Raw genomic sequence first — 144179 nt, forward strand, 5'->3', positions numbered from 1 at the left:
CCAATCCTTTTATTATTATGATATTTATTTTAATATTTTTATTATTATCATTATTAGTTTCTTCCTTTCTGTTCTATTAAACTGTTCTTTTCTCAACCCATGAGTTTTACTTTTTTTTCCCCCCATTCTCTCCCCCATCCCGATGGGTGGGGGGGGTGAGTGAGCATCTGCGTGGTGCTTAGTTGCTGGCTGGGGTTAAAGCACGACAAATAACAATAACATTCTGCAGCTGAAGCAAACGTTAAGTATTGTGCAAAAGTGTTCATCAGAGGATTTAACTTAATTTTTTTTAATTGTAGGGAAAATGTTACTTGTAAAAACACTTGCCACACGATGGCAGCATAATCCAACGAGACAAAAGTTTTGGCTGTCACTATTGGGAAACTTTTTGCATTTTTTAGGAGCCTGATTGTTAAGAGAGCCACAGTACATCTAAAAATGAAGCGTTGGCAGTATCTGAATAGCTCTTTTGTAGTGTGGAGGCTAAGTGGTACAGTGGGTTAGTACTGTAGTCTTTTTCTTCTGGAGACTCAGCCCTACATCCTGGTTTAGCCTGTAAATGAAAGCAAGTTGGGTGGTCTCATCCCAGTCCCCATTTGTGCATATCACAAAACCACCAGGAAATTTGGCATGGCCATGAGTTTCTGCCTGGGAGAGGAGCAGGATTCGAATAGGAGGGAAACTGCAGGTCATGAACAAGGTGAATCAGCACATCTGTGAAGGAAGATTTGTGTAGCACCTGCTCAGACCAAATGACAGTCGCCATCTGTCATCAGTATTAATTTTATTCTGAATATATTTGCACTGTAGTTTATTCCCTGTGCATGAAATCCAAGTCAGATCTTTATTTTATCCTTCTCCCTATTGCTATTCATAGTTTTGCCAGTGAAAGGGGCCAGCAAGCACCACAGGATTTGGCCTGTTTTTATGTACAATTATGATGAACAAATTCATTTAAGTTTTGTTTTGAAGTGAAGGTAATATAAATTCTCAAATGCACCTCAAGTATCTAGAGCACAGGAGATAACAATACAAAGGTCCTATGCACTAGGGGCAAATCCTCAGGGTTTGGATGGTACACTAGACATGATCCAGGTATGTGCGTCATTTTCATTGTACACTCTCCACAATCTTGATTTCTCTGGAAACAACCCTGGTGCTAAGGCAACGCTATTGTCCCCATTTTACTGATGGGGAAACAAAACACAGAAAGGCGGAGAGTCTTGTCTAGGTTTATGAAGGAGACCAAGGGTACTACTGAGACCTGAATCTGGGTTTATGAAGACTTGCTGCAGTGGAGTTCTTGGAGGACAAACTGTAAAAATGAAGGTTAGAGCAGAGACAGGAAGTGGGATTGATGGAGGGAGGAATATGGTACTGCAGAAAATGGGAATCTGGTTGAGTCACTGAAAAAAAAAAATTATGCAGGAAATGAACACAAGATTAGGAGCAAGAGTAATAATAATATTGGAAAAATATCAAGAAAGAGTTGGTTTTTATAATTTTAAGGAGTTTTAAAAAACTATTAAAAAGCCAATGGTACAATGAAGAAAAAATCTGAGCAATCAGGAAAAGCAGAAAAATGTGCAATGTCTAGAGAAAGGAAGTTGTAAAGAGCAAAGAAAAAGTGTTCGTATAAAAATATATTGCTGAAAAATGAAGTTTTGAAGCAAGTACTTGTGAAGCCATGCCAACTTCTGTAAATACAATTGGCTTTAAAGTGAGGAGATATTATAGAAAAGTTGAAATATTTCATTTTGACATTTTCCTAGCAAAATGGTTCAATATTTTATTTCAGAGTTACAGTTCATTTTACAGCTGAGTTTGTTTTAATTTAAAATAGAGTAAAAGCGATCCAGAAATGAGATAGGATGTTTCAAGAAGTGGAGAACAAAACATTTCATTATACCTGAAAGAAAGACACTGTTCTTTTTTTTTAAGCAATAAAAAAAATGTTTCATGATGCCTTGGAAGAATTATTCTCACCAGTTTTTCAGTTATCTCACTGAAGTGAAAAATCAATTATTTGTGCAGCCCTAGTTGTGCAATGAGGCATGCTGAAGAAAAACTTTGGTTAGAGATGCAAGTGCTCTTGTACTAAAATTTTGGAATTTTAGATACCTCTGGGTATCTTAGAGACATCTAAGGAACCAGGTGGGGGAAAGGAAAGGGTTTACCATGCAGGATTATATAATCTGATTATAGTTCTTTGTTATCAGAAGGAATCTTGCTGCCTCACTGATTTTGCAAGTCTGGGTTTTCAGGTTGGCATGGAACTGGAGAAGTCTTTCTCCATCTCCCTCTTTATTACTGCATACTTCCAGTTGTGGCAGTACACCCCCACCCCACCCCCCGAACAGGAAACAAAACTTCTAAAGGCAGGGAGGAGAGGAAAAAAACCCCAAACCCTACAAACCCTAGAGGCCACAGGTTGAAATTTGAACTGACCAGTCGAGATGCGCCAGGTACACTGAAGTGACCTTTTGGCCAATAGGGATTAAATGACCACAGATCAAATTCAACAAGGGTATAAACGGGGTCCCGCTGGAGGACATGTTGGAATCAGTCCTCCTCGGAGCAGCGGGTCTGCAGTCAGGGACTCCCCCTTGGGACGGGGCACTGCCCGAGGTAACGCCTCGATGTAGAGAGCCCTCAGCTTTTAGGTGAGTGATATGCGCATTTTGAGTCATCATTTTTAAATCTCAAGGATTCTTAAGTTGGCTGTGTAGTACTAATTCCCCTTACATCATTGAGCCTGTTGTTTATAAATGTTACCAGAGTTCTAACTAACTTTTTACTGAAGAATAAATCTGAGCTTTAACACCTGTTGGATTTGATTGTGCGTGCCTATAACACCAGTGTAAGCTGACCTCTTAAAAAGATGACACAAATCCAGACAGGGAGTGATCTATCGGTTCATCTCAGTTTTTTTATTCTGTTCTGGGAAATAGTTGATCACACTAAAAGCAAGCTGATCACACACTGCTGATCACAATTAGCACAGTTGATCACACTAGAAGCAAGATATACTCTTCTGTACCATTTCCATTGTAACTTTATTAAACCAAGCACTTGTTACAGTGTCAGTTGAAAAAAAAATGCCCTAAATTTCTCATCAGTTGTGCCTGCACTGGAACACAAATGTCACTTGTGCAAATCCAGTCCTTCAGAAAGGAAGACAGAAGTACTTTCCTGTGCCAGTTGTTGATTTTCCACATGCATGATCACTTTGCTTTATACTGGCCACACACTGTTACAGAGACATAAATTCTTGCCTAAGAATGGCGTGGCTGTTTTGTACCCCAACTTCCAAATGAAAACACTGCTGAAAAATTATGGAATACCAAAGATCTTTATTCTGCATGGGGGCACAGAAGAGTGAGTGAGGCCACTGTGCTAGTAATACCTCCAAGTAATACGCTAACTCTCTTTAGCTCTTCCCATCATGATAGTAATTCTAGAAATACAAAGATTGAGTGAATGAATGAGTAGATAACAAAACAAAAAAAAAAAAAGGAAAAGTATGCTTATGAGCTTCATAACACCATGTCTTCTCTGAAATTAAAAAAATAATAATAATATGGTTGAACATATATATTGTTTTCACTCAAAATACCACAGACAAATTAATAGAAGTCATTGTCCAGTGGTTTGTTGGTGTATGTTCAGGAAGGCAGGACTTCTCCCTGCTGCCTCCATCTGCTCCAACTGTCCTGGTTTCAGCTGGGATAGAGTTAATTGTCTTCCTAGTAGCTGGTATAGTGCTATGGTTTCGAGCTAGGTATGAGAAGAATGTTGGTAACACTGATGTTTTCAGTTGTTGCTAAGTAATGTTTAGACTAAAGTCAAGGATTTTTCAGCTTCTCATGTCCAGCCAGCAAAAAGGCTGGATGGGCACAAGAAGTTGGGAGGGGACACAGCCAGGGCAGCTGACTCCAACTGGCCAAAGGGGTATTCCATACCATGTCATGTCATGTCTAGTATATAAACTGGGGGGAGTGGGGGGATCGCTGCTCAGGGACTAACTGGGCATCAGTTGGCAGGTAGTGAGCAATTGCAGCGTGCATCATTTGTATATTCCAATCCTTTTATTATTACTGTTGTCATTTTATTAGTTATCATTATCATTATTAGTTTCTTCTTTTCTGTTCTATTAAACCATTCTTATCTCAACCCACGAGTTTTTCTTCTTTTCCCAATTTTGTCCCCCATCCCACTGGGTGAGGGGGGAAGTGAGTGAGTGGCTGCATGGTGCTTAGTTGATGGCTGGGGTTAAACCACAACACCAACCAACACAGCTTTCCAGATGCAATTCAGCTCGTGTCTTTCTTTTATACCTTCCCAGTACTTCTGAGAAGACATTCATTTCCACTAGATGATAACTCTGCTAGCTGAAGTTGTTGCCAAATGAACCCTGACGCCATCACAGACCACTTATGTGAGAAAAACAGTGGATTGTCTAGGATGACTGTAATGTTGCAACATTGTAATACCCTAGTCAATGGATGTATTTTGCTTCCCATGGCACAATGACCTTTTTGAGTTTTGGACCATCTAATTACACATCCATAATGAACTGGCAGCTTTGTAGTATCTGAATCAATGAAAATATAAATGCTTATTTTTAAAATATTTTGCTGATATCAATATGAATTTATATACTTGAATTTGAATCAGCTTAAGTTAGAATAATGTTGGTTCTTTTAATTTTTAATTGTACTCCCTCCCACTTCCTTGCTTCTTTTGTCAGTTTCACTTATTTATTTATTTTTGATCATGAAACTGTAAGCAGGTATTTGAAGTGAGGAAGCCCTGATATATCAAAGCCCTGCTGTATAAAATGGTCTGGAATTTCTGAAATCCCATATTATGAGTTTGTTTGCTCTGAGTTTGTGTGAAGCTTCTGTTACAGAGCCTTTGAAAGAAATCCTAAATGACAGAAAAGCAGTAATGTAAAACTATTTTTATTGAAAATACATCTACAAAGTAATGTTTCTCAATCCACTCTGGGTGCATACCAATGCAAAACCAATGAGGCATGGGGAAGGGAATCTTTCTATAATACCTAATTTCCATAAGAAACAAAGTTAGTATAAAAAAAGATCACATTCTTTGTGACGCAATTCATTTTTCTCAGCTGATGTCATAGAAAGACAGCCATTTACATTGTCTTTGCAATGTATTTCCAAACAAAGTCTTAACAAAAATTAAATTGTTATACCATAAATTCTACTGTTAACATTTATACACACATTTTGAATATAGCATCTATATAAAAATATCTCTAATTATGTATCAGAAAATATCTGTCTGTATCCTAGATTTGCATTCTGTTATCAAAAAAACCCCACCCCATACTTCTTTTCTTTCAGTCAGAGATTCATTTAGAGCTTTGTAGGTTTGACTGCTCAATACTCTGTATTAAATCCTGCTCACTTAATTCACTGGAGATTTCCTGCTCATGTTTTCTGGGTTACTCAACTGGAGAAGACAGGCAGGAGTTTTCAGTCCTGAATAAAACAGTCTTGTCTCATTGCTCTAAACATGGGAAAAGGTTTGCCTTCAACCAGCATGCTGACATTTTCACTACAGTTACTTGTACACCATATTTATGTTCTTTTAGTGACAAGAGCAACATATTGAATATTTTTTTGAGTGGCAACTGGGACATTGCAAGGGAATCCTTAATTTCTATCAGAATTCTTTGGTGGGGGGAGGGAGAATGAAGAGAACTGAACATTTAAATAAAAAAGATCACTCAACACTATTGTGCCTTTGATTAATATTACTTCATTCCCTCAACTGTAACTGCATTATAAATCTTTCCAGTTTAACCTCTATAATAACACAAGGCAAAAAGGAAATAATACATAATGTATATTTCTAAAAAATGGCTTCATCAGGGAATAACGTTGAAATGAACAAAAAAAGCTATAGGATTACAAGTGCATTATCTCCCCCTTTTCAGTCTTTCCTTATCTATTCCCTGAAAGAAACCTACAATATTGTGCTTTAAAATCCTTTCTAATTAAAATTTCAACATTTATTATAGTATTTACTATTTCACAATTTATATATTTTTCCTAGTAAAAATTAAAAATGCACCCATTAGTTTTACTTTCTAAAGGGCTCTTTTTTTCTTTTTGAGATGCTGCTGATAAACACACAAGGATTTTGAAATTTCATATTGAGATAGGGAACCTTCTTCTCCAGATGGAAAAATGTAAATCCAGGTAATAGCTTTATAATTTATCAGTGGAATGGCCAAGCATTTGGGAGGTTTCCAATCAGAAAACCTCCTGTTGGTCTCAGGGATTCAGATTTAGAATCCAGTCCCTTTAGGTTCTGAGCATCTGGCACTGCCTTCTATTCTTATTATTGCTTATTAAGTAGATAATTAGTGTACCTAGAGTATGCTATCTTTTTTTTCAGAGACATGAAGACACATTTTCTGTTCCAGAGTCAATACAGCCTAGGGCCTTGCTCCTACAAAACACACTTAGATTGTTCAACTAGGTTGTGATGTTGAAATTAAGGGGACAAATACAGAGTGGAGGTACATATATACATATGTAAATATCTTTAAGTCAGTGGGAACTGACTAGGCTGTTTTTGACAAGATCAGCTGAGGCTAATGCAAAAAACTATGTCCAGATAAAATCACTTTCTCAGAAATATTTCAACTCAGCTGATAAAACTGCTCATTGGGGGTATGTTTTTCTTTACTTATATATCTTGTCCTGTTTTATCCTTTCAATTAATGTCCTTCTTTTTATTGTCCTGCTAGTATTTAAACAAGGATATAACGCTAGAGAAAAAAAACATCAGATAAAAAGCAAAAACCCAGTTAATTTACTTAGCTGGTTGCAGTTATCAAGTTAGAAGTATTGATTGTGTGTTTTTAGATGTTAGGAATTTTGCAACAGGTTATCTGTTTTTACTTTCCAGTTCATAAAAAAAAAAAAAAGAAAGAAAGAAAGAAAAAGAATAAGATCACATTTACAGGACTGAGTAGCATATACACTGATTTTACTTTTTTAAAATTTAATTAACAATCTCTCTTTACTTATCCTCAGTTAGTACATGTCTAGCAGGACCAGTGTTGTTGCCTGTTAATTTTTTTTTTAAATGGGAAGCCAACATAAACCTTGATCACTGCTAATTTGGAATATATTTTCATTAATTCTTTCAGTGCTAGCATAAAGGGAGAAAACAAGGAATAAGTGAACTTGGTGAATTCAAGATATAAATGGTTGGAAAAAGCATGTGTTTTCCACACTTGTAGTGTTGGACTCATGTCTTCTTTACCCTACATCTTGGTTTCACTAGCTAATGGTTTCTCAGTCTCATTTTCTTGTGAGATCAGTTGGTATGGTTTCTTCATTTCATTCTCCTCTATCACAGAATTACCCATCTCAGCATCCCTGTTCTTCAGCTCGTGCCGTGATAAATGTTCAACAATTCCTGCTCCGATGGAGTCTCCCAAGACATTGGTAGTGGTACGGAGACGATCCCTAAGAAGAAATAGTTAGTTAGCCTTGACTTGATCGCTTGTTCAGGGAAGCACGCAGACTAGCTGTTAAAATGGCCTTTAAATAGCTACTAGATGATTCAGCAGTTTTATGTATATTCATTTATCTGAACTGTTAATGCCATGATTCCTTCTACAGAAATTAACAAATATACTAGGATTTGGAGCTACAAAACGTGTTAATACTCTTGGCAGCTTCACAGCAAGAAACAGCTGTGTGATGATGATGAACGACAAAGGGAGCATACGGCAGATGCTTCTCAGAGGCATTTCTATACTCTGGTCATTTGGGTTTATATCCTCTCAACACGTAAGCCAATAAGAATCTACCTTGTTAGGGTCATTTCCCTCCTGACCCTAAACTATGGTCAGTAATTTAGGGTGGAATTTTGCTAAAATGATTCAAAGTAAACTACAACAATTCAGCCATCTTAGAGGGCTCTGCCCAGAAGATGTAAGAGGCAGCTTGATGAGGACTGACTGGCACTGTTATTCGATAAGCGTCCACCTACATAAGGTTATGGGCATGTGGTTAGAAAATCATAAAACCATAGAATCATACAATGGTTTGGGTTGGAAGGGACCTTTAAAGGTCATCTAGTCCAACCCCCCTGCAATGAGCAGGGACATCTTCAACTAGATCAGGTTGCTCAGAGCCCCATCCAACCTGACTTTGAATGTTTCCAGGGATGGGGCATCTACAACCTCTCTGGGCAATCTGTTCCAATAATCATTTGAAGACATCATGTTCTGATAATGACATGGGTAACTTCTTGCAGGGATCACTTGAGAAGCCTCTGGAAACTATAACTAATAGGGGTTAGACAAAATAGAGGTTGGAGGAAACCTTCCTTTGATTTAGTTCCTGGACCTAAGGGATTTCCCCATATACCTACAGGTGTCAGTTAGTCTTTTACAGACAGAGGAATGGAAAAACTGAAGGGCAATACATTGTGGTGGCTGGATGAGAGAGTTACATAACTGTTTTTCAATTCTGTGTCCATGGAGTAAACATATGAACCTTTCCTGGATTAGATAGTCAGCAGGGCTGTAATGAACTGGGTTGGGTCTGAACCAGCTCTGAGCCTGATTGATGGAAAGGTTTTCATTGACAGCTTACGAAAAATAGAAGACTAAAGCAATTCTTTGCTGATAGAATTACACTGTGTCTGAAAGTTTTCTTAGTATCCTAAGGATCCAGGTTTCTAAGTAACCCTTTTGCATGCAAGAGGAACCATCATTAAGTAACACCCTTCACTGTCTGCTCTAAGAAAATACATTAATTGCATGAAATTGTGATTATTTTTAACACTTCTTTCCTACTGCCTTGCACAGCAAAAGTACACCACTGATCACAGTATTGCCAAAATGTCCCTGGCTATTGCATTTCTAAATATGGTCTAAGCCCTTAGTGACTCCATAAAAATACTTACAAGAACCAGTCCACTGCAATGATAAGAGTGATATCATCTGTAGGCAAACCTACTGATGTAAGCACAATGACCATGGTGACCAGTCCAGCTTGAGGAATCCCTGCAGCCCCAATACTGGCAGCTGTAGCTGTGATGCTGTGCAAAGAGATGGCAAGAGCAATTAACTGACTTCCATAATAAACTCTCCTTATTATCTGGCAAACATTAAAAACAGATATGAAGCAAGAAAGCATTTGCTCAGTAGTAAAGAAAAAGATAAGCCCAGTCCCTAATCTGAACGCTACACAGCTGCAGGGGAGTGTGGATCTTAATCCAAAATGTTTACACTAAACCTTTATCCAGAACCCTGGAAACATGATTTTGTTAGACATTAAATCCCTTACTAGATGCTAAGGGCCAGACAAAAACATTATAGCTACATGCCCCCACCCATTGAACAAACTCACTCCACAAGCTAAAACATGTTAAAAGAAAATCTGAGGAGGTAATTTTGTCCTGGCAGATCTAATGCAAGAACTTTTATTCTCTGTCCATCTCACTATAACTTCATGTTAGGTGAAGTATCTGTCCTCCAGCAGTTGGCATTCAGCCATCAGAAAACAGAAAGCTGCCAGAATCCCTGAATCATACAGTCTAGTAACTTGATAGAAATATGCTTGTTCACACCTAGTTTAGGAAGAATTTGTTTTGTCAGGTGATTTGGCAGGGAGAAGCTCTAGTACTAATGAATGTGGAACTATTGCCTTGGAGTGTGAAGACAGAGTTTTGCCTTCTGTTGATGAATATTGAATTAAGCTGGGTTTTTTTATGGAGAGAAGCACTTCTGCTTGAAAATCTTCTACATTCCCAGTTCACCATATCTGAACTTTCAGTGTTTCTGAGTGATAAAATACCTGTCTCTCTGTCCTACAGTGTCCCCCTCTCCCCTTGCTGACATTTCTTTCTTCTGCACATGTACCCATCACCCTTTTCTCTTAAACTGTTTGAGTAACATAAATTAATGCAGATCAGTTATCATCTAGTCGTACTTAGTGGGTTGTTTGCTGTTCTATTTCAAACATGAAGGCTTGTGTGCTTGAGAACACACCCATCTTCTCTACCTCTATCAGCTGATGTAATAAAAGGTATTACTGCTCCTTACACAGCTTGCTCTACTTGTATCCTGAGACCATCATGACTAGGAAAACATTACCTCTCCTAGCATTAGCACTGTACCATTCCACTGTGATGCTCTTATGCTACTGCTTTGTACGTGCATTAGAAACTATCTGGTACTGATTGCAAGGCTACAGCTCCCAAAAGCTGCATGAGTTCTTAAGAAATAAAATTTAAAAGTTATTAAAAACTGTTCTTGTTGACTCTACTAAGTCCAGTGATAGGTGTATCATGCTACAGTTTTTTAAAGGTTTACCTAATGGAGAATATCTGCTGGGGGGCCTCTTCTGTGCAGAAGATGTAAATCATTATAGTTATTCAGCTACTGTAGCAGTTCTCATTTTTAGCTCTAGATGCTTTTATTTAATCCCACATATAACGGCAAGAAGGAGTCATCACAAAGGTGCTTTTATTAGATGTAGTAATGGCTTCTGTACCTGATTGTGATAATCTGTCCAAAGTTCAGATCAAAGTTGTTAACCTGTGCAATGAAAATTGCAGCCAAAGCCTCGTATAAAGCAGTTCCATCCATATTAATTGTAGCACCAACTGGGAGTACAAATCTCGTAACTCGTTTGTCCACTCCATTTATTTCTTCTAGACACTTAAATGTAACAGGTAGTGTTGCAGAACTGAAACAAAAAGAAAGAAGGTAATACATGATATAAATTCTACAAAGAGGGAATGAAAAGATTGTCATGCTTTGTGATGACAAGATAGATTGTTCTAATTGTCTTATTTTTTATGTGATCTACCAGAATATTTTTAAAAAAAATGCCAATGCTGGATTTAAACACTTCTAATGATGGTGGTTCTCCTGATGCTCTTGGAAGGTTTTTCCAATGGTTAATTACTGTCACTCTCTATGTAGTCCCTAGTCTGAATGTGTCTAATTTCAGTATTTTGTCACCAGATTTTGTTATACTTTAGCATGCTAGGCAGAAGAATCTATTTAAAAATTACCACTTACTGTTTTGGATGTCATTGAGTTATGATTGAATCACCCCTAGGCATTGTTTTCCTGAATTTATACACATTGAGCTATTCAACCCTTCAGTAAACAGCATGTTTTCTCATCTTTATTGGCTGGCTCCCCTGAAAAGGGCATTCTGATGGACCATTACATTATTTTACCACTTGTGGCTTAACCCCAGTAGGCAGCTAAGCAGCACACAGCCACTGCCTTCCCCCCACCCCCCACCCCCCGAGTTTATTTTTTCTTAAACTATGTTGACTGGCTTTAGTTATATTATCTTCCTTTTAAAATCATTATTAATCAAATTCCCTTTTAGGCATTCCACAAATTTTCAAGGATTGACATTAAAATGTCAAATGTGAAATTAGTAATCATCCCTCTACCCATTAATATACTGGCATAATTTTTTAAAGTCCTAAAGAGCTTTTTCAGTGATACAAAACTTAATCAGATTCTACATTAATGGTCCCAATATTGTCTCATCCAGATCTTCAGAATAATCCCAAACACCAGGGTCTTGAATTTAGTTATATGGAATGGCTGACTGAAAACATCTGTCTTTAGGAGATGCTTTTAAAATCTATTAAAATGGAAGGTGTTTTATGAAAGGTCATATGGTGTAGAAATATATATTTCCTTATGTCCTGGTTTCAGCTGGGATAGAGTTAATTGTCTTCCTAGTAGCTGGTATAGTGCTATGTTTTTGAGCTAGGTATGAGAAGAATGTTGATAACACTGATGTTTTCAGTTGTTGCTAAGTAATGTTTAGTCTAAAGTCAAGGATTTTTCAGCTTCTCATGCCCAGCCAGCAAGAAGGCTGGAGGGGCACAAGAAGTTGAGAGGGGACACAGCCAGGGCAGCTGACTCCAACTGGCCAAAGGGGTATTCCATACCATGTCATGTCATGTCTAGTATATAAACTGGGGGGAGTGGGGGGATCGCTGCTCAGGGACTAACGGGCATCAGTCGGCGGGTAGTGAGCAATTGCAGTGTGCATCATTTGTATATTCCAATCCTTTTATTATTACTGTTGTCATTTTATTAGTGTTATCATTATCATTATTAGTTTCTTCTTTTCTATTCTATTAAACCATTCTTATCTCAACCCACGAGTTTTACTTCTTTTCCCAATTTTCTCCCCAATCCCACTGTGGGGGGGGGAGTGAGTGAGCGGCTGCGTGGTGCTTAGTTGCTGGCTGGAGTTAAACCAATGACAGCTTACAATAATGTTTCTTTTCATCACAGATGCAAAGAGGTTTTTTATTCATATGAAATCCCTATGATTTCATCAACAAAGAGCAAAAATGGCATTTGTATTGCTTTTCTGATATCCATCATTGTCTATCAGGATTTTGAGCACAGAATGTCACTTGCCAAGAAGGGCTCTCAAGCTCTCTCAGAATCCCCTCTGAACCTTCCTGTTTGCTGCTCCATTTTGCCATGCAAAAATGTAAAACTTCCCTTGCCAGCAGCATCCTTTATCAGCAAGCCATTACAAACTACTTACAATTCTCAAACACCAAGGCTAATCAAAGTCACAAGGGTTCCAGACATAGTCTGCATCACCAAACAGACCTATTTCATCTCTGTTTAAGGGTTCTCATAGAAAATAGACTTCAAATTAATATAATGATAATACTCATCTCTGTCGGAGAGCAGTGGAACTGAAATAAAGTGCCCAAGTGAATATTTGAATACGGAGTTAACCAATTACATTAGGCAAAGTTGTTTCTCAAACCAATAATATTATAAAAACAATATGGCCTTAAAATATTGTATTATACCTGGAAGATGTTCCCAAAGCTGTGACTAATGCCTGGATTAGGCCTCCAATAAATACCCAAGGATTCTTATGAGTGATCAGGAAGTAGAGAAGAGGTAGGACAATGACAGCATGAATTAGCAAACCGATGATAACTGTTACAGTATACATGGCAAGCTGACCACCGATCACACCCGTATCTTCCATCTCAACAATTTTTCCAGCAATTAAGAAGAGGATTCCAAGTGGTGCATACCTGCAAATAAGAAATCAAATTAGTATTGCACTGAACAAAGTAGAAATCCACTCCCCCATCCATACCTTTTGTGTTTATATGCATGCATGAATGTAGGATTTTGCTGGTAGGATGACTGTAATTATTCAGAAGCAGCCCAAGAGTTTAACACTTTAACTCTGAATGGTTTAACCTGGATGAAACCACAGCAGTGAATGTTTCTTATAGGCTCTGTTGGTTTCAGAACCTGGTAAGGATTTCAAGAAGACGTATAACATGCCTTTCAGACATGTAGGGAGATGAGCTCCCTTTGGAATTTGAGTGTCATTTAAAAGCTAGTTTAGCCAATTCTGTTATAATTCTGTCTGTATGGATGAAGGCTCAACCAACATAGTTGGAGACTATGCCAAGTGCCCAGTTCTATTATCTCTCCAGTGTTGTTTCCCATGTTGTTGGGGAAGGAATCCACACAGAAGGCTAACTTCTGATGATTTCAAGCTACTTCTGGCCATGCCCTATTTTATCCAGTGGGACACTGGAAAAATACTTTAGCATGAAGCCATCTGTATGACAGAGGTTAGCTGCATTGTGGGGCAGCAACAAAGGTGGTATAATCTGCTTTTTTCTATCGACAAGCACAGCTACAGATGAAGAAGGAGCTAGTGTTGAGCATAAATCTCTAACATAATCCTGCTGCAGCTGGACTTTTGATACAGCCTTATTTCCATAAATGTCCCCTTGTCTTTTTATACTGAGTTACCACAGAACAAAATTTATCCAGCATATCTCAATTGCACTTTCAGCTATCAAATCCATGTAGAAATGTCTCAGCAATAATAATTCTCATCCACTGCTTTATCATCTTAAGTGAGCTCATAAAGAAGGAGAAAAGATTTTTGCTTTGTGTAGATGTTTCCTGGCAGAATACAATTTTACTCACTGGAAAAAATATATTTATTTTTAGTTTTGTATCTAGTACTACAACATATGTGTGTGTGCTCTTGGGTAGTTTTTTAGGCTTTTGGAGTTGATTTGTTTGGTTGTTTTCTGTAGTAAAGGCGGCAACAAGACATTTCTTTTCATAATTAACCTTCTACCTGACAAATAATAAATCTTTATTGTTGAAAAGACTTAATATCTAATGTTTGAAGGAAAAGGTATTGGTTTTATTTACCTGTTGAGCACAATAAAGAAAATAGCAAAATTATGTGTATCTGTAGGCAGTACAGCTACAGTACAGGGACATACATATACACTACACAACTGCAGGAACCAGTTGTGTTGGAAACTAATGATAACAAGGTCTTGCTGTGTAGAAATAAGATTATGGGAGAGGTTTGTCATTTTCCTTTACTGAAGTCAGAGTAGGTTATAAGGAAACTTCGATAGCATGCTGTTGTGATCTCTGTCTTTATGAATACATGGAATGGCTCTGTATAAGCTTGGCAAATTCTGCCATATACCTTGATTTTTTTGTGTCAAAAGCTAAACACACTGAAACACACTGAAAGAATAGGTTGGTTTGAGCAAATTATTGATATACAGAATTACAGTTCTTGGATTCATTTACAAAAAAAGCTACAAGGTAGTTAAGATCTTATTGTCTGACTTCCTGCCAGACTCTTGCTATCCAGTGCATAACTGGGATGAAAAAATATTGTTAGTAACTTAATATAGAATTTATCAAAGAGGCACTCACCACATTATTAGAGCTACCAATCTCATGATAGCCTCATTTAAGCTATCAAAGAAGTCTTTTAATGCCTGACCTTGCTCCTTCATGCTTCCAATTACCAGGCCAAAGCTTATTGAGAAAACCACCAAGCCAAGGGCATTCACTCCATTTACAGAACCTGGAACAGGAACTACTTCCTCTTTCATTCGGGTGAGGGTTTCCATTGCTTCTGACACATTACTTAATATGGAAGCCACTGTGGATGTGTCATTGGATGAAATGTCTACTTTAAACATTCTCTTTCCATAGTTAGTTTTGAACTGGTAAGACAAAAAGAAAAGAAAGATAGGAAGTCTGTGAATTATAGCAAACAAAGGTAAAAATCACGCATTAAATTATTAATTACTATTGTAGGACATTTGAATTCTTTGTGTAATATTTGTTGGTAGAATGTACTATTATGAAAACCTAGCTTTCCTGAAAGCAACAATAATCCATATTAACTTCAAGAGCTAAAGCTTCACCTTTAGCTTCCAGAACTTGCTTTCTCATAAATATGTCAAAATCAAAGATGCAGATTTGTTGTGCTCATGAGTTTTGTGACAAAAATATTGATTCTTAGTTTGTATTTTAATAAATTGTTGTTTTTCCCAACAACATTTTCCCAACTGTTAAATAAATAGGCCTTATTTGGCTAGTTGAAATATTTTCATGTGCTCTGAAGTTTCCTTCCTTTTTCATCTTTTTGAATTAGAAAAAATTAGAGTGAAAGTAACTGAAATATAACATATGTCTTTTTTCTTTGCTATGGCAAAGCCATTAGTTTTCTCTGCTTTGCAGTAACAAATCACCACTTTCCTTAATTAAAAACAGGGTTCTATCTTAAATTGTTCCATTATGGATTGGGCAAATAAATTTCAAAATCTCAATATGCTCCTAAACGTCTACTTTGAAAACCAGTCTTTCACCACCTAATACTTTTCCAAAGAGAAATGTGTATCCTGAATATTTCTCTCTGGGCTCAAAAAGCTCTGCAGTCCTGTCCTGATTAAATTCTTTTGAGCAAAGAATCCTAAATATCACTAGTAAAATGTTTCTAATATATCTCAGGATGCTAAATACCATATTAAAGCAATGGGATGCTGGTGTCAAGGTTATTCAGCAATTTTGGATTTTTATTTCTTTGGGCCTGCCAACAAAACAGCCCTAAATAAGTCCAGGAGCTGTAGTATTATTAGTAATATTTGGAGGTTGTTGCACACTCTGAAAGTATTTGAGTGAAATGGAGTATTTATGACTAAGATGGGCAACCTGAATATCAGCATCTAGCAACACTGACCTAATTTTCTGTTATTTTCCAGACCAGAATAGTTTTGATGCACTCCTTCCGCATATTTGCTGTATCCCCTGAAGGCTTTAAGTCTTTCAGAACTTCAAGTAAAACTTGCTTAGAGGATATTTATGTAAAATTTCTGAATAAGATGCAGCGGAACAAATCTCCATGGAGTTTACATATCCTTGAGTTTTAAATGAAATTTGCTAAAAAGTTTTAAGACTTCCTCACCCACTCCCATCCAACCTGTGATAATTTCTCCTCTGTGTCAGTTCTAGTTTGATCTCTCCATGAGTGAATCCTACTTTTCAAATTGGCAGAAAACTTATCAGGCAAAAAAATGGCAATTTTTTTGGTAAAGGCTATGAAGGTGAATCAGCCTGCTGAGGAATCAGATGAATGCCAGAGAGGGCAAAACACTGAGATTGGGACTACACAGCCAGGGAAGGAAGGATGAGATTGCCTCTTTAAGTGACAGAGAGGTATTAGAGTGGAAATTATCTAGAAGTTATCACTGAAGGGATTTTATTTCAGTCGTGACAGGAGTGTTAAAAGACTGCCTAACACTGTACATCAAACACTTTTAAAAAAAAAAAAAGTGTGTGGGTATGATAATGGTATTATATGTATATTTTTATTACTGTTTTAAAGTAGAAAAAAAAGTTAGGTAAAAATTCCTTAATACAAATATCTGAAGGGTGTAATTATGCTGGACTTGTGGGCATGCAGATTAGACATAAAAACATAAAAAAGCAAGCTGCTTAATGAGGACTGAAATTAAAGCCTAATTTCCTACCATATTTCCTAGTCATTCCCTACTTTCCCTAGACACATCATAACTGACTTTGTCCTGATTCTCCTCCATTACCCTCAGGTCCTTCTCTCATTCCTACCTATTTGACTAGATCAAAAGCAACACATGATATGGCTATTAGACAGTGTTAGATGTGTGCTGCCTGGCTGAATGGTTGCTGCCTGTTGGAACAGGTTAAGAGCTAAGTCATAAACAGCTTTTCTTTCAGTGGCAGCACAATTTTGATTTCTCTGAGACCTGCCCCCACCCCCTCGCCTCTTCCATCAAATTAGGTTGGAACTGGCCATTGGGCTCAAAAATTATGACAAGGGCAGCTACAGGGGAGAAAGCACAATCATGAAGTTTCTTACCTTTAAAAACCCAGTTAAAAATAATTTTAGGTTATAAAAAACATCTTCCTTCTTTTTTGTGCTGATTCTGGAATTCTGTCCCAGCAGGAGGATGCCTTTAATCCTTTATTAGTTAAGTCTCTTTAGGGATATAATATGGATTTTAGGACCTCACATAGCAAAGTCTGTTTTCATTTCAGCTAGACTGGTACACAGAGATGTAGATCTTATCTGTTGACTCATCCTGTTGTTCAGACTTAAGTATTCGGGAATGTTATCTTTAGCCTAGGGATAACAGTCTCTCTAGAACCCTTTTCAGAACAGTGCAGAAACAGTTTATTTAGAGTGACATTCAAAATGGAAATCTGAGCAACAGGAATCAGAGCAACTTTATTTGCTCTGAGACAGTTGTCTGAACTAGTCTTTCTTTCATTATTGCTAAATGAGGTTAAGGATAACTTTGTGGATGTGCCTGTCTTCTTATGCTCAAAGTTGTCTATCAAAAATCATGAGAAGGTTCCTGGTGAAGCAAAAGAACTAAGGGAAAACCAAACACAGGAAATGCAAGGGAGATATCTACCAAGGAAAAAGAGTAGGTTGAGGTTTATGCTTGTTAGTGCTTTTTCAGATGACACTTAAGGCAAAATACAAGATTACTTGACCACCATAAAACAAATGTTCTGTGTGTGGAATGGTGAAAAAGACAACTGTTTATAGGAAGTGACAGGAGGAAAGAGAACCTTCAAGAGGATAGGTGTCCTGGTTTCAGCTGGGATAGAGTTAATTTTCTTTCTAGTAGCTGGTACAGTGCTATGTTTTGGGTTCAGTATGAGAAGAATATTGATAACACACTGATGTTTTCAGTTGTTGCTGAATAATGTTTAGACTAAGTCAAGGATTTTTCAGCTTCTCATGCCCAGCCAGCAAGAAGGCTGGAGGGGCACAAGAAGTTGGGAGGGGACACAGCCAGGGCAGCTGACTCCAACTGGCCAATGGGGTATTCCATACCATGTGACGTCATGTCTAGCATATAAACTGGGGGGAGTGGGGGTGGGGGGATCGCTGCTCGGGAACTAACTGGGCATCAGTCAGTGAGTGGTGAACAATTGCATTGTGCATCATTTGTTTTGTATATTCCAGTCCTTTTATTATTATTATATTTATTTTAATATTGTTATTATTATCATTATTAGTTTCTCCCTTTCTGTTCTATTTAACTGTTCTTATCTCAAACCACGAGTTTTACTTTTTTTTCCCCCAATTCTCTCCCCCATCCCACTGGGTGGGGGTGAGTGAGTGAGTGGCTGTGTGGTGCTTAGTTGGTGGCCAGGGTTAAACCATGACAGTCCTTTTTGGCACCCAATGTGGGGCTCGAAGGGTTGAGATAATGACGGACCTGATCAGAGCATGTTAAATTGAATTTGTTAGAAGCATTCATTATATTAGTTTATAAGTTGCTGGTCACAATGTCGATTTATGAGCTCTTAGAGTTGTGGTGCTTGTTTTTAGAGTTCTGTTATGTATCACCTCACTTGCTGCATGTAGTCCCTGTGCTGCTGCTTATCATTCATGGGAGGTGGATTAAGGTTTTTGCTTTGATGTACTGTGTAATACTGGCTTATGGTATGATAAAATCATTGGTTGTGGGACTAATCCGTTATTTGCACTCAGCATTGTCATCACCTCTATGCTTGGGGAGCCATCTGTGGAAAACCTTTAATAATTACACCATTTAACTTTCCTCCTCGGAGAGCCAATCTATGGGGGAGACACCATTTTCCCCTTTCCCTTCTCCTCCAGTCTAGTTACAATGGCATTTGAGAATTTTGAAAAATTTGAATACCCTTGGTATGTTGAAACCAGCATGGTCCTATTGCTAGGAACTAGCATTTCCTGAATGTGGTTCAGGTCTTGTTTAAAGTTAAACAACTATTTAAGAAGATCATCCAGAAATCTGCCCCGAGGTTGGAAAATTTTGAGTGGCAGGGTGTGTGGGATGGTATGGGCAAATGCCTAGGGCGGTGGGCACCTCCAATGTTTTGACACTTCACCCCTGAACAAGTGCAGGATCCAGAAGAACTAGTAAAATATTTGGAAAAAGTATACTGTCACACTGGCAACTCTAGAGAGACACAAATCACTGCAATGTGCTGGGGCCTGGCCCATGCCTATCAAGCCCTGTTCAACACTATTCAGTACCTTCAAGGGGAAGAGAAGGTCTCTGGATCTAACAAGGTGACCAGCACTGCAGCAACTCCAACCCCAGTGACAGGCACTGCAGCTGAAACAGCGAACCAACTCGCACCAGTATCAGTTGCCCCCATACACAAGAAGAAATATACAAAAAAATCAGTTCGCTTAGCGAAGGATGAAGGTGAACCAGGGTCATCACAGGAACAGGAGGAAGAGACAGAACCAGAGGTAATAACCTGATCCCTATCCTTGAGTGAGCTGCAGGATATGCAAAAAGGTTTCAGTCGTCATCCAGGTGAGCACATTATCACCTGGCTGCTCTGATGCTGGGACAATGGGGCTAGTAGCCTGGAATTAGAAGGTAGGGAACCCAAGCAGCTGGGATCGCTTGCCAGGGAAGGTGGCATTGACAAGGCAATTGGAAAAGGGACACAAGCCCTCAGCCTCTGGAGGCAACTCCTGTCAAGTGTGAAGGAAAGGTACCCCTTCAAGGAAGATGTTATACATCAAACAGGCAAGTGGACCACCATGGTGAGAGGTATCCAGTACCTGAGGGAATTAGCTGTGCTAGAGACAATTTATTATGACCCGGACAACCCACAACTACCCAAAGATCCAGCCGAAGTCCAACTCACACGACCCATGTGGCGGAGGTTGTACAGAGTGTACCATTGCCTTATGCCAACCCACTGGCAATAACGACCTGTAAAGATGAAGAGGCACTGATGGTGGATGAAATAGGTCGCCAACTCTGGCAATATGAAGAAAATCTCTCTTCCTCCCTACAAGCCTGCATTTTGGCTGTGGAAAAGCTGTCCAAGGATTTCCAGCAATTCAGAGAGGATATGACCTATTCCCCACCTGTATGGACCAATATCTCATCTATTAGAAGTGAGCGTTCCTCTGCCCAAGAGAAAGAATATATAAGGTACACACCACGAGGTGCCCTGTGGTTTTACCTATGTGACCACAGAGGGGACATGAGGAAATGGGATGGAAAACCTAAGTCAACACTAGAGGCATGGGTACGTGTCTTGCAAGGAAAAACCACCACAAAAGGGGATTCTACCAGGAAAAACAGAGTAGAAGGGCTGATCTTACTTCTGATCCTCTTGAAGGGACTTCTAAGACAATTTTACAAGAAGTGAGTGATGGACACTCTGACCAGAATTAGAGGGGCCCTGCCTCCAGCCAGGTGGAGGAAAGGGATAATGGGGTCTATTGGACTGTGTGGATTTGATGGCCTGGCACATTAGACCCACAGGAGTATAAGGCTCTAGTAGACACCGGCACACAGCGTACTCTAATGCCATAAAGTTATAAAGGGGCAGAACCCATCTGTATTTCTGGAGTGAGAGGGGGATCCCAAGAGTTAACTGTATTGGAAGCTGAAGTAAGCCTAACTGGGAATGAGTGGCAGAAACACCCCATTGTGACTGGCCCAGAGGCTCTGTGTATCCTTGGCATAGACTATCTCAGGAGAGGGTATTTTAAGGACCCAAAGGGGTATCGATGGGCTTTTGGCATAGCTGCCTTGGAGATGGAGGGAATTAAACAGCTGTCTACCCTGCCTGGTCTCTCTCAAAACCCTTCGATTGTGGGGTTGCTGAGGGTTGAAGAACAAGTGCCAATTACTACCACAACGGTGCACCAGTGGCAATATCACACCAACCGAGACTCCCTGATTCCCATCCACAAGTTGATTCACCAACTGGAAAGCCAAGGAGTGACCAGCAAAACTTGTTCACCCTTTAATAGTCCAATATGACCAGTGTGAAATTCTAATGGAGAGTGGACACTAACAGTTGACTATTGTGGCCTGAATGAAGTCACGCCACTGCTGAGTGCTGCTGTTCTGGATATGCTAGAACTTCAATACGAGCTAGAGTCAAAGTCAGCCAAGTGGTATGCCAGAATTGACATTACTAATGCATTTTTCTCAATCTCTCTGGCAGCAGAGTGCTGGCCACAATTTGCTTTAACTTAGATGGTGTCCAGTACACCTGGAATCAACTGCCCCAGGGTTGGAAACACAGCCCCACCATTTGCCACGGACTGATCCAGACTGCACTGGAACAGGGTGAAGCTCTGGAACACTTGCAATACATTGATGACATCATTGTGTGGGGCAAGACAGCAGAAGAAGTTTTCAAGAAAGGGAAGAAAATAATCCAAATCCTTCTGAAAGCCAGTTTTGCCATAAAAGAAAGTAAGGTCAAGGGACCTGCACAGGAGATCTAGTTTTTAGGAATAAAATGGCAAGACGGGCGTCGTCAGATCCCAATGGACGTGATCAACAAAATAGCAGCTATGTCTTCACTGATGTCCTGGTTTTAGCTGGGATAGAGTTAATTTTCTTTGTAGTAGCTGGTATAGTGCTGTGTTTTAGATTTAGGATGAGAATAATGTTGATAACACACTGATGTTTTCAGTTGTTGCTAAGTAATGTTTAGACTAAGTCAAGGATTTTTCAGCTTCTCATGCCCAGCCAGCAAGAAGGCTGGAGGGGCACAAGAAGTTGGGAGGGGACACAGCCAGGGCAGCTGACCCAAAGTGGCCAAAGGGGTATTCCATACCATGTCATGTCATGTCTAGTATATAAACTGGGGGGAGTTGGCCTGGAGGGGGTGGATTGCTGCTCGGGAACTAACTGGGCATCGGTCAGCGAGTGGTGATTAATTGCATTGTGCATCACTTGTTTTGTATATTTCATTTCATTTTATTATTATTATTGTCATTTTATTATTATTATCATTATTAGTTTCTTCCTTTCACTTCTATTAAACTGTTTTAACTCAACCCATGAGTTTTATAATTTTTTTCTAATTCTCTCCCCCATCCCACTGTTTGGGGTGGAAGTGAGTGATCGGCTGCGTGGCACTTAGTTGCTGGCTGGGGGTTCAACCACGACACATGTCTGGATGTGAGATTAACACTTCCGATTTCCTTTGTACGAATGAGTTCAGGAACAAATATTAATTAAAAATAGCTCAGAAGAAATGCAGTTATCAGATGCACCTTTCTAGTTCTTTAAGCTTTGGCTGGCTTCAAATTCCACCTATTCATAACATAATGACCCTCCTGAAATTGTTAGACTGATTCTCCTTCTCTTGATGTCCCAAATTCTCTTGTGTTTCTTTTGGCTTTTGACATATCTCCAGAGCACAGCAGAAAGAACAGGGAGTTAAATGCAGTATCTGCCTAACAAGAGGCTGCTTAGAACTGCTTAGCCCCATGATAGATAGCATCTTTGAATTCAGCAAAGAAAGAGAAATGAAGAGATAATGGTCAGAGTTGAAAGATAAATCCAAAGATTTATTTAGATATCCCTAAATTGCAGGTGAATATAGGAGTATAGAGAAGATTTTGAACAAAATAATCTAGCTTTAGGTAACTGTGTAATATTTACCAGCAGTCAGTCTTTTCAGATTCTTCTGTTACTGATAACAATCACAAAAGCCCCCAAATGATCAGTGCATAGTGAAGGTAGCAACATATGTCATATGGAAATAACCAGTACCAGAAAGTATGCTGTTTGAATTAACAATCTGCTGTTTCCAGTGATCCCTAGCTGCCACTGATTTAATTGGAGGAGGTCCTGAAAGAGACAGGGTGCCAACAGAACTTTGGTCTTTCACAGGGAGAGAGAGAGTAACTAGTGGAGAACAGAGTGAAGCTAAAGCCCAACATTTTCCAGATTATTCTTCTTAACCTGGTCTGCTAGGCAAGGGTAGCTCTTTGTCCCCCTACACTTTCCTGGGGCATGGGGCTGAATGCCACCACCTCGGCCTGAATTGTTTTTTCCAGTTCTCAGCTGAAAGGTTTGAATGTAAGGATTTCCTTAGCTTTCCTGTCGTAGTGGGGGAGCTACAGGGGTGGCTTCTGTGAGAAGATTCCAGAATCTTTCCCCATGTCAGACAGAGCCAGTGCCAGCCAGCTCCAAGACGGACCTGCTACTGGCCAAGGCTGAGCCAATCAGCAATGGTGGTAGCACCTCTGTGGTAAAAACAGCTGTGTAACAGCAGCTGGGAGAGAGGAGTGAGAATATGTGAGAGAAAGAACTCTGCAGACACCAAGGTCAGTGAAGAAGGATGGGGAGGAGGTGCTTCAGGCACTGGAGCAGACATTTCCCTGCAGCCCATGCTGAGGACTATGGTGAAGCAGGTTGTCCCTCTGAAGCCCGTGGAGGTCCACAGTTGAGCAGGTGTCCACCCTGCAGCCTGTGGAGGACCCCATGCCAGAGCAGGTGGATGTGCCTCCAAGGAAGCTGTGACCCCATAGAGACCCCGTTCTGGGACAGGTTTTCTGGCAGGACCTGTGGCCCTGCAGGGGACCCACGTTGGAGCAGTCCATTCCTGAAGGACTGCACCCCATGGAAAGGGCCCATGCTGGAGCAGTTCATGAATAACTGCAGCCCATGGGAAGGGCCCACGTTGGAGAAGTTTGTGAAGGACTGTCTCCCGTGGGTGGGACCCCATGCTGGAGAAGGGGAAGAGTGTGAGGAGGAAGGAGTGGCAGAGACAATGCGTAATGAATTGACCGCAAACCCCATCCCCTGTCCCCCTGTGCTGCTCGGGGGGAGGAGGTAGAGAATTTGGGAGTGAAGTTGAGCCCAAGAAGAAGGGAGGGGTGGGGGGAAGGTGTTTTTAGTTTTGTTCTTATTTCTCATTACCCCACTCCATTGTTAATTGTCAATAACTTATTGTCAATAACAATTTCCCCAAGTCGAGTCTGTTTTGCCCATGATGGTAATTGCTGAGTGACCTCTCTGTCTTTATCTCGACCCACGAGCCTCTCGTTATATTTTCTCTCCCCCATCCAGTTGAGGAGGGGGAGTGATAGAGCGGCTCGGTGGGCACCTGGCAGCTAGTCGAGGTCAACTCACCACACTTTCTTTCCTACAGGGGCTTCTCCTGGCTTCTGGGATCTACAAGGGGGGGGCCGTTTTGGAGGCAAAGGGGCTTTTTGTTCACCATTCTTCCTGTTTCTGGGGAAGAAAATGTGTAAAGAAGGAGAAGAAGCAGCAAGAGGAGGCAGCTTTGCCTCACATACTTGCTGGGAAAGAAGAACAGGAAAGGGAATCCAAAGGAACAGAAGACTAAATGAGAAGCAGCAGAAAATTTAGGAGGATCCTTCCTAAATGAGTCCTAAGGTCCCAATCTTCCTTCCTGGATCTTCTTCTCCCAGCAGCAATCTTATAAAAGCTTTTTCAACTCCATCTAGAAGCCCTTCCCACCTTGGTTACCCCTCTCCACACAGCACTTCCATGTCATTTTGCATGAGAGCAATTCCACGTCCAGAAAAGTAATTTTACTTTACTAAAATGAATTATGCGAAGGAAAACACAATTTTCCACATCTCAGTGTTACAAAATATGAGTAACAGTTGATCTTTTGAGGTTAAAAAACTTTGAAATGATAGTTGGTCCTGTGTGTTAGTGGAGCTGCTTTGGCAGGTGCTTGCTCTTGATGGAGAAATAACAAATTCAAAATTTGCTGTGAATCCTAACACAGTCACTAGAGAACCTGTCTGCTGGCCATGGTGAGAAAGAAAGAAAAACCTTCCAGTGGGTTCCAGTACAGATCTCTGTCAGGGAAAAAACCTGCCTAAGGATGCTATAAGAGAGAATGTGAGCAACTAATATATCAAAATATGTGATTTGAATGTGGAGTGTATATGCTAGTGATGGTTTCCAGGTGTGCAAAGCTGTGGATCAGTATTATGCCTTTGAGTGTGGACTACAATGAGTAGTGTGTTTTGTGTTTGGGCCAGCAAACATGGTGTTACAGAACCAGATTAGTGCCAGATGGATCATCCTTCTTCATGAATCTTCTGAGAAACATGAAAAACCTGATGTAAATTTTTGAAAAGAAAGTTATGGAGTCAGATGTACAAAGTCATCTGGATACCTATGAATCTTATACATGTTTCTCCTTTTAAATGTTTTTAGTGTAACAAATCTGGTTCAACAAAATAACTTATGCCTAAAAATCTAGGTTTTGGTACCTGATTCAAAAAGTAATAGTATCAGTATGACATTTAAAGTCCTGGTGCTTCAGTAAGTGTATCTGCTGATGAAAGTCAGAAAAAACTTTCATTAAATAATTCCTGTTTTTTGAACCATTTTTAGGAGATCCCTTTAAGCTGTAAAGCACATGAGAAATACAATAATCTTAATGTAAACAGAATCTATAGGACATCTTTAATATAAGAACATAGCTTTAGGACTGCTAGTCACTCAGTTGAGTTTCCTGTTGCTGTAGGATACTTTATTGAATGAATTTTTCAAGCCGTATCTTAAAACTGATGAGGTAGTTTGTTCCCATGAATCCTAATTGAAGATTTTTTCCAGGACCTCACCTTCTAGGTAATGAAGGTTAAAAACCTTACTAATTCCCACTTCAAATTCAGTCATAGTGATTTCCATTTCTTCTGGTATAAACATTTTTCTTTATCTTATACAGCTCTGTTCCCACTTTGTTTTTTTGTATCTGAATAGTTTTTAAAGCAAGCTTCTTTTTGCTTTATACACTGTGTTCTTTTGAACAGCAACTCCTCTCTCCATTGTGCTTATTTTACATTAATCTTCCTTGAATGTAATGACCAGAATATATCCAGCATTCCAGACAGTCACATTCCTCTCCAACTCTATTGGAGTTATGTCACCTAACATACCCTAGAGCTGAATTAGAGGGGTTTTAATTTTTTTTTCTTTCTGATGGTGACTTCCTGTCTCAAAGCAGAAATTACAGTTAATTTCTAAATGTTTATTTCACATGTGATGAAGAGCTACCAGGAGATAACTGAACATACCAATGTCTGCAAAAGCCAATTCACTTTGCTCTTGTGATTTTATAGTGTTACAGTGTGCCAGGGACATACTATCTTCTTTGGTGTTCGTTAGATATCATGATACAAAGTGCTTCAACTTTCTCATCATCTGTAAATTTCATTGTGTGCATCTTGTGGTAATGTCATGTAAAAAAATATCAATTGAGATACACCCAGTCCTTCAGCAGCTTCCACTGCTATCTCCACAAATTTTACAATTCTCACACTAATCTTATCCCCTGCTCAACTATTTCACTTCTCTCATTTTAAAAACTGTTTTACAGAAGTCTAAAGAGATTAGTTCCATTGCACTTCTGTGGAACCAAAAAAAAAAAAGAAAATAAGAAATTGAGCAATCTTGTGGAAGAAAGATGGAAGGTTATTCTGGTACAATCTGTTTCAGAAACCCGTGTTATTCTTTATCTTTTTTTTCATGTATTTTTCATTTTCATTTATTACTAAATCTTTACTCTTTCCTTCAAGGTACTTGTCTCCTTTGGTACAACCAAGATCAGGCTAATGGGTTATTAACTGCTTAAATCAATTCCTAAATCTTTTTGAAATTGCAATTTGAAAGGCATTATGATTGCTTTCACCAGTTATAGATAAATAATTTCCCAACTTGACAGATTTATTAAAAATACTTGCTGCTAGATCTGTAACTTTATGCCCTAATTATTTCATGATTTTGAAATAAAAATTATGTGATTCCCTGACTTTATTACATTAAATTCTTTGAATTTTGTTTCTAGTTTAGATACAGACTTTTGTATTTCCATACTGCTCTTCTGCATCACTGTCCTTACTGAAAACAGAGGCATAGCATATGTTGGTTTTGCACCTGGGAATAGTTTATCTATAATCTTGACCAAATCTTTAATCTAGAAAGTCACTATTTTTTGTTGGTCTCTGTTTATGTAACTAAATAAAATGTTACTGTTTCTTTTCAATTCTTCTGCAAGATGTAACTCAGCTGGACTTTGGAAAGTTTCTACTTTATCCTCTTGCTTCTTGACCTCCACATTCCAGCTTTTTTTAATTACTACAGCAATAACTGGTAAATAATATCAGTTCAAGATTGTCTGTGGGGTCAATATGAAGCAATTAGATTATGGCAATACACATTATAGGTTTCACTGAAACTATAATGTTCTCTTTTTAAAGGAGGAATGTAACTAGTTACTATTATTTTCTCCGTAGAACAGTTAAGGTTAAGAAGACCAGGCTAATGATAGAGGAATTTGGGAAGCAACATAGAAAGAACATTCCTGTGCACTCCTACCATAGGTAACAGGAAGTCCCCTAGTTTGATTTTTGTTACTGATGTCCACAAAATTGTTGCCTCAGTTTCTAACCTATGCACATTTCCCACATGACATTTTTTAACATCTTCCAGTCTTTGTAGAGATGGTACATATCTCAGTATCTCCCAATTTAACATAACACTGTTTTTGAAAAGTAAATTCTGTATTGACTTTAGTGAAGCTTGCTGTAGATTTATGAATTTGACGTTTTGAAAAAACTTATTTTTTTATTTGCTGTGCCAGGTGTGTTTTCTTCACTTCTCATAGCAAATACTGAGACGGTATGATTGGAAGCAACACACAGATTTGGTTGGGGTTTTTTTGGTGACAGCTGGCAGGATACATAAGATTTTTGTTTCTGCTGTAAGTACAAGTACATGATATTTCTAAAGAAAATACTATTACATTTCAATTTCTTACTTTATTAAATGTTTCAGTTGGAAATAACAAAACTTTTTTACCTGTTTAAAGCAAGCTTCCACCAGATTTGGAGGGAACATATTTCTGTGAAAAAGAAAGAAAATAACATGAGAAGTAATAAGACTCTAGTAATACATTAAGTAGTGGTACAGTTAATAAAAGAATTGACCAGCTAATTTGCAAAGGAATCCTAACACAAATATGTAATTGTGTATACAGCGAATAGAGCTTTGCATATAGCATTGGTCTGGCTAGCTTTATCAGGACGAAATGTATTAGGGTTGAATAGATCCTGTCAATTGCAATCTCTGTATAAAATATTGTATAGCAGATCTGGTTATGGAGCAGAATATTAGCTAAATTACCAAATGAACAAAGCTCCATGGATCAGTGTTGACTTTTAATTTTGTATTTATTAATGCTGTCTGAATCCAGATGAATAAAAGAAATCATTAATATTTAATGCATTTCTACTTCTCAAACAATTTTTGCAGTCACGTAGCCTAGTACATCATGACATTTATCTCTCGATTTAGAGTCTCATCATGATTAAGAAATAAATATTTCTGAAGTTTGAGTATTGTTTAATAATAACACATACACATATAATTATATATGTGTGTGTATACTTGTTACATATGGGGATTTGCTTGTTTGCTTTCCAGAATAGTGACATTTCTGAGGGAATTGGAAGCACCCTAACTGAATAAATCTTGATGACTCTGAATGCAAACCTCTTCATAGGCCTTTCTGAAGTCCCCCTTCCTGACAGCATGACTCTTGGAGGCCTTTATCCACGTCTCTGGCTTCTCCAAATGGGTTAGTGGAACACAAAATTTTGGTGGCTTTACCTGTGGAAAAGCTTCCAAGTTCAAAACCTCAGCTTCCCTACTCCCTGGAATACATATTGGCTCTATAAAAGAGGCACTGCAGAGTCTCTGAGCAAGGAGAAAACAAACTTTTATATTTGTGCCCCTCTATTTCAAGCATTTTACTTGCCTGTTCCTGGAATTTATTTCCCATCCATACAATTTAACAAGGTTGAGTAGATGCACCCAGACTGGCAGCTACAATTCAAAATTAAGATTAATAGCTAAATCAGGGATTCAAGTGAACTGATAAAACTGTCAAAAGTTGGAAGTAAGGGAAAGCAGAGGAAAGTAAGGATTGTGCTATGGAAGGAGGGGAAAAGACCCATGCAGATAGCAGAACAGAAGTCTGTCTTTTGTGCGTGAAAGAAAGAATCTTTTTTTCTTTGAATATTAAAAGCAGTTTCTTCCCTTGCAACAGCCTGATTTGAAAACAAATCCATGTATTTTTTTGTAGTGTTGTAGGGGTTAGAGATATTGGTAAGAAATTTGGCTAATTTAGGCATTCACTGTCTAAAATTCTCTACTATCCTTCTTACGTGAATCTAAATATCACTGTCGTTATTGGTACAGAAAATGTGCAATATCATAGCCATACCTGATTAAATCAAGAAAGGCATCTGCCGCTGTCACTTGCACAATTTTGCCTTCTCTGTGCATGTTTTCCTTAGTACCTTTCCCAGGGTGGATGATGACCACAATGATTATACCAATCAGTACAGCAATGATCGTAGTACTCATGTAGTAGACTACTGCTCGGACTCCCATCTTCCCTGATGCTTTACTATCCAGGGCAGCAATTCCTAGTAAATTTAAGCACAAGGACATTCACCTCATACTGTTGTGAGTAAAGACTATAAACTCAGCATGATGAAAATGGTTTTGTGGGAAGAGTTTTGATGACCAGTACATTTAAAGCTACCCAAGGTAAGTTGGCCCTCTTTTGCAGCTTGTACTGCCACCGTCTTCCCATCCCACCCCTAATGCTTGTAATTACATAATTTTCTATTAAAAGAGTTACAGCTTTCTGTGCTTTGTTAACACTTGTTAAAAACAAAGATTATTGGTCTGATGCAGTGTGGCACTCCCTATATTCCAGTGAGCCAATTCATGTTTTTTGATTAGCATAGTTACCATAGCCTGAAAAATGTACCTTAGAAATATGCTGCATGGAATTTGTAATGGTAAGAAAGAAAACAGAGTACTCTCAAGTAATGTTGATAATGTTTGCTACAATTAATGCATATGAAGAGTTTTCTTCAATCCCTAATGGAATGACCTGAGTTTACCTCTGTCCCAAGCCATGGGAGTTTAAAATAGATTAAATGCTGTTAGCTTGTTTCAGAAAATCCTTACTGTTGTATGAATAAGCATTTAGAATCTTTTATAAGCTTTGCAAAACTTGCAACATTACTCCTAATTCTTGGCTCGTCTTAATGCATCTGATCTAATATGAATACTAGGGTGCTCAGTATGGCATCTGCTAAAGTATTTGTTCATGAGATTGCACCAACAGGGCTGCATTGTGTTTTTTAAATGAAGGTGCAGTTCTGACAGGGAAAGAGCTCTGAATTTCTGAGGAGTGTCTCATGAGGACTGCCAGAAATGGAAATGGTCTTTCTCTTTCCAAACAGGTGCAGTTTATGTTCCTCTCCTTAAAATGCCCCTTTGCTCCTTCTTAAAATTTCAGGTAGTCAATAACTTCCCTATATGTCATCTGGAGGGCTACACCTCCTGTCTCAAAACAGTGCTGGTGTTTCTTGTTGGAATCATGCTTTCTAAGTGCAGAATGAAGAAAGAGGTCAGGAAAAGATCTCTTTGCTTTATTATCTCCTCCTATGTACCTCTATATAGCGCTGTCTAATCCAAACTTTTGTGGACTGCCCACATATTTATCTAGATGCCATCTTTGAACATATAGAAGATAATGAAAGTTGCCTACCTTCCATTCTGGATACTTATCTCAGAAGAGAAAGCATTTAAAATAAGGCAAAAGGACTGTGTGAATATAAATAATATGGAAACATAAAACTAGAATCATGGCCTGGCAAAACTAAATATTTTCTCAAAATGCTTATCACTGTAAATCTATCATACTTCTGTCTATCTTCTAAAGGAGGAAATATGTACTACTGGAGTCACAGTGAAACTACTCTAGATAGTCACTGATGTAACTGAGATCAAGGCCATGTTCCAGGCTCTGATCAAATTTTCAAAGTATAAAACCAATCACATGCTTTATACTTACCCTTTCATTTCAGCTAGGGCTTGCCTGTCCTTTTGGCAGAAGCAATTGGAGCCAGTAAGATTTGTACCCACAAAATGAATTGCAAAGGGTGATTATTAGATTTGCACGCTGAATTGCTTGATTTATATGTGCCATTGTAGTGGAAGAACAAAGTGTTACAGGCACAGGAAGAAAGTGAAAATGGAAATCCAACATTTGAAGCACTTCATCATTTCTCTGCTCAGCTTCTTCATCAGTAAAACTGGATGATAATGCTTGTGGTAAGTTTACACTTATGTTTTGAAATTCTGTGAGGAAAATGGTAAATGCTACCAAGTAATAAATAGCTATTTTTACAAACAGGAAGTAAATCCTATAGCCAGTCTTGTCAGCGGATGGAGTATTGCTTGTTTTTTTAGAGTCCTCAAAATAATGCAAATGCAAAAACAATTAATCAACGCATAGAAATAAAGTTAAGAATTGTTGGAGTCTTTCAGAGCTTCTACTGAGTTGTACAATGTTTATATCAGACAGCATCTGTTACAAATTTTATTTTTAAAGTATCAGTATATAACTTAAAAAGACGTGTAATTTTGTGAAGGGTTGACCCTGGCTGAACACCAGGTGCCCACCAAAGCCGTTCTATCACTCCCCCATCCTCAGCTGGATAGGGGAGAGAAAATATAACAAAAGGCTCGCGGGTCGAGATAAGGACAGGAGAGATCATTCACTATTACCGTCACGGGCAAAACAGACTCAGTTTGCAAAATTAACTCAATTTATTACAAATCAACCAGAGCAAGGTAATGAGAAATAAAATGAAATCTCAGAACACCTTCCCACCACCCCTCCCTTCTTCCCGGGCACAACTACCCTCCCGGATTTCACCACCAAGCCCCCCCAGCGGCACAGGGGGACAGGGATGGGGTTTATGGTCATCACACGTTATTTTCTGCCACTTCACCTCCTCAGGACGAGGGCTGATCACACTCTTCCCCTGCTCCAGCGTGGGGTCCCACCCACGGGAGACAGTCCTCCACGAACTCCTCCAACGTGGGCCATTCCCACGGGCTGCAGTTCTTCACGAACTGCTCCAGCATGGGTCCATTCCACGGTGTGCAGTCCTTCAGGAGCACACTGCTCCAGCGCGGGTCCCCCACGGGGTCATAAGTCCTGCCAGAAAACCTGCTCCGTGGGCTCCTCTCTCCACAGATCCGCAGGTCCTGCCAGGAACCTGCTCCAGCGCGGGGTTCCCGCGGGGTCACAGCCTCCCTCGGGAACCCACCTGCTCCGGCGTGGGGTCCTCCACGGGCTACAGGTGGATATCTGCTCCACCGTGGACCTCCCTGGACTGCAGGGGGACAGCCTGCCTCACCAGGGTCTTCACCACGGGCTGCAGGGGAATCTTCGCTCCGGCGCCTGGAGCATCTCCTCCCCCTCCTTCTTCACTGACCTTGGTGTCCGCAGGCTTGTTTCTCTTACATGTTCTCACTCCTCACTCCGGCGGCAGTTTCTCTCCGTCCCACTTTTTTTCCTTCTTAAAAATGTTATCACAGAGGTGTTACCACTATCACTGATTGGCTTGGCCTTGGCCAGCGGCGGGTCCATCTTAGAGCCGGCTAGTATGGGCTCGCTCTCTCTCGAACACAGGGGAAGCTTGCAGCAGCTTCTTACAGAAGCCACCCCTGTAACCCACCCCCCCCGCTACCAAAACCTTGCCAAACAAAACCAATACAAATTTAAAAAGTGAAAAATGAATGCATGCATTCTAGTCCTGTCAACTTTGTCTTTATATATTTTAATTCCTGTTTTATGTTCTTGCTATTTCGAAAGTAGCAGCAATGGGCTGTGTAGTTTTTTCATTTTAGCTAAGATTGACTTTAAACTTGGTTTACATCATGAGCATGAAAAGGTAAATTTAACCTATATAGTTTGGTGAGAAGATTTGGAAATGCACAGATGTTAAATCAGTCAGTTCCTGGTATCCTGCTCTTGCCAGGTAACAGATTCAGGACCAGATGCTGAGCACTGTCAGTCTAGAGGGTTCGCAGGCATATGTGTTTACTGCTGTAACCAAGCCTAATTTTCTTTGTACTCCACACTTGATACTAGGTTGAGTCTCCTTGTGGAGGACCTCAGCTGGACCGAGGGGCCTGGGGAGGATATTGACCTTGACAAGATTACAGTGTTCCCTCCCATGAGAGAACAAGAAAGAACGAGAAGCATGCCTGGGAAACTAAGTTTAAGGAATGTGTTGACCGTTTGCAGTTGTGATAAGGAACCTGAAAAAGTCACCCAATGAGGGGTGAGAAAAACAACTTCTGACAACTTTTTGACCAATAAGGGACAGACATATGTACAAGGTAACAAGTATAATGGGTATAAACTTGCTGGCTTGTAGTAATAAAAAAACCACCTTCTTTGCTTGTACTATAAGAATGCGTACTTGTCATTTGTCCGTCTCGACCACGATAATTGGTGACCCCGACGTGATGCTGTAAATAATGCTTGTGACTGCGAGGAGAGCAGTGGAGACGGAGCCCGGCATAGCTTGAGAGCGGGGGAAGAGCAGCTAGTCCGGACCGATACTTGACACCTGGAGATAAACAGGTGAGCTGCCGGGAACATGGGCGGGACCCTCAGTAAAGAGGACGCCAGAACTGTAAATATGTGGAAAGTAATATTGCAAAAGAGAGGACTTAAAGTAGAAGAGTTGATGTTGCGGAAAATGCTCTTATGGGGCAAGCAACACGGATATAAAGCAGATACAGTGACTGCATTTAGTGTGCCTGTGTGGCAAGGACTCGGGGGCAAGCTGTTTGACAGTGCGTCCCGAGGGTCTAAGGAGGCAGCCAGCCTCCTGATGACGTGGTACCTGCTCCTTGAAACCGTCCGAGACATTAAAGAACAAAGGGATAGGATGAAGGAGCCAGGCGTCCCTATCGTGGGGGGAGGGCAGTCCTCTCCCACAGAGGACGTGGGGTCTGTTGCCCAGTCCTCTGGCAAGCGCGCAGGGCGGCCAAAGCCACGGGGCCGACAAAAGAACCCTTTCGTTGATGACTCTGATGATGAGCAGCCCTCAGGACATCCTCGGACTATTAAAGATGGAATATATAAGCGGCCCCGGGACTTGCTTCCTGGTAGTGACGTATGCCCCGCTGAAACGGCAGAGGCGTCGGTTAACCCGTCAGCCCCCCCTTGCCGCCTGATTCAGAGGATCAAGAAGGGATGAATAGCGCCCCCCCCCCCGGGCGCGGGGAGGGGAACAGGGGACCTCATGCCTGTACCCCCCTCTGCCAGCCGAAACATCAGAGGGTTGGGATGATCCCATGGACAGTGATATGGGGGATCCTGAATCTGGGGGGTCTGCGGGAACACCGAAGGAGGGACAATTAGAGGGAGGCTCGCGTTGCCGAGGACAGCCCTGGGTCCTTCCGCCGGCTCGAATTACTGTCAGTCCCCACAACCCCCTGAAATTCTGGCAGCAGGGGAAAGCTCGAGCTCTGCAAGAAGGAAATTGGGACCTGTCCGAGCAAATTAATGTTCCTGTAACAGCAGGCAACTCCGGTGAAACGAATTTAAGGGGGACTGGGGCGATGGCTTTCCCGGTGGTACGAGGTGATCCAGGACAAGGAATTATGGATGAACATAGACCATATTCGTGGAAAGTTATACAGGATTTACAAAAGGCAACTGCGCAATATGGTCCTAACTCCCCCGCAGTTATGCAATTAATACGCCTATTAACTATGGAAGAAATGACACCTTATGATATTGCTCAAATTGCTCAAATTATTTTCCAACCTGTGCAATGCGCCGTTTTTCGTAGTATCTGGACTCAGAGAGCAGTACACAATTTGCAGCTTTCACAAACCGATCCGCGTTATGGTAACGGAGCTGATGTTCTGACTGGGACTGGTCAATTTAATAATCCTCAACATCAGGCTCAATGGCATCCGCTTGTATTGGAGCAAGTAAAGACTATTGGTGTAGAAGCTTTGCTCTGAATGGCGGAGATGGCGGAGCCTAAGGCAAGATATACCATGATTAAACAGGGGGCTAAAGAGCCGTTTCTGTCGTTTGTAGAAAAATTGATGGGGGCTATAGAGCAACAGGTATTTGATGCACATTGTATTGGGTCTGGCTGAGATGGAGTTAACTCTCCCCGTAGCAGCCCTCGTAGTGCTGTGCTCTTCATCAGTAGCTAGAAAGGTGTTGATAACACACCAGTGTTTTGGCTACTGCTGAGCAGTGCTGGCACAGCATCAAGGCTGTCTCTCCAGCATTTTTGCCCCCCCCCCCCCCCCCCCCCAATGGCAGGCTGGGGCAGGGCAAGATCTTGGGAGGGGACATAACCAGGACAGCTGACCTAAACTAACCAAAAAGATATTCCATTCCATATGACGTCAGCTCAGATATAAAAGCTAACTAAAGGGAGATGGAAGGGGGGCATCTTTGTCTTCCGGAGCAACCACTATGCGTACTGAAGCCCTGCTTCCCAGGAAGTGGCCAGACATCGCCTGCTGATGGGAAGTAGAGAATAACATCATTTGTTTTTCTTTGCTTTCGCGCGCGACCTTTGCTTTCACTTTATTAAACTGTCCTTATTTTGACCCACGAGCCTTTTGTTATATTTTCTCTCCCCTGTCCAGCTGAGAAGGAGGAGTGATAGAGCGGCTTTGGTGGGCACCTGGCATCCAGCCAGGGTCAACCCACCACACACATATATGAGAAATGCTGGTAAAACAGTTAGCCTGTGACAATGCTAACGCAGATTGTCAAAAGGTGATTGATACACTCCCTGGGAATCCAACCCTAGAAGCTATGATTACGGCTTGCGGGAAGGTGCACTCTGTTGAACACAAAATGTCTGCATTAGCTACAGCTATGTCTGCAATGCGTATGTCTAATCAGAAATGTTACTGCTGCAGGCAGACTGGACATGTCAAGGCTAACTGCCCCACTAAAAATAGAAAAGGAGGAGCCGGGCAGGTGGCCGTGGGAGCAGCTACATGTCTTAAGTGCAGAAAGCTGGGACACTTTGCAAAGCAATGTAAATCTAAATTTCATGCTAACGGTCAACCCCTGCAGTCGGGAAACGGCAGAAAGAGCGCGAAGGGGCGCGTGCAGACACGAATGCCCTACCACTCCAGCAACCCCTTTCTGGTACAACAGCCAGCGCAGACACCACAAACCTTTGTGACAAGTTACGGGGACAAACCCAAGGAGCAGCCGGGATGGATGTATGCACTGCCCACACAGTTACTTTATCTACCCAAGGAGTGCATAAAGTGCCCCTGGAAGCCTGGGGACCGATTGGTAAAGGATTAAGTGCCTTACTAATAGGACGATCAAGTAGTACTTTGCAAGGGTTAATGGTGCATGTGGGAGTTATTGATGCTGATTATCATGGGCAAATATGTGCAATGGTATCTACTGCAACCCCTCCAGTCACTATAAAAGGAGGCACATAAATTGCTCAACTCGTACCATTTATGAGCTGTGTGCCTGCGACAGGACAGGTAATTCGTGGTACTCAAGGTTTTGGGTCCACTGGAAAGCCGCAGGTATTTTGGTCGCAGCGCATTATGGAAAGCAGGCCAGAAATGACCTGTACCCTCACTATGGCAAATGCATCCCCATCACAGATAAAATTGATAGGTTTGCTGGACTCTGGGGCTGATATGACCATCACAGCGCAGCGTAACTGGCCCCCCTCGTGGCCATTGGTTATAAATGTGGAAGGAGTGTTGGGTGTAGGTGGAGTTTCAAATAGTTTTATTGCAGCAAAACCTGTGCTAATAAGCAACCCAGAGGGACAGAAAGCCACTGTGAGGCCATATGTCACCACTTTGCCACTTAATTTATGGGGTCGATATGTGTTGGATCAATGGGGGGTGCGTCTTACCACGGATTTTTCATAGGGGCCACTGTGCTGCAGGGCGTGGAGTGCCCGACACTGGCACTGACCTGGTTAACAGATAAACCAGTGTGGGTGGATCAGTGGCCCCTCAGTCAAGAAAAACTCCTCGCCTTGAAATCTTTAGTTGCAGAACAATTGGCCGCAGGACATATTGAGGCCTCTCATAGCCCATGGATCACACCAGTGTTTGTGATCAAAAAGAAACCTGGAAAATGGAGGCTATTGCATGATTTACGAAAGATTAATGAGGTAATAGCAACCATGGGGGCATTGCAGCCAGGGTTACCTTCTCCAACTATGATTCCAATGCAATGGGAAATTATTGTAATGGACTTAAAAGATTTTTTTTTCACCATCTCTTTAGCTGTACCTGATATGGAGAAGTTTGCTTTCACTGTACCTTGCGAAAAGGTATCATTGGAAAGTTTTGCCTCAGGGAATGAAAAATTCTCCCACCATTTGTCAGTGGTTTGTGGCAAAGGCCTTAAATCCAGTTCATGCTGCATTCCCAACATGTTATTGTTATCATTATATGGATGACATTTTGTTAGCCGCTCCATCTCAACAGATGTTAAGAGAAATGGAAGTCACAGCACGTGATTCGCTACAGCGATTAGGCCTACTTATTGCACCTGAAAAGGTACAGCATCAACAGCCGTGGCTGTATTTGGGTATGAAAATATTAAATCAGACGGTCGTACCACAACCCATTTGGTTACAATTGGAGATAAAAACTTTAAATGATGTACAAAAATTGGCTGGAGTGATCAATTGGGTTCAACCCTATTTAGGGTTGCCATCACTGAAATTACAGCCACTTTTGGATTTATTGAAGGGTGATACAGATATTGCTGCACCACGGGTATTAACCCCTGAGGCAAAAGAAGTAATTACAGAAGTAGAGCAAGCAATTGTGCATAGACATGTGTGGAGAATTGATCTGACAGTTTCAATTCAGGTTTTTGTATTAATAGACAAATTGGTGCCTTTTGCCATGATCACACAATGGAATTCTGATTGGCCGGATCCATTGCATGTGTTAGAATGGGCCTTCTTACCGTTCAGACCAAACAAAACCGCCCCAGGTCTTTTTGAGCTTTTAGCCCAAATTATCATGAAGACCCGAGTTCGATGTATGGAATTGATAGCCAGGGACCCGGAATGTATCACTGTGTCTGTTAAAACCGATTATTTTGAATGGTGTCTCGCTAATATCTCCGCATTGCAAGCAGCCTTGACAAATTATACTGGGCAAATTGGGTATCATCTTCCCTCTCATCCGTTAATTAAAATGGGAAGTCAAATACGCTTTGCACAAAAGCAACTAAGTCAATCAGAGCTGGTGATTGGTCCCACGGTGTTCACTGACAGTTCAGGAAAAACAGGAAAAGCAGCCATTGTGTGGCATGATGGCCAGCAATGGCAACAGAAGATAGAACAGCAAGAAGGCTTCCCTCAAGTTGTAGAACTTCGAGCAATGGTGATGGTGTTTCAACATTTTCCAGATCTTGTAAATGTTGTCACACCGATTCAGCTTATGTGGTGGGTTTGGTTCAAAGATCGGATAAGGCTGTGCTTGATCAGGTGGGAAATGAAAAGTTATTTGGGGCGTTGAAGCTGTTATGGATGGAGATTCAGGAACGCCGCTTCCCATATTATGTCATGCATATTAAAAGCCACACAAGCTTGCCTGGTTTTATTGTGGAAGGGACTGCTCGTGCAAATGCTCTCGTATCAGAGGTGGCAATAGGTCCAGTACCAAATGTGAGACAACAGGCGATCAAAGCTCATTGTTTTTTTCACCAAGGACATTGGACCTTAAAGCAGCAATTTCGATTGTCGAACTCTGAGGCTCGTGCCATCGTCGCCGCGTGCCCTGACTGTCAGGGCCACCATGTACCTCATTATTATGGAACCAACCCTAGAGGCCTTCGAGCCTTGCAAATCTGGCAGACTGACGTGACACATATTCCTGAGTTTGGGCAGTTGAAATATGTGCATGTGTCTATTGATACTTTTTCTTCAGTTGTTATTGCCACCGCTCATGCAGGTGAAGTCGCCAGGGATGTTATTCGACACTGGCAATGAGTGTTTTCTGTGGCTGGTGTACCTCAGCAGATTAAGACTGACAACGGTCCAGCCTACCTTTCTACCAAGGTGACTACCTTTTTGCAGCTTTGGGGAATTACCCATGTCACCGGTATCCCTCATTCTCCCACAGGACAAGGCATTGTAGAGTGCGCCCATGGAACTCTAAAGCATATGCTTCAAAAACAAAGAGGGGGAATGATGGGTGAGGGCCCGGAGGCTTGACTTAACAAGGCCACGTATGTATTAAATTTTTTGCAGGTCACTGATGATGTTCAACAACCACCAATGCTGCGTCATTTTGGGTCATTGACAAGTATATCTGGTGTGACCCCTGGGGTTAAGGTTCAGATACGGGACCTGCAGATGGGTCAATGGTCTGCACCTTGTGACTTCTTAACCTGGGGTCGAGGTTATGCTTGTGTCTCCACAGATACTGGACCATGATGGGTGCCGGCATGACTGGTAAAACCCTACTTAGAAGTGTCATCGCCTGCTGCAGCCTCCTCAGAGTAGTGGTTGCAATGTGGGTACCATCGCAGCCCAAGATGAATGTATGGGTAACGCTTGCAAATGCTATGGGCCAAGAGGGATGCTGGCTAAGCATGCAAAGCAATGCTACATCACAACCTCTTTCTGGATTATTGCTAGATATAGATTCTATATGCCATGCTACGCTATAAAACAGAGCAGCTATTGATTTTCTATTGTTGGCCCATGGCCACAGTTATGAAAACCTTAATGGTATGTGTTGTATGAACCTATCAGGTTATTTGGTGTCAGTGTCCCAGAGTATCCAACAGCTGCGAAAGGAGGTGCAGAAGTTGACAGAAGATGTTGGGGTTTTTTTTGGTTGGATGGCTTGTTCTCTCAATGGGGGATTGGAGGGTGGTTAAAGGGAGTACTGAAAACAGGATTATTAATATTGGCAATTATTATCATTGCATTGAGCATCCTCCCATGTGTGCTGTCCTTGCTGCAAAGGGCCCTGCAGCGGACAATTCACATGGCATATTTGGCGCAAAAACGAAAGGGGGGAATTGTGGACAACCTTGGCTGGACCGAGGGGCCTGGGGAGGATATTGACATTGACAAGATTACAGTGTTCCTGTGAGAGAACAAGAAAGGATGAGAAGCATGCCTGGGAAACTAAGTTTAAGGAATGTGTTGACCGTTTGCAGTTGTGATAAGGAACCTGAAAAAGTCACCCAATGAGGGGTGAGAAAAACAACTTCTGACAACTTTTTGACCAATAAGGGACAGACATATGTACAAGGTAACAAGTATAATGGGTATAAACTTGCTGGCTTGTAGTAATAAAAAAACCTTCTTTGCTTGTACTATAAGAATGCGTACTAGTTGATTGTCCATCTCGACCACGACATCTCCTACACTCTGAAAATCACTAGGAGTCAGTGTAGGGCATACATTACCACTAAGGATTGCTGTGTTGAAGGATTAGAGCTTGTAATCCTATTTCTTTCTTGGACTGATTTTGGGATTGATTGGTGAACTGTGTGCCAGTGATATATCAGGGAGCAATAGTCATGCTCTTTTATTTATAAGCTGTTTTCCAGCTTGGTTCCCTATTATGTATGACTACACAGCCCGCGTACTAGTTTCGGCTGGAATAAAGTTAATTTTCTTCCTAGTAGCTGGTATAGTGCTGTGTTTTAGATTTAGGATGAGAATAATGTTGATAACACACTGATGTTTTAGTTGTTGCTAAGCAGTGTTTATACTAAGTCAAGGACTTCTCAGCTTCTCATACTGCCCTGCCAGCGGAGGCTGGGAGTGCACAAGAAGCTGGGAGGGGACACAGCCAGGACAGCTGACCCAAATGAGCCAGAGGGGTATTCCATACCATACAACATCATGCCCAGTATATAAACTGGGGAAGTTGGCTGGGGGACACTGTGGCTCAAGGACTGGCTGGTCATCAGTCAGCGGGTGGTGAGCAATTGCATTGTGAATCACTTGTTTTGTATATTCTATTATTATTATTTTCCCTTCCTTTTCTGTCCTATTAAACTGTCTTTATCTCAACCCATGAGTCTTTTTTTTTTTTTGATTGTCTCCCCCATCCCACTGGGGGGGGGGGGGCAGGGAGCGAGCGAGTGGCTGTATGGTGCTTAGTTGCTGTCTGGGGTTAAACCATGACAGCTCCTTATTTTAGGTTGCTCAGTCTCATTCCTACCCTTGTTTATCATATAAATGACTTCTCAGCTTGAAAGTAGGGGACAGCAATTCCTCTCTTCTTGAGCTCTGCTCGTGGCATGTATAGCAGTAAGCATTCAAAGCAGAGGGATGACAGGCGTAGTATGAACAAAAGGTATATGAGGAGGAAGCAAGTTCTCACCTCAGAGAGCCCTTACTGGGGAGCTGCTGGGCAGCCTTCCCTCCCACTGACGTTAATGGGAACTCAGGGAACTCACAAGAGGGACATTCAGTATCTTCCAGGGCCAAAACAGCAAAAGCTTCCAGCATACCAACAACAAGAATTATCTAAAAAATATTTAAAATTTGTTTTTAAAACATGAGAAAATGAAGGGGGTTGTTTTCTTTACATTTTAAGATGTTGACAAGATTTCTTAGAGCTGAATGGGTCTCTGGAAGCTTTCATGTATCACAGACCATTGTATCCTCAGCGTGTCCTTTCACAGCCAGCCAGCAAAACTCCCATTGTCCCGCGGGAGATGTATGTGCCCCTTTCATTCTGCTAGCTGCTCTCTCTCTCTCCTCCACATGGCTGCTGGCTCCAGCATCTCAGCCTCCTCTCTTCCCCTCCCCTCCCTTTCCCCAGGGAGCCTGGGAAACTTTGCTGTACCACCGGTCCTCACGGACATGGAGCCTTGAAGTTGTCAAGGCAACCCCAAGCAGAGCGCCTGTAATTTCTCCCAGGGTGTGTGGGCACACAACATGAATGGGAATGATTTTTTTTATGTATTGCTGGGGGGGGGGCGGGGGGAGAGAGGGAGGGAAGGGAAGAAAGAAGAGTGCAAGTCTGTAAAACTGCAAACAAACCCAAGCCCTTACCCCTGTCCTCTCCCTTCACCTACTCTTTCTCTTGAGAAATAAGTGAGGAATCAGTCACTCTGTGGGTGAAATAAAGACATGACAAGGAGTTCTCCAGAGCATTAGGACAAAAAGCAAAGCACTATGTTGTTCTTTAACAAAGGCATTAGAGAAGAAATGAAAATATTTTAGGATGAAGGAAAGGCAGCAAGCAAGTTAGTAGGGTATTGTAATAGAAGGAGAAAGAGAGAGAAAGGATGCAGGGAAAAGGAGAAAAAATCTAGTTAGGACAATTTGTTAAAAATGCTGAATTGTTAAACTGATAGTCCTGATTGTTCACCTGATTTATCATGGTTCTGCAAATTAGCATGAACTAAACATGCAGCAACTTTCTTGAATAGCTACTATACTGTTACTGGTTTTGTGCCAATTAAATATATATTTACTGTACTTATGTTTCTAGATTATACAGAATTCTAGAATTTATAAATCCAGAGTTGCTTCTATTGTTTTTAATTTTCTCAACATTGTAAGCATGCTGTACATAGTCTATGTGTAATCTTGGATTATACTAGGGCACACTAATGCAGAGGGATGATACTCCTCAGTAAGATCAAAGATAAAATACACTGAGCATATTCTGTTTAGATAACATTTAAGCCAATAATAGCTTGGATCTGCTTGTTCAAAAATAAATTCCAAGGAATTATTTTAAAAGCCAAAAAGCAAAGCCTATGCTAAAAAGTCCTACAACTTCAGAACACTTTCTCCTTTTAATTAGCGCAACTGCATCAACTGATTTCTTGCAGAACAGCCCAATGTCCTCAAGATATGTTATGAACTATTTAAGTCTGAGATTTGAGTTTAAGCATATATCTACTTTTCCTGTTACAGTACTTAAGAGTTTCTGCCTGTGGTTTTTTTTTTAGAAAGGGATATACATATTTACATAATTAGAAGGAATATGCATATTTACAACAGTGATAACTGGTCAGCAGTTGGTATGACTGAGGACCTCTTTCTGCATGTAAACCCCTAGTCAGCAAAGCATTCCTGGACTTAAATTTGTCCTTAATGTTAATCACTAACTAATGTGGTTTGCCAAATCAGGGCCCATAAGTAGCAGGTTTTAAATGGGATGTTTTTCTTTACACTCACTGACCTCAAATAGTCCCAACAGTAAGTAGTATGCCACTGAAGAACTGGAAAAGTAGCAAGATTAATTTTATTTTGCTTTTCCTAAAGAAACAGTCACTACTTAGGACTGATTGTAGTACCCTCAGTGATTTTATCATTTGTCAGAGCAAGCAAGGCTCTGTCACTGGGGGCAGGGGGTGTGCATGTGAGTGTATACATATATGCATGTGTATAATTTCAGTTTGAAAAAATTAAAATGCTCAGCTACTGCTTTTAATGTGAGAAGTCCCTGTTTATGCAAGCTTTTTGCTGCCCTTTTGTCCTGGTTTAACCCCAGCCAGCAACTAAGCACCATGTAGCTGCGCTCTCACTCCCCCCCCCCGCCCCAGACGTATGGGGGAGAGAATTGGGAAAAAAAAAGTAAAACTCATGGGTCGAGATAAGAACAGTTTAATAGGACAGAAAGGAAGAAAATAATAATAATATAAACAATAAAATGGCAATAATAATAATAAAAAAAGAATTGGAATATACAAAACAAGTGATTGACAATGCAATTGCTCACCACTCGCTGACCAATGCCCAGTTAGTTCCTGAGCAGCGATCCGCACCCCCCAGGCCAACTCCCCCCAGTTTATATACTGGACATGACATCACATGGTATGGAATACCCTTTTGGCCAGTTTGGGTCAGCTGTCCTGGCTGTGTCCCCTCCCAACTTCTTGTGCCCCTCCAGCCTTCTTGCTGGCTGGGCATGAGAAGCTGAAAAATCCTTGACTTAGTCTAAACATTACTTAGCAACAACTGAAAACATCAGTGTTATCAACATTATTCTCATACTAAATCCAAAACATAACACTATACCAGCTACTAGAAAGAAAATTAACTCTATCCCAGCCGAAACCAGGACACCTTTAAAAACTTTTGGAAAAAATAAGAAGTTTATGTATTTGCTTTCCTATACTGAAATTTGTGTGTTTTGTGTAAGAGAATCTAACATTTTGCCCACAATATTTTTAACTTTTGGTTTCTTTAAAATTACTTTTGAATCATATTGATGAAGATTTTAAATATATAAAATGATGAACCAGTTCTGAATGAATGTGTAGAACAAATTGTCCATTCTGGTCCTTGTAAATATTGACTACTGGAAATAAAAAAGAGAGGCTTTCTATGATCATTATGAATTCTTTCCTTATTTATCATATTAGAACTGAATTGATAGCACTTCCTTGCTAATGTAGATTTTTATATAAATTTCCTTTAGGTGTTTCAGACTCAGTCTTTAAAAACAAAACATTATGAACCTAACATCTTTTTATTGCTCATTATTTTCCTGTTTATTTTATGGTCTCTTCATTAGGAAATTACAATCACTTGTTAAAGACTCCTATGGTGGAACAGCAATAATGGTAAGTGTCAGTTCAGCACTGTTGCCCTAATTTTGTTTCTTTAAGGTTGTCTTTCACTCTTCTAATGAAGCAGTCTTAAATGGGCTATTCCCGATCCCCTAAATCCACTAAGCACTGTGTGATGAGTAAATTCTCAGTATGAGACTATGAGAACAATCCCTTTTGTGTATGTTGATGAGGATCTGTGGAAATGAATAACACTGTGCAAGGTTACAATCAAATATGCTGATAGAAAAATTCTAAGGAAAAGCAATAGTTAGGTAAAGACAGTTGAAGTATTGCCTGAGTTTAATTAACATGATTAAGCTCCAGAGCTTTATTCTGATAGCTGCTCAGCATGTCCTGAGTGTTGCTGAGCATTCCCAAAAAACAAAATTTAAATAATATTTAAAACTTTGAAAATTGAGGCCTTCACAAGATCAGGTCTAAAATTAGTCCAAACTCTAGGTTATTATTTTTAATAGCAGTAGCAGTAAAAGAATAAAATTGCAAAGAAAAAAGCTAAGTAACATTTTCAAAAAACTTTATGCATTGAAGTTAATTAATATTAAATTAATACAGCTAATGACTTCCTGAAGCCGCATAAAATACATGTCTGAAATATAGCTCTGTATGCCTTTTTGCATGAACTGATGGGACAAGCTGTCTCCAAATCTCATTTTAACTTATCCTTATTTGAATATGGAAATTTAAATAATGAAATTTGACATTTTAATAATTTTTCCAGGCCTATTAAGACAATTGGACAAATATATCACAGGAAAATTAGTAATTAGTAGTTGTATTTGATCCAAAATTATGTGATTGTGATTAAGCCAAGCTGACTAATGAAACCGATGGCTGGGATATAGTAATGCAATTTAATGAGCTAATTAAATGGCTGAGTGGCTCCTAAAGGACTAGACCTGCCCCACAGCTTTGTAGTCCTACCCCATCCCTTGCCACCAGAAAACTGTTAATTTTGGTTTTTGTAGGGTTCATTTTTCCTGTCAGTTTGTCATTCTGAATCATCTCAGAATGGTGTCATGTGAACACCAGAACTTATACAAGGGAAGCAGAAGGACAGCATGTCCAGGAGCAGAAAACTATCCCTTTTGGCAACAATTTGCCATTACTTCATATTGGCTGTATTGTTAAACTACATCCTTTGCTCTTTGGTGGCAGCTAAAACAAGTTAGGCATTCCTTACTTTCCCCTGCTTATCTTTAAGCTGGCTCTGTTCTCACCACATAGCTGAGCAAACAGCATCCACCATTTGATGACAAGGAGAGAAAAAAAGTGTGTGAAAGAGCACCTGGGCTCAGGAGAGCTCTGGAGGGCCATGGCTACTCAAACCAGCACTGTCTTCAAAAAAACAATCAGCATAAAAATATACCCTTATGAAGATACACAGATGTTCCTGTTACATTTAAGAAAAAATCTCACTGCATGAGTGAATCAGAGAAATCACAGACCTTAACAGAAAGGTGGGACTTAACAACATGTAGAAGAGTCCACATAAGCACTTAAATAAAGTGGTGTACCTTTCTTTGTGGATTCTCTACCACCACAGTGAGGAGAAAGGTTGTATATGGTGAAAAAAACTTTTTATAGAGGATGCTAACTTAACGTTCCATACATACTTATTTCTGGTATTCATAGTGCGCTTGGTTTGAATTATACCTGAATGTGGACACTGGATACGTCTCAGTGATTCTGAAAGCTTTTGCACATGCAAAACTGATGCAAATTGAACATTGTGCTTTCTGTTGGTCCCATACTTCTTGATGGAAACTGTAAAAATATGCTAGAAAATAGGTGCAATGTGTGCTAGCTGCAAATTTTTTCCTCCATCCCTTTCTAACTCCTGTTGAGGGAAAATATTTAGTAACTGATCATGTTTTTTCTTCCTTCATCCTCCTGGCTGCAAACACATGTTCTTCTAACCACAGCTTTGTCATTAGAAGGAATATGTTTGTGAAACCATGGTAAGATACTGTCAGAACATCACTGACTGGTGTGAATGGTAGAGGCCCAAATAATCTCTAGTGGCTTTACAGTGATTTTTACCTTTCAGTTAACAATGAATGAAAGACCATTTTGTTGTCATTCATCACTGATAATGCTCTTTCAGTGGAATAACATTACTTTAACTTTATGAAACTCAGCTTGGTTTCAGTGCACCAAGATTAGTTGTTATCTTATAAAAAAATATGAAAGCAATCTATGGTGGAAAGTATTTCCTGGGCCATAAAGTATAGTATTCTTATACAGCAGGCAAGTATATTATACAGTCTTGGTTATAAATGTATTGAGCTTGAGGTTCAAATCAGTTGCTATTTTTACCCTAACTATTTTCATGGTAGGGTATTCCACAGCCTTGCTCACTTCTTACTTTGCTTGCTTCCATGGTGCTTTTTTAGACATGCACAAATAACTTGATTTTCTTCCTTTAAAATTCTTCTCTGTATTAGGACAGTGTCAGTCAGCGAAGGCAGGGAAAAATTCAGTAAAACTCCCCAGACTGTGCTTGTTGTTGCTAAATAATTTATAGACACCGAAGTATTACAGCTCCATGTAAAATGAAATATGTAAATATGGTAAACTTAGATGCTGCATTTATTGAGTGTCAGTGATATTTGTGTTACTGCAGGAAACCTCTTGCAGGAATATGCTGTACTGTTCTGAAAAGTTGTTTTACTTTTCAGGGTTGCAAGATAACAGAATGCATTTGGAGAACTGGTAGGAAAGTACATTTCCTTAAACTCACATCAGCCTGAGAAGGACCCTGCTGTGGGCGTTTTTTAGATACCCATTTAACTCTTTGCATTATTCCATCTTTTGCTCACAGTATTGGAATGTGCCAAACAATATGCTTTTTGAAGGGAAACTAGGGAGCAATTTATCTTCTTTATGTGCGCTAAGCAGAGCAGGAGGGAGAAGCAAGCAGGGATTCACAGCAAGCCATGGAGCAGTGATTAGTAACAGCTGACAGCCTCAAACCAAGGCTCTCTTTCTTTGATTACCTCATTGTAATAACAGAGTACAAAGGACTGACTGTCCTCAAGCCAAGAATCAGAGACCCAAGAACACAGAAAATAGCAGCTCACAATTTTTTTTTGGTAACAAAACACTGCTGCTACCTGCACAGTGCAATTCTAAAAAGACATCATTTTATGTCCAGACATTTGGACTAACCTTTCCTGAAAATGAGATTCTTCTGTTGGGCATAAAGCTGCTTATTTTCTGTATCAGGAGTGAAACAATGAGCACAGAACATTTGCTTAAGAAAAAGCATAATGTAACATGGTAAATTATTTCAATTTAATTAGAAAAAAGTTCATTGTGGTAGCTGATAAGCCAAAGCACGTTAAGATACCTTGAATCCTACAGGAAATGTTGCTACAAGACTGAAATAAATATGCTAGTAGTTGTAACAGACTTCTACCCTATTCCCCAAGAATGAAAATGCTACTTTTCACTTATTCTTAACATATTGCCAAAAATATCTACTTTAACCACGCATCCCAGCAAGATACCACTGATAAAGATACCTTTCCCTTCTGAATGGTGTTAAGCACATTACTTAGTGCTTCATAAAATCCATAATACAATTTCTTAAAATACATGTGGAAGCTTTTAATCTGCTAAAACGCTGGTCTCAGTTTTGGCAGACTGTGCCTGGGGTCCTTCAAAGACATGTTTTTGTATGTGCAGCACTTATTAAACAACATTCCACAAATGTACAGTGCTTCTGTTATCTGACTGGCTGTATACCATGTGATGAAGTTGTAAACTATTTGCTATGCTAAATCACTCCTGATCTACTTTAGCTGCTACTGAAAAAATAATGACATACTTTAGAATACAGATGTGAGATTAAAGGTATCCCTAAAGGCACAGTAGCTAGTAATGCAGTCTAATGTAAAAATGCTTTTACATCTTCAGTATGTAACAGATGTCTGAAGAGACACTTCTGTTGAATTGCTAGAAAAATGAAGCAAATATTCTAGTCAGAGAGGTGCAAGATTTAAAGAATGGAAAATTAACGTTGCCTGTCTAAAAAAAGATAGAGAGATGTATCTCTATGTGCAAAATGACACGGGATTTGGAGTATGAGATTGTACTGATCTGTAATTTGTCACAGCTCTATGCTAGAGGTATCACCTTCTCATTCAAAATGTGATCCAGTACTGTTGGCCAGCCAGTTCTTGGCTTCTTCACTAAAACTTCCAATAATAAAGTCTACTGCAGTGATAGTGTCTTTTATTTGGATGATTGTCCACTAGGATCTGACACTAGTTAAGTTCATTTTATAGAGTTCATGCAGCAGCCATCATTTGGAAAGAAGTTTTGCCCAGTTGGATGTGACTCAATTAAGATTTGAACTAATGTTAGTGTGTAACTACTGCATCTGGTAACAACCTGGCCATTGGATTTCTGCTTGGAATTTTAATTTTAGTACAATTTTCAAACTCTGAGATCATCTTTCTTTGCTAATTCAGCAATATTAAGATAATTTGGAAAAGAACGGTGTGACATTGCCTTTAGATATGTTCAACAAGACTTTATTACTTGATTTTTTTGAGTAATCTGAAGTTACTCTAGTAACTACCCATTCACTAAAGAATCCTGCATATTTTTTTGTTGTTGCAGTAGCTACTATCTATCCTTGTACCAGGTTTATTAATAATCAAAGTTGCTCTGGCTTCTTTTTTTTTTTTTTTAGAAATCTTGTCATTGACACAACACTGATTGGTGCATCTATGTCTAACTTAAAAGTGATAAATTTTCAGTTTGCTTTCAAGCTAGCAGTTAATTCATCTGCTGCTGTTTTATCCACTGATCTTCCAAAGAATTTATCTGAGCTGCTCATGGAGCTATTGCTTTCCTTTTTATCTATGCTACACAGACCCTGCTGGTGTTTACATGTTCTTGTAATCCTTTTAGTTTATTACATTCCTTCCCACATGCCAGGCATTTTCTTAGTTTATACATTTTTGCAACATATGTATGCTTCCATGGGCTGTTTTTGATGGATTCACACTTTGCTCTCTGACTTTTCTCCTCTCACACCTCAAGTATAAATTTAATTTCTGCCAAGTTGTAGTGCTATCTGCATTCAGATGAAGCACCATAAATCACTTTGAATGGAGCTCCACACTGCTGTTGCTATCCTCCTCCCCATATTGATATAAAATTAGCTCAGCTATCTATCTACAACAGTGAAGCCAGCAATGTACACATAGCATCTTCTCAGTCTGGGGAAGTTTGTCCTGAAAAACATCATCTGCAATATCATAATGATTTTGGTGCAGGACCTAGTGTAGTGGGGCCTCAGTCTCTCTGATAGTCCAGGTACAAATAAGATGCACCACTACATAGTATTATCTGTGTCAAAAGGAAATGCATGGAGCTCTTTCATGTCTCTAAGTCATTAGTTGCATTAGAAATTGCAGAACAGTAACTGATTTGGCAATATAGAATATTTTTAGATTCTCATTTTTCAAAGAATCACATTAACTTGGATTTGATAAGAAAAATTCTGCATATAAAATTTTACATTACATCAAAAACTGTATCTTGTGTTAATAAAGAATCTAGAAATAATCTGAGACTTCCTTTATCAAATATAGTGAAGTCTGTTTAAAGAGTATGGGATCTGATGCAGACATCATTTGAAAAAATTTGTATAGACATTTTTAAATTTATGAACTAGCAGCCTTTTAAAACACCACTTAAAATCCATAAGTTAATATCTTAATAATAAATAAGAACATCCTAATGCATAACATCATTAGCATTTTTCCATTTTTTTCATGGACCATAGGAGTAAATCATAATTTAATCACACCCTAAATACCCCCCAAGAATTTAATGGGTAAAAATCAAATCAACTTTAGGAAAAAATTACTTCCTATTTGTGAATTTAAGGTGCTCTGGTAATATGCCTTATGAATATTAAGGAGTCATTACTTTAGCTGCAATTAGTCTACTGCATTTTAAATTGTTGTTATAATTTGGATTTTTTTCATAACTCAATGATTATGTTAAGGCTGTTCTGAGAACTCATTATGAAAGTGGGGAACTGGAGTGTCACGTGAACAGGCTTTTTTTTTTTTTCCTTCTTTTCTCTGTTTCAATGACCTCTTGAACTTTGGATCACTGATTCGGTTACAGCCTTGCAACATCAAAGCCATACATTTTTTGCTTTGTCTTCCTCCACCTTACAGACTTGTAGGAGTCAATGGAAAGAAGTTAAGACTTCCTCTGGAATGCCTGACAGTAGCAATCAGTAATTTTTAATAATATTATTCAGCTCTTTTCCAGGATGTTACAGTGCTAAGTACAGCTGAAAAATAGGTTTTGGCTTCCACGATTTAAGCGTTATACAGTTACCATCTGGGTATCATCTGCTTGCAGGCAGGATTGAGGATATGAATTTCTATGAGACATCTGAAGTACTGAAGAAAATATCAGGTGATTTTAAACTAAACAGATGAAAAAGAAGGTGTTTTTTTAGATAGCTGTTATTATTGGACTGTGATGTTCTGCAGAACAGAAAAGAAGCCTATTTGCTTTTTAATTAACTATTAAACATCCTATCTTCCTATTTTCTTTATGGATGCAGGCCCTTTGCACAGCTTCATTAGCCTTGAGACAGGTATTAGCCAGGCTTAGTAAGATAATATTCTCTAACTTTGTTTTCAGGGGGTTGGGAGTTAAGACATACTGCAATTGTAAATATTGAACAAAGCTGATTTTCAGTGCAAGAATGTATTAATTAATGAAATAGCCATTCATTAGATGAACTCTTGACCAAAACCTATTTTTTCTCTAACTCTGAGAAGGAACTACATTCACTGGAGAATTTATCTAAGTATTCAGATCTAAGTTAGAAGTGGGTGGTGAAATGTCAGAATAAAGTAAGTATTTTGCTTTGCATATGAGTAGAGAGAAAATAAGAGCTGTTTACAGAGGAAGGAATCAGCATCAGCATGTTAATTCTAATGCAAATAGTGTACTTCTAGTACTATGCTGTACTTCTCTTTTTTCTTATCTACCACCAGTAAAGAGCTAGCAGTACAGTTGCCTGAGGATGAAAAGGTGAGAGGATGAAAAAAACATGAATTCTGCTTAAGTATATAATTATTACAAACCAGAGCCTGATCCTGAAAACATGCTTAACTGAGGTATCTAAGTAAATGTTTGTGTTAACGTACTTAGTCCAAAAAACTCTTCACAACTTATGAGACACGAGGCCCTTCAAACTCTTCAGTGAAGTAGCAAAGATGAATATTGCTTAAAGAATAATACCATAACTGGTAACTAGCTACTCAGGAATTACAAGTCATGCTCTCCAAATATTGGAATAACTTAGAAAACAACTTTTTTAGAAATAAGTACTCTGTTGAGTTTTCAGAATATAGTCAGGACCTATTTTTGAGCTTTTCTTCACAACCAGAGGGCCAGGGACTTAATTTGCTTTGATATTTGACTTCCAGAGATGATGGGTCTTTAAGAATAACATTAAGATCTGAAAGCTTCTGATGGCATGAGAGTTGAACACTCTACTGTTTTCTTTCTTCTCATGTTTCTTACTCAGTATTAGAATTGAATTGCTATTCAATTGTGTCAAATGGTGAAGAATTTGATCTTTTCACTTCCCACATGATATGGCCACACAAATAATAAGACAATTTCTTTTTGCACAAGTCTGTGGTGGTGCAGGCCCCTGGGCCACCCTGATATTTCAGGATAAGCCATGCATACTTTGGGAAAACCTCCCATTGTGCTGTTATCTTGGTTGCAAGGGCTCAGGCACTCTTTGGCCACACCTGGGCCATCTGCTGCCTGAATTGTATATCAGAATGACTCAGCATGAATTGTGGCTAACATGTAAAACAATGACCAAAGCCAATCATCTCGAGAACCTATAAATAGCCATCCAAGGAGAGACCCTTTGAGCTCTCTGGGACTGCAGTGGGCTGTGTGATCCAGTATCTCCCCCTGAGCTGGGACGCCTCTCAGGGTAGATTTCGTGAGGATTGAAAGATCATCCATCGACAATTTTGCGAGGACTTAAAGGCCAGATTTTGCGAGGTTTACTGACTGTCTGTTGATGAATGCTGGCACATAAAAGTGAGTAATTCATGAAACTCACGAGAGGAAAATTTTAATCGTAGGTTAACTTCTCTGTGTATGTGTGTGCATGTATATGTGGGTGGTATCTGTGCATGTGCATTTGCAGTTTGGTTCGGAACTATTTTGCCCATCTCTCTGTGATTTGGTTTGGAACTATTTTGTCTGTCTGTGTGGTTCAGAACTGTTTTATCTGTCCATGCGTGTGTGTGATTTGGTTTAACCTCCAACCCTGCTGTAAGTTTTGGGTGATCCTTGCCATTTTTGAATCTTTAACTAAGTTGCAAATTTGATTGTAACAAATTCCATTGAATCACTGTTAAATTGGCTCATAATTAAGTACTGTTAAAGTCATACAACCTAATCTTGTGATCTATCTCAAAAAATATTAATAAATCCTAAATTGCTGCTAAACCAAAGCCATGTAACAAAATCTCATTCACAACAGTCTTTCTGTGTTCTAGTAGTTTTTACTTCTCTTTGTAGATCAATGTTGGTATAGCTGATTTTGATAGACTCCTGCAGAGAAAAAGGTCCCTTCAAGAAACTATCTATAGAAGGAGTACATGGGACTTTTGTATCTGGTGAGCTGAGGAACCGCAATTTAAGAGCTTGCCATCCCAGCTGCTTTTCTTGCCATTTTGCTAGATACAACTGTCTTCACAGCAGCAGGAACTGAAAGTTTGTGGCATAGAAAACTGCCCTGTTTTGCTCAGTGTGCAAACCTGAGGAATCTGTGTTTCCACTGACAGCACATGTCCCTCTTTCAGGTGGCAATGCCATGCTTTACAATGATGAACTCTTGGCCAAGATCAGAAAAGCAAAATATACAACCTCTGTTGATCTGAGAAAGACTGAGACAGGCTGTGACGGTCTGACAAATTCAATGTCTCAAACATCCGCTAAAAGAGCTTTGGTGGACAAAACAACCTCTGTAAAAATGCTGGAGTTTTGTGAACAGGACAATGTGGACAGAGGAGAGGGCCCCATGGAGGGTGGGAACGCACTTCTCCAAAGCCCCAATTCCTTATCTTCAGTGGCCAGGAGAAGGAACACAATTTATGCCTTCCTGGAGGAAGAAGGCCCCATGGAAGTTGGGGCTGTGCTTCTATCTTAAGTGGTCATGCCAGCAGGAAAAGAGAGGCAACTCCACAATGAACACCCCTCCCCAAAGCTCACTAACCGATTCCAGTGAACCCCAGGTGTGGGAACTGCGCATGTTGAGATCATCAACTAACACACTATAAAAGAGGAGAGAACGAATCCTCAGCGCGCGCCCTCCGGAACTGGATCTCTACGCTGGCTGGACCAACGCTGGACCCAGGACTGGTGAAACCCCTCTCTTCTCTCTTTCTTTCTTTCTTTCTTTCTTTCTCTCACTCTCTCTCCCTCTTTTCCTTCTCTCTTTTCCACAGTCCCTCATCCTTTGAAACATAAACCGTTGACCAAGTCTGAGACTAAGAGTGGACCTAGCCGCCCCTGAGCTCCTCTTTGAGAAGGAGTCCAGAAAGCAAGGGGGTCTGCTCTGAACCTCGTGACTCAACGGGAGGGCTCTCCTTCTGGTACATTTCATGTTCCTTTTTCCATTTCATTTTCCTGTACTTCCCTCCTCTTCTCAAATAGCGGCTTAGTGACATGTTGCAAGGTTCATACTAACAAATTCATGTGTACTTGGACAAAGTTAGCTAGGTTGAATAAATGTTGGTTGTTGTTTGAACTCCCCTGGTGTCGTTTCACCTTAATTCTGACAAAGGAAATCCACGAACCTGAGTCGCTCCAACTTTGGGACGCGACATCTTAATTGGCGTCACGGACAGGATTCCCCTTGTTGGAAGGGAGTTTTTAATGGGATACCGGACCTCCACTCGGAGAACGAGCGGGGAGGATCTGGGAAAGATCTCTCAACACTAAGTCGGGAGAGATCTGAGCAGTGGCAGACATAGAGGCCCGGGAAATATCTGTGTCTGACTGTTCCCCAGTTTTTAGAGAGGCTAACTGCCTATACAGGATTTCCCTTGTTGGAAGGGAGATTCTAACGGGATACCGGACCTCCACCCGGAGAGCGGGCGGGGAGGATCTGGGAAGGATCTCTCAACAATAAGTCGGGAGAGATCCGAGCAGTGGCAGGCATGGTGACCCGGGAAATATCTGTGTCTGACTGTTCCCCTGTTTTAGAGAAGCTAATTGTATATAAAGCCCACCCTTCCCCACAAGGAGTAGCCTGGGCACGAAACCACTGGCATGATCCAAAAGCCATTGTAGGAAGAATTGAGAAGCTTGCAAAAGAAGGCAGGTTTCGCCCGGGAAAAGGGAAGGCTGTAGTGTGCGCAGTGTTAGGGGCCGCACTCGCAGCAGCTCAGGAAGACAGACAGGAAATAATGAGAGCTGAGCAGGCAGATAAGGAGAAGATTCAGTCCCTGCAGGATTTAGTTAAAGTCCTGCAAGAGCAGTTAACTGCTGAGCGTAATACAACGCAGCGGCTTCATGCTGCCTTGTCTGATGCGTTAGATCGGGAAAGAATTTTACGAGCCGAGGCAGATGAACGATCTGACTCGGACTTAGACCTGCAAGGTCTAGAGGTAGCTCAGGTGAAACAGCAAAAATCTTTATACCCAAATCAAGAATTAGAATGTACCAGAAAAGTTTTTTACCCTGAGGATGAAGAGATAGCAATGAGGCCATTAATTAAAACAGAAACCATAGACAATGGCCAAATTGGCGGAGCACCACACGTGACCATTAAGACGATACCATATTCTGCCACTGAATTATCTAAAATTCAGGAAAAGTATATCCGACTAGCAAAGGAGACTGAAACAGAGTATGTGTGGAGGGTGTCATTAACTGGTGGTGACCGGATTTTATTGTCAGAAGATGAAGCCCAAGGATATTGGGGACCTGGAGTGTTCCTAACTACCGATGATCCTAGGGAACCATGGTCTCTGACGCAGCGGGCAGCTTACTGGGCAGGGGGAATAGACCAAATGGAACGGGGAGAACCAACACGGATAGATACCCCTTCTATAAATCAGTTAACCGAGAGCTTACAGAAAACTGCTTGTCTCCAATTAATGCATGATAGGCGATTAGTGCCACAACAGCCCTCTCCGATGTTGTTAAATGCCAATCCCGATAGAATGACTCCTCTAATCCGAGGTTTACCAGATTCTTTGAAATTATATGCTGTCCAGCTACAGGATAGATTACGCGATGCTATAGCACCTAGAGGAGGCAGGCGGAATGCAGGAGGTGCCCTGACCTGGGGAGAAGTGGCACAGGAATTGATTAACTATGGCTGGAGAATGGGTCTCACAAGGGAAGAAAGCAGGGTTAAGCCTGCTATCCGCCGAATAGAAGGCCCTGGCCGACCTCCCCCATCTAAGACTGTAAACACCAAAAAGCCATATGGGGGTCAGCGAAACTTGTTGTGGGCAGAAGGGATAGAAAAGGGAATTCCCCGGGATGTGATGGACGGCTTGCCCACCTCTGTCCTAGAAAAGTTGGTCCTAGGGTGGAAAGACAAGAACAAGGAGCCTCCCCATACTGAGTTAAACATTCGAGACTATAAGGGGGCGAATCCACTGTCGCTGGCAACTCCCACTCCCCAAACACCCACTGCTCCAGAGGAAGGTATGACTGTCCGCAGGACGGGAAACTAGACACGCCGTCCCCAGTAAGTGAGCCGGGGGACGGCCAGTGGGTTTATTTAAGGAGGCTCACTGAAAATAAGACAGGAGACCTGTTGATTACTTTTCCCCTTGGTCCCTTTAAGACCCCAGTAACTTTTTTAGTTGATACGGGTGCTCAGATGTCAGCACTCCAGGCGGATGTTGCTAACCGCAATGGAATAATTGCAGATAAGAAGCAGATATGGGTCACAGACGTTTTCGGAAGCTCCCAACCACAGCCGACAGCTAAAGTTAAATGCTGGGTGCCAGGGGATTCATCCCCTGTTGAGGTTACTATGATACTAGGTCCTCTACCCACCAATATTCTAGGACTTGACCTCTTAAAGGGCCGGTCGTGGGTAGACTCTAAGGGAAGAGAATGGAAATTCGGGTGTCCCGCAATCTCTGTAAGGCTTTTGCAGTCTGCACCAACTCTTCCCCCTTCAAAGATAGTTAATGTCAAACCTTATGCTTTGCCTTTGGGAGCAAGGGAAGGGATCACTTCAGTGATAACTGAGTTACGGGAACAGGGGATAGTTATTCCTACGCACTCACCCTATAATTCCCCAGTATGGCCAGTCCGCAAGCCAAATGGGAAGTGGCGGTTGACAGTTGACTATCGACGCCTGAATGCCAATACTGGCCCATTAACAGCTGCAGTCCCCAATATAGCAGAATTAATTGCAACCATACAAGAACAAGGTCACCAGATTTTAGCAACCATTGATGTGAAAGACATGTTCTTTATGGTTCCCTTGCAAGAAGCAGATAGGGATCGCTTTGCCTTTACCTGGGAAGGTGTACAATATACATTTACACGGCTTCCCCAAGGCTATTGCCACTCACCAACCATTGCTCACTATGCATTAGCCCAGGAACTAAATCAGATCACTCCCAAAGATGGAGTAAAAGTATACCAATATATTGATGATGTGCTAATTGGAGGACCAGACACCACTGCGGTGGGGCAAACCCAGAGAGAAATCATTAATCACTTAGAGAATTTAGGGCTCCAAATTCCTGCAGAAAAGGTACAACTCCCATCACCTGAAGTAAAATTTTTAGGTATCTGGTGGAAAGGAGGGACTGTGTGTATGCCTCCCGAAACCTTGTCCACCCTTGAACAAGTGAAAATGCCTGAAAATAAGAAAGAATTACAGCATGCCCTAGGCTTGCTAGTGTTTTGGAGGAAACACATCCCCGACTTTTCTATCATAGCTCGCCCTTTATATAATTTAACCCGTAAAAGGACTGCTTGGGACTGGACATCTGTCCATGAAGAGGCCCTGAAATTATTAATTTTCGAAGCAGGGATTTACCAGGCCCTAGGGCCGATACATCCAACAGACCCACTCCACATAGAATGGGGTTTTGCAATTCATGGGTTATCTATACATATGTGGCAGCGTGGACCTGAAGGTCCTACTCGTCCTATAGGATTTTTTTTCACGTAGCTTTAAGGATGCTGAAAAACGGTATTCAGTTTGGGAGAAAGGACTCTTTGTGGTTAACTTAGCCTTACAAGAAGCTGAGAGAATTATACGACAACAGCCCATCATCTTGCGAGGACCCTTTAAGATCCTGAAACCAATATTGGCTGGAACTCCTCCCTCCGCGGGAGTAGCTCAACGAGAAACAGTAAGGAAGTGGTATGCCCAGCTAGACCACTACTGTCACACTAGACAGGTAGAGGAGGGAACACCCAAAATGCTCCAAATACAGGATCCCCCTTCTGATCACCCAGATACAGAACCCCCTCCATCGTATATCAAAGTGGCTCCTGATTTCAAACCCCATTTAAAAAACGTATGGTTCACTGATGCTTCTGCAAAAAGGGATGGAAGGACGTGGAAGTATCGAGCAGTAGCATTACATATTGATTCAGGGGAGCATGTGATAACTGAGGGAGAGGGTAGTGCCCAAGTAGGGGAGTTAGTTGCTGTGTGGAGCGTAGTCGTTAAGGAAGCTGAGACAACAGAACCAGTATACATTTATACTGACTCCTATGCAGTGTTTAAAGGATGCACTGAATGGTTACCATTTTGGGAGCAAAACCAATGGGAAGTAAACCAAGTGCCAGTATGGCAACGAGACAAATGGGAAGAAATACTGAATATCGCCAAGCAGAGATCTTTCTTAGTAGGCTGGGTTGCTGCACACCAGGTAGGGGATAACCCAGCTCACCTTCTAAATAACCGGGTAGATTCCTTAACACGTCTAGCCAGTCTTGCTGTCGATGGTGAAGCGGAAAAATGGGAACACCTTTTGGAGTGGCTGCATGTGAAGCGTGGCCATTCAGGGAGTAAAGACCTGTACAAAGAGGCTATTAGCAGAGGATGGGCTGTTACACGAGAATTATGTAACACTGTTATTTCTGCATGTGGTCAATGTCGAGTTCGTTTGGAAAAATATAACCCTTTAAAAGAGCAACCCCTACATTTAAGGACAAACAAAGGTTTATGGCAAACATGGCAAATTGACTATATTGGCCCCTTTAGGCTATCAGAGGGAAAACGATATGTGTTAGTAGGAGTAGAGGTGGTATCAGGACTAACACAAGCTGAAGCTGTATCCAGAGCAACAGGAGAAAATACAGTGAAAAGTCTTAAAGTATGGTTTAGCTGCTTACCCAAGCCTCAATCAATTCAGTCTGATAATGGGAGCCATTTCACTGCTGGAGTGGTGCAAGAATGGGCTAAGGATGAGGAAATCCAGTGGGTTTTCCACACCCCTTACTACCCTCAAGCTAATGGTATTGTGGAAAGAACGAACGGACTTCTAAAACGAGCTCTGAGGCCCCATGACCCAGGGTGGGCCTCGCGAGTACCAGAAGCAGTATACCGAATTAATAGCTGGTGGGGGGCAAATGGCTGCCCCCGACTCCTAGCATTCTGTCCCACACCTCCTTCTATTGTTCCAGGGACGAAAGGTGGCAAAGACCCTGCGCACTTGCTCCACTATGCTGGACAACCAGTATTAGTGGAACTACCCACTGTGGGGCAAGTGCCCCTAACCCTAAAGACACCCCTTAACCTCTATTCCTGGGTGGCCACAGATGCTCATGGGAAAGAGCATCGTATCAATACCCGATGGATTGTCCCTTCTTTCTAAGTGGACTTTCATGTTCTGAATTAAAGATGCTCTGATGTTAAATGGCTGATAAGAATATGGGTTTTTTTCTGCATCCCACTAGCTGGATTCTAACAAACATATCAGTTAAGATGCACAATATAAACCTAACCCTCTGTTATAGTACTAAAACCATAGCTGCTTGATTGCTTGCTTATGTTTTTGTTACTCTGACTAGTAATGCTGTGTTGACTTCTCAGAATTCCTGAGTTGGGGGGAGAACACAGAAAGCTTGACAACAGACCGCGTTGGAGTTCTTGCAACGGCCCCTACGCCACGTGAGAGCAAGAGGTCGCTATAAACTTATTAGCTTTTTTACACACAATAAGCACATTCTGCTGATCTACGGATGCTTTAATCAGAGCAATTCCAGTCAAGAGAGCTTGAAGTTTAAGGAATAAGTAACACATCCTACACATAACCTGCATGAGGTTGTTTTACAGAAGCTGCATGAGTGCCTTGGAGAGTGCACCTCAGCCTCTCGGATGGATCCCAATCACTAGCAGCACTGCTTAACATCTCCTCCAATCCTATCCCTCTAATGATTGTTTATTTTTGTATATATTTTGCAGGTTATCAGAAACCCACGGCAGGACTTATGTTTTCACTTGATGAGTGGGCCATTATCTGTATTGTTTGTTTGATTTTGATTGTGATATTCTTATGGTATAACAGGGAAAGATGGTTTGGAACTCCTTCCTCCTTACCTTCCTCAGCTTTGGTGCATCTGGACAAGGAGAAAGGACCTCCAATTTAGCTTGGGAAGTGATACAAGGATTCATACACATTTGGAATAAAACGGATCAGGGGATCTGTATTCAGATTCCTACTTCTGCCGAGCAGGGGATTAGATTCGGTTCGATACCCATGAAGCTCAATATTGGAAAACATAATAAGACCAATGGCATTATAGGGTTAGTAGATGCTCCTTTTGAGTATCAATATCGAAGTGATTATACCTCCTCTGGTAGATGGTGGCGAGATGAAACAGCCTTCTATGAGATCCCTCGGGACACGGGGTGGCCTGACTTAATAAACAAAACTTGTAAGCGATGGAGATTGGAGGTCAGTCGCAAAATTGGTGTTAGTCATAGCCCACCGTGTCCTCCAGGATTCGAGGAAGCCTATTCCAGATGATTCCCACCTTCTCCATCCTGGTGGAAAATAACAGGCTGCCCTTCCTATCACAATATATCTTGTAATCTAGTGCCCTTTTGGCCTGCTTCCCTGGAAATTACCCCTTTTGAATTACAATATAACGTAAAATGGGATTCAGCTTGGTGTGTTCACATACCTGACAGGAAGGGACAATATCCTTCAATGAATAACGCCCACACTGCTTGGGGATGGTCAGTGAAGCACATGTTAAAAAACCAACCTCTTCACTTATTAAAGAAAGAATTTGTAGGCACACCCAACCCCAATGATGCCCATTTGCTAAACTGTACCCACATTATAGATTGTACCACAGGCGCTGGCAATCCCATTGAAACATGGATCAGTTTGGAAGTTAGAACCTTAATTCGAGATATGTGCACCTGTTGGGGATATCCTAATTTTGGATACCGAAACCGGGATAACCAATGTAATCAGATCACCAATAATGTTAATACCTGGCTAAAATGTGGAATTCCCATTAACCACTTCCCAAGACATAAGGTGGGGGAGGATAATCAAATACCTCGGGGAGACGCAGCTACTTGTCAAAATGCTTTGTATGCTGCCCCCGAAGGAACTGTCTGGGGGTGCTCAGATGGGAAAATGTACTCGCACTTAAATGTTATCGAACAGGCTGGATTGCGGTGTGGTTTGGGAATTCCTACTATGTGTCCCAGGCGAATCTTTGAATATACCACACCACCTATTCACAGGAAGAAACGAGAACTTGATGATCCAAGTAGCACCCAGAAATGGATTCAAAGCATTTTAAAACCCGATTATTATACCTGGGGACAGAAGGTATCATTAGAGCTAGAGGCATTCTTTGCACCCTCTGGGTATATTGTTCGGCACCAATGGGTGCTAGAAAACCTAACTTGGCAAGTACATGTATTAAGTAATTGGACTTGATATGCCTTTGGGGAACTAAATCTCCAAGTGCAACAGGTATCAAAAATGACATTACAGAATCGTTTAGCCTTAGACATGTTATTGTTAAAAGAACAAGGTGTGTGTGGTATGTTGAATTTGACTGAATCTGAATGTTGTATTACCATTCATAATGCCACGACTTCCATTGAAGAAGCCTGGGCAAAGATGAAGGAGATTGCCGACCAGACGAGAGAACTCTTCCATGCAATGCAACCCGCTGACTGGTTTGATGGCTGGAATCCAAACTCATGGCTACATTCCATTTTAGGATCCTTGGGACTGATGGGATGGGGAAAATGGCTCATAAATATTGGACTTATGATATTAATTGGATTTATATGTTTAATAACAGGCCTTGCCATAGTCAGATGTATGATTAGCCGCTTACTATCCTCAGCTGTCTCTCTCTCTTCTCCTACTGTCCGCTATATCAAGATCACCACAGACGAAGATGATATGAATGAGAATCAAAGTCCAGCGAATGTTTGAGCCACGGGGTGGTGTGACGGTCTGACAAATTCAATGTCTCAAACATCCGCTAAAAGAGCTTTGGTGGACAAAACAACCTCTGTAAAAATGCTGGAGTTTTGTGAACAGGACAATGTGGACAGAGAAGAGGGCCCCATGGAGGGTGGGAACGCACTTCTCCAAAGCCCCAATTCCTTATCTTCAGTGGCCAGGAGAAGGAACACAATTTATGCCTTCCTGGAGGAAGAAGGCCCCATGGAAGTTGGGGCTGTGCTTCTATCTTAAGTGGTCATGCCAGCAGGAAAAGAGAGGCAACTCCACAATGAACACCCCTCCCCAAAGCTCACTAACCGATTCCAGTGAACCCCAGGTGTGGGAACTGCGCATGTTGAGATCATCAACTAACACACTATAAAAGAGGAGAGAACGAATCCTCAGCGCGCGCCCTCCGGAACTGGATCTCTACGCTGGCTGGACCAACGCTGGACCCAGGACTGGTGAAACCCCTCTCTTCTCTCTCTCTTTCTTTCTTTCTTTCTTTCTTTCTTTCTTTCTTTCTTTCTTTCTCTCACTCTCTCTCCCTCTTTTCCTTCTCTTTTTTCCACAGTCCCTCATCCTTTGAAACATAAACCGTTGACCAAGTCTGAGACTAAGAGTGGACCTAGCCGCCCCTGAGCTCCTCTTTGAGAAGGAGTCCAGAAAGCAAGGGGGTCTGCTCTGAACCTCGTGACTCAATGGGAGGGCTCTCCTTCTGGTACATTTCATGTTCCTTTTTCCATTTCATTTTCCTGTACTTCCCTCCTCTTCTCAAATAGCGGCTTAGTGACATGTTGCAAGGTTCATACTAACAAATTCATGTGTACTTGGACAAAGTTAGCTAGGTTGAATAAATGTTGGTTGTTGTTTGAACTCCCCTGGTGTCGTTTCACCTTAATTCTGACAAAGGAAATCCACGAACCTGAGTCGCTCCAACTTTGGGACGCGACACAGGCCACTCAAGAAAGGTCAGCCTTGAGAACAGGTAGGGGCTGTACGAATTTTTCCCCCCATTTCTAGAATTCAGATGGCACTTTCTTGGGTGGCCTAAGTAAAATTTCTGAGGCAGTGCATAGAAGTGACAGAGTATGCCCAGACCTAGCCAAAACTGATGCTTTCTAGAATAATAAAAAAAATCACCACAGTTATTTCTGGGACTGGTGGTGATGTCAGAAGGACAATCTGTTATTGAAACCATAGGAATAAGAATGGAAGGCCCCTACACTGAATCCATTGAAGCAAGGAGGTGAAACAATGAGGTTCTGTCAATACTATCGTCTTCTGATTTATATCATAAGTGCGTAGTTCTGGAGTAGTGCCAAGAAAAAAGTCTGTCCTTAGCTAACTTAGCTTGATTTTAATATTAAAAATGACACCCACTTGTGCATAATGAGTATGTAAATGTAAGACCACCTTAATAGAATGAGTTGGGTAATTATTTAGACATGCGTAGAAGTACTTTTTTATATAATTTGTTTGTAACCAATCATGTATTTTGTTACCACTTTTTCCTTGATCCTGATGCATATGTAAGATCTTGTTTGCATTTCAAGTGTGTGCTAGCTTTGTGGAGTTACCACCTAGCACCCATCTCTGTACAGACATGAAACAAATATCTCGGCTCTGTGTGTAATCAGCTCTTTGCACACCAGGTGGAAACCCCATTTTGGGACAACAGTGGGATGTTATAAGAGTTTTGCATCAAACTTCAACAGTATAACAGCATCCTGGACTGACTTGCATGAAGAAAATTAAATCAGACTGTGTGAGCATGAAAAGTTCACATTGAGAGACTTTCCACCCAATTAAAAAAGGCCAGCAATTCTGTAAGGACATTCTAGGTTTCAGCAAATATTTTGCTGTGTTCATGGCTGCCTTGGGTGCTCATCTGGAGACAACATTGCAACAAAGGAATAAGGAAAAGGTATTTCACCCTTTGCCACGTCTCTGCAAAAAGTTATCAACCATGAAAAGGAACTATGACACAACTAGAAAGCAATTCCTACCAACCAGGCAAGCTCTTAAATATTTGTAGGGATATATTGAGACACTCTTTATGCCATATACAACAGCATTGTTTATATTTTGTTGCATTCATTTCCCAAGGTCTGAACCAGAGGATATAGAATATATTCAGAAACAGGCTAGAAGAAAAAGTAAAGAAAAAATATGCACTAGCAGGAACGCCTGGGTGAAAGGAATTGTAGCTGATGCAGGTTCTCCTTTGTGACTCTAACATGCAGCTCAAATCCCAGATGTTGCTGATCCTTAGTAATATCTGTAGTCTTAACAAGTCTTTCCCAGTTAGAGATTTCTGCCTCGAGTGTCTGTTTTCTCCTCATATTCCATCACCAGTGAGACCAGTGTCATGCATCTGGATACCGGGATGAACAACTAGCTGGGCAGCCTTCCTCATCTTCCAGACAATCCAATATCTTACTGGAACCCAGATCAAAGGTTTGAGTCTTGTAGCACCTGTGGTGCATAGTGACTTTCCTCATTCTCCATTGCTCAGAACTCAGGTGGGACATCCAGCAGTGCTATCAAGCGACAAGTATTCAATATTTGATTAGTAGCCCTTGTCCTTATGGGAGATTTCAACTTCCCAGACATCAACTGGGAATACCATACTGCTGTGACAAGCACGTCTGGGGAATTCCTGAAGTTTGTGGGAGATAATTTCTTGACACAAGTACTCAGTGAGCCAACTAGAAAAGATGCCCTCCTAGACTTGTTGTTTGTGAATAGAAAAGGACTCATGGGAGATGTGATGGTAGGTGGCTGTCTTGGCCACAGTGATCATGAAATGGCTGAGTTTAAAATTTTTGGTGTACTGAGAAAAAAGGTCAGCAGAGTTGCTACCCTGGATTTCAAGAAAGCAAACTTTAAGCTACTCAGGGAGCTACTCAGCAGTGTCCCCTCGGAATCTGCTTTTGAGGGCTTAGGGGTCCACGAGTGCTGGTCATTTTTTAAGAACCACCTTTTAGAAGCACAGGAGCAGGCAATCCCATTGTGTCAAACATCAAGCTGTAGGGTTTAGGGATTAATCCGTGCGGGGCCCGGACGACGGAACACCAATGTGATGATAAAAGTCGCCAGTTTATTGAGCTTAGCTAATCATTTTTATATAATTCTCTAAGTTGTTGAGAGACTTTGATTGGCTACTACATGCAAGCACTTGGTGTCCACACGCACAAGCATAAGCGGTGATTGGTTACATCGGTACTGTCCACACGCACAAGCATAAGCGGTGATTGGTTACATTGGTACTGTCCACGCGAACAAACACAAGACATAATTGGTTGTGTTAATTAAAGCATACAAGACTTGTCTTAGTCCAATTGGTCAAGATAAGCCCCTGAATTGAGGTTGTTTGTGCCAAGTTCCCTTTATCGTGGAATGTGCACCTGTGTTTTCCTAATTGGGATCTTTCTTCTTCTATCTTCTTATTTATTCTGTTCAAGGCCTTCTAAAGGCGCCTGGAACAGTCTTGTGACCATGAGCTATTTTCAGGCCCAATAACTAAGTTCCATATAACTGAACCCTACACAAGCAAGTGGGGCAGAAGACCAGCTTGGCTGAACAGGGAACTCCTTGTGGAGCTCAAGCGGAAAAAGAAATGGTGTGATCTCTGGAAGCGAGGTCAGGCTTTGCAGGAAGATTACAGAGCTGTGGTTCGCATATGCAGAGAGAAGACACGAAAGGCCAAAGCTGAACTAGAGTTGAAACTGGCCAGTGTTGTATCTGACAACAAGAAAGGCTTTTTTAAGTATGTTAATAGCAAGAGGAGGTCTAAGGAAAACATTGGACCTATACTTGTTGAAGATGGTCACCTGACTAATAGGGATGAAGAAAAAGCAGAGGCAGTCAATGCTTTTTTTGCCTCAGTCTTCAATAATACTGACAGACCTTGGGCTCCCTGGTCCTCTGAGTCAGAGGACCATGACTGTGGGAACGTGATTTCCATTTGTGGACACCGAAATTGTAACGAACCATTTGTTTCAGTTGAATGTTCACAAGTCCATGGGGCCTGATGGAATTCATCCCAGAGTACTGAAGGAGCTAGCAGCTGTTACAGCAGGACTCCTCTCAATCATCTATCAAAGGTCTTGGGAGTCTGGGGAGGTCCCTGCTGACTTGAAGCTAGCCAACGTTATTCCAATTTACAAGAAGGGCGTGAGGGAAGACTCAGGAAACTACAGACCTGTTAGTCTAACCTCAGTACCTGGAAAAATTATGGAGAAGATCATACTGGGTACTATTGAAAGGCATTTAAAGGAAAATGCAGTCATCAGGCACAGTCAACATGGGTCCACAAAGGGAAAGTCCTGTTTAACTACTTTGATACCCTTCTATGATAAGGTCACCTGCCTAGTGGATGAAGGAAAGGTGGTGGATGTAGTTTTTCTGGATTTTAGTAAGGCTTTTGATACTGTCCCTCACAACATCCTTCTGGACAAGTTGTCCAACTGTGAGATGAGCAGGTACACGGTGCGCTGGGTGAAGAACTGGCTGAAGGGCATGGCTCAAAGGGTTGTAGTGAATGGGGCTACATCTGGCTGGTGACCAGCGGTGTTCCTCAGGGCTCAATCCTAGGGCCGGTTCTCTTTAATATTTTTATCAATGATCTGGATGCAGGAGTTGAATGCACCATTAGCAAGTTTGCTGATGATACTAAACTGGGAGGTGCTGTTGACTCTCTCAAGGGACAAGAGGCCTTGCAGAGGGATCTAGATAGATTGGAGCACTGGGCAACCAATTAATGGCATAAAATTTAATAAGACTAAATGCCGGATTCTGCACCTGGGATGGAGTAACACCGGGCACAAATATAAATTGGGAGAGGAGTGGCTGGGCAGCCCTGCAGAAAGGGATCTGGGGGTGCTGGTTGATAGTAGGCTCAATAGGAGTCAGCAGTGTGCCCTGACAGCTAAGAGGGCAAACCACATTCTGGGGTGCATCAAACACAGCATAACCAACCAATTAAAAGAGGTGATTATCCCACTGTATTTAGCATTGGTGCAGCCTCACCTTGAGTATTGTGTGCAGTTCTGGGCCCCACAATTTAAGAAGGATGTTAAAGTCCTTGAATGTGTCCAGAGGAGGACAACAAAGCTGGTGAAAGGGCTGGAAAGAATGTCCTATGAGGAGCAGGTAAGGACACTGGGGCTGTCTAATTTGGAGAAAAGGAGGCTGAGGGGCGACCTCATTGCTCTCTACAGCTTCCTGAAGAGGGGAAGTGGAGAGGAGGTGCTGATCTCTTCTCCCTGCTATCCAGTGACAGGACATATGGGAATGGTTCAAAGCTGCATCAGGGGAGGTTCAGACTTGACATTCGGAAACATTTCTTTACTGAGAGGGTGGTCAAACACTGGAACAGACTTCCTAGACAGGTGTTCGATGCTCCATGGCTGTCAGTATTTAAGAGGCATTTGGACAATGCCCTTAACAATTTGATTTAACTTTTGGTCAGCCCTGAAGTGGTCAGGCAGTTGGACTAGATGATCGTTGTAGATCCCTTCTAACTGTTCTAATTCTATTCTATTCTAATATCTCTGCCTCCAGTAATGATGATAATGATGAATCTGCCTTACAGAAGTTTATAATCCAAATTGATGTTTGAAGGACAGTGTAGCAGATCCAGCAATTACAATTGTGGCTTAAATGGAAATAATATGTTATAGGTCAACAACTGCCCATTATCAAAACATGGAAAAAGAAAATTTAGGGGTGAAAACAAGGGTAGATGACCTGAGGATAGCATTACAGTCTCCTGTTTCTGAGAGATAACAACCTTCTGCTTATGGTTTGGTCTCCAGTTGGTTCTTCTGCAATCATCAGTGTAGCTGATGCAGTGATTCAGAAAGTACTTTGTGTCTGTCAGTTTTTATAGCACTGATGAAAGGATGATATGTGTTTCTTCTGCTGCTGTGCAAGTACTCCCAGTAGTGTTCCTGGTGTCCCCAAAATGCACCCTCAGAAACATTCTTGATTTTTTAGATGCTTCTGGTCTTCATGTGTGGTTATGGCAAAGAAACTGACAAGGAAGCAAGTATGATGAGGTAAAGAGGTGAAAGGAGTAGGAAAGTGAAAGGTGTGAAAGCATGAATGGAGCCTCCACATATCTACATATCTCTGGGTGTAACTCTTCACAAATTTTTGAGTTGTTGTTTGTTGTACTCTGATATGACTTTTACACTGTTATTTGTCACCTTCCCAAGAGTGGCATAATTAAGAGCTGTTGATATTTTTGTGCATAGTTCTTTCCTTCTTTCTTGACATAAGGTTTTGCTTAATCTGTTTTATTTTTAAGTCTAATTTCATGTCAATGGAGTGAATTTGCTGAAGGTGAGATGATTCCCAGATCCTGGAAGAGTTTTTCCTTGGGTTTGAACTGGCTCTCAAAAGAGCTATGTTGTCTCAAAAAAACTGAAACTGTTGATGGTAGTCATTGCCTTAGAGTAATTGGTAGGTGAAATCTTAACAGGTGAAGACAGAGAGACCCCTTCAATCTGATAAGAAATTCTAAGGAGTGCAACAATAGAGGTTTTAACATAAACTTATTGGGAAATTATTAACTGGGCTAGTCCAATGGTCAGTCCAACCCATTTCTTTGTCTTCAACTCTACCTGGCAACAGGTTCTTATTGAAAGACTATCAGAAACAGAAAAGGATAGTGTTCACTGCCCTTGCTTGCCCTCCCTGCATCTAGCCACCAGTGGGGCTTGTGGCAATGTACAACACGATTAAATTGTGTGCTGTGTGAAAAAGTACTTCCTTTTCCTTATCATAAATGTGCTCCCTAATTACTTCATTGGACACCCCATATTTTCTTTATTATGAAATATCATTATGAGATATAATAATAAACAGTTACTCCATCTAAGCCTTTACAAATTATTCATGATTTCTGTGGATTTTTATGGAGATCTTCCACAGTTGTATGTTTTTGAAGCCAAAATGTTGTAGTCTGTTTAATCCCTCCTTGCATTTCACTGGAACTCCATACCACTAATAAGCCTTGTCACCTTCTCTGGACTGTTCACAGTGAGTCTGAGAACTCTTGCCTGTGTACTAATGGCCAACTGAGAGCTCGTGATGAGGTGTAGTATGGGTGTAGCATGTTTGCCTTTCCCAGGTGTATTACTTTGCACTTGGCACCATTTTAGTTCATCTGTCACTTTATCACGGAGTCATTCATTATTGAAAACATCATTCTTTACAGTTTCAATCTTCAATATCATGAATAAAATGCTTGCTCTCAGTGTCCTAATTCCCAAACTGCTGAGGAGACTTTTTTTTGCATTTTGGACATTTTGCAGTATAAAATATAAACCCAAGCCTTTTCCATTTACAATCTAATGTAGCTAATTTTACATTTCATAATATTTTTTGTGGGGTTTACTTTTCAGCTATGTTGTTTTCCTGTAACCAGTTCATATTTCTTTGTATTAAACTAAAAAAAAAATTGTTATGAATTGTCCCTAAGATATTTTTAGTCCTTCTGCCTTTGATTGAAATAGAAATGTTAATAAAGAGACAGTGTGGATTTACAATGGTCCATCAGTGCTCAGACAAAATGCTTTAACTCTTACATGTTCTTCCAAACAACTTTTGCTTTTTGTTTTGCCAGCAACTTGCCTGTCAGCAAGCAAAGTCTTGATGTTATGCATTTGAACTAAGATAAAAAAAATCAAAACTAAGCCTTTGTGGATGGGAGGTTGTTACCTATTATTAACTCAATTGGAATCCCATGGAGAATGCAAACTGAATAACAGCATGTAACAACCTGTTATTCAATACTTTGTGAAACAACTAAAAGTAGCAGTCCACTAAGAAAAGTTACATTTTACAATGAAATTTAAATCAGCCTTTAATTAAGGACCATTAGCAAACTTGAATGATTTTAGATGGGTTTTTTAGTTTTGCTGTCTCTAATTATTGCAGACTTCCTTCTTGAATACCCTTGCTGTTTGTGCATTACTGCATGCAGAGAATAAGACTTCAAAAACTACACAACTGCTTCAAAAACTACACTACTATGTTCCACCATTGAATGCTGTACATCATGCTTAGGTTTTCTTTTTTAAGGTATAATAAAATTTTATTTTATGCAGAGTGTCATTATATGCAGGAATTTCATCTCTTCTCTCACTGTGTTTTAATTTTTAGTGAGATCTGGGTTCACTTAGAACTGTTCTCTCAGGCTCTTGTGAAGATAGATTGCTGTGTATTTCCTATTGCAAAATTGTTTCAGAAATGTTTCAGAAGTGAGTTATATTTTCATTTTATGATCCTTTCTGTAGCTCCTTGCTTTTAGTATTTGCACTTTCTGAATAAGAGGCTCCACCCAAAGCTGAATTTATTGTACAAATAAGTATGACATTTCATTATGATTTTCTAACATCCATGCCTTGCACAATGCTTTCTGACTTCCAACTGGATATAGTTTGTTTCTTCCTGGAGCACTTTCCGTGCAAAAACTTGTTCAGGAAACATATTCAGGAAATCATAGTCAAATTGATTGTCAACACACACTGAATCTGCACATAGTTCTTCTTGTATTTCGACTTGAAAATTGATGCTTCTAGGTGCTGAATAGTTTACAACCTGCCGTTTCTTCTTATTGATTTTCCAAAATGCAGCTGCCTGCTACTTAAACTAATTTTTTAACTTTTAAAAGCTTTTGTACAAACTATTTTAGAATTATATGACATGATTATTAAACTTATCCTGCCCACGTTCTCTTAAAGACTGTGGAGTGGAATGGTATAAGAATGTTCCAATTTTTTCATCTTTGAGTGCCTGTCTAAAAAATGAGTATTAGAGGCTATATGCCAGACTTGATAGACATTTGTTTTAAGCAGCAATACAGGTACTGAAGAGCCAGTGTTTAAAGTAATTATGTGTATAAAGTTTCATGTTTGTATATTTTTATCTGCTGTTGGCTCTAATCTACCATACAGATGCTAGCTTGAAATGAAATTATTACAGAACATGGATCAACACTAGTAATATTACATCAGTTGTTTCTTTATTCCCACAGGAAATTCCATTTACATGATGACTGGATCTTTACAAACTTAGTAATTTGCATGGCCACATTTTTACACAGTCTTGGTTTTGGAGACACACAAATCAAAGCATGAGTTTTCCATTATTTGTGGAAAAAAGTATTTGGATGTTCAAATTAAATAGCACTGTTGTCCAGTTATGCAAATTGCATATGTAAATACCTATATGAATACATAAACTGATGTGTGCATGAAGTGTACAAGTGCATAAAATTAAAGCTGCCATGCAATTCAGCTTTTACAATGTTGACGTGCTTATACAGTATTGGATGGGGGAGGAAGAGGGAAGAGTTGTCTGAAAAATAAGGTAAGTTATTTTTTTAATAGCATTTCGTGTATTAAAAGAAAGGCATAAGAAAAAAAATAACACACTCCTAGGATGGTCATGGATTGGTTAGACATAGCAGGCTTACTACTGTAGGAGATAGCTACAGGGTTCCTCTGTAGAAAGCTTCCAATACAAATATACAGGCAGCTCAAATACGTTGGCAATCCAAAAGGTGCTTTACTTATAGACAATCTGTCAATTCTGTTCTTTTACAATCATAGAATCATTTAGGTTGGAAAAGACCTTTAAGACCATCGACTCCAACCATTAACCTAAAACTGCCAAGTCCACCACATCTACACATCTTTTAAATACCTCCAGGGATGGTGACTCAACCACTTCCCCAGGCAGTCTGTTCCAATGCTTGATAACCCTTTCGGTGAAGAAATTTTTCCTAATATCCAATCTAAACCTCCCCTGACACAACTTGAGGCCGCCGGCGGCGGGTCCGTCTTAGAGCTGGCTGGCATTAACTCTGTCGGACATAGGGGAAGCTTCTAGCAGCTTCTCACAGAAGCCACCCCTGTAACCCCCCTGCTACCAAAACCTTGCCCCACAAACCCAATACAAGCTCTTAAAAAGTGACCAGCATTCATGGACCCCAATACCTTCAAAAGCAGATTTCCAGAGGACCTTAGTAACTAGCTCCTTCAGTGCCCGAAGTCTGCTCTCCCCACCTCGCAACAACTTCACCAACTGACACCCACCTCGCAAGAACCTCCTTTTAGGTAGTTGTAGAGAGTGATGTCTCCCCTCAACCTCCTTTCCTCCAGACTAAACAACCCCAGTTTCCTCAGCCACTCCTCATAAGACTTGTTGCCATGGATGGAGCGATTTAGATCACTTAAAGAATCACTGTCAAAGATAGTAGAAAAAGTGATTTTTTTTAATGTGAATTTGTAGAAGTGCAGCTTAATAAAGTTTGATGGCAAGGTTCGCTCTGTTACTTAATATATGGGAGAAACATACAAAGGAAAATTGAGTTAGTATCGATTCAGAGACTGCAGATGGAAAAGGGTAAGGGACACCCTCCCGTTGTGTCACGAGGTTCAGAGTGGACTCCCTTGCTTTCTAAACTTCTGATGGAGCTTAGGTGCAGCTAGATCCAAACTTAGTCTCAGACTTGGACAACGGTTTATGCCTAATAGAAGGGATACAAAGGGTAAGGAAAATCTCCCATTACATTACTATGCCAATTTGTCAGGGAATGAGTGATTATGGATGCTATATGACTTTGAGGTAGCAGCAATTAACACTATTACGGTAAATCACAAGATTAGGTTATATGATTTTTAACAATACTTAATCATCAGCCAATTATCAGTGTGATTTAATGAAGTTTGCTATCAGCACTACAAAGTTTCTTAAATCAAATCACACACACAAACAAGCACACACACGCAGAGATATAGAGGTTAACCTATAATAGAGATTTTTCTCTCTTGGCCAATTAAAGTATATTATTGGTACCAAATGATCTTAAAAAAACCTCATGAAATCTAATTACTCACTATTGTCCTTCATCAGCATTTGTCAGCAGATGATCCTTGACCCCTTCTTCATTGGCATCTATCGGCAGAAGATCTTGGAAATCCTCACAAAACTACCCTTAAAAATCCTTGCAAAATCTACCCTGAGAGGCATCCCAACTCAGGGGGAGATACTGGGTCACAGCCTGCTGCGTTCCCAGAGAGCTCAAAAGGTCTCAGGATCACTATTTATAGGGTTGCGAGATGATTGACTTTGGTCAATGTATTACCATTCTGGCCATAATTCTTGTTAGGTAATTATAGCACTGGCCAAGGTGGGCCATGATCCAAGCAGCAGGAGTTTCAGGTACAGTTAGGGAGTGCCTAATCATCCTAACCCACTGTACCGTAGCCAGGATAAGAAAGTACCAGATTGTGCCAACTCACTGCACAAGAACACAACATTGGCTGGTCCTGACATCGCAATGTGGCCCAAGGGGGAGCTGCACCACCACACTTGTTCTCTAGACCCTTCACCAGCTTCATTGCCCTTCTTTGGACACACTCAAGCACCTCAATGTCTTTCTTGTAGTGAGGGACCCAAGACTGAACACAGTATTCAAGGTGCGGCCTCACCAGTGCCAAGTACAAAGGGATGATCACTTCCTTAGCCCTGCTGGCCACGCTATTTCTGATACAAGCCAGTATGCTATTGGCCTTCTTGGCCACCTGAGCACACTGTCAGCTCATATTCAGCCAGCTGTTGACCAACACCCCCAGGTCTTTTTCTGTCGGGCAGCTTTCCAATGACTCTTCCCTAAACCTGTAGCGTTGCATGGGGTTGTTGTGACCCAAGTGCAGGACCCGGCACTTGGCCTTGTTGAACCTCATACAATTGGCCTTGGCCCATCGATCCAGCCTGTCCAGATGCCTCTGAAGAGCCTTTCTACCCTCAAGCAGATCAACACCCCCACCCAACTTGGTGTCCTCTGCAAAATTCCTGAGGGTGAACTCGATCCCCTCATCCAGATCATTGATAAAGATATCAAACAGAACTGGCCCCAATACTGAGCCCTGGGGAACACCACTTGTGACCGGCCACCAACTGGATTTAACTCCATTCACCACAACTCTTTGGGCCCAGCCATCCAGCCAGTTTTTACCCAGTGAAGAGTATGCCTGTCCAAGCCATGAGCAGCCAGTTTCTCCAAGCAAATGCTGTGGGAAACAGTGTCAAAGGCTTTACTAAAGTCCAGGTAAACAACATCCACAGCCTTTCCCTCATCCACTAAGCAGGTCACCTTGTCATAGAAGGAGATCAGGTTGGTCAAGCAGGACCTGCCTTTCATGAACCCATGCTGACTGGGCCTGATCATCTGGCTGTCCCGTACGTGCCACGTGATGGCACTCAAGATGATCTGTTCCATAACCTTCCCCAGCAACGAGGTCAGACTGACAGGCTTGTAGTTCCCTGGATTCTCCTTCCGGCCCTTCTTGCAGATCAGCGTCACATTTGCTAACTTCCAGTCAACTGGGACCTCCCTGGTTAGCCAGGACTGCTGATAAATGATTGAAAGTGGCTTGGTGAGCACTTCTGCTAGCTCCCTCAGTACCCTTGTGTGGATCCCATCCGGCCCCATCGACTTGTGTGTGTCTAAGCAGTGTAGCAGGTCGCTAACCATTTCCCCTTGGATTATGGGGGCTTCATTCTGCTCCCCATCCCTGTCTTTGAGCTCAGGGGGCTGGGTACCCCAAGAACAACTGGTCTTTCTATTCAAAACTGAGGCAAAGAAGGCATTAAGTACCTCAGCCGTTTCCTCATCCTTTGTCACTATGTTTCTCCCTGCATCCAATAAAGGATGGAGATTCTCCTTAGCCCTCCTTCTGTTGTGAATGCATTTATAGAAACATTTCTATTGTCTTTTACTGCAGTAGACAGATTAAGTTCTAGTTGGGCTTTGGCCCTTCTAATTTTCTCCCTGCATAACCGCACAACATCTTTGTAGTCCTCTTGAGTTGCCTGCCCCTTCTTCCAAAGGTCATAAACTCCCCTTTTTTTCCCTGAGTTCCAGCCAAAGCTCTCTGTTCAGCCAGGCCAGTCTTCTTCCCCGCCAGCTCGTCTTTTGGCACATGGGGACAGCCTGCTCCTGCGCCTTTAAGATTTCCTTCTTGAAGAATGTCCTGCTTTTCTGGACTCCTTTACCCTTCAGGACTACCTCCCAAGGGACTCTGTCAACCAGTTTCCTAAACAGGCCAAAGTCTGCCCTCTGGATGTCCAAGGTAGCAGTTCTGCTAACCACTCTCCTTACTTCTCCAATCGAAAACTTTTATCATTTCATCATTGCTATGCCCTGTTGGGGATTGGCTTAATGAGAAAGGACATGGGTCTATGGAATGGTTGTGCGAGCAGAGTTCTGTGTGAAGGAATGTTAGCGTGGGCAGCAAGACTAGGCCTCGGCCAAAACTGCTGGTCTTGCCGATATCAGGAGAAAGATAAGGACACTGTGACCTTGGCAGAGATTCATAGACAACTTTGAGAAAGTTCCCATGAGAAAGTTGCGGAACATGCATAGCTGCAAACCACAAGTGGGTGTGTTTTAGTAATGAATAATCATTAGCAATGTACCAATCATAATAGGACTAGTAGGCATAATTATCGCAAGCAGTATAAATATGAGCTATCTGTGCAAATAAAGCGGATCACTTCTATCACTCATATTGAGTCGATTTATGTGCATTCCTCCGCCGCTCGCAAATGGCGCCCGAACAGGGACCGAAAAAAGGGGAATAGGAGCGGCGGACATTGAGAAGCACCAGTAGCAGCAACCGGGGGGCAAAAGATTAACCGAAGGCTGATCGTCTTGGTTGGCGTGTTAATTCTCGTGCCTGGACCGTCCAAAAGGTGTTCGCCGTCAGTGAGGGCTACTGGAAAAGGCTGCAAAGACTTTTTAATCAAGGTGCCTTAATCAAGGAGCATCAAGAAGCCGGCCGGCAATGGATTTAGAGGTAGCCCTAGAATTATTACAGCGCTTTTTAGAAAAGCAGGGGGTAAATTGCGTTAAGCAAGTTTCGGGATTTAAAGTGACTTCTACAATGAAGCAAGGACAGAAACCTTTTAATGAGTGTGGGTACAGCTTTTGAGCTTAGGACCTGGGAAGCTATCGGAACCTCCCTATGGGATGAAATTAGTGATGGGTCTAAAGAAGTTAAAGGTCTTGCAACTTTATGGAAATTGATTAAGACAACTCTGCAAGAAATGAAAGCAGATCATAAAGCGTCTGCGTCTGCTTTTGCTACTCTCTGTCTCCAACTGCAAGTGAAAGAGAAAAGCAGGGAGAAAAACATAATGCAGCAAGAGAGACTTTTTGGAGCTTGCCACTCCCTGGGACTGCCGATATTAATCAGCCATCTGACAGTTCCCAAGCCTCCGAACCATACAATTAAAGGAAACCCTACAGAATCAGGGGGTGAGTAAAAATCCGCCTACGAGAAAACAGCCCCCAGATACCACCGTTCAACATGAACAAATTATACCTAGCATATACCCTGATTCAAATAATGCAAACAAGGACTTGGCTACTCTAATAATAGAACAAAAAGAGACAATGTTAGAATTGTTAAAGGAAATGCAGAAAAGAGACAGGGGTAAATGTAGGCAACCGTTGACGAAAAAAGCATATGAAAAAGCAGCAAATGCGATTGTAGAAAGTATGGACTCTTTTGCCAAAGTAGTGGGTAAGGTGGAAGAGAAATCCCCCAAGGATAAAATGCAGGAATTGATTGACTTGTGTGTACAAAAAGGGGAAATAATGCCCAAAGAGGGAGAAAGATTTAAACGGAGACCTACAGTGGATTCGACCTTATTGTGGTATTACAAATACAGACTTACAGCCGCTGCTGGATTTATTGCGGGGCAGCGATAGCTTAACTTCTACAAGACAACTAAGTGCACCGGGATGGCAAGCCTTGGCAGCAATTGGACAAAAAATCACATCATCCATGTCTGGCAGATACGTTCCTGATTTACCCATAAATTTGAAACCTTATGCTGAGATTGATATGGAACACACTGACTGTAGTAAGCAGCTTGACAGTGACACCGGTGATTGATCCACGTCGGTTAACGCCGTGGGACAGTAAGAATGTTTGGGTGTCACTAGCTAAAGCTATTAACCAAACCTCTTTTTGTGTGTCATTGGCATTACCTGAACAGTCTTTTATTCTTATGTATTTTATTAGGTATAATGTTGTTTTTACTGTGTTTAATTAATTGTGTTCATAGATCTTTGCAAAGGGCAATACAGCAGGCGTTAAAATTTTACAAAATAGAGCAGCTATTGATTTTCTGTTGTTGGCACAAGAACACGGGTGTGAAGATGTTGATGGGATGTGTTGCTTTAATTTAAGTGATCATTCTCAAACTATATACAAACAAATAGATTGGCTGAGGAAACATACGCAAAAGATCCAGCAAGAAACTAGTTGGTTTGATGGGGTGTTACAGTCAATATTCGGCGGGATAACACCATGGCTAATGTCATTGATTAAGGAAGCCTTACAATGGTTAGGTATGTTGATATTGGTCTGTGTAATAGTCAGGATTGCGTATGGGTACATGATGAGAGGACTCTCAAAGCTGACCAACCAAACTCTACTCACACAAAAAGAAAAAGGGGGAATTGTTGGGGATTGGCTTAATGAGAAAGGACATGGGTCTATGGAAAGGTTGTGCGAGCAGAGTTCTGTGTGAAGGAATGTTAGTGTGGGCAGCAAGACTAGGCCTTGGCCAAAACTGCTGGTCTTGCTGATATCAGGAGAAAGATAAGGACACTGTGACCTTGGCAGAGATTCATAGACAACTTTGAGAAAGTTCCCATGAGAAAGTTGCGGAACATGCATAGCTGCAAACCACAAGTGGGTGTGTTTTAGTAATGAATAATCATTAGCAATGTACCAATCATAATAGGACTAGTAGGCATAATTATCGCAAGCAGTATAAATATGAGCTATCTGTGCAAATAAAGCGGATCACTTCTATCACTCATATTGAGTCGACTTATGTGCATTCCTCCACCGCTTGCAATGCCCAAGATGGCCTCTGACCATTGCATCACCCACAAGTCCTTCTCTTTTCACGAACAACAGGTCCAGTGGGGCCCCTTCCCTAGTTGGCTCACTCACCAGCTGTGTCAGGAAGTTATCTTCCACACACTCCAGGAACCTCCTAGACTGTTTTCTCTCTGCTATATTGTATTTCCAGCAGACATCTGGTAAGTTGAAGTCCCCCATGAGAACAAGGGCTAGCGATTGTGAGACTTCTCCCAGCTGCTTATAGAATATTTCATATGCCTCTTCATCCTGGTTGGGTGGTCTATAACAGATACCTGCCTTGTTGGCCTTCCCCCTGATTCTTACCCATAAACACTCAACCCTATCATCACCATCATTAAGCTCTAGACAGTCAAAACACTCCCTAACATACAGGGCTACCCCACCGCCTCTCCTTCTTTGCCTGTCCCTTCTGAAGAGTTTATAGCCATCCACTGCAGCACTCCAGTTGCACGAGTCATCCCACCATGTTTCTGTGATGGCGACTAAGTCGTAGCTATCCTGCTGCACAATGGCTTCCAGCTCCTCCTGTTCGTTGCCCATGCTACATGCATTGGCGCAGATGTACTTCATTTGGGCCTGCCCCCTTTTTTTGAGGAGAAGCTCTAATTCCCATGTGATCATTCTCAGGTGCTTCAGTGGTTTCTAACACATCAATAACCCTTGCATCTTTGCTGCCATGTGGATTTCTATCCCCTACCTCCACTGAGATGGCAGACCAAAGGACCTCGCTAGCACACTGTTCCTCAAACATTGGCTTGCTGCCCCCAGGCTTATCTCTAGTGAGTCTGGTTTTATCTCTTTCCCCCTTCAAATCTAGTTTAAAGCTCTTTCAATGAGCCCTGTTAACTCTTGCACAAAGATCCTTTTCCCCCTTTGAGACAGCTGTACCCCATCTGTTGCCAGCAGGCCTGGTGTTGTGTAGACTGACCCATGATCAAAAAACCCAAAATTTTGCTGGTGACACCAGGCTCGGAGCCAGATACTGGTCAGCTGGGTTTTCCTGTTTCTTCCCTCATCATGCCCTGCAATTGGAAGGATAGAGGAGAACACTGCTTGTGCTCCTGATCCCTTAACCAGTTGTCCGAATGCCCTGAAGTCTCCCTTGATTGCCCTCGGGCTTCTTGTTGCAACTTCATCGCTGCCTACATGAAAAAGCAATAATGGATAATAATCTGAGGGCCGTACCAGGGTAGGAAGCTTTTTCTTTACATCTTTAACCTGGACCCCAGTGAGGCAGCAGACTTCCCTAAGAAGTGGGTCCAGTCTGCATATCGGGCCTTCTGTTCCCTTCAGAAGGGAGTCTCCTATGACAATATTTTTCTTTATGGAAGCAGTTTTGATGCAGGGCTTAGGCCAACTTAACCTCGGCAACACCTCCAAGCTAGATGAACCATCATCCTTGTTATTGTTTGGTTCCACTTGCAGAGCCTCGTACCTATTATGCAAGGGCACCTGGGAAGGTGGGGTAGTCACAAAGGAGACATGCCTGCTGTGCCAGGCAGGAACTTGTTGTCATTGCTCCCTATCCCTTAAGTCACTGTGTTCAGCCAGGCAGAGAGAGGATAGGGAATACTCTATCATGTGTCCTCTCTGCCTGTTGGGCCTGTCTCAGGGAAGGTAGGATGTGATTCCAGTAGTCTATCGCTTTCTCAGACTCCCTGACACTCCTCAACCTACTCACCTCCTCCCAGAGCTCTGTCACCAAGCAGAGGAGTTCCTCTACCTGGGCACACCTCCCACAGGTGTGCTTACTACTGCTGTCTGATACTGGCATAAGAGTAGGGCACAACCTGCAGCCTGCCACCTGGGTGGCAGCATGTTCCCACCGGAGCTCTGTCTGGGCAGCTGTGTCAGCCGTGGTGGGTGCAGAGCTTATAGAGGCCATGGCTTTCTGCTGGGTGGATGCCATTGCTCCCTGGTCAAGCTGGCAGGGCTTCAGCACCTTGCTGTGCGAACTGCCGCACCACGTACTGTTTGCCTGCCCTGGTTGCTAGCACTCTCTAAGGGCTTCTTTTAGGGGGGGGGGGGGGGGAGGGCTTGGCCACCGTTGCTCCTGGCCCCACCCAGGTCCCATCAGCCACTGTTGGGTGAGCTGCAGGCTCCTGGCAGCTCTCTAGGCTCCCCCTGAGGTTCCCCCAGTTCGGGAAACCTCCCTGTGCACTGTGCTAGAGCACTTTGCTGCAGATTGTGCCAGCACCGGAGCTGCTTGCCTCGGCAACTGAATGCTAGTTTCGGTTACACAACATTTAAATCTCCTGCCATTGCTTGTAACTAGAGTCAACAGATCAGTATAAAACTTCTCATTGATTTAATGGGTTTTGATTGCTTTGACTTCTAAAATAATTTCTTTAGGACACGCAAAAATCAAAGAATTTGGGGAAAGTTGGAAAATTTCTAATTTTTAGAATTTGGAATATAGATTCATTGCTCTGGTGACCATCTAAATTGAGTAAACATTGCCCAATTGTTTCTCACTTTTCACATATGAACTATATGAACTGAATCAGGAATGCTATATTTCTTAACCTGAAACAGAGAAGAGTAAGACTAACTTCTGTTAATATTTTTGGCTTCCAGGTTTACTGTGAGTACCCAAGATGTTGCACAGGCAATATAGACAGTTATAGGTCTGTTCTGCCAGAATGAATTAAAGGGAATTACTGCTAGACCCCTCTTTCTTCATGAGAGAAGGATAATGCTGGCTCCACAGCATTTGTTTCCCTCTCTGGAATCCTGTTGAATGAGAGTTTTTCCATCTGTTGAAATTATCATAAACATTTGTGGCTGATATGAGATAGCACCTGGGACCTTGTAGTAAGTGACAGCATTTTTTCCACCATAGACTGATCAGTGAGTAGACAGGAGAACACTGGAACTACATAGACACTTCATGCAGTATGGCTCCTGCTTCCACAAAGCTAGACACAGGATGGATTTCCAGCCTCTTTTGTGAAGAGGTGATGCACAGGTCTCTTTACAAGATCTTCCTATTGTTTCATGTGCTCCGATGTGAGCAGTTAGGAAGAGCAAATTCAAAATTCTGGCCCTTTATGTTTACTGCTATTAATTTACTACGTTAATAAAAGACATTATGATTGTCAAAATGAAAAATGGTAATAATTTACTAGAGGATAGATGTTTTGATAAGATTTATCGGCATTTGCATCCAGTTACACTTGATGGGTCATTTACTGCCTCATTCCAAATATTGGAAAGGCAAATATAGAACCTAATTTTTAAAAATTTAATAATATGGGACTGTAGTATTTTCTAGAATGATGTCTTTACAGAGGACTGGGTACAGCTGCTATCTGGATGTGGGAGGCTGTGCCCAGGATGTTCCCTGTCATGCAACATAGTTTAGGTCCGTCACACCAAATGCCAACTTCAGCAGAATATTTATTTTTTTTTTTAACTTCATGGCTAACACATTCCTGTTAAACAGTTGTATCTAGTAAAAAAATATGGTCCATTTATGCATATCTGATTATTGGTGATATCATCATAGCTAGCTGCAAGCAGTCACTAGGTAACTTTGGGTATAATATTTCTAAAGTAACTGTCTCAGTGATGGCCCCATACCATTCTTGCTGCAAATATTTGCTTAAGTTTATTTCCATCTCTACAGCAATATAACTAAAATAGCTACATTGTGTCTGCTGAGCTGTGACAACCTAATCTACATGTCTCCATTAAAATTTCTGTCATATATAGTCATCTTCTTTTCTGCCTACTAGCTATAAAAAAAAACTTTACCAGTACTACATCTGAAAGGAGAAAGAAAGCAGAGGTACAAAAGGTAAACATAGAATCATAGAATATCTCAAGTTGGAAGGGACCCATAAGGATCATCAAGTACAACTCCCTGCTCCTCGCACGACTAACTAATCAGAAAACTACTGTACAAACACTCCACTGAGCTGGGCAAGCATTTTGCAGAGGGGAGATTGAGATATAGAAAGAGTAAAGTATCAGACTCATGGCTGAGTGCATACAGTGTAATGAATTGCAGTCAACAGCAAAGGCATGATACTACTTTATGCATGCTCCTAGCCATGGCAAACATGAATTAAATGCATTACTTTATACTTCAGAAATGTTACATGAGAGACATCATGGTATCTTAAAGCCTAAGTTAAAAGTCATGGAACCCAAATCTATTACAGGAATACTTCATCACTACCACGTTCAGTCTCAGGAGGTTTAAAACAAACTATATGTTATTTTCCTCATGAAAAAAATTGATAGCACTTAGCAGGTTGTGTCTGTTGCTTGGATAGAAGACTTCAACCTAAATAGGCCCCGCTGACTTTATTTTTTTAATAAATTATGTAAAAGTGGTAAACCCTTCCAAAAAGGGTCAACATCCTTATTAAGTTATGTTCACAGAAATCCTAACTGAAGAAGAGAAGGGTGCAGATTAAGTCTTAAGAAGGCAGTTTGAGGACAGGGCACCACATTCTTATGAGCTTTGAAAACTAGAAGGCAGGACCCTTCTGAGGACACCCAGTATCTCAGTGAAAATCTTAAGGGTGTCCAAGCATGGGCAAGTCTGGAGGCTGTGTTATGTGAAAGGGAGATCTTTAGGTGAGTAGACTAGAGGTTCTTTGACATCAGTGTGAAAGCAGGGAAAGTACCTAAACTCCAAAAGTCTCCCAGAGAGTTTGCAATGCATCATCTCTCTTGGATACAAATCCAGTGGTTTTTTTTTAATCTGCCAAACAGAAAAGCAAGAAATGGCAACTTTTTTTCTTCTCATAACCATTTTCAAGAAATCTTTATCTGGCTCGCAGAATAAGCAGCACAGGAGTATCACACAAAGCTATTTCTAGAAATATCATTTGCAACTACTAAGAATACCTGTTTTGTTAGTATATTATTTAGTAGGTCTCAGTCATCAGTCTTGGAAAGAAGATACAATTATAAACTAAAGAAAGAATGCAATTTTACTACTCACTACCACCATGAAAAATAGTTAGCAATGGAATTATAAAATAAGGAGTCACAAAACTGCTTGTTAAATGCAGTTCAATCCCTCTTTGATTCCCCAGTATTTCTCCAGGATGTCAAATCACACTGCCCAAACAGATGTAGAGGAGCTAATGTTGCAAAAATAAGATGCCATACAGAAGTCTAGAATCACAGAATCATAGAATATCTCAAGTTGGAAGGGACCCATAAGGATCATCGAGTCCAACTCCCTGCTCCTCGCAGGACTAACTAAAACTAAATCATGTGACTAAGAGCATTGTCCAGACGCTCCTTGAACTCTGACAGGCTTGGCGCCATGACCTACTTCCCTGGGGAGCCTGTTCCAGTGACCAACCACCCTCTCAGTGAAGAACCTTTTCCTAATGTCCAATCTGAACTTCCCCTGACACAGCTTCATTCCATTTCCTCGTGTCCTATTGCTGGTCACCAGAGAGAGGAGATCAGTACCTCCCCCTCTGCTGCCCCCCTTGAGGAAGTTGTAGACTGTGATGAGGTCACCCCTCAGCCTTCTTTTCTCCAAGCTGAACAAACCAAGTGACCTCAGCAGCTCCTCATAAGTCTTGCCCTTGAGGCCTTTCACCATCTTGGTCACCCTCCTCTGGACACACTCTAATAGTTTGTTGTCCTTCTTATATTGAGGCACCCAAAACTACACACAGTACTTGAGGTGGGGCTGCACCAGTGCAGTGCAGAGTGGGACAATCACCTCCCTCGACCAGCTAGCTATGCTGTGCCTGATGCACCCTAGGACACGGTTGGCCCTTTTGGCTGCCAGGGTACACTGCTGACTTATATTCAACTTGCCATCAACCCAACCCCCCAGACCTCTTTTCACGGGGCTGCTCTCCAGCCTCTCATCCACCAATTTGTATGTATAACCAGGATTACCCTGTCCCAGGTGGAGAATCCAGCACTTGTTCTTGTTAAATTTCACATGGTTGGTGATTGTCCAGCTCTCTAGTCTATCCAGATCTCTCTATAAGGTCTGTCTACCCTCGAGGGAGTCCACAGCTCCTCCTAGTTTAGTATCATCAGCAAACTTACTTAATGTACATTTGACTCCTGCATCCAGATAATTTATAAAACCATTAAAAAGCACTGGCCCTAAAACTGAGTCCTGCAGAACCCCACTGGTGACTGGCTGCCAGCCTGATGTAACCCCATTTACTTATAACCCTTTGAGCCCAACCCATCAGCCAATTGTTCATCCAGCGTATTATGGACTTGTCTAGCTGTGTGCTGGACAGTTTATCCAGAAGGATACTGTGAGAGACAGTATCTAAAGCTTTGCTAAAATCCAAACCCACCACATCTACTGGCTTCCCTTGGTCAACTAGATGGGTGACCTTGTCATGAAAGGAAATTTAGTTAGTTAAGCAGGACTTTCCCCTCATGAACCCATGCTGGTTATGACCAATGACTGCATTGCCTCTCAAGTGTTTTTCAATAACTCCCAGAATAACCTTCTCCATAATTTTACCAGGCACTGAAGTGAGACTGACAGGCCTGCAATTACCGGGGGCTTCCTTCTTACCCTTCTTGAAAATCGGGACAATATTTGCCAGCTTCCAGTCAACTGGGACCTCTGCAGATTCCCAAGACCATTGAAAAATAATGGAGAGAGGTCCTGCGATGACATCAGCCAGCTCTTTCTGTACCCTGGGATGAATCCCATCAGGCCCCATAGATTTATGCGCATCCAACTGGAGCATCAAGTCTCAAACAAGTTCAGGGTTGGCTGGGAGTTTATCATCCCTCTAGTCGTGGTCTTCCAACACAGGGCTCTGGGGGTCCCAGGGCCCATCATCAGTGTTGAAGACAGAGGCGAAGAAGGCACTAAATGTCTCTGCTTTGTCTACATCCCTATTTGTGAGGTGACTGACCTCGTCAAGCAAGAGCCCAATGTTATCTCTGATTCTCCTTTTGCTATTAACATATTTTAAAAAGCCCTTTTTGTTGTCCTTCACAGTGCTGGCCAGCTTGAACTGTAGTCGAGCTTTGGCTGCACAAATTTTCTCCCTACAGTGGCGAACAGCATCTCTGTAGTCCTCCCGTGTCGCCTGTCCTTGCTTCCAAAGTCCGTACACTTTCCTTTTCTGCCTAAGTTCTAGAAGAAGATCCCTGCTCAGCCAAGCTGGCCGCCTGCCCCACTTGCTTGACTTCTGACACTTTGGAATTGCCTGCTCCTGTGCTCTTAAGAGATAGCTCTTAAAAAGTGACCAGCATTCATGGACCCCAATACCTTCAAAAGCAGATTTCCAGGGGACCTTACTAACTAGTTCCTTCAGCAGCCTGAAGTCTGCTCTCCCCATATCCAGGGTCGATGTTTCACTGGCAGTTTTTCTTCTATCACCAACGATTTGAACCTCAGCTACTTCATGGTCACTGTGACCAAGACAGCCACCAATCACCACTTCACCCACGAGTCCCTCTCTGTTTACAGACAACAAGTCTAGGAGGGCACCTTTCTTAAGTCGGCTCCCTTATTACCTGCACCAAGAAGTTATCTTCAACATGCTTCAGGAATTTCCTGGACCTGTTTGTGTCCACTGTATGATATTCCCAGTTGATGTCTGGAAAGTTAAAATCACCTATAAGGACAAGGGCAGCTGATCTAGAGATATGCCTTAATTCCTTGTAGAATAATTCTTCAGTGCTGTTGTCCTGGCTGGGTGGTCGATAGTAGACTCCCACAACAACATCCGCTTTATTTACTTTCCCCTTCATCCATACCCAGAGGCTCTCAACCCTGTCGCAACCAACTGTAAGCACCATACAATCCAACCCCTCCCTTACATACAGTGTCACCCCCCCCGCCTCGCCTGCCCTGCCTATTCCTCCTGAAGACCCTGTAACCATCCATCAGCACCCCAGTCACAGGACTCATCCCATCAGGTTTTGCTTATGCCAATGATGTCATAGCTCTGCGACTGGGCCAAAGCTTCTAGCTCCTCTTGTTTATTCCTTATTCTGTGCACATTAGTCTAGAGACATTTCAAATGTGCTCCAGTGTACTCATCAAATCATGGAGCAGACTGAAGGACCTCACTAGCATACTGTTCCCAGTTTTTTCTACTAGGCAGTATCCCTCCCCTGCAGTCCCAAAAGAAGAATGGTTCACCTATGCGTATCCTTGCACAGACTCCTTGTGCCACCTTCTTTTGTAAAGGGATCATTTAGACAAAAAGTCTCTCATGCAATCTTATCTTTTAGAGTTATTTCTAGCTGGTCTCCCCAACTTTCTGTGCCTCATCCATAGCTGGCTCCTATCAAATTCTTTAAATGCTTTATGTTCATCACTTTCTTAAACAAAACCATACAACTTGCATATATCCTGCTGCATTAGTAGGATAACCACCACCACTGAACACACACGCTCCAACATCCTTGAAGTAAAGCTTGTGTCTTTCCAGCATAATGCCAGGTACTTTCTGCCTTTCAGAAGCTCTCATAAAATAAAAGAACATTTTGTAAGGTAATACTTGACATTTACCCCAGGAAGACAACACATCAGAGTGCAAAACAATAACTGAAATTGGGAAAGTACCTGCAGCAAAATTGATTCCAAGACAGTGTAAGAGACAGACAGAGAAGACAGTTGTTACTCTGCACCTTCTGCCTCTGAACAGCTGTTATGCCTATATAATTTCACATCAATAACTATTGGTGACAAATACAGTAACAAAACTTTCATCTTCACATCAAAAAGAGATCTTTCCAAGGGATGCTGACATGAAAGGGAAAATCCAGCTTTTTACACCTGTCATGGTTCCAGCCCGGCCGGTAACAAAGGACCACGCAGCCGTTCGCTCGCTCGCTCCTCCACCACCCCCCCCCCCCGGTGGGATGGGGAGGAGAGAAAAAGAAAAAAAAAAGAAACTGGAACCTCAAGGGTTGAGATAAAGGCAGTTTACTGGAACAAACACAAAAAGATTACAACAACGGCACTAATGAAAAAGTATACAAAAAGAGTGATGCACAGTGCAACTGCTCACCACCCAAGACCTGACACTCTGCCACTTTCCCCACTGAAAACAGAGACCACCCCCCTGGCCCGCTCCCCATCTATATACTGAGCATGATGTCACATGGTATGGAATAGCTCCTTGGCTAGTTCAGGTCAGCTGCCCCGACTATGCCCCCACCTCCCAGGTTCCTGTAAAAATTAACTCTATCCCAGCTGAACCCAGGACAACACCCAGGTTTTCAGAATGCTTAATTTACATATGATGCAGGTGTGGGAGCAGCTCAGAACACCTGGCATTTGTTTTCAAGAGTGACTGTTAGAATTTGTTGTGCTGCATGTTTGCCAAGCCTTGAAGAATTAGTTTTACAGGGTCAGCTTGGAGGATGGCCTTGTGTAGGCCTGGGAAGATGTGGCTGATGACAGTCATGAGTATGTCTATGGAATGTTTTTATCTTTAACTGTTCTGAGGACTGGCAAACATCCCAGGTGAGCCAGATATGTGCTCCTGTGTTAGTAGTATTGGCTGTATGCCGTTAGTTCTTCCTAGATCTTTGTTGAAACATATATAAGTTGGATTCTTTTGTGAAAAAAAAAAAAGGAATCTTGCACAGAGAGCTTGAGCGCTTGATTCAGTTGCCGCAGATGGTGAACCTGATGTGATGGAGAGAAGAAGATGATGTGATGGAGAGAAGAAAACGAAATGATCAAGAGAAGAAGAAAAGAGGTGATTCCCCTTCACTGCGGAGACCACGCAATCTAGTGGGAAGAGTTTTGAAGAAGTGACCACGACTCCGAAAAAATAGGTAACAGCAACCCCTGTGGAACAGGTGAGTTGCGAGATTGCGGTAGCATGGGGCAATCAGTTTCTCAGGAGTATAAGCTCTACTTAAACATTTTGCAGCAGATTTTACGGGCCTCTGGGTATAAAATAACAGAGGGACAAATTGCTTCACTTTTAATATGGGTAAAGGATAATTGTAACTGGTTTCCATAGAGGGAACTTTTGATAGCAAGGTTTGGGAAAGAGTTGGGGAGCATTTACAAATGCAAAAAACTTTGGCCTTTGGTGTATCAGAAAATTGAATTGTGACATGGAAATTTATTTATACTGCGCTGGTGCATTTACAGCTGGCAGAGAAAATCATATCAATGCAACCTGATACTGCTTTTGAGGAGACAGTTTGTAAGCAGGCTGCTAATGAGCAGGATTCTGATTCCGATAATAATTCTTTTGAATCAGGCAGGGTGGACTCTGAAAAAGAGCTGGATTTACATCCCCCATTACCTCCACCACCGCCCGCGCTAACACCATTAATGCACACATCCCACCGGCAGGCAGCTAGCCAGGCAGGGAGCGGGTGGGCAACACAGGCTCCGCGGGGTTGCCGACCCTCACCACCGCATACAGGTCCCTGCCGCGGCCGCTGCCTCTGCGCCTGCCGCGGCTGCCGCCGTCCACCCCCCCCAATCGCCTCATATTCCCTCTCCAGGGTTTGCAGAATTTAAAACGGAACCTGGCTTTGCTGCACTGCCTGTATCTCCTTCTCCTACTAATCCCTCTAACTCTATGCCTCTCTCTAATCCTGTGGCTCCTGCCTTACAGCGGTGTGGAGAAAAAACTATAGTGCCTTCAGCTCCGCCTTTAACAGACTTTGATGCTAAATGTGACGATTCACTTAATGATTTGGAAAAAAATACACATAGCTTGATGTGACGCTGTCGAGGAAAAGCTCTACAGCAAGGAGATACCATGTTTACTTTTCCTGTTATATACAAACCCCATACTCCACCACAGCATGACGGTTTACCTTATGAAATGATAAAAGAATTATGGAAATCAATTTGTGAAAATGGGTTACACAATTCATTTACAATGGGACTAGTGGAAGCAATTGGAGGAACTTATACTATGACTCCTTGGGACTGGAAATTGCTTATGAAAACAGTGTTGACTTCTGCTCAGTATTCTGTATGGCAATTAGAATACAATGATTTGTCAGTGGAACAAATTATGGACAACTTGTCATCAGGGATACTTATAGATCAAAATATGTTACAAGGAACAGGCCTTTACATTACACCTCAGGCACAAGCAGCTTTGCCAAAGCAAGTTTTTGATCAAGCTACTCGTATTGCGATCATGGCTTTACGACGCGTACCCGAAACTGGGCAAGGTATTGCTTTGTTTGCCTCTATACGACAGGGCTCTCAGGAACTGTACATATCTTTTATTGATCGCCTTCAAGCCATGATAACACAGCAGGTAGAAAATCCGGAAGATGCAAAAGTATTGTTATTTCAATTGGTTTATGAGAATGCAAATACAGACTGTCAGGCTGCACTGAAATCAGTTAGAGGAAGAGCTACTGACATTGGGCAGTATATTAAGATATGTCAAAATGTAGGGACAGACACTCAGAGCTAACATGTTAGCTGCTGCACTGTCACAGCAACTAAATGCTAATCAAATTACTGTGAAATGCTTTGAGTGTGGAAAATTGGGACATATGGCTAAGTAATGTCCTAAATGACAGAAATCCAAATGTGATAAACCTCCAAATCAATTGTGACAAAAACATAGGCTAAAGATATAATTCGTTCTTGTCCAGATTGTCAAAGAGTTGCTTCTGATGCAGTGAGCATTGGAGTTAACCCATGTGGTTTACACTCTAATGCCATTTGGCAAAGTGATGTTACACATGTATCTGCCTTTGGCTCCTTGAAATTTGTGCATGTTTCTATTGATACCTTTTCCTCTTATATTTGTGCTACTGCTCATTCTGGAGAAAGGGCACGTGATGTTCAACGACATTGGTCACGATGCTTTGCAATTATGGGGGTTCCTCAAAACATTAAAACTGACAACGGTCCAGGGTATGTAGCTAAATCTACTCGATTATTTTTGCAACAGTGGCAGGTATCTCATGTGACGGGAATTCCACATTCACCTACTGGACAAGCAATAATTGAGCGTGCGCATCATGCTTTAAAGTCCATGTTACATAAACAAAAAAGGGGGAATATGCTACCACAAGAACAGCTAGATAATGCTATGTTTACTTTGAGTTTTTTAAATCGCTCACCAGACTTAATGGCCAGCACAGCGATAGATCGGCATTTTAAAACTCCTGATTCTATTTCACACAGACCTAAAGTACTGTATAAAGATCCTTTTAGTGGACCTGGTTGGAATGGACCTGTGGAACTAATCACGTGGAGGCGAGGGTATGCTTGTGTTCTTCTTCCCACAGGAACCAAGTGGATTCCAGCTAAACATGTGAAGCCATATCATGAGCTGGCGAAACCACTTGGACAACCCAATCGCGCAGATGAAGGCTCTGAATTTGAAAGAGGAGAAACGAATGAGGAGGAAGCAGCGCATCGAGAATGAAAAAGCTATCACATAGGGACATTTGAAGAGAATGCAGCAACAAGCTAGCATGATGATGCAATGTGTATCCTACTCCAAAGAATACCTTTTTAAGCATACCTGGCAATAGTGGCCAGCAACAGTATTGTAAGAATTCTGATCCTTTTTTCTTTGCGGGGTCACTGTGGCTCAGGCACAGCATTTTTATTGGGCCCACTGGAGGTGTTGCGCCTAAGCCACGGTGACTATATAAAAAACTATTCCTTGTATAAGTTTGAACCTGACACAGAATCATAAAGATTTGGTGATGATATGTACTTCACATCCTTATGTTTTTGTAGCAGCTCAATTTCTAGATATTGCTTTACATAACCATGCTTTTGAAACTAATCTGAATGAACCTTGGTATTTTAGCTGGTTTACTCATAAGAATATATCTGAACTAAGTCTTACAGTAATCATGCTAATGTGACGTCATGCTGAATTGTGGATCCCTGTAAATATGACCAAATCGTGGGAAGGGGAATCAGGATTGAGTCAATTATCAAGGCTTTTAAAGCGGACAATTAGTCACCCAAAATGATTTATAGGATGGCTCATTGCCTTTAAAATATCAGCTATCATTATTGCAGCTACTGCTGCCGTTGCTACCACAGTGCTTGTGAAATCTGTTCAGACTGCCCATGCTGGAGCAGTATGCTCCTGAAGGACTGCACGCCACAGAAAGGACCCATGCTGGAGAAGTTCGTGGAGGACTGTCTCCCGTGGGAGAGATCCCATGCTGGAACAGGGGAAGAGTGTGATGAGTGCTGCCCCTGAGGAGGATGAAGTGACAGAGATAACATGTGATGAACTGACCGCAAACCTCATTTCCCATTCCCCTGTCCAGCTGAGGAGGGAGAGTGATAGAATAGCTATAGTGGGCGCTTGGTGTCCAGCCAGGATCAACCCATCACATAGAGATAGACAAAGTGCATTATAAAATAGAATGAAATTACATTGTAATTGGGAATTTTAAAAACAAGGGCTCTGTGTAACTCCTTTACAAAGGAATAAAAGTGTATGAGATTGGAATTAGGTGAAGACGCATTTGCAAGGTGCATTTGCTACTAATATTGCAGGAGAGATCTAAGATCTTGCACAAATATTACAAGATCAAATGGGAAATATACAAAATTAGCAGAATAAGGTGTTTTTCAAAGAATTGTCTAATAGTGTTAAATGGTTAAATCCAAAAACATGGTTTGAAGGTTTAAATCTGTGTATCTGAATTTGTGTTGCTATTGGAGGGTTATTAATCATTTGTGTGTTTGCAGCCATCAGAATCATCTGAGGAGCAGTACAAGGATTGCGCCAGTTCGAAGCTAAAGTCCTCGCTGCCTTCCTCGTGAATCTGATGTTCCTAAACAAAAAAGGCGGAGATGTGGGAGCAGCTCGGAACACCTGGCATTTGTTTTCAAGAGTGACTGTTAGAATTTGTTGTGCTGCGTGTTTGCCAAGCCTTTGAAGAACTAGTTTCACAAGGTCAGGTTGGAGGATGGCCTTGTGTAGGCCTGGGAAGATGTGGCTGAAGACAGTCATGAGTATGTCTATGGAATGTTTTTATCTTTAACTGTTCTGAGGACTGGCAAACATCCCAGGTGAGCCAGATATGTGCTCCTGTGTTAGTAGTATTGGCTGTATGCCGTTAGTTCTTCCTAGATCTTTGTTGAAACATATATAAGTTGGATTCTTTTGTGAAAAAAAAAAGGAATCTTGCACAGAGAGCTTGAGCGCTTGATTCAGTTGCCGCAGATGGTGCAAGTTAATTAATTACATAAAATTAACAACATTTTCTTCAAAGCATTGTGACCAAAAGGGTAACTTATATTCATATCTTTGTAAACAGGAGTCTAAACTCAGGATTTATGTATAAGAATTAGGGAAGCTACTTATTCCACATACATTTATAATATGTTGTTAGCAAAAAAACTCCACAAAACTAGTTGAGAAAGTAATATATTCAGTAAGGAAAATCAGGACTACCCTGACAGGCTTGGTGCCGTGACAACTTACCCAGTATCAATGGCTTTGCTAAAATCCAAACCCACCACATCTACTGGCTTCCCTTGATCAATTAGATGGGTGACCTTGTCATAAAAGGAAATTAACATGATTTGCCTAAGGTTATACAACATGTCACACCATTAATTTTCCACATTTTACATCCATAAATAGCTTTGGGAAAAATTTGGTTTTTCACCAGTTGAATCTGTTCATATCCACATGCCATGTTTTTCCTGACTTAAGTGATGGAGTGGCTTCAAGACTATTTCCAGTTCAGTCGTTTCTTTGAATATTATCCTTCTTTCATTATAGGTAATTTCAAGCAACTGCAACTTGGGTGTTAATTGTGACCCCCTACTTGTCTTTTGTTTTATTATTTGAGTCCCTTTGTGTGCCTTTGTTCTTATCTCCGTGAGGGGATAGACCATGTTCCTTACTGCTTGTTTTTAACATTGTCACCATTCATTGCAGTCCATTGATAGCTGAAATCAAGAACATCATATGTACATCTGAGGTTAGTTAAGAGGCATCCACACGTGGAAATTCCAGCTCTTTGCACTTTGTCAACTGTGCTGGTTTTGTGGGGGATAGAGTTAATTTTCATCATAGTAGCTAGTATGGGGCTACGCTTTGGATTTGTGCTGAAAACAGTGTTGATAATACAGGGATGTTTTAGTTACTGCTGAGCAGTGCTTACACAGAGTCAAGGCCTTTTCTGCTTCTCGCACCACCCCACCAAATGAGTAGGCTGGGGGTGCATGGCCAGGACAGCTGATCCCAACTGACCCATGGGATATTCCAGACCATATGATGTCATGCTCAGCATATAAAGCTGGGGGAAGAAGGAAGTGGGGGGATGTTTGGAGTGATGGCGTTTGTCTTCCCAAGTAACTGTTACACATGATGGAGCCCTGCTTTCCTGGAGATGGCTGAACACCTGCCTGCTGACGAGAAGTAGTGAATTAATTCCTTGTTTTGCTTTGCTTGCGTGCGTGGCTTTTGCTTTACCCATTAAACTGTCTTTATCTCAACCCCCGAGTTTTCTCACTTTTACTCTTCCAGTTCTCTTCCCCATCCCATTGGCAGGGAGTGAGCAAGTGGCTGTGTGGTGCTTAGTTGCTGGCTGGGGTTAAACCACAACATCAACTCTTTCTATAGTTTGTGTAGTGGTAAATACAATGAACATTGAAAAAGTCTGGGGACAAAACGTTGTGTCTCTGAGTCTGCCCAAAGGAAAGTCACTTGTGTCTTCTGCAGTTGTTGTAGTCTGTTATTGAAAGGCTGCATCAGAGGCAGGGAAGTTTCTGTATCTTCCAGAATCCATGAAGGACAGTCATGTCATGATTGGAAATAGAAAAGGGAGTGAATATAAACAAAGACATACTACAAACTGCATACGAAGATGTTTCTCTTCTTTGAGGTAATCCTTCCATACTCAGCCTTCTAAATTGTTTTACTATACAGCCTTCTTTTGCGTAAGAAAATTCAGTCTTTTTCTTTGTGTTTGTACAGATTCTTGTACACAAAATCCTGGTCTGTGATTAAGATTCATTTGTACCGTATCAGTGTTACCCCCATTAACAGTTTGGATAAGCATTATCATATAACACACAGTGTGTTGTACTGGTATTCGTGACTGGGATCTTTGCTTGATTCTATTATTGCTGATTTGCTGTATAATCTTTGGCAAGCCAGTGGATCTCTCTGTTTCACTGTTTCTATATTCCCTTTCTCTTTCCCCAGCTTGATTTATATTAGTAAATTTTTCAGGGCAGGATGTTTTCTTACTGTTTGTGCAATGTGCAGCAAAATCGGTCTCAGATCTTGACTGGGGTTTTTATGCTCTGCTATACGGAAATTTCTCTAGCTTTAATATTTGTCACAAATGTTATGTTCCAACTATGCTTTTTATAAAGACTGGTCATGAATCATTTTTGTGAATTTGATTTCAAGAAATATATCGTTTAGTTAAGAAAAGGTACCTCATTCTGATGCCCTTATATTCAGCGAATAACTGTCTTCCTATCTGAGACATGCAGATAAAACTTGTGGGCCAGTTTTAAGGACTGGAATTTTGATTTCATTATGATCTTGATGTAAGAGCTGAAATAATGTTAATGCATAGTGCTCTTAATGCTGGTGCAAATCCTGCAATCTTTGCCTATTTCATGACAAATTGAATTGTTAGCATATGCATATATGTTTATTTTATATACTTTTTAGGGACTATGTATATTTTAAAATAATTATGTCAAGCAAATTGTTTATGTCAAATGCTTCAAGTTATAATGAAATAAGGTATAAAATATTTTGAACTTCTATAACTGCAGCAAATTCAAAACAGAAATGGAGCAAAATTGTCAGCCTTGTGTTTGTATAAGAATTCAGGCTAGATTTGGTCATAAAATAATCCAAATGGGAATTTCATCTATTTCTTTGGTTATTTATGCTGCCTCCCATATACTGTGCCTTAATTTTGCCTTTGACTTTGTAAGACATACTGATTGGGATTGCTGATTTAAGAGTTCTTCCATTTGAAAGACTGTAGAGAATAAAGACCAGCATAGAGTATGCAGTTGGATTTGTGTCTAAACCACAAAAAGATTAAGAATACAGATATTCATATAATCATATTTTCCTATGAACAGTAAAAGATCAAAGGTATGCAAATAACCTCTATTTTCTCCCAAGCAGATTTAGTACATGCCTGATAACATACACATCGGAAGATAGAATCTCATGGAGAAAACTGCATACCTGCTTGAGCCACGTGCAATAATTGTCATAAGGCAAATTAGAGTAAATTGAATGCGATTCTGCATTGTTTCTTTCATGAAAGTACTAAAACAGACCATAGAGAAGTGTGACTGGGTTGACTTCACCTTTTATAGTTTATTTTCCCAAGAGTCTGTGAATAACTGTCAGAACTGTTTACCTGTATAGCAAAACTCTTCACTTTCTCAATTTATCTGTCACATAACAGCTCATAGCTTCTATAATTATTACTTCATTGTTATTGTTCTAATTTCTTTGATATTAAAAAAATTTGCAAAGGAATGTAATCATGCCTAGCCTATTTTTAATACCTCAGAGACCATATGGTCTGATATTGTCATAACCAGTTATATTGAGCACACTTACATAAATACAAATGGAAACCCAGAACATCGTATCTGGGAGACACTGTCATGCCTGCAAACAGCAAAAATATTTATTCAGATCATTTACAGTTGGAAGAAGTAATATTACCAGCATGCAAGACCCTGGAGGAATCGTATGGTTACAGCTTTGCCAAACAAAATACGTGAAATAAGAAATTTGGGTCATGGATGCCAAGAGTGATCTTAAGACTGACTTGAGAAGCATAAGATTTTTATCCAATGAATTATCCTATAATGTGTAACACACACACACACACCCAAACAGTAGTATCTATAAAATTGCACAGTAGTATACCTGTAAAGGATATAGTTTGTTATTTAGATATTGAATAATATCTGTATATTTACACGAGTATGAGTTCTGTAGCAAATATATTAGCTTTTTTTTTTAAAACCATTTGTGCACTAAATGAGGTATTGTTCAGTGTAGAAAACCATTTTTCCAGAGTTTTTAGCAATAAACTGGAAAATTTCTTGTAATCCCATGAAAAAAGTCCTGTTATATTTAAGGATTTTTTAAAAAGAATTAAATCTGTCATTTTTGAATTGCATTGAGTTTTCTGTGCTTGTTCCCTGCCTGACTAAGGAAGTTTAAAATTTTGTTATTTACCTTGAAAATAAATGTCTCTACTTCAAAGGGAAACTCTAAGAATAATCCACTTAACATTGTGAGGCACTTGTATGATAAGATGACAAATCTCATAGATAACATTTCTCTGCCAAAAACCTTTATATAATAATGTAAATGATTGTTACAAAAAAAAAAAAAAAGGGCATTGAGAAGGATAGGGTGCTCCAAAGAATTTAAAAGCAAAAACAAAACCATCAAAAAGAAGGTTATTGTTTGAATACAGAAATTGGGAAAAGCATCTTTTAGTTTCTGTGTATATTAAATCAAACCTTTTGTTATATTGTCTCTAAAACAGCAGTAGCAGCGGTATCTCTTTCTGCAGGTTATAACACTTCTGTTCTAGCACATGAAATGTTCATTTTTTTAATGATTTGGCGTGTGCATCTTTATCAAATTATTTAAAAGAAAACTTCAGAACAAAGAAACTTTCTTTTTTTACCTGTGACTAAACTGGATACAATTAGTGGCAGGACCAGCATTTGCAGCATTCTCATGAGTAGTTCTCCTGGAAATGAAAAGTACTTGACTTCCTGATAGCTCATCTTATATGATCGGAGAGAAAATCCAAGGATTATACCTGAAGAGAGGGAAAAGATATCATGACTTACTCTTCTAAAGTAGTAGTAACATCTGAACATGAATATATATATAGTACTTACTTGACATATCTGATTGTAACATGCAGTTTTTACTATGCCCCAGACTGCATTCAAATATCAACTACCTATATGAGTAGTCCTACTGAAGCCAGTAAATTACTTCTTACTGTAACAGATTCAGAAGGTTATTTCTGTTGCTATTTTTAAAAATCTGTTTTATTGTAAAAGGTACATTTTGAGCATTAATGAAAAGGAAACAGTCCCTGCTACTGCAGCTGAGTGCTTTGACTTCTGGGATTTTGAGTGTAATCATATATGCACTGCATATACATACTAGCCACCAACCTTCAGACGTCTTGTCCATGCCTGTTTTCTCTGTGGGGGCCTGATCCTGTAGATGTGCTTCAGATTAGATGAGAGAACCCGGAGAGATTTACTTGAGAATCCCCTTGTGGTTAGGTCTTTACACAGCAAAACAGTATCAGGAGATGCCTACCTTCAGAAACACAGGCACTTGCAAAGCAGCAGCTAATCCACGTTGGAAGGTTTTACTGGATGATTAAGTGGTGGGTTTCAATACCTGAGGGAGTGGGGTAAGGGAGTGCCTGAATCCATCTGTCTCGCTGGGAACAGATAAATGGTGCTTGAGATAAATTTACAAATGGAAACTACAGATGAGCTGATATGTGTGGCAACCCAAACTTCTCAGCTAGAACTCCTCAGATTTTGTCCTGTACTTGGCACCAACTGCTTTATTTGGTTAAGTGACACAATTAGTTACAATTTACTGAGTGCTAAATGGTTTGATACCTATCTGATGTAGGTCTTCTATATCCAGCCAGGCAACACATGGCTGTATCTGGAATGCTCCTTAACCATACAGATGGTGAAACTCAACTATCCCTCTTTCCCACTCTTGACTACATGTTCTTGCCCACTGCCTAGTACTGGCATTTGTACTAATTGTGGCTGTATAGAAAGTTGGATCAGAGAATTGATCCTACTGCAAAAATAACTTATTTTACTGGGTTATTTTTTTTGGCCAGGTCAATTCCCTGAGGTAATTTGTTTGCATGACTCCACAAGTTTTGGTACCTTCACAAGGGAATAGTTAGAAATGTGCCTTAGAGAAGAGTATGACTGCCCTTTTTGGCAGATAGGTAGACTTATGTTTCCTAAAACTTTTCATGAAACTGCATCGTCATTGATGTTAGGCAGCGGCACACTCAAGCTCACTTCTAGAGCTTGTTAAAACTTAGGTATGTTCTGAAAGTGCCATAATATTGAACACTTGTGAAAATTGCTAGTTCCAATTCTTAATCACTTTGTGTTTTCTCTTTTTTTTAAATCAGATTTTAGACTGGTACATCCATAGAGCAGATAATATCTTCATGCCAAATTTTACTAGCTAAAATATGCTGTTATGCCTCCTACACTAGCTTATTGCTATCTGCTGATGTAAGGAAACATCTATAACTTTGATCTTGGTGACCCCTGTCTGTGTGATCATGCTGTTGGGGACTTCAGCAGGTTGGTTAAGTTAGAGGAGTCCAGAAGTGTCTTGTGTAGGACAGAAATTCTCAGTATTACAGGATGGGAGAAAAGTGATTAGAGCACAATTGGAACAAAGCATGGATTTCACACAATGGAAGAGTGGTGGGACTAGAAGGCATTTGTTTTAGTCTCATTCATTTTCTATGGACTCAGGTAGTCAAAGTGCATTTTGCATAAATGATTTTTTTAGGTAAAAGTAGATCATAAACAGCATGGAGGAAGGGCCTCTGAATTGTTCTTGATTAAAAGACCTGCCTTAGAGTTCCCTTCTTTTCAATAAGGTTTTAAATTCCACTGCAGTGTTACTGATTATTTTCTCAGATATAAAGAATCCATCTGGACCCTTTGTTTCTGCACTTAACAAGCACTACATTTTGACAAATGGATAACAAGCAAGTAGAGCTAGACTGGTTTCTTACTTAGGCCACAGTCCTGCAATTAGTTCCACATGGATTAATCTCTGCACTAGTACAAAGCCTCACTGATGTTAGTAAGGGTTTCTGAGGCTGCTATAAGAACTAGTCCTTATGCTATGCTATAAGGGCTTGATTATCTGGTCCACTACTGTCCAAGCAGTACAAAGTGGTCTAAGAGAGAATCAGGGCCTGAGTAGATGGCTGTTTGAATGAATATTATTGGTAGCGAGAGGAAGTTTCTGAAGCTCCATGTAAATCTGTTGAGCCAAAAATTATTCCTTTTTTTTGTCCTAATGTGCTCTGCGCATAATTACAGGGTTGCCTAGCACTGCAGTTTACAAAAAGAATTTCTGCAATGTGGAAAAAATGTGCCCTGGTAGTGTATTCTGGTGAACTGGGTCAACGCTTGATAGTTACTAATTCTTCAGCCTTAATCTTAGCACTGCTATTAATTTATATGCACTCATGCCTAAGCCATAAGAACCTTTCTCTGGCTCAGTTTCCCTACTTGTAAAATAGGTATAGTAGTAGTTGCTTCACAAATCTTTCTGAAAATTAATTGTATTCATAGTGATCTTAGCAGCACAAGGAATTTAAGCAAATTATTTCCTCTTTGTAGTCTGTGATAATGAAAGCAGAACAGCATGATTTTACCAGTCTCTCTTCATTTTAGAATATAGGGAGATGAGACTTCATTTTCCATTCTGATTTTAAATACCTGGATACTGGATATTACATCCTGTCTATTAAGGTTTTATTAACAAAAATGATGAACTTGAAACAGAAAAGTCAAACCTGGCAAGATAACTTTGATTTCTTTGAATTCGCTTCTCAAAGCCAACATTCACAGGTTGTAAATAGTGAGATAACAGCATACAATGATGATTTAAAGATAGACACAATGACAAGGTATCAAACTAAAATCAGGAAGTAAGGCCTGGTAGGAGGTACTAAATCTTTGGAAGGTGTACAGTATTTCAACAACCATCCACATCTGTGTGTGTGGTAAGAGTTCACAATCAAGACTGAGAAGATAAAATACTGGAGCTGGCCTTTCTCAGTAAAAGTTTCAAGTTTCTGATTATTTCTGAAATTGTAATGAAACAAAGCCTTGTGTGAAATGTTCTCCCACAACCTGTTGTGCAGGTTTCTGTCTACCCTTTGTAACAGAAAAGAACAAGTAATCTACATTATCAGAACCTGACTTCTCAAATGATAAATGGTGTACCATTTCTGCATGGCAGGAAAGAGTAGATTTCTCAACAGAATCTGTTAGGCTTTTTCTGAACAAAAATCAGTAGTGCTTGTTTAAGTTAAGGAGATGAATTCTGTACATGTGTATAGTCATATAACAGAACCATATTGCTGAATAATTTATACAGTTCATAATGAAGAAGCAAATCAGGCTAGACTTATAAAAAGATTTTTGAGGTCTACTTATCAGTGATACAGTCAAATTTATGGAAAATGTGATTTTGCAGATAATCCTGATGACAATCAGAACAATCCTTGAACTAAATTATTATATTGCATTTTTATACCAATGTAGATGCTCAAAATAAAACTCAATTTATATGAATACAGTGAAGAGAGGATTTAAAACTTGAAAGGAGCAAAAGGTGAAAATAATTCTGACAGTGACAGGAATGGGATGGAAATGGCAAAAATGTAAGACATGATTTGGGATTACTTATTCCTAAAACAGGAAGACATTGATGAATTGGCCTAGGGTTTTCACTTCTAGATGCTGCAGTACCAGAAAGGAAACAATAAAGTCTTCATATCAGGCTTTAAAAACTATGGGTACATCTGGAATTGCTAAGAAACGTAGAACCTTCTATATCAAATTTCTTAAATGGATTAACATCAGTGCAATGAACTGAGTATTAAAATCAAGGTCTGAAGCAGCAAGATAAAAATTAATAGAATCATAGAATAATAGAATAGTTTGGGTTGGAAGGGACATTTAAAGGTCATCTAGTCCAACCCCCCCCTGCAATGAGCAGGGACATCCTCAGCTAGATCAGGTTGCTCAAAGCCTCATCCAACCTGACCTTGAATTTTTCCAGGGATGGGGTCAGTGTTTCACCACCCTCATTGTTTCTTATAGAATCATAGAATCATTTAGGTTGGAAAAGACCCTTAAGATCATTGAGTCCAACTGTAAACCTAACACTACCAAGTCCACCACTAAACCATGTCCCTAAGTGCCACATCTACAGGTCTTTTAAATACCTCCAGGGATGGTGACTCAACCACTTCCCTGGGCAGCCTGTTGCAATGCTTGATAACCCTTTTAGTGAAGAAATTTTTCCTAATATCCAATCTAAACCTCCCCTGGTGCAACTTGAGGCCGTTTCCTGCACATGGGTCGGGGCAATCCCAAGCACAAATACAGGCTGGGCAGAGAATGGGTTGAGAACACCCCTGAGGAGAAGGAATTGGGGGTGTTGGTTGATGAGAAGCTTAACGTGACCCAACAATGTGCGTTTGCAGCCCAGAAAGCCAACTGTATCCTGGGCTGCATCAAAAGAAGCATGACCAGCAGGTCAAGGGAGGTGATTCTCCCCCTCTACTCTGCTCTTGTGAGACCCCACCTGGAGTACTGTGTTCAGCTCTGGGGCCCCCAATATCATAAGAAGGACATGGACCTGTTGGAGCAAGTCCAGAGGAGGGCCATGAAGATGATCAGAGGGCTGGAACACCTCCCCTATGAAGACAGGCTGGGAGAGTTGGGATTGTTCAGCCTGGAGAAGAGAAGGCTCCAGGGAGACCTTATAGCAGCCTTCCAGTACCTAAAGAGGGCCTACAAGAAAGCTGGAGAGGGACTTTTTACAAGGGCATGTAGTGATAGGACAAGGGGTAATGGTTTTAAACTGAAAGAGGGTAGATTTAGATTGGATGTAAGGAAGAAGTTCTTCACTGTGAGGGTGGTGAGACACTGGAACAGGTTGCCCAGAGAGGTTGTGGATGCCCCCTCCCTGGAAGTGTTCAAGGCCAGGTTAGATGGGGCTTTGAGCAACCTGGTCTAGTGGAAGGTGTCCCTGCCCATGGTAGGAGGGTTGGAACTAGATGATCTTTAAGGTCCCTTACAACCAAAACCATTCTATGATTCTATGATTCTGATTCCTCTCGTCCTATCACTTGTTACTTGGGAAAAGAGTCTGACACCCACCTCACTACAACCTCCTTTCAGGTAGTTGTAGAGAGCGATAAGGTCTCCCTTCAGCCTCCTTTTCTCCAGACTAAACAACCCCTGTTCCCTCAGCCGCTCCTCATAAGACTTGTGCTCTAGACCCCTCACCAGCTTCATTGCCCTTCTTTGGACACACTCAAGCACCTCAATATCTTTCTTGTAGTGAGGGGCCCAAGACTGAACACAGTACTTGAGGTGCGGCCTCACCAGTGCCAAGTACAGGGAGACAATCACTTCCCTAGTCCTGCTGGCCACACTATTTCTGATACAAGCCAGGATGCTATTGGCCGCCTTAGCTACCTGGGCACACTGCTGGCTGTTGACCAACACCCCCAGGTCCTTTTCCACTGGGCAGCTTTCCAATGACTCTTCCCCAAGCCTGTAGTGTTGCATGGGGTTGTTGTGACCCAAGTGCAGGACCTGGCACTTGGCCTTGTTGAATCTCATACAATTGGCCTCGGCCCATCGATCCAGCCTGTCCAGATCCCTCTGTGATGACACGTACAAGCAACCTGGACAGACTGAGAGGAAGAATTTCCCATTGTAGAATACAAGACTGTTCCCATATCAGTTGTAAGTATTACTGGAATCCTTTATTTATGTTTGATTTATTATTCAGTGACTTCTTTTGATAAGGAATTCAGGTTCATGACTACAATTCATGGAATCATGTTACCATCTTTTTAAAAAGATAGCTAGAATGCTTTCATTCACTAGCTGTTTCATTTTTTCAGTTGAGCCACTTCATTCCTCAAAACCTCAATATGACTAAATTGATGGATCTTTCCATCTATTTAGTTTACTGGTCAACAATCTCTTTCAACACATGAATTTCAAAAAGTGTTTTATTTCAGTTGATTAAAAAGAGGTCTGATGTAAGCCTTTTCATTGCCTAACTTTTTGTGAGTTAAGTAATTTGAAGGCTACAGTGGGTGGTCAGTGATTCTGAAAATGTAGCATAGAGGATTAATTTAGATGTAGCTTCCATATAGGTTATGATAACCCTCTTCTCACTGTTAGGCATTATTCAGAATGGCAGAATTTCCCTATCTTAAAAGTCACTAAATTGTCAAATGGAAACTGGCACCTGAAACAATACTTAATTACATAGTAAGTACCTGAATCCAAATTGTGACCTTCAAAGTACCTCTATATAAAAAAGCTTAGTTGTGGAAAATCTATAAAGTTAATGGGTACTTCTCCATTTGTTTTGGAAGACCCCTCACTTCTCACCATCCTGCTCGTGTTTTTCTCAGAATTGCCATGACCTAAACATCTATTTGCCTACTTCCATGCTAAGTCCTGGGGATCTAGAAACGGAGCACGTTTGACACATCCATGCAGAGAATCACTTGGATTTTGGATGCCCTGTGTTCTTGTTCTTGCTCCAAGGATTACTTCACAACCTGGGGGTCCCTGTTATAGAGGAGTGTTTTAGCCATTAGGTAAAACATCATGCCATCTTTTGCTCTCCTGGCATATGTATTTGCCTTTAGAAATCTTGCATTTCCTTCTGCCTGAGGAGACAACTCATGGAATGGTGGAATTGCCTCCTCCTGTAACTTGCCTTTTGAAAGGAAAAGAGTGAGCCAATTCCTCAAGCACTGCTGACACCATTCCCAAGGTGAGGGCTCTTGTGCTTCTGGATATTCACTGGGTGAAAGTATCTGGCATGGTCCTGACTCAGTCAGAAAAGAGTGGGAGTAGGAATGTAATCCTGGCAAGTTTTAGGCAGTTACATGCTTAGTTTGTGGACTTGTGGGGTTACCCTTTTGAGTCTCCCAGCTCTTGCCCATGCACTAAAAAGACACCCAGCTCTGAGATTTGGATTCCATATGCAGCTTCCTTTGCTTACATTTTAGGCTTTGAAGGACTAGACTGTACATCCATGTTTGTTTAATGTATGTATTCCCAAGTCAAAATTATTTTAAAAGACATCAAAATGTATGTGGTAGTCTTATTTCTCAACTGCCTTTGGTTAGTACTCCCAATATTAATACAAAGGCAATTTTAGTCTTTTATTAATTTAGTCCTAGTGGATGGTAAAAATGGAGCATTTACTGGAGCCATTTTGAGGGAGCAGCTTATGTTTCTGTGTAAATAATGCTTAAGACTTAACCCTCATCTTTTATAGACTTTTTTTGAATAAATGAATTTTCAGTTATGACGAGTTGCAGTAAATGGTGAAAACCAAGCACACACTTTATAACTGTCAAGCTGATTTCCATTTATGATCATCTATCCATGCCAATAGAAAGTATGTAGACATGTCAAATTTCAAGCAGGAACAATGCATTTCTTCAATTTACAGAATTGAACAAGATTCAAAAGGTGAATATAACTACTGCTAAGAGAAAGGACATGGGAGGACAACTACAGAATATGGGTAACAGTAACACCTTGTTATCCTGATTCTCCTGTTATCCTTCTGGTTTTCTTTGCCTCTTTTCCTGCTTTTAACTGTTTTCCTCTTCACTGTTGTACAGTTCACTGGACCTATTATTTTCCTCTTTTGTTAAAAAATGCCTTATAAATCTATAAATAAATAATATAAATAAATAATAATATAAATAAACTTTTGTATGGCTTTTTTAAAGTTATACACTCTGTGGTTTCATCCTATTGATTAAAAGTAGAGTGTCAGTACAATTTCAAGTCTGTTGGCTTGACATAATAAATGGAATAATCCAGGTCTTACTAAAATTTCTCTGGAATAATTTCCATTTGTTCTTTCCCTATTTTCCATAGTGTCTTCCCTATTCCATACTCCCTATTTCTTGTTGTGTCAGTGATCTAATTTAAAACACCTTGGTCAGGAGCCTAGTTGTTTTCTAATATACATTGTAGACATCATAGCATATTCTCTGAAGAACACATTTAAAGAAATTGGTGTATGAGGAAGAAATCTCTTAGCTCCTTACTATTTTTTTATCACTTGCATTGCCTTATTGCTCCAAAACTCCAGGTTTAACTGGGCTGTATTATGCTGAGAAACAAATATATGACAAAATATGCTAAATCTCAAAGATGCTGATTTCTAATCTGAAACTGAATGAAATACAAAATCTGAATGGAATGGACAGTAAATGAAAGGAATTGGGAGGATGGACAGAGGATATACACAACTAATATGACTGCATGGATTATTTTACACAATTGCTGGTTCCAGAATGTGATTTTTTTTTAACAAGGCATGAAAAAATAAAAAGTCAATCAATATCTCTCAGCTGCTATTTATCCTGATTTAAAAGTCAATGCTACAGTACAAAGTATCAAATGCCTGCATTTATATCTTTTTTAGCAGTGTTATTAAAATCCAGAAGATGTAATTTATTTATTTACCTCTCTTTGATATTGGATTTCTTTCTATAGTTTTTCAAATGCACTTTATCTTGATTCACCTAAAGAGATAAATATTTTATAAAGCTACTTTTTTCTTTGATATCATAAAATCTCTGGAAACTTTTAGATGCCTGTTCTTTTCAAGAAATTATGTGAGAAATTTAAGCCAGATGAATGAAAGTTTCAGGAATTCATAAACAACTGAACATGCTGTCTTCAGCTACACCTTCATTTTGCCCAACTTGAAGGCATTCCAGTGCAGATGACAACTCATTCTAGCTTTACAATAGCTAAGGTACTAGGAAGAATCTAACAATGTTAAACATTTACTAAGCATACAAGTCAATGGCACCTTGCTTATGATTTTGTACTGCTTTGCAGTTACCATAATGACTACAGTGCACGCCTACTGAAAAGTGGAAAGAACTGGCAAGCCCTAATACTTATTCATTTGCTACTGAAATGTCTTTTTAGTTCCCTGAGATGCTCATACAAACACAAATTGTACCTTGACAGGCTTTAAGATGACCACTGTTTCTGTTGTAACATATCTTTTGATTGCATGATTGCCATATTCTACTAGCATTCAGAGAAATTTCTTGTAAAAACTCTTAGGAACCATGTAAACATCCTAAATACCTCATGCCATTACTGTACTACATTCCACCCAGGATAGCCTTGAAATCTGCTTTGTAAGAAGTGGTATTACATAAATAAATTTAAATTGAATTTCTAGAGAGAGTTTTGAGAAGCTCACCAGTGCCTACATTTTTGTTGCCTCAAGCCTTCAAAAGACTGATTAACAAATAAGAAGGTGGTGATAGTTTAAAGAAAAAAAAGCCCTAAAACATGAGAAGGGTGGTATGCTTGCTATTCAAGGACTGTTTAGATTATGTGTACTCAAGGTAAAGCTTAAAGATGCTTAAAGTCACAGACTTGCTAATTAAGGAAATACATCCTCCTTCAGCATTGAGAAACAAAGACCCTGGTGTCCTCCGATGACACATGAGCTTAAAAGGACAAAAGGAGCAAAGGTATTCTTCCCCAAACGACCACCAAAGACCACCAGAGACCCCGCACAGGTGTAGAAGACACTGGGATGATTGCTCAAGAGAACAACACGTCATGCTTGCTCAACATGATGAATATGCAACAGTTAGGGGGACCATATGTATTAGATAGGCGTGGTGTTTTAACTGTAGTGTATAAGTATGGACTGAAAACCTCAGTAGGGGTGCTCCATTTGTGGAAATCTTCCACCTTGCACCCTGCACAGAATAAAGCAATGTCTCCTCTCTAAACATACTTTGTGTGTTTCGGGAGTTACTTTCTGATCAGGTAACATTTTCACAAGCTGTATGAAGAGTGCAGTGAATGTATATTTCTCTGAATTGTTTTATGACTGCTCAGAAACATTACTTTTCAGCACTACTTTGCAAGACCACTGATTTAACAATTTAGAGCAAAGAAGAAGATAGTAAGGTTTTATTTAGCACATTTTGTACCTTTACTGTGTATATATGCACAGCTACTGTCTCCAGAATGCACAATTGTGATTCACAAAGTAGCCAACTGTATTGTTGTTATTCTATGCCACATATGGCAGTTCAACAACCACTGCTGTTTCATTTCAGTAACACCAGAGTGTACAATAAGAAATTAAGATTGCAATAATAAATTAACATAATTTTATTTTGAAAGTAACTGCTAAACTAGCTTACTGTTTATATTTCACAATCTGACTTTTATTACGGGCTACTTAATAGCAGAATTAAAGTTCTTTGTATTTCTATACTTTTTTTCCTTTTGGAAAAGGATCATCTCCTTTGAATTTATTCTGGACCTTACGGTGTCTGTTTAAATTTTTTTCCCCAAAATATAAATATTTCTTAACTTCAAATAGAATTAAGGTTTTGCTTAGCAATGTTTTCAAGATATTACTTAGGAAGGTTTTGTCACTTGATGAGAAAGCAGTTGTGCTGGGCAGGTTCTTTAGGAGAGCATTGGGACAGAGGCAGCCTCTGTGTTCAGCATAAATAGAATTAATTTCTCCCTAGCTGTCCCTAAACTGTCCTGATTTTCTTGTATATATCTTAACCTTTTGTCTGGTATCACATTTCTTTCTTTATGTTTTACCATATTTTCTCACCTCCCACAGCTGTTTCTCCTATAGTGATGAATCATTACTTTGTTCTCATGCAAATTTTACCAAGGGTGCCTTAGGCACTGTCACCATTTTCATTGTCAGTGTGTAATGGGGTCAAATACCCTTCTCTGGGTATGTCAGCCTCGGTCTTCAGTGGATACAGAGGATCTGCCAGTAGCAGAAAAGATGTCGCTTCAATAGACAAGAGACTGTCTTTTTTGTGGGTGTTATCCAGGGTTATGTCTACCTGTGTATTACAGACTTGTACCTCTTTGGAGTAATTTTAACTTATTGTTCAGACAAGCAATGTGTTGAGATAGGAGAATCTGCTACTCTGCACAGCTTTTCACTGTTCAGATATTTTAGGTTGTGGAGTTGGGTTTTTTTAGTGATTTTGGTTTTGGGGTTGTTTTTTTTTGTCTTCTGTATTATGAAGGAGCAAGGAGCACCTGCAGGATTTATTTAACTCTCTGCTTTTTCAGGGACATAGGTAATGACTTCATCTATCCTGTCTACTTCCTGTACTTTTAACTAGGTTTTTTTTATAAGGATGTTGGAAAGTTTGGGGATCCTATTGTTACTGATTTGTTATTGATTTGTTATTAGTTAGAATTAATCATATTCAGTTTTTAATAGGAATGTAGAATTATAAGAAATATCTTAGCAAAAACTATACATATCTATTGCATTCTACACATTTAACCAACAGTTTGATTAAGAAGCAGAAAATTGTGAAGCATAGGTATGGGAGTGTTAAGTTTGAAATATAGTCATAGGAACTTAGGAACTTTAGAAAATGTACTACGTGTAACCATAAGAATTCAAGTATTGTCTAAAATCAGTTAACCACAGAAACTTTGACAAAGATTTGTTGATTTGTAGTGTTTTGTTTTAAGAAACTAAGGAAACCGTTATGGACACCAGTTTGCTGCTTGGAAACCCCTTACCCTTCCCACCTCGATCTAATTATCGAGGATTCCAGTCAGTAGAGTTAAGTGAGATTAACCAATGATTGTTTTAACATAAGAATATTAATAAGATGGTGTGACGGAAGGACCAATTTTTAGAAAGGTTATATTTAAGAATAGACATAGTATGCATTTTTATGTAAACTAATATAGATGATGGTGAAAATCGTACTGCGCAGAATCACCTGAGAGGTCAAGAAGCGTGAGGAAGACTATGAAAGACCACCAGAGGACTCTAGAAGACCACCAGACACCTTCAGTGTGCCTGCGTAAAGGACATTTCTATATGCTAATAACTTCCCAGAAATCTGATGAATATGCATAACCTTTCTCGGAAATCTAATGAATATGAATGAATAAGTTCAATATAAGGTGTATGATTTTGGTGTTCAGGTGTGCGTGGTTCGTGAGAGGACTCACCCGTGCACCCGGCCGTCAATAAAGAAGTGTCTGCTTATCTACACTAAATTGGTGTTGATAAGTTCTTTATTCCGAGTTTTTCGGCAACACTATGGTGCATGCTGTTGTTTTAGAACAGAAGTTGTATGGGCCTATCTACATTTTACATCTATTGTGAGATTGCCTGCAATTACAGAGGACTGGGTTCCATGACACAGCCAGTCCTGCACTCCCGTCAGTGGACAGGTAGCCAGAAACCAGAACGGGATCCATCTCTGTCCCCCTTAAATGTCCCAGTGGACAACTGTGGCATATAACTTCATCAGTGTAAAGAGGATTTTAGCTAATAATTTGGAGCTATGATGGCTTTTTAACTATACAGAAATTGCTTTTTATAGTACTTGCTCCACAACCTCTCTCTACTTCACTGAACCCATCAATTAAAACAGTATTTCTCTGTGAACAGCTTCTCAGGATCTCTGCTCAGCAGCTCTGTGTGTCTCGAGCTTTCCTTCCATACAAGTTCAGAATCCACAGGAGATTCTTTGGCATTTAGGAATCCTGCCAGAGTAGTCTGGACTCTTGTGGCATTTTTGGAAAATGGGAGGTAGGTAGCAGAGAATGAGGACAGTCTGCTGAAGGAAGGGTATCTGAAAGGAAGGCATTTTGAGGACAGGATGATGAAGCTAAGTAGCGTGGGAGAGAGGGCAGTGCCTGAGATTTTGCCAGTAATTTGACTATCATTTCAAAGTTTGTAAGACTTCCTGCAGATTTTCCATGAGCCACCAGTACCCCTAGCCTACCTTAAATTGCTCCTGGTCATTGTGACACTCTGAATTCACCAATGGTCAGCTTCCCAAATTCACCTCACATAATTGTTATCTATTGGCTCTTGCCAAGATTCACTGCAAAAAACTAATTTAATATTTCTAGGTGTGCCAGCAGAATCAGAAACACTTCATCATAACTCACTCACTGACCATGCTTTTCTCAAAGTTTCTTAAAGGGCTTGAAAGCAGTTTAAATTTCACTAAAAATAGCAACAACAATGATAAGGTTGATGTGTAGACAGACCCTAACTATGCAAAATGTGAAGTTAGAAGGACCTTTCTTGAGGTTTTTGGGAAACAGAGAATAGTGCGTAAGCAATTCTTAACATGAGTTATAACTTCTGGCATCTTTATAATTAGGTTTTTAATTGTTTTTGTATTGCAGCAGCTAGTGAATTCAGTTTAGAATTCAGTTCAGAATCAGAGTAACAGCAGAAGTTAGGGTAAACAACCATATTTTTCCTTAGCATGTGAATGCCAGAAAATGTCTGCTCTGCCTGCAAAATATCAGTATGCAAAACAAACAAATGCATGTTGCAGCTACCCACTTCATAACAAAGTGCATGTTTCCACACACACAAACTCAAGTGCCTGTTATAAACTACAATCCTGAAACTGGGCTAAGACGTATGATCCTATCCACTTAACCTCTACCAGCATCAATTCTGCTCAGCAATGAAGTTGGAAATTCTCTATTAAATAGGCTTTTTCATGTCAGTCCCTTGACAAAAGAGGCCTGAAATAAATGTTTCTGAAGAAATGTTGCACTCTTTAAAGCTAAAATTCTGCTTTTCCTGAGTTTAGTCTTTATGAAAATTCCTGGACCAACAGCCAGGATGTCATCTGTCTGTTTAGATTACGGAGAGCATTAAGCACTGTTTCTTGTAAATGATTCAACCCTGACCTGACTATAGTTTGGTTTCCACCTACATTCACATCCAAGCATCTCTGATGAGACAACCAGCGGTACTAATTGGTGGGTTAATTTTGCAATGTTGATGCCCTGGTTTCAGCTGGGATAGAGTTAATTGTCTTCCTAGTAGCTGGTATAGTGCTATGTTCGTGAGCTAGGTATGAGAAGAATGTTGATTACACTGATGTTTTCAGTTGTTGCCAAGTAATGTTTAGACTAAGTCAAGGATTTTTCAGTTTCTCATGCCCAGCCAGCAAGAAGGCTGGAGGGGCACAAGAAGTTGGGAGGGGACACAGTCAGGGCAGCTGACCCAAAGTGGCCAAAGGGGTATTCCATACCATGTCATGTCATGTCTAGTATATAAACTGGGGGGAGTGGGGGTGGGGGGATCGCTGCTCGGGGACTAACTGGGCATTGGTTGGCGGGTGGTGAGCAATTGGTGCATCATTTATATATTCCAATACTTTTATTATTACTGTTGTAATTTTATTAGTGTTATCATTATCATTATTAGTTTCTTCTTTTCTGTTCTATTAAACCGTTCTTATCTCAACCCACGAGTTTTACTTCTTTTCCCAATTTTTCCCCCATCCCACTGGGTGAGGGGGGAAGTGAGTGAACAGCTGCGTGGTGCTTAGTTGCTGGCTGGGGTTAAACCATGACAGTTGATTACTGTCTGCTAAGAAAGGGATCAAGCCCACCATCTGATTTTCCACAGATCACCAAACAACTGAGATTATAACAATTTAGCCCTCGCCAAACTAGACAGATGCAGTTCAACCACTGAGTGTTTTCCAAACTCTTTAGCCAACTCTTCTCTACTTCTTCCCTATTTCCACAACAGAAAAAAACTGTAAAAAAACCAAGTTTTACCTTTTTTATGTGTAAACTTCTTGTTCTAATCATATATATACACCGTAAAATTGCACCACAAATAACAAATGTGAGAAAATTTTGAATATTCCATCATAGTAATGAAAAGACTTTTTTTCCAGCTATTATACCAGGTATGTCTATAGGTTCATGAGCAGAATTTGAGCAGCCAGCTCATCCTAGGCTGTACATTTTAATCAGTTCTCCAACTTGTGTTCCAGCCTTACTGGCACTCTGCCATTGCTGTAGGTGGTAGTGGAGCTGTGGTCAGATGTTTGCTGCTAGTCATCTAAAGCTAATTGGAACATGCAATAACAGTAAAAACACTTTTCCAGCCTACATTTCTGTTCTCACATTGCCAAATTTATGGGATGCACATGAGCTAGATGACAGTGAAAAAATTGCGAGTGCTTTGGTCTTGTGCAGTATAGACAGGTGGCAATCTAAGAATTGCATTCCTTTGAAGTTGGACAGTGTTTCAAAACCTGCTTAGTTTGTTCTGCCTTTCCTGATCATTGTAGATAAAATGCCTAATTTTTTTACCCTGATATTAATGGGGGTTTTTGCATCAAACAAATTCTTATTTAGTAATTAAAAGCACTTGTGATCAAATACCTTTGATAAATACGAGAGAATGACATTTCTGTTATAGCAACAAAGTACTTTATTTTACCCATATGAAAATTAATATAATTGTCTCCCAGAAAAAGACCATCAAACCCAAAATTAATTTAAAATAACCCTGCAGATGTGGTATCAAGCAACAGTAATGGTAAAGCCCTAAAATTTTAATTCCTAAAAAAGCTGTAGAAACATAGTAAGCAGATTTATGCAGAACAGCATCATCAAGGATGTAGGTGTAGGATATATAGTCCTATCTTTAAGTGCTAACATTTTGGTTTTGATTAGCAGATTCACAGTTTTATATTTTAAACTAATTAGAAAACAAAAATGAAAATAGTACAGTAAAACCATAATGTTCTTTCTCACACTATAAGGAATGGTATTTCATGAAACATCTGGTGTCATTTAGAACATTAATCTGTAGTTAAAGGAAAATTACCAAAACTGATCACATAATTATATAAAGGAAATATTTTTTTAAATTGTATGTTTTTCTCATAAGATTCTCTTTCTAATGTAAATTCAAAATGTGTAGCTATATTTTAAATTAACATTTTGGTGCATTCCAAATCTAAATGCTGTTTGATGTTCTGGATTCCTCTCCATACACTCTAAAAAGGCATTTAATCAGGTGCTATCTTGCAGTCCTTTGAACAAGTAGCATTTCCATTGTTGCCCCAATTGCATCTGAAAGATGCATGTGTAAGATTGTGAGCAACTGAGAGAACATAAGCTTGTACTTAGGTTTGATTGTTTTGCATTTATCAAGGGAAAACTGAAAAGACTGAGGCTCTAATATATACCTTTGCTTAGAAATGCCACCCTTTAATTTCATTCACTGAGGACTTCTGTTTGTCATTGCAAGGTGTTAATTTTGGATAGATTAGGCAATTAAAAGTTATATCCTGAGAATTTTGCTGCAGCTGGTTTTGGTAGAAAAAGATTTAATTGAGAACATTCAATTCAGTTATTGTACCTGATTCTTTAAGAGAAGAATCCATAAAACAGATGATTTCTTTCACCAGAATTTTCCTTAGGAATACTAGAATAATTAAAATGGCTCTTCCCAAAACTTCAACATGCAGCTGTGAATGCCAAAACTCTCCAAGCCAGAACATTCTTATCAGTGCAGAAGAATTTGGGATCTCATTTGTAATGCAAATCCTCCTGGCAAATCGTCATTGTCAAATGCATTGGAGAACAGATTACTATTGAACAAATTACTCACCAAGAATCACAGCAATAACAGTGAAGAACACAAAGGCATTCCTCAATAAATAACTTTTAACATCATCCTTTGTTATGCTCTGCACTTTTTTTTTTGCCAAAAATGTACGCTTCCGGACTCCTTGTTGAAAGCGTTCCATCCTACTTCCAGTTTTTGGATCTTCTCTGTTACCTTTAGTCATCTATCTCGCAGTAAGTTTTCTCTTACAATTAACTTCTGTCAATATCCCTTCAGAAAAGTGGAAGATCCTTTTCCATGGGAGGTACTGGAGAAACCTGTATGACAAGAAATATCAAATATTGCAATAAGATTTTACAGGAATCATTAGCTATATGTTTACATGGAAGCAAATACTCTTCATGTTTCAGTAAAATTTATATTATCTGTAGTATCTAAGTTGTTGATTACAGTTTTTGATAAATAGTCTCAATGACCATTAGAACTCTTTAAAAGAAGGATTATATGGACTGATCAGATATATTTCCTATGTCTTCAGAAATTAATCTGAATTTGCTGTCATGCTGCAAAACCCAGGAGTAATTTTTTTTGCAGTTGCTAGAGATATACTAATGTAAAATTGGTACAGTTCATAGAAGCATAAGGTGCTATAATATTTAAAACTATGTCAGGCTTGCTTTTCATCTGTTTAGCAGTTCCATGTTATCTGAAAAAAATTCTAATCGCCTTCACATTAACCATTGGAGAGAAATTTTTACTTGAACTGGAAAGTTTAAAACGTTCTGCACTTCAGATGTTTTTAAATGGTTGAATGTATTGGCTGAATTCCTCCTTTTCACATGGCAAACCACAGCAGGAATAGTTTATTTATCCCTCAACCATTATTGAGAAGATTTCTCTTTGACAATTTTATGTTGATAACATTCATCTTTGAAGTCTATAAATTATTCAGAGCATATCTACAAAACATCAGAAGTTATATCCCACTTAGCTTGTCGCTTCAGACTGTAATACAAATTCACATTGCAAAATAATGCTTAGCTTGGTCTGACAGCAATTATGGGGATATAATCTGATTTTAAGAAATCACACACTGAATCAACCTTAAAATGTTTTAATATTAAAAATCCTTCATTAGGATATTATTTTTCATTTTTAAATGAATTTTTTTGTGGCTGCTTGGTATGAATTTAATTCATAATGGAATCTGTACAAAGGTGTTTTCCAGACTGAGAATCCTGTTTTCTGAAGCATTATTTAATACACCAGCATGTTTTTATGAAGAAATTAGAAATTCATAAACAGATAGAGTTGCTTCCACTGAAATCGCTCTCCGTTTATACACAGTCCAAGTCTAACATCTTACTTTTAATAAATCTAGTGCCTAAATACCTTTTTTTAGGAAGCATTTAAAATATAAATACACAAGGTTTTCAAACAGCATGTTTTAGAGGAGATACCATGTTGTAACAAATTTATTTTGATGGGATTTGATGACTGCTTTTACTATATGTTTAAAGATTGGCACTTTAGTGCAATATTCTCTCTGAATTTTAACAGAATGATATGTGCTTTGCTTCTTTAGAGAGTGAAAACATTCTTAGACTGAGCTAGATATTTAAATTATTAAGTATTCTAGCTTGGACACGACTACTGTGTGCAAGAAGGATTTTTTTCAGAACAATTAATTTTCAGTATTTTGTAAAAAACCAGATTCATTCACAGTGCTTTTTCTTTCTAAGATGATTAATGCAGCTAATCTGTCCTTTATAACGTACATTAAGATCAAGAAACAACATGGGTACAGCCAAAAAGATCATTACATTAAGTAACATAGAAAGGAAGAGAGTGAAAAATTAAGACTCCATACTCAAAACACCACCAAGTGAAATGATTGACTCACCTTTTCAGATCTTCAGTACTCTTAAGAACACGGTGGTGGCAGTTAAGGTAGGGGTTTCCCAGCAAATACAACAGAGCTGCAATGTTGAGTGAGCAGGAGACAGAGAAAACTAACAATCTGCATATGCCCTGGAATGCAGCAATTTACTATCACTGTAAGTTAAGGAAAGGGGAGGAGACTGTTAGCTGAACTCTGAACCTCCCCCCCCCCCCCAAACACACACACATCATAAGAGAGGGGAAAGCTGAGCTTCTGGAATATTGATTAGTCTTGGCACAGTGGAAGCAAGGTCACTTTCTTTGTTTTTCCTTTTAGACCACTTTCACGCTTTGTCAGTTCAGCTTCATTAGAAATGCAAAATCAGAACCCAGGAAGAATTGAAGGATGGCACACACACACACAGAACAGGGGAGACTGGAAAGCTGCTTCATTAGGTATTCGAGACTGGAAATCTGAAAAGCCTAAAAATAATTATATAACACTATTACTGTGCTTTTTAAAATAAATGGTAAAATATGTGAGCATGCTAGTTTGTTCTAAAAAGAGACATGGTGTGAGTCTATCACTTATTTTCCAATTCTTAAAGACAGTTATTCATTAACTACTCTTCCCAGGGTGGGGAACCAGACATATCTTTCAAAAGCAACTGGAGCATTATCAAGAATAGAGAAAAACATAATCAGCTATAATTCTTCATGTGTTTCTTGTAGATATTTAAAACACATGATGAGACTTGCCTCTTGTTTAGCAATTCAAACTCACTGGTACTAAGCCCCATTCAGCCTGTTTCAATGGCATGGAATGAATGATGAAGGGGAAAGCATAAAACATCCACTTTTGAGAAATGTGGCCTTCAGTTTTTTTAGTATTTAAAAGTTTGCACTATTGAAAAGATATTTGCAGAGAGATTCAGGGGAATTCCCAAAGACTTTCTTTCACTTTCTAGAGGAACATTTTTGTTTTAAATTTTGGTAAAGTCAGATTAAAATATTCAAGAATTATATTTCAGTGCATCTTTCATGAGATTTTAAAGTGTATTTTCTTATAAGAGGAACAAATATTGTAAATGGAATTTTATAAATGTATGCTAAACATATAATTAAGAAGTTTGTTTATAGATTATGTGGCTTTTAATGTTTTTTTCCTGCAAAGCCATTTTAAGCATACAAAAATAATTTTATGTACTAGACACACAAAAAATAGTTAGGTACGAAATAAAATTAAGAGCAGTGTTACTTCCATGCAGTCACAGTAATGGTTTTGCTAAAGTGTTTTCTAATTTATATGTGTTTCAAATAATTATGTATAACGTAGAGAAGTATAATCTTACAGTATAATGCAAACTTGCTTGTGATTAATGTAGGTTTGCATATGGATTGAGAACCACAGAATCTTGATCTTAGGTATCTAACTCAAGAACAAAAGTAAACATCTGAATTAACTTATTTATTATTCATTTACTTAAAAAAGCAAAAAAAATTGCTGACTACTTGTGTTGCAATGTCTATCTCATTTTTATTTTTCATGGTGCAGTTTTTAAATACCTTCACCATTTTGCCTGGAGATGGGAATTGACCTCTTAACTGACCTTTAGCCTTCAGTGATCTGCTTGTTTGATGTTTCTTTTTGGAGTATGGCATGCTTTCTGTGAAACCTCCCAGATAAGGCCTTTATTCTGCCGTCTGTTCATATGAATAGCAATGTTCCAGTTACCTTAATGGGACAAAGGTCAGGCCCCAATGAGATGATCCAAAATTATGTCATCATTTAATGCTTTCATTAATAATGGAGTCTATGAGAAACGAGGATAATCCTGTGAGACACTTAGCTATTCAGTGAGACAAAATGAAAATAGACAATAAGCAGTTGTACAGCTTAGCTTAACTTCAGAAGTGATACTTTCATTATTAGCTCTCAGTGAGCAACAGACATTCTTACACAGTGCTTAGAAAAACAGAATATTAAGTGCTTTTTGGCAACATGTTCTTATTAAAAAAATTCCTTCTGGCTTTTTTCCTCTCTCCTTCCTTTCCTGACATCCATTTATTTTATTGATTTTCTTAGCTTTGATAGTGAAATAAGGAAACAAAACTCTATAAAGAGTGCTATCATTTATACAACAATAAACATGTGGTTTAGGTATCCCTGGATAAAAATAAATAAGTCACAGTTCGTAGTACAGTGTCATCCTGCAATACATAAAATTACAGTGCGCCTACTGGAATTTCCTTTTACATATACAATAGATTTAACAGATTTAGTATACAATATTTAAGACTAGGATTAGGAGAAATTTTAAATGTTACTGGTTAAGTCTGTAATTTTCAATAGTGTCGTGGTTCCAGCCCAGCCGGTAACAAAGGACCACGCAGCCGCTCGCTCACTCCTCCCGCCCCCCTCCGGTGGGATGGGGAGGAGATGGAGGAGAGAAAGGAAAAAAAAACCCTGGAACCTCGAGGGCTGAGATAAAGGCAGTTTACTGGGACAACACAAAGAAATTACAACAACAACAACAGTACTAATGAAAGAGTATACAAAAAGAGCGATGCACAGTGCAACTGCTCACCACCCGGGACCCGACGCTCTGCCAGTTCCCCCACCGAAAACAGAGACCACCCCCTGGCCCGCTCCCCATTTATCTACTGAGCATGATGTCACATGGTATGGAATAGCTCCTTGGCTAGTTCAGGTCAGCTGCCCCGGCTATGCCCCCACCTCCCAGGTTCCTGTAAAAATTAACTCTATCCCAGCTGAACCCAGGACATTATCCACCCCTTATTCTATACCATCTACATCATGCCCAGATCCTACATTTTCCAATCAACCACTACCACTTTCCTTGTCTTATATATAAGTATATGGACAACCTCCTACCACACACACACACAAATAGTATGCCCTTAGTCGATGGGCTATCCCTCTAATGTGTCCATCAATTTTATTTAGACCATGACTCTGGGGCTCCCTCTGTTGTAACAGTCCTTCAGGATAGGAGAGATGGTGTGTGGTGTTAGGTTGTTGCATGCTGCCTCTGGAGCTTGCAGCTGGTACATTTGGTGCAATCCACACCATTGGTCTGCAGGTCAAAGATGTTGATCTTGAGGAAATCACTGGGTGCCAGTTCAAGTTCTATCACTGTTGCACTTGGCTCAGTTTTAAAAGTCCATCCTGCAGTCATTTGGGTAATTCTTACAGTAATACCCTTGATATGGCATATAGACACTATAGATAAAATGACATGCATTGGCAGGTTATTTAGCAGTTAAATATAATACAGCCTAATTCACTGGCTATTCTCTCCCAAAATCAAATCTCCCTGAGGTACACATCGAACTTCCCCATCCTTCTGCATCACCCACTAGGTGTACCCAGGTCCTTGAGCAAAAACAACCCCTTGAATGGGTTTGCCTCTGCTTGAGGGAGGACTTACCCAGACTGTCTTTCCTAACATGCTCCTCATGCGCACTACAGGGACTTTATCCCCTTCTACAGTATGTGGAAGTCTTGGTTGGGCGGGGCCAGCCCGATTGGCGGATCCTCTAGTATTAACTAACCAGGTGGCTTTTGATAAACGTGTATCCCAATGCTTGAAAGCTCCACCCCCCATCGCTCTCAATGTAGTTTTCAGCAGTCCATTGTATCATTCGATTTTTCCAGAAGTCGGTGCATGATAAGGGATGTGATATACCTACTCGAAGTCATGTTCTTTGGCCCAGGTGTCTACGAGGTTGTTTCAGAAGTGAGTCCCATTGTCTGACTCGATTCTTTCTGGGGTGCCGTGTTGCCATAAAATTTTCTCTTCAAGGCCCAGGATAGTGTTCCGGGCAGTGGCATGGGGTACAGAATATGTTTCCAGCCATCCGGTGGTTGCTTCCACCATTGTAAGCACATGGCACTTGCCTTGGCGTGTTCGTGGGAGTGTGATATAGTCAATCTGCCAGGCCTCCCACTGTTTATATTTCAGCCATCGCCCTCCATGCGACAGGGGGTTTTGCTGCTTGGGTTGCTTAATTGCAGCACATGTTTCACATTCATGGATGACCTGTGCGATAGTGTCCATGGTCAAGTCCAACCCACGATCTCGAGCCCATCTATATGTTGCATCTCTTCCCTGATGGCCTGAGGTATCGTGGTCCCACTGAGCCATAAATAGCTCACCCCTCTACGTTGCCAGTCCAGGTCCACCTGAGACACTTCAATCTTGGCGGCCTGATCTGCCTGCTGGTTGTTTTGATGTTCTTCAGTGGCCCGACTCTTGGGTACATGAGCATCTACGTGACGTACTTTTACCACTAGCTTCTCTATCCGAACAGCGATATCTTGCCACAGTGCGGCAGCCCAGATGGGTTTACCTCTGCGCTGCCAGTTGCCCTTTTTCCATTGCTGTAGCCACCCCTATAGGGCATTTGCCACCATCCATGAGTCAGTATAGAGATAGAGCACTGGCCACTTTTTTCTTTCAGCAATGTCTAATGCTAGCTGGATGGCTTTCACCTCTGCAAACTGACTCGATTCACCTTCTCCTTCAGCAGTTTCTGCATACAGCAGCCTTCCACCTCCGATGCTTTCCCACAATGCAACAGGACCCATCAGTGAACAGGGCATATTGCCTCTCATTTTATTATACAGCGGGGCCTCTTCAGCATGTGTCACCTCCTCCTCTGGCAACATTCCAAAATCTTTGCCTTCTGGCCAGTCCGTGATCACTTCTAACATTCCTGGGCGACTGGGGTTTCCTATGCGAGCCCACTGTGTGATAAGTGCAATCCACTTACTCCACGTGGCGTCAGTCGCGTGATGTGTAGAGGAGACTTTCCCTTTGAACATCCAGCCCAGCACTGGCAGTCAGGGTGCTAAGAGGAGCTGTGTTTCAGTACCAACCACTTCTGAGGCGGCTCAAACTCCTTCATATGCTGCCAAGATCTCTTTTTCAGTTGGAGTATAGCGAGCATCAGATCCTCGATATCCCCGATTCCAAAACCCCAGAGGTCGGCCTCGGGTCTCCCCAGGTGCTTTCTGCCAGAGGCTCCAGGTTGGGCCATTCTCCCCAGCTGCAGTGTAGAGCACATTTTTAACATCTTGTCCTCACCGAACTGGCCCACGAGCTACTGCATGAACAATCTCCCGCTTAATCTGTTCAAAGGCTTGTCGTTGTTCAGGGCCCCATTTTAAATCATTCTTCTTCCAAGTAACTTGGTAGAGAGGGCTTACAATCAGACTGTAATTTGGAATATGCATTCTCCAAAAACCCACAACACCTAAGAAAGCCTGTGTTTCCTTTTTATTAGTCAGTGAGGACATAGCTGCTATTTGTTGATCACATCGGCAGGGATCTGACAACGCCCGTCTTGCCATTTTACTCCTAAGAACTGGATCTCCTGCGCAGGTCCCTTGACCTTACTTTCTTTTATGGCAAAACCTGCCTTCAAAAGGATTTGGATTATTTTCTTCCCTTTCTCAAAAACTTCTTCTGCCCTGTTGCCCCATATGATGATGTCATCAATATATTGCAGGTGCTCTGGAGCTTCACCTTTTTCTAGTGCAGCCTGGATCAGTCCATGGCAAATGGTGGGGCTGTGTTTCCACCCCTGGGGCAGTCGATTCCAGGTGTACTGGACGCCCCTCCAAGTGAAAGCAAACTGTGGCCTGCACTCTGTTGCCAAAGGAATGGAGAAAAATGCATTAGCAATGTCAATTGTGGCATACCACTTAGCTGCCTTTGATTCCAGTTCATATTGAAGCTCTAACATATCTGGCACAGCAGCGCTCAGCGGTGGCGTGACTTCATTCAGCCCACGATAATCTACTGTTAGTCTCCATTCCCTATTAGATTTCCGCACGGGCCATATGGGACTATTAAAGGGTGAGTGAGTCTTGCTGATCACTCCTTGGCTCTCCAGTTGGCAAATCAGCTTAAGGATGGGGATCAGGGAGTCTTGGTTGGTGCGATATTGTCGCTGGTGCACCGTTGTGGTAGCAATTGGCACCTGTTGTTTTTCAACCTTCAGCAACCCCACAGCCGAAGGGACTTGGGAGAGACCAGGCAGGGTAGACAGCTGTGCAATCTCCTCCGTCTCCAATGCAGCTATACCAAAGGCCCAACGGTACCCTTTTGGGTCCTTGAAATACCCCCTCCTGAGATAATCTATACCAAGGATGCACAGGGCCTCTGGGCCAGTCGCAATGGGGTGTTTATGCCACTCATTTCCGGTTAGACTCATTTCAGCTTCCAATACGGTTAGCTCTTGGGATCCCCCTGTCACACCAGAGATACAGATGGGTTCTGCCCCTTTATAACTTGATGGCATTAGGGTACATTGTGCACCAGTGTCTACTAGAGCCTTATATTCCTGTGGATCTGATGTGCCAGGCCATCGAATCCACACTGTCCAGTAGACTCGGTTGTCCCTCTCCTCCACCTGGCTGGAGGCAGGGCCCCTCTAATCCTGGTTAGAATATCCGTTACTCACTTTCTGCACACGTGAATCAGAAGTCCCTTCAAGAGGATCAGAAATAAGATCAGTCCATCTAGTGCGTCCGGGGGACTGCTCACGGGAAGCTGGAGCAGTAGTTTTCCAAGAAGAATCCTCTTTTCTGGTTGCTTTTTCTCGCAACTCCCGTACCCGTGCATCCAAGACTGAGGTAGGTTTTCCATCCCACTTCCTCATGTCCTCTCCATGGTCACACAGGTAAAACCACAGGTTAGCCCGTCGAGTGTACTTTCTCTCTCCTCTCTCGGGCAGAGGAACGTTTACTCCCAATAACTGTGATGCGGGCCTGTACAGGTGAGGAGGAGGACAGATCCACTTTGAAATGCTGGAACTCTCGGGACAATTCCTCTACAGCTGAGACACAGGCCCGTAGGGAGGAAGAGAGACTTCCTTCGTATTGCCGGAATTGGACAGCCAATTCATCCACCGTTTGTCCATAGCCTTCTTTGTAGGACATTACTGCCAATGAGTTGGCATAGGTTGGTGGTGCACTTTGTAGAAACTTCCGCCACATCGGTTGTGTGCATTGGACTTCATCTGGATCTGTGGGTGACTGTGCATTTTCTGGATCATTATAAATCACCTCCAGCACGGCTAATTCCCTCAGGTACTGGATACCTCTCTCCATGGTGGTCCACTTGCCTTGGTGACATGTAACTTCATCTCTGAAGGGGTATCTTTCCTTTACACCTAACAGAAGTCGCCTCCAGAGGCTGAGGACTTGTGTTTTTCTCCCAATCGCCTTATCGATGCCCCCTTCCCTAGACAGAGATCCCAACTGCTTGGCTTCCTTACCCTCTAATTCCACACTACTAGCCCCACTATCCCAGCATCGGAGCAGCCAGGTAACAATGTGCTCACCTGGGTGGCGGCTAAAATCTTTTCGCATGTCACGCAACTCACTCATGGATAGAGATCGGGTGATTATTTCAGGTTCTGCCTCTTCCTCCTGTTCCCGCGATGACCCTGGTTCATCTTCATCCCTCACTAAGCGAACTGATTTCTTTGTGTGTTTCTTTTTCTGTACAGGGGCGACTGATACTGGCACAGGTTGGTTCTCTGGTTTAGCTGCAGTATCTGTCATCGGGGTAGGGGCAGCCACGGTACCTGTTGTCGTGGTAGGGGTAGACACGGTGCCTGTTGTCAGGGTTTGGGTAGTCACGGTGCATGTTGTCCTGTTTTCCATCTTTTCTCCCTTTTCCCCCTGAGGGTGCTGCATAATATCAAGCAGTGTTTGGTAGATACTAGCCAGGGCCCAGGACAGTGCAGCGAGTTGTGTGTCTCTGGGATAGCCACAGCATTTGTCTTTCAAATATTCTATCACTTCATGAGGGTTCTGTAGTTGTTTGGGAGTGAACTTCCAAGTCACTGGAGGTGAGTTCTCTAGATACCTTCCCACATCCTCCCACATGCCATGCCACCCATGAATATCCAGCTTTGGGGCAGATCTCTGGGTGGTCCTCTTAAAGAGCCTTTTTGTAGCCCTAAAGAAGACCTGAAACATAGTCAGGAGGCATAGCACTAACAGCACACTGGCTTGCACATCCCAAGGATATTCAAAATTCTCGAAAGCTGTTGTAATTAGTCAGAAGGAGAAAAGGGAGGCAAACGGACGGGGGGAAGTATCCCCCCCTAACTTCCCCATGGATGGGGTGTAATTACCAACAAAATCCGACAGAAGTTGCCCAAAGTATGGAAATGATATCACTGCCTCATACAGATACCAGCTTAACCTCATGACCAGTGATGTAATCATTTCACAAGTCGACATTGCCCAGTACAGCAAAATGATAATCCCAGTCACTCTCCCAGAGATGAGATACGCAACTACAGGCAATACATAGAGCATATAAGAACTTACAAAACGCCACCATGTAAACAAATGAAACAACATTGTGACTAACATCTGTTTATCTAGTATAAGAAATGCGTTTGACAAATTTGTTTCAACACGCTCTGGCCAGATCTGTCGTTATCTCAACCCTTCTGCCCCACGTTGGGTGCCAAAAAGGACTGTCGTGGTTTCAGCCCAGCCGGTAACAAAGGACCACGCAGCCGCTCGCTCACTCCTCCGCCCCCCTCCGGTGGGATGGGGAGGAGACGGAGGAGAGAAAAGAAAAAGAAACTGGAACCTCGAGGGCTGAGATAAAGGCAGTTTACTGGGACAAACACAAAGAGATTACAACAACAACAACGGCACTAATGAAAGAGTATACAAAAAGAGTGATGCACAGTGCAACTGCTCACCACCCGGGACCCGACGCTCTGCCACTTCCCCCACCGAAAGCCGAGAGCACTCCCCCCGGCCCGGTCCCCATTTATGTAGTGAGCATGATGTCACATGGTATGGAATAGCTCCTTGGCTAGTTCAGGTCAGCTGTCCTGCCTATGCCCCTGTTACTGATTTGTTATTGATTTGCTATTAGTTAGAATTAATCATATTCAATTTTAATAGGAATATAGAATTATATATCTCTATGGCATTTTATACATTTAACCAACAACCAACAGCTGCTGTGAAATCCTCTGTATAACCCTGTACCAAGGCCGGAGGAATTGGCCAAAATCATCTAGTAGGAACATTTAGAACTTAGATAACAAGCTTGAGATTTAAGATGATCTGGATATAGTGTTTGTTAGTAGGAGTATATAATAACCTAGAAGAATGTAGAAGATGTCAGAATTTCAAATTAATGGAAACTGATAAGTTCTTTATGAAGCAACTTGTAATTATCTGCCAAGAAATAGTTAGTTACCTGCCAAGGGCCAAACTGCGCAGAATCACCTAAAGGAGGTCAAGAAGTGGACAAGTGAGGAAGACTATGAAAGACCACCAGAGGACTCTAGAAGACCACCAGAGACCTTCAATGCGCATGCGTAAAGGACATTAACATATGCTAATAACTTCCCAGAAATCTAATGAATATGCATAACATTTCTCGGAAATCTAATGAATACGAATGAATAAGTTCAATATAAGGTGTATGATTTTGGTGTTCGGTGTGCGTGGTTCGTGAGAGGACTCACCCGCGCACCCGGCCGTCAATAAAGAAGTGTCTGCTTATCTACACTTAATTTGTGTTGATAAGTTCTTTACTCCAAATTTTCGGCAACAGTTTTTGGCGACCCAGATGGGACCTCGCTGAGAGAGACCGGAGGAGTCGGGGACCTGATTGGTTCCAGCCGGCACCGAGGATTTCTCGGGGATACCCATCGATCCCCGATCCATAAGGCTCTTTGCGACGTCCCCTGGATTTTGGTAAGACACTTCTTTTGAAATATTAAAGAAAGTGGGTTAGAGTCCCACTAAAGTGGGTTAGAGTCCCACCGGTGGGTTAGAGTCCCACCGTATCGTCTGCCTGTCAGACGCGGCGAAAACTGCGCAGGGTTGGACTAAAGGATCCTGAAGGAAGTGGAAGCCTAGGCGTCTGCCCGTAAGACATAAGCGAAAGCTATTGCAGGGTTGGACAATTTGGGAGTGGGTTAGAGTCCCACAACTTTTGAGGATTCTGGGTTAGAGTCCCAGCTTCAAAAGCATTTTGGAAACTTTGGGTTTGAGTCCCAATTCCAAGGAATCTTTAAGAGTATATGTGTACTTTTGTGAGATATTTAGTGTATTTGGAAGTATCACAAATCAGAATTAAGAGTTGTGTTATAGTGTGTTATATATCTTTGTTTAAACTAACAACTGTGGAAAGGTGTGAGTGTGAGTGCTGTAAGTGTGAGACGTGCACGAAGCGAGTGTGGAGTTTGGAAGAATGAAATGACAGATTTGAGTAATTATATATTGTATGGTACAGCTCTAACTGAGGCTGGAAGTTATAAAGTGTGAATACATTTTGTTGGTTAATAATTTGCCAGGGGATATTGGTTATGACTCTTGCCTAGGGAAGTCGGCTTTGTCCGTGCCCTAGGCAAGTAGGTGGACTCCATTACCTGGCAACAATTGTTATTTGTATTTATTTGATATCTGGTATTTGATGCATACATTTGGTATTTGAAACTTTGTACTTGATACTTGGCATTTGATATTTGGTTCAGTATTTGACACTTGATAATTGATTATTGACTTCTGATATTTGATATTTGATATATATATATATATAAAATAGATATTTGGTATTGGGTATAAACATAATGGCATTGGCCAAATTATTTAAGAGTAAGAGTATGGGAAATTTGTCCACTGATGGAAAAATCCCAAAAACTTCTCCGTTAGGATGTTTATTAGCACATTGGGGTGAATTGCATGATGATTTACGTAAAAGCCATATGATTGAATACTGTAATCATTGGTGGCCTCTGTATACATTGGAAGATCAGGAAAGGTGGCACATGAATGGGACACTGAATTATAACACCATTCTGCAGTTAATGTTGTTTTGTAGAAGAGAAGGGAAATGGAGTGAAATACCATATGTAGATTTATTCTGTAGATTTATTCTTTTACTTAAGGCAGAGACGGGATTGGCAGAATGAATGCAAGCTAACTAGTAGGCACAAACAATAGCTCCCCTGCGGCAGGGAGTTGGTAATGATGGGCTGGTGTATGTAAAAGTGCCCTTTTTGGTTACGGACTTGATGGCTTGGAAGCAGGCAGCTGGTGTATATAGAGAAGAACCTGAGAGAGTAGGCAGAGTGGTGGATACTATAATTAGAATGCAGAATCCGGACTGGAGTGATTTACAGGTGATCTTGGATAATTTGTTGGATGATATAGAAAAGCAGATGGTACTAAAGACTGGCAAAGCACAGGCAGAAGTGGCTGTACTGAGTGGGACAACAGGTGGAACATTAGAGCAGAATTTTCCGTCTGGGGATCCGCAGTGGGATCCAAATAACGTGGAACATAGAGAAAGGCTGAGTCAGTATCAGAAATGGATTTTATATGGAGTTAAACATGCTATGCCTAAATCTCTGAATTGGTCTAAAATATATGAAGTGAGACAAGATAAGAATGAATCTGCCCCACCGTTTCTGGAAAGACTGAAGGAAGCTGCCAGAAAATATACTGATTTAAGAGTAGATATGGAGGCGGCTCAGATACAGTTGGCTTTGATTTTCATGGGACAGTCGGCACCGGACATAAGAAAGAAACTTCAGAAGCTGGAGGGAGAGGATTCAAGGAGTTTGAATAAAATGCTGGAGGCAGCATGGAAAGTATATAATAACAGGGAAAAAGAGGAAAGGAAAACCAGAGAAAACAGATTACTGGCCGTAATGACAGGAACAGCAGGCAGAGGACGAGGTAGAGGAAGAGGACGAGGTGTCAGTGGACGGGAAGGATTTAGGAATTTTAGCAATCGAAGTTTTAACACCCCCTTAGGAGTGAATCAGTGTGCTTTGTGTAGGGAGGAAGGACATTGGAAAAGAGATTGTCCTAAAAATGAGCAATGTTCAGGAGGAAATATTCGGAAGGAGGTAGCCAGAATGATGGTTTTGGATGAATGAAGGGGACCGGAGGGGAACCCAGCTGAGCCTCTGGTTACAATTAAGCTGGGAGAAAAAGAAGTTAAATTTCTAGTGGATACAGGAGCGACATTTTCGGTATTAAATACTTATAAAGGAAAAATTGGAACAAAACCAGCAAACATAATAGGAGCAACAGGGAAAGAAGAAAACAGACCATTCCTGCAACCTCTGGATTTCAAGTTTGGAAATAAAATAATTACACATGAATTTTTGTATGTACCAGAATGCCCGATACCCTTGTTAGGAAGGGATTTGTTATCTAAATTAAATGCACAAATTGTGTTTGAGGAAGGAGAACTCTTTTTGAAAGTACCTGAGTCAAAAACAGGAGAAATCCTGATGATACAAGAGCAGGTGGAGGAGCAGGAAATTCCACCGGAGGTGGACTCTGCAGTAATTCCTATAGTGTGGGAAACAGATATTCCTGGTAAATCAAAATTAGCAGCACCTGTAAAAATAGATTTAAAAGAAGGCGCAGGAACGGTAAAAATTAAACAATATCCAATTAATCCAGAAGTTAGGCAGGAGTTGAAGAAACTGATTGACAAATTTTTTTTTTAGAGTACAAAATTTTGGAGGAATGTGAATCTGAATATAATACTCCTATTTTACCAGTCAAAAAAACCCCTCGGGTGAATACAGGTTGGTGCAAGATTTGAGAGCGGTGAATCAAATGGCCAAGGACATATATCCTGTGGTAGCAAATCCTTATACGTTGATAACAGCGTTAAAGGAGACTCATCAGTGGTTTACAGTGCTTGATTTGAAAGATGCTTTCTTTTGCATACCCTTGGAGAAGGAAAGCAGAAAGTTGTTTGCTTTTGAATGGGAAAATCCACAAACTGGGCGAAAGATGCAGTTGACATGGACAAGACTACCCCAAGGATTTAAAAATAGCCCGACAATTTTTGGAAACCAGCTGGCAAAAGAGCTTGAAATCTGGAAACAAGATAAACCAAGGCCTGAACATTTACTTCTACAATATGTGGATGACATAATGATTGCTACAGAAGAAAGATTCACCTGCATACAGGTAACCATTGCCCTCTTGAATTTTTTTAGGACTAAATGGGTACAAGGTATCCAGGAAGAAAGCCCAAATAGCATGTCAGACTGTGATATATCTGGACTTTGAGATTTCAAAGGGGCAGCGACAATTGAGAAAAGATCGCAAAAAAAACATTTGTAGTATACCTGAGCCAAAAAATATCCATGAACTTAGAGCATTCCTGGGAATGACAGGGTGGTGTCATCTTTGGATAATGAACTATGGTCTAATAGCTAAACTGTTGTATGAGGCCCAAAAGAACTCTTCCTTTGAGTGGGGTTCAAAACAGCGAAGGGCCTTTACAGAGTTAAAACGTGCTTTGATGTCTGCACCTGTTTTAGAACAAAAGGGGGGACACTGGCTATCTCCGAGCAGAATGATGAAATACCAGGTAATACTAACTCAACAAGATGATGTAATTTTAAAAACAACTAACCTGGTAAATCCAGCAGTGTTTTTAAGTTCTATACAGGAGGAAGGACAATTGGAACATGATTGCTTGGCTGCTATTGAGTACGTTTATTCCAGTCATGAAGATTTGAAGGATGTACCATTGGAGCAACTGGACTGGGAATTGTATACAGATGGTAGCAGCTTTGTGGAACAAGGAGTCCGATATGCTGGATATGCGGTAACAACAGACACCACAATTATAGAAGCAGGAGCATTGGCAAGTAATACCTCAGCTCAGAAAGCGGAACTTATTGCTTTGATTTGAGCTTTGGAACTAAGTGAAAAGAAGAAAGTAAATATCTGGACAGATTCAAAGTATGCCTTTGGAGTGGTACATGTCCATGGAGCATTGTGGAAAGAAAGAGGATTGTTGTCCTCTCAGGAATCAAATATTAAACATCAAGATGAAATTTTACAATTATTACAAGCACTCAAAAACCAGATCAGGTAGCAATCATGCACTGTAAAGCACACCAAATTGGAAACACAAAAGAAATTGCTGGAAATAATTTAGCCGACCGAACGGCAAGAAAGGTAGCAAAGGAACGAGTATTGCAAATGGCATTAATTCCCTCCAAAACAGTAACCCTTCCTAGGGAAGAACCAAGATACTCAGAAGAGGATGACAAGTTAGGCCCATTATTAAATGCTAAGAAAAACCAAGCCGGATGGTGGGTAACACCTAAAGGACAGGTGGTACTTCCACCCGTTCTGATGAGAGAAATAATTCAAACGAAGCACCAGGAATGTCACTTGGGAGCAGAAGCTTTAGTATCCTCTTTACGAAAAGAAGTGGTATCGCTCAAAATATTAGGAATGGCAAAAATGATAACTGCAAAATGTGAAGTATGTTTGAAAAATAATCCAGTAACCAGGAAAAAGGTACAAATGGGTCGAATAAAATCTGGTACAGAGCCTGGAGATTATTGGCAAGTAGATTTTTCAGAACTACCTAGACAAAATGGGTATTGGTATATCCTGGTGGGGGTTGATACTTTTACAGGATGGCCAGAAGCTCTTCCCTGTCGTTCCACACAAGCAAAGGAAGTAGTAAAGTGGTTACTACAAGAAATAATTCCAAGGTTTGGAGTTCCCATTGGAATTTCTTCTGACAGAGGTCCACACTTTGTTGCAGAGGTAATCCAAAATGTTAGTAAAATTCTGGGTATCACATGGGATTTGCATACCCCATGGAGACCACAATCCAGTGGGAAAGTAGAAAGAATGAATCAAACCTTAAAAAGGCAAATAAGTAAAATTTGTCAAGAGACCAATTTAAAATGGCCTCAAGCGCTTCCATTGGCATTATTACGAATTAGAGTACAGCCAAAGAGTGGAACCTCAGTCAGTCCTTATGAATTATTGTATGGGAAACCTTATGAGTCCCCAGAACCAAACCCAAACATGCATGTAAAAGGAAAAACAAGATGTGTATAACTATTTGCTTTCCCTAGGAAAAACTTTGGCTGTAATTCGGAGGATTGTGGTATGGAATAGACCATTATCCTTGGAAGCTCCGGTCCATGACTTCCAACCAGGAGACTATGTCTACGTGAAAACGTGGGCTTCCGAACCCTTCCAGATACTGTTAACCACCTTCACGGCTATTAAGATTGCGGAATCAGATGCTTGGATACGCTACACTCGAGTGAAGAAGGCACCTACTCCATGGAAGATTATTAGCCGTGACCCAAAGACTTTAAAACTGACTCTGAAACATGTCTAATTTTTCATATCTGTTTGTGATTGTTCTCTTTATACTAATTTGGCAGATGATGTTGGTGGAAGCCTGGACGGAACTGATGAATAGGAACAAAAGACAAGTAGAAACAGAACAATTGATTAGCATTGCTAAAAAATTGTCTGAAGAAAATTTGATGTTAGGATTGTTTAAGGGATTCGCCCACTTGCAAAATGTTACCCAGATTACTGCTTGTTTGCCAATACCAAGAGCAGTAGGGGAATCTATTCCTTGGGGAATTCTAACTATGAATTTAACCACCCTGGAACATAAAAACAGAACCACTCATTGTAAACAAGTGCCAGTGACACAATGGTCCGAGCAGGTAAAGGTCATCAGAAAACAATGGAAATGGATGGGCAGAGAAGAAGATTGTCTGAAATTATTGAATCATCATTTTACACCAGCCTCTTCTGTAGGAGACTACCTATTTACAGTGGATAGTCCTATGGGGTGGTGCTCGTATGATGTACAAGTCAAAACCAATGAGAGCCGGAGCATCACGGAATGGAAATGTGATGAGACTAATCAAACTATCCCAGAAAACACAGTTAGTTGGGATTCAATATGGTCTATGGCCATAATGTCTCAATTTCAATATATGGCCAAAGCTTCTTGGTGTATTATTTGGGACGGATCAGTTTTTACAGCCTGGCCATCTGTAGATGACAGAAAAAGTACATTGCGGATAAAAGAAAAACTAGTATCTTGGTGGAAATGTGAGAAAATTTACAATTGTAGTACTAAAGACCCAGCAATAGAAAGAATTCCCCCTTTAGCTGCGGCCTTGAAATATGGCTGCTTGTGTAGGGGACTTAAAAATGATCTCAAATTAACTGAGACATTCATACCTAAAAGGGGAACCTTTTTCAGTTGCAGAAAATCTACCATTCAGAGTCCAGGACATTTGGTTTGGGCATTAAGTGATGGAACCTGGACTACTCAGTTATCACTAGATGGTACGGTAAAACAAATTATTTTAGGCATGCCAACATTGTGCCCGATTTGGAAGAAATCACCATTTAAAGGGCCCTTGGAGAATTTAAGGTTAAAACGGACCAAGAGGTCTGAAACAGATGACGATATATGGAACGAACCATCAACAGGAGTAAAAATTGGCTGGGCTCTTGAATCCCTTTTGAACCCAATAGCTTCATATAGAAATAGAGAATGGCTTTATCATTTAACAGGTTAGGTAGAAAAATTGGCAAACATTACAAAGAAAGGGTTTAAGGAATTAAATATACAGCTGCAGGCAACTTCCAGGATGACTCTTCAAAATAGAATGGCCTTAGACCTACTTTTACTTAAAGAACATGGAGTGTGTGGATACCTCAAGGATAGATTGGACCATTGTTGTATTCATATTCCTAATGTTACTCAAGACATAGAACATGATTTGGAGCTATTGAGCAAAGTTGAAAAAGAAACCGAGACCATTCGAGAGGATATGTCAGAAGATTGGCTGGGAAAAATTTTTAGCGGGTTAGGGTGGAATCTGAGTTCTTGGTTAAAATCCATAATTAAAACTTTGTTTCTGTTACTAATTGTCTTTTTGATGATCATGCTGACATATGTTTGTCTAAAGAGACAGTTTACTAATAGAATTGCAGTCAATCGCATGATCATGAGAGAGGTTCCAACTATTCCACCAGAATACAGTCCACCACCAAAATATACTGAAACAGATATTAACTCTCAAAATAGTAGTGGATAAATGTTATGTAGATAATGTGAAAGTATTGAAATAATTTTCAACACTTTCAAAGGGGGGAAATGTTACTGATTTGTTATTGATTTGTTATTAGTTAGAATTAATCATATTCAATTTTAATAGGAATATAGAATTATATATCTCTATGGCATTTTATACATTTAACCAACAACCAACAGCTGCTGTGAAATCCTCTGTATAACCCTGTACCAAGGCCGGAGGAATTGGCCAAAATCATCTAGTAGGAACATTTAGAACTTAGATAACAAGCTTGAGATTTAAGATGATCTGGATATAGTGTTTGTTAGTAGGAGTATATAATAACCTAGAAGAATGTAGAAGATGTCAGAATTTCAAATTAATGGAAACTGATAAGTTCTTTATGAAGCAACTTGTAATTATCTGCCAAGAAATAGTTAGTTACCTGCCAAGGGCCAAACTGCGCAGAATCACCTAAAGGAGGTCAAGAAGTGGACAAGTGAGGAAGACTATGAAAGACCACCAGAGGACTCTAGAAGACCACCAGAGACCTTCAATGCGCATGCGTAAAGGACATTAACATATGCTAATAACTTCCCAGAAATCTAATGAATATGCATAACATTTCTCGGAAATCTAATGAATACGAATGAATAAGTTCAATATAAGGTGTATGATTTTGGTGTTCGGTGTGCGTGGTTCGTGAGAGGACTCACCCGCGCACCCGGCCGTCAATAAAGAAGTGTCTGCTTATCTACACTTAATTTGTGTTGATAAGTTCTTTACTCCGAATTTTCGGCAACACCCCCACCTCCCAGGTTCCTGTAAAAATTAACTCTATCCCAGCTGAACCTAGGACAAATAGTATTATTAGTTTCTAGGAAGAGCAACTTAAAACATAAAAGTTACTAGAAGCACTGTAGATTTTAGTTTGCTTCAGCCAACACTAAGAATATAAGGCGGCATTGGTATACTTTGTAGTGTTAGACAGAGCAGCAGTTATTGGTGTTACCACCAATTTTACATTGACAAAATAATTTCTACATGCTTCAGCTTTTTTTCAGTAAAAATAGACAAAGAATGACCTAAGGCCTTGATGAGCCTGTCTGTCTTGTCATGTTAGCTCAGCACTCTTAATTTGTGCTTTGGGTTTCAGTTTCAGCCCTTCTTTGACAATGCACCAGGTGGCTTGCAAAGCAGGGAAATTCAAATATAGGGTAAGGACTAGCTTTAACTTGAACCTTGTCCTCCCAAGCAGTGTGGATTCAGCCAGCTGAAATCATGTGTCATGGTAAACTCAAGCCCTGTTTGGTTGTGGCTAATGAAATCAGCCAGTAAATGTACTTTGCATGTCGGCAAAGTATCTGAGTGCCTTTGTAAAAATAAGTAAGGGTATTAGAGTGGAAGCTGCTGTTCAAACATAAAGTATTGTTATTTTCAGTTGACTAGAGCTATCAAACAAAAACCCAGGGAAGTCAGTTGTAGCAAATGCAAGAAGTGGAAATGAAGCAACAAATTGTACAACTGTTTCATGTCCCAGCAGATGGTAATAAATCTAGTATGGGAGTGTATGGATCCCAGCTGAAATAAGCTTTTTAACATTCAAAATAACCTGGTGTTCACATTAATAAATCAGCACCATAAATTAATACTGGCTGAATCTTTGAAATTTTGGAGTTTTAGGTAGAAGCTCAGTGAAGTATTGTTGAAGCCACAATGGTGAAATTGGAATTAAATTCTTGTGAAAGAATATGTTTATTCATAGTAAATGGTATGTCTGTATGTCCCCAGTCTTCATTTAAGTTGGACAAAATAAGAATATATATGACTCCCTCACAAGCTTCAATCTAGCTTAGAACTGTTAATTACCATTATAACCTGTTGTACCAATGAAGAAACTGAGTCTCTAAGGGGTCAAATTTAATCCATACAAGTTAGAAAATAGTTGGCAGAGCTAAGACACAGCCTTAGGCCCCTGAATATTTCCACAGGACCATGGCATTTTTTTTTTCCTGAGATACTTGATTGGCTCTTGCTTTTTTGAGCATGCTAACATGAGAAATTATGGTTTGGTGTTTGTTTCTTTTCAGATCTGTTTATCACAGTGGGATTTGACAAATACCTCAGTTTTGGCCAGCCAAATGTGAAAAATATACTTTATTTTTTATTAACACCTGATGCAATGAAAGTTAACACATTGCTTTATTGAAGACAGCGGGAAGACATAGTGTGCTGTTCTTTATATACCTGTGTGTGCTCTGCACACATCAAAAAAGGCATAGGCTATGTTCTGTTAGCAAATATGAAGACCTGCAGGAAAAGATCTGTAGTTCCATAGTTGCTATTGAGGACCTGACATTTGCACTGTATACACTGCAGGAGGGTTACTTTGAATTAGTTGTAACCTTGTTTTGTGGCCCAAACAGCTGTTAGTGCTTGGACTGTATGATCTGGTTTTGTTTTCTCCTAAAAGAATCCAGTTTGCACCTTCTAAGACCACTCCATGATACGAATCAAAGCATGTTGCTGTTGGTCACTTTTAGTAGAAAATTTCCTCTACTGATTACTCTGAACTCGAGTTTATCTTCAATACATTGCAAATCATTGGTGAAACTCAATTATCAATAAAAATTATGTTGTGAAATGTTCTGTTGATGGTAAAGATTAATTTATTATTATTATTATTATTATAAAATTCTACTATTCCATCAAAAGAACATTTTAAAAGCAAAGTGTTTTGCCTGAGATGAAGCAGAATGATTAGTAGTAATGACCAATCTAATCAGCAGGACAGTTTTTCAGTGATCTGTTTCTACATTTCTATTTATTGTCCCATTACAGTCTTAACATTGCTCACTCAAGCCAGCTAACAAATCCTCTTGGTTATTTTTATTCCTACATTCTGAGGCCTTGTGCCATGAGAATAACTGATTTTATGCTTTGGAGCTCTGTCAGTTTTCAGTTGGAAGTTGTACAACAAAAATGCGGCATTCCTTTCTGCTCTGTGAAAATTCCCAGCAGAGAAACACGAACTTCTAGTATCTCCATTCAGCATCATAGGCTGTCTGGGCTTTAACACATACTGTATGTCTGACTGCAGCTGAATAGACAACCTTGTTTCCTTTCAACACGGGGAGTCAGATCACCCACCCACTCTTGGGACAAGGGGGAAGGGAAATGAAGTTATACCAGCAGAGGATGTGGCTCATGAACTTTTCCCCTGAATGTCTTATCAAGAATGTGAACGTCTATATGTACAATGGAGCAACTCTCACCAAAGAATAGGCAAGGTTGTCTAGGAAGGATGGGAGATAGGATGGGATTGTGTCATTGTAAGAAATCTAATGGCATCGCATTGATAGCTGATAGAGTTTCAGATCCAAACTGCTGTATAGTATGGCTTCACTGGCTTTCCCACAGCTAGTGGCAACCACTTAAACGGGCTGAGAGGGACAGACAGGTTCATTTGAAAAGTTAATACAGCATTGTGGCTAGTTACAAAAGAGCATGACATTGGAGCCAGAAACTTGCTATCCCCTTTCTCTCAGGTCCTTCTCTGTTTCCTCTTCCTGATTTCTTTTTTTGTTTTAACCTTTTCTCTGATCAGCTGTAAACTTCAGTAGCTTGTGAATCGACTGAGCTGAAAGTCCCCTGGGGAAGCTCTGGCTGGAAGTATACACTGTCACAGGTACTCTACTACCTCTGATCCCTGCTGGTCACGGTAGCAACAAAACAATGATCCCACATTGGTCCTATTTTGGGATAATAGCACCGTTGGTGGCTGTCCCACTGGCTGAACTGTTTTCTGTCTTTATTCCCTACCAGACTGGCTGTTGAAGAAGCCCATTTCTTGGATCTTGTGATGCTCTTTATACTGGATGTTCTTTACACAGGGTACAGGCTTATTGCTAGTACATGTGCTAGTCTGTACAACAGACATGGTCTCAGATTCCTTTTTCATTGCTTTATTTTCTTGACATGATCTCCTTAAACAAATCAAGGGCAGATAGGTGAGAAACAAGACTAAAGAGAAATGCTCATTTCTAAATTAGAATCTGATATTATCTGCGTGAAACACATTTCATATAAAACATTGCTTTTCATTTGACATCTTTGTCCATAGTTATTTTTATAATGAAACAATGGTTTATCAGCTGTTTAATACATCCTAGTGTGTTGTTAGAATAGCAAATAAGATAAATACAAAGAAAACCACTCATTTGTATGAAGTTCAGTTAAGGAAACTCATTTATTTGGAGCAGTAAGCTAACATGACTTTTTAAATGCACATTTACTACTACAGCATCATAATTACTGCAATCAAGACACATAAAAATCTTTTGCAAAAATAATTATTATTTAAAAGCACACAGCTCAAAGTTGCTGTTATAATAATGACTATAATAGCAACCGTTTAGCATTTGGACATTTTTTTGGCAGGAGGGCTTTGCATTGTTTATTGTGAGAAAGAAACAGGCTCTGAGAAAACATGCAATTTTTCAGTAAGGGAAAAAGCAGCATCAGGTTTGGAAAACAGAATGGCAGAAAGTTGTCTTTGCTTCTGTCTTTCCAGTCCACATAGGCTGAGATAATTTAAAGTCATTACATTCTCCTGGATAATCTGTTTCATATACCATGGAAGATCTCAAAATATCTGTTTCATAGTATCCCTGACATACAGACATTCAGGCTGTGTGGTAGTCAGCATTTATTTTTTTGCTGTGCTTTTCATTCTGAAATTCACTTCACTGTTGGGATCCAGGACCCACAGAACTCATTGGTAATCTGCAATTTATTTAAAAGAAAATAGGAACAGTCATTTAATATTTATTGCTCATTGTTCTTCTTGAAATGTGATCAAATGCCTGTCATCAGATCTATAGAAAAATTAAGCCTATGAAAGCATTAGATAGAGTGAACAAGTATGTTTCAAAGGAGAGATGACATATCACTGGTGTTATGTATTAGCTGAATTTGTTCTGTTCGGAAGGACTAGGTTCTTCACTCAGTGTCTGAGAGGATATGGATATTACTGTTGTACAAAAGAAATTCAGAAAATTGTAATTCAAAATTGAGAAAAAACAAGAAAAAATTTATTGAGTTCATATTTTAAAACTGTCTTTCTTTTCTTTATCAACACAAGGGATCGATAAACTGTACATCGTTGTTTTTATTTAGATTTATTTGGTATACAATGAAAGCTCTTCTGCCATATATTATAAATGCATCCATAGAAAGAACACAGACAGTAGTCTTTTCATTTGGACCAGAAATTGTTAAAAGATGTAAATCAAATATTTCAAACATAGTATAGTATCCTATCCTTCATTTACAGATTCACTATACAATACATATCAGGTTTGCTTTTTCGTTCAGTCACTTACTCCATCCCTTCTGCTCCCTTCTGAACTTCTACCCCAAGAGAGTGCTACCTTCCCCCCCTCATTTCCTTGGTAGAGCAACTACTCCCCATGTTTTTGCAGGTTCATTGCTCTCCTTCTCCCTTCTACTTCCCTTAAGTCTAGTTCCCCTTTTACTCCTTAGTCCACCACTACTTTCCTTTGAGTCAGAGAAAAATGCTTAAGGACAAGTCTTGGTTTCATTTGAACCAGTGAATCCAAGTTTTGAGGGAAGCTTAGATTTTGGCCCTATTTGGTTCTTAGAAACCTATTCCAAATCATCTCTTATTTTATGCTCCTTTTGTGTGTAGTCTGTAATACTCCTTTCCTCTTTGTTCTCTCATGTTGTCTTTTCCCTATAGGCTTTCTTGTCCTGCTATTTTGTTCTTTTTCTTTACTTGACTCTATCTCCTTTTTCACCTTGTTGCAAATATTCTGGTAAAGAAATAAAAATTTAATCACATAAAAAAGTTTGGTTTGATTAAGAAGTAGAAAATTGTGAAGCATAGGTATGGGAGTGTTAAGTTTGAAATGTAGTCATAGGAACTTAGGAACTTTAGAAAATGTACTATGTGTAACCATAAGAATTCAAGTATTGTCTAAAATCAGTTAACCACAGAAACTTTGACAAAGATTTGTTGATTTGTAGTGTTTTGTTTTAGGAAACTAAGGAAACTGTTATGGACACCAGTTTGCTGCTTGGAAACCCCTTACCCTTCCCATCTTGATCTAATTATTGAGGATTCTAATCAGTCGAGTTAAGTGAGATTAAACAATGATTGTTTTAACATAAGAATATTGATAAGATGGTGTGACTGAAGGACCAATTATTAGAAAGGTTATATTTAAGAATAGACATAGTATGCATTTTTATGTAAATAAATATAGATGATGGTGAGAATCGTACTGTGCAGAATCACCTAAGAGAGGTCAAGAAGCGGACAAGTGAGGAAGACTATGGAAGACCACCAGAGGGCTTCTGAAGACCACCAGAGACCTTAACTGCACCTGCGTGAAGAGACATTTACATATGCTAATGATCTATCAGAAAGTTAATGATTATGTATAACATTTTCTAGAAATTTAGTGAATATGTATAACAGGTGTGTATTTAACCTGAACAGTTAGACTAGACAGGTGCACACGATAGGTGGAGTGATCCCCCGTGTGCCCAGTGCTGCAATAAAGGAGTGCCTGCTTCTTAACTTCTCATTGCTGTTAAGGAATTTTATTCCGGATTTCGGTAACAACCTTGAGCTTTTCTCTGTGTTCTGCTTATACCGACTGTCAGTTGTGTTGGGAAATGGGATTGAAGGTCTCACTCATACCGACTTGTGTTCATGGAGGAGTTTGTATCACAAGTGTATAGTTGGAAGTGTTTATAGATCAGTGAATATGCACTTACATAGCAGCATGCTGAGAACTGGTTAGGTATAAATCTTTCCCTCCTCCAACTAAACAATAATAGAGGGTATGGACAGTGAAACAGATTTCCATTTTCAGCTGCAAGTATGTCAGCTCTTCCCCTCCAAACAGGGATGTCTCTTCCGCCTACAGACTGCATGCAAAAAGGAAATTATTTCAATTAATTTGTTAAACCAAAGGGAATGTGAGAGTGAAGAGCCAGATACCTTTCAAACCAAAAATGTTTAGGCCAAAATAGGGGGAAATAAGAGACAATACATTTGAAGTGCTGCTTTATACAAGTCTTTCACATGGCTCCAAAAATGTCTGTATTTCTTCCACTTATGTCTACCACCCAGTGTTAACTTCAAAATAGTGCTGTATTGGGTGCTTAACTGCTCTGTGAATGGGTCTCATTCACCAGAAGTCCCAGCTCACTCCATATGGAGGCAAAACTCCCAGTGAAGACAATGGGAATCCAGGTCTCCTGACTCACATTTTGCTTAGGCAAAACCCCCATTGTCCAGTGACTGCTTTACTCGATGAGCAGTGATTCAGAAGTGCTGAATAGGAACCCAGTCAGCTGTACTTTGATATTAATTTCCTGATGATTCATTAATTCTGTAAAATCACTATCGAATTCTTTGTACAATTATCCAACAATTTTGGTTTAGCCAAAACATTAAGAACACATCACCTATTAGAATGTGTCATCTTGAGAAAAGTATCCCTAAAGCAGTATTTTCTCTGAAATCTGAATGCTTCTTGAAAAGTATTTGCTACTCTTGACTTCCTGCTAAGCTCAGGAATCTGAAAGCATTTAATTCTTTGATCAGGTTTCTGATAAGTTATTAAAGACAGAATTCCAGTGATTAAGTGACTCAAAATAGGAGAATAAAATAAGAGATGAATGAAATGAGGCGATCACAGTTCAGCTGCTTTTGTCATGCTGTATTCAAACAACTTAAAATGAGATATGTGAACTCTGTATAATCACAAGCTATTAACGTCTACAGTGATTCAGTAACAAATGAAACTCAGAATTCCTGTTTGCACACAAAATGTAGTTAGAACAGTTGAAATCTTGTTTGAACTGTAGGAATAAGATTTTACTGTGATGGACCTATGTGAATACCATGAAAATAAAATATGCTTTGCCGCAGACGAAATTTTTTAATTCTGTATTTTATTAGTGACATGTGAACAACTTCATTACTTTTTTTCCTCCGACACCTGCAGGTTCTTTAAATGTAGTGCAAAAGAAGTGTAAAAATGCTACTAATTTCACTTCCCACTAATCCCAATGATGTGAATGCTTGTGTAGGTGTATATTTAATGTTTATTCTCTAAATATTTTGATAAGAGGCTGTTTTTTACACATTTACAATGTACTACAAAATTATACTCTAAATAGATATGAACCATAACCTTAATATATTTTATATGTGTTATAAACTAACAGAGCCAATTCTATATAAAATTGATATATTTACTGAGAATAGCAAGCAAGCAGCGCTGGGCGGCCGGGGAGTCCACGCTCCACCAACGGCTCGCGCTTTCTGTTATAGTTACATTCCCTTTATACAGTTCATGCACCCCTTTCTTGTAAATTTCGGTCTTGTCTTGCTTCTTCTTTCTTCACAGGTTTGTAGATTCGGTCAATCTTCTCAAAAAGGCAAGTGTCTGTGGAATGTCTTTTGTTGTGGAGGAATGCAGTCGTGGTAGAGTTAATCCCCTTATCTGGTCCATGGTCTTTTCCCCCCTTATCTAGTCAATCACGATGTGTGCCTTCCCCCTTCCCGACTGGTATGTAAGCTTTATTGTCTTCTTTTTAATTCAACACGAATTACACAATGTTAGGGAACAATTTGGTTCCCTGTCTATTACAGTCCCCCGTTTTCCTTTTTGGTACCAGCATTAATTCGTGTTTCCAATCTAATAAGAGTCCTTTTAATTGGAGTCATTTCTGATTCTGATTCAATTTCTCTTACTTCATCTAAGTTATTACATTGTTGTCTCAATACCATTAACCGGATTGATTCTATCCTACTTTGAACAAGGGTTATAACTTTATTTAAAATACATGGACCAAAAGTTAAGGTTAGTAATAATATTATTAGGGGTCCCATCAAGGTTGAAATTAGGGTGGTCATCCAGGGTGATTGGTTAAGCCATGATTCAAACCATCCTTGTTGGGCTTTTCTTTCTTGCTTCCTTTGGGCAATTCCTTCTCGCACTTTAGCCAGGGAGTCCCGAACTACCCTGTTGCCGAAAACCTCGGAATAAAGAACTTATCAACACCAATTTAGTGCAGATAAGCAGACACTTCTTTATTAACGGCCGGGTGCGTGGGTGAGTCCTCTCAAAAGACCACGCACACCGAATACCAAAATCATGCACCTTATATTGAACTTATTCATTCATATTCATTAGATTTCCGAGAAAGGTTATACATATCCATTAGATTTCTGGGAAGTCATTAGCATATGTTAATGTCCTTTACGCATGCGCATTGAAGGTCTCTGGTGGTCTTCTAGAGTCCTCTGGTGGTCTTTCATAGTCTTCCTCACCTTGTCCGATAGTTGACCTCTCAGGTGATTCTGCGCAGTACGACTTTCGCCATCATGTATTTGATTACATAAAATACATTCAATGTTAATTCTTAAATTTAACCTTTCTAATGATTGGCTCTCAGTCACACCACTTCATCAATATTCTTATGCTAAAACATTCATTGGTTGATTTTACTTAATTCCATTAACTGGAATCTTGACCAAAGTGGGGTTTCTAAGCAACAGAACTAAGGTCCATAACGATCTCTCTTAGTTTCTTAAGACAACACTGTAAAACTAACAAATCGGTCAAAGTTTCTATGGTTAACTAATTTTAGACAATACTTATTCTTTTGTGATTGTATACAGCACATTTTGTATGTTCCTAAGTTTTTATATGTTCTTATTACTTATTATCTAAATTCTAAATGTTCCTACTAAATGATTTTGGCCAATTCCTTCGGCCTTGGTACCGGGTTATACAGAGGGTTTCACAGCAGCTGTCGGTTGTTAATTAAATGTGCAAAATACAATAGAGGTACTTTTGCTAAACTGCTTCTTACCATTTTATATTCTTATTAAACATGAGCTATTCTACCTACTACCAAATCAATAATAAATCAAAGCTACTAACTAGTCAATAACAAATAACATAATCAATAACCAATCTGTAACAACCCCAATCAGTGTGGTCTGCGTAAAAACAGCATTCTTCTCCTAGAGCAGCGCACAACCCTCCTTGTTGGAAAAATAATAAATCTAACCCTCTTCTATTTTGTAAAACTACTTCAGATAGGGAGGTAAGGGATTTTTCTAAATATGAAATTGACTTTTCAATTCGTTCTAGGTCCTCATCCACTGCTGCTCTTAAAGAGGTTAACCCTTGATTTTGTTGTATAATGGAAGTTATCCCTGTTGCCGCCCCGGTTACTCCTAAGCCAATAAGAGTGGCTATAGTAATGGCTGTTATGGGTTCTCTCTTTCTGATTCTATGTTTTCTACCTTCTCAATAGGTATACAGATTACTTTCCTGATGGTAAAGTATTCTCGGGATAACTGTAACTTGGATACAGTATTCTCTTTTTTTTGTTGAAAACGTTTAGGGACAGACATGGAGTGAGGCCTGTTTTGGAGCAAATCCACCATCCTCCTTCACCTGGTATGACCCACTTATCATCTGTTATGTTGTTTATATTCTCTATCCATGAGCTACAAAGCCTTTTTTTCTTTTCACGGGGGATTCTCCCTAAACATACTCCTTTTCCCCTTATTTGTTTTAAAGTAATGCCAATTCTTCTTTCTTCCCACCGGCACTGTAGGGGGTTGGTTTGGTTCGTGAGGTTATAAGTGGTGTTTATTCCTATGGTTTCATAGAAAGGAGGTTTAGCGTCATAGCATAACCAACAAGCAACAGTAGCATTAGGGTTCGTATGGTTGAGGGCTTGATAAGCTGCTTGGACTAACTTCCATAATGGTTTAATATAACTGTCTGTGGTAATGATATCCTCTAAGGTAGTTTCTGGAGCTAAGGTGGATAAGTTGGATACAGTTCCATTAGGCTCTTTCTTTGGTTCTGATTCGGTTCTTTTTATAACTCTATTGGGGCTTATGGCTTGAGAATTCGGAATTTCTTTTTTTTTGAATAAGAATTAGCCCTCCTCTGTCTGTGCTAGGCCAAGGTTCCCAATACCTGACTCCCCAAGTTTTTCCCAGTAACCACCCGGGGTCTTCTGGTAACATGACATTTAGGACTAAATATCTACAATTACTGTAACCAACTGATCCTCCATAACTAACTGATCCTCCACTCCAGTCGTACTTAGGTGGTTTACAGGTGTGCGGTCCCCATTCTACTTTCAAAAATTTGTCTTTTGTGGGGGGACTCCAAGCGTTTGTAATAGTAACACAGTCCCAGTAAGCACAGTAATATTGGTTAGGCGTATTGCAATACCCCTTCCCTGGATTAGAACTAGGACAAAAATAAAAGGGTCTTAGGTCCAAGCATGGACTTACGGGAGCTAGAGTGCAAAGTGAGGCGGTAAAACTGGGGGACCCTGCAGTAATTTTCTTTTGGATCATTGCGGAATCTCCCCATCTTGACAGAGTCCATTCGTATGGCTGGTGGAGATTTTTCCCTTGTACTGACCCCATCCATATCAAAACTAATAATTTTACAGTTTTAGGGTCTAAAATTGTATAAAGCAAAAGCACTAGAGCTTGATTCCAACATTTAGGGAACAGTGGTGGTATCCATGGACCATTGTGGGTATTATTTTCTCAACTTAATATATCATCGTAAGGTGTCTCTTTTATACTCCAAGATCTTTGCCTTTTTGTGTCCTTAATTTTTAAATCCTTTAGGTCATTGTGGAGTGAGGTTGGGTCAGTGGGAAACGTTAGGGTGTTTTCAACTTGGTAGCGCTTACTATTTTGGTCTGTAGCTTCATATTTAAAGCAGCTTGTCATTAACAGTCCCCACAGCAGTACATTTCTGCCTCCTCCGTCTACTCGGTTGCTTCGAGCAACAGGGGGTATCATCTTCTCGGCAGCAAATGTATTCTTCAGGGGAGCACTTGTTAGGCTGTTTGGCCTGTCTTATTTTGTAAGCGCTCCAAATTTCTTTTTTTTTTTTTTTTTTTTTTCTTCCCACAA

At 40.5% G+C, this 144179-nt stretch overlaps 1 protein-coding gene across 2 annotated transcripts; it reads right to left on the reverse strand.

Annotated features, from left to right (window-relative positions):
- Positions 1–7014: 7014 nt before the first annotated feature.
- LOC126035285 (excitatory amino acid transporter 1-like) lies at positions 7015–116911 on the reverse strand. 2 transcript variants are annotated; one of them, XM_049793707.1, is made up of 11 exons: positions 116863–116911; positions 115275–115350; positions 113414–113688; positions 96765–96902; positions 29459–29663; positions 28033–28075; positions 14792–15087; positions 12880–13113; positions 10557–10751; positions 8965–9099; positions 7015–7514 (listed from the first exon to the last, which is right to left on the reverse strand). In XM_049793707.1, the coding sequence occupies exons 3-11, from the start codon at positions 113592–113594 to the stop codon at positions 7310–7312; spliced, it is 1632 nt and encodes a 543-aa protein (XP_049649664.1). In that variant the 5' UTR covers positions 113595–113688; positions 115275–115350; positions 116863–116911; the 3' UTR covers positions 7015–7309. The 2 variants fall into 2 exon arrangements, with proteins under 2 accessions (XP_049649664.1, XP_049649663.1); XM_049793706.1 differs by lacking the exon at positions 116863–116911 and having other exon boundaries at positions 115275–115464.
- Between the last annotated feature and the right edge of the window lie 27268 nt (positions 116912–144179).

This window comes from Accipiter gentilis, chromosome W (assembly GCF_929443795.1).
Source record: "Accipiter gentilis chromosome W, bAccGen1.1, whole genome shotgun sequence".
In the NCBI taxonomy this organism is placed as follows: Eukaryota; Metazoa; Chordata; class Aves; order Accipitriformes; family Accipitridae; genus Astur; species Astur gentilis.

Coding starts and splice junctions, on each gene's coding strand:
- LOC126035285 (XM_049793707.1), bottom strand. CDS start 113,594: ATGACTAAAGGTAACAGAGAAGATCCAAAAACTGGAAGTAGGATGGAA. Junction 10,752..12,879: donor GCTTTGGGAACATCTTCCAG/GTATAATACAAT, acceptor TTTTTGTTTCAG/TTCTGCAACACTACCTGTTA. Junction 7,515..8,964: donor ATTGCAGTGGACTGGTTCTT/GTAAGTATTTTT, acceptor ATTTCTTCTTAG/GGATCGTCTCCGTACCACTA.